Below are 144,179 nucleotides of genomic sequence, written 5' to 3' on the forward strand. Positions count from 1 at the left end.
TTGACCCAATTTTTCCATAGGAAACAATGTTAAATGGGCCACAGAGGCCAAATAGGCACCCTGAAGTGAATAATGGCCACCCGAATTGTTAACGCCACCCCACGATCAACGTCAACCCGAAGCGTGGCGAGCGCAGCGAGCCCGCGAGGGGCGGCGGTACGCGTCCTACGACCTTTTCATACCCCCACTATCCACGTCGGCGTGGAGTTGTGAATAGAAAGTGTGGCGAGCGCAGCGAGCCCCGCGAGGGGACGCGGATACCTTCACAGGTATCCGCGTCCCCTCGCGGGCTTCACAGCTGTCCGCGTACCCTCGCGGGGCTCGCTGCGCTCGCCACGCTTCGGGCTCGGTGGCTCGCTGCGCTCGCCACACTTTCTATTCTCAACTCCACGCCGACGTGGATAGTGGGGGTATGAAAAGGTCGTAGGACGCGTACCGCTGCGCTCGCCACGCATCGGGTTGACGTTGATCGTGGGGTGGCGTTAACAATTCGGGTGGCCATTATACACTTCAGGGTGCCTATTTGGCCTCTGTGGCCCATTTAACATTGTTTCCTATGGAAAAATCGGGTCAATTGAGGCATTGAACAGGAAAATTGGGTCAATTGAGACATTTAACATTGTTCCCTATGGGAAATCTCGGGCATCTCGTCGGTTGATCGCACCCGATTTTTTAGTGCATTCAATCCCCGAGATGCCCGAGATTTTTTACTAACGATCCCCACGATCAAAATCGTGGGCGCCCTTCTAAGTAAAGAGTACCCTTTTAACTAAGTTCACTCAACGGAGGAACTATGAACTTCAATACCATGAAGCAGGCGCGGCAGGGAGGGATCCCTGTGGCCCCTGACGTCCTCGAAGAAAGAGATTTAACAGGTAAGACATAAATCTCAGTTTCTTCTGCGGCAGACGTCAGGGGCCAGAGAGATTACATTGGGATGTCCTAAAGCAGCCACCTAAGGGTGGGGACGCGCCTGTACCGCGGCCAGTATATTCTGGCCGAATGCCGAGTTCTGAGAGGCAAACATAACAAACGCTAAAAAGCGTAAGAAATCGTTGGCAGACGACCAAGTTGCCGCCTTGCCAAGTTGCTCTGCCATTGCACCACCTGTAAAAGCCCGAAACACACCCACAGATGTAGTGGAATGAGCCCGTACCCCTGCAAGAACAGGGAGTGAGGTGAACAAGGAATCCTGATGAGAAACGACCGCAGATATCGGCTGGCAATAGTCTGCATGGTAGCAGACCAGCCCCTCTTAAGAATTCTCTAGTGGATAAAGAGAGAGTCAGATGGCCAAAGTATTACAGCGTGATGTACATAGACGTGCAAAGCACAGACCACCTCCAGTTGATTGCTGCCTAGGAGAGACCGCCGGCCTACAAAGGGCAGGGATCACTATCTCCTGGATGACCTGAAATTCAGGAACCACCTTGTGAGGTGTAAAGTAATGTTTCAAAGAATCCGTTCTATGAGAATGAAAGACTATGAAAGGCGATTGACCTGACAAAGCCTGCCGGGCAGACACCCAGCAGCAACGGTCAACAGGAAAACCGTTGTCTCAGTTAGCCTGTAAAGAGCCCTAAAGGGCCTAAAGAATCAGAGAAAGATTTTATCAAACCACCATGTTTGTAACAACCAGAGGTTGGATCTGCAGGACCCCCTGCCAGAATGAGCAGAGATCGTACCACAAAGCTCATAGGCTGTGGAATACAAAGGAGAGAGCCGAGCCCTGTTCCTTTAAAGAAAACAGGCGGAGGCCAGCCCCCACTACTTCTACCGAAAGGACAAAACCCTAGACAAATGGTAAATTCTGGGATTGAATTATAAGGTTGTCTTAACAACCCTGTGAGCAGTTCTGGCCCCAGAGGCAGACAGATAAGAGAGACCCCTAACAGGGTTCACAGATCCGAGAACCAGATTCTCCTGGATTAAGGTGCCCCCACCTCCACTTTTAATGTACAAATTATTTGAGGAGGAGCAAAAATGGGGAAAAGCCTACCTCCGAACGAATAGCCACTGGACTGACATAACAGAGCGTGGACTCTGTAAGCTGCAGGGTCTCGAGACCTGGACACATACAGGGTGACCTGGTAAATGTGACGCAAAGCCATCAATCCACCATTGGTCCACCCCAATGGCCTACCAACCACAGGAACACCTCCGAAGGGAGGGTCCATCTGCCGGTACAGTTTTGCCAACAAGGCCGGGATCTTGCGCTGCACCCATTGGAAGAAGCGGGAGGCCTAAGCCTACAGCACCTGGTATTCCCAGACGGTCTCCTATCCAAGTACTAACCAGGCCTGACCCTGCTTGGCTTCCAAGATCAGACGAGATCAGGTGTGTTCAGGGTGGTGTGGCCGTAGGCTCATAGCCGGCCCACTCAGAGTGTCACCCTAGTGGTTGATAACAAACCACCCTTTTTGCATCACCCGACTGGACCTGCACAGGGTGACCTAGAAACCAAGGTTCTACCTTGCAGAAATCCCACAGGACTGTCTTTTTCACTTAGGTTTCAAGGTTTCAAGACAGAAGCATCTTTTCCATAATAGCATTATCCAGTCTATGCCTTAAGATGTACTGTTGCGTGTATAAAACACGGATTTACCAAAAGGATCAGTTTTGGTTATAATGTATGTGTATGTAGATACATTAGAAAACAAACAAACAGGAAACTATATCGAACCGCTGTTTGAATGTAAGAAGCGAGAATGCTGGCCCAGCACCGCTATATATATCCACATATATATATTGTGTATGTACATGTATATATACACATGTACATACACAAATGCCTACAAGCATAAACATATGCATTCATGTACCCCTATACAATAGGTCGTACAGATTAAGAGGCAACATATTGGTATATAGCATATGGTGGCGCTGAAATGAACAAGGCCGTCAACATTGGCAACCAGTAAAACTTCTACCAAAGTGAGATTGCGTCCCTGAAGGGATGCATAGTCAAGGCCATATTAGCTTTTAATTATAAAAGCTACAGCCAGTGTTACTCCGCTAACATAACTTAAAGGAGAACCATAAGAAATGACAAACCGAATTGTTTGTGGGAGAAAACGGAAGTACCTGGAGTAATCCCACGCAATTACGGGGAGAATATACATAAACTCCACACAGTTAGGGTAATGGCATTGTTTGAATGGAGCCCATGTTATCTACAACAGCTGGTGTTCCCATGTGATCTCAAACGAGATTGGGCATATCCAGTGTGGTATGGTATGAATATAGATTGACATCAGTGCCGTGAGGTAGTAATGTTAACCATTACACAGTTCGTACTGCACCTCCACAGCTGCATCTCCCAAAAATGCTACCCCGCTGGGGTGCAAGGCTACTAGAGGCCTGGAGGAACACTAAGTCAAATTATCTCAAATGTGCAATCTGCATGTTACATGCATGTGATCCTAATGTAAATCCGACTACATAGTCAGATCCCACACTGGATTGTATTGTGCGTACACACCACAACCAGCTCTATATGTGACAGTGCAATGTTACAACTTCCAATGCCCAGGAATACCGAAGGTTATCCTGTGGAGAAATTACACTTCAGAGTCCACCGTTGGTGACGTTTGCCATAGTGCCCTGTCAGAACATGAAATAACCCCTGGTATTGTGGGGACTGAATCCTTATAGCCGTGCGCTTTGTCTACTTAAGAGACGGGAGCGTTGCTGATAGAGCTATTGCTCTATTAGGGTAAAACAGGCCTGGACTATGTTCCGACAGGGTTTAAAAGTTAGCAGAGGTGTCTTACACTAAGTGTCTGGACCAGAACTGTAATGGCTGCACACACTGTGATTTCTAATTGACTTGCTATGGAAAACTTTGCTAACTCATGAGTTAGTAACATACAAGTCATGCTATCTGCATTAGACATTGCTGCCCTTGCCTTTGATTAATGGAGTGACCTCTGTGTCACTCTGATAACAGGGTATAAGACTTCCTGCTGTCCTCTGTATGACCTAGCTGGCAGCAAACTGTCCCCCCATAAACTGTAATCTGAGAACACAGTGTATCTTTCTGGAAGAAAGCAAGAAGGGGTTTTTATTTGGTCAGCCAGCAGATACACATTGCACAATTATAGAGGCTTATTGCAGAAATCTAACGATCTCTATGTCACAGAGGAAAAATACATCAGGGAAGGCCACAGGGACCTGCCTCAGATGACAATGTAAAACGGAGTTATACACTTTCCACCTGCCAATATATGCACTACACACACACAGGGAGAGAGAGTAGGTATAGGTAACCAGAGATAGAATCACTGGATAAGAGAGACAGTAAAAGGAGATGAGCTGCCACAGGCCAATCAACAACACAATGGTATATAACACAGAAGTGCTATGACCTATTTACATACAGCCCAATACTGTCCCACTATGCTCTAAACCCCACTGTCTGATCACAGAACCTGGGGGAGCTACTGCATTCAATATGCAGTTAACCAGGACAAGCTTAAGCACAGCCCTGGCATTAGCAGTCAGGAGCTTCAGCAGCGTGCAATGGCGGCAAGTTTTTTTATGTTAAAATGACCGCCAGAACCACCTGATAGCTGGGAAAGTGTTATGTCTCTGGGAGCAAAACCCTGCGGTAAGCTCCCCTCCTGACCAGCTACGTCCTTACAATGGCATCCCTTTTTGAAAGGGTAGCCGCGCCATTAGGCTATACTCATATGCCCAGGCTGGCCGGACTTGCAATGAGTGCAGGACACCAATATAGGAGTCCCTATGTCACTATCGCTGTCCTCTAAGATTGTACAAGAGGCAGCTAAACTGGTACAGCTAACACCTATACTTCTGACATGCAGTGATGGTGTTAACACAGTTATGAGACATAGCACAATGCAAATAATAATAAAAGTGGCACTGAGCTCCGCAAAGCACAAAGGCCGGCAGGAGCATAAAGTACTGTACCCTGTGCTCCACTAGGAGAGGTACAGGGGAGATTTGCCCAAATGGCCTGGCTGTGAAGAGGTGGACCCCGGACTGGCAAAGTGCTCTCCGTGTCCCTCGAACACTATGCAGCAGGCAGGCAGGAAGAGATCAGGGCTGGAAACCACGTGGGTACATCCTAGCTCCTGTCTCCGGGAGAGGGGCTGTGTGAGGAGAGGCTCCCTCCCCCTACTAGCAAATGGCCACCGGGATTAAATGACTCATGTGGCGCCGGTAAAATGGCAGGGATCCGGCGCTTGCCGGGCGGCCCCGCTTACCGACGCCACTGCCCACACTCAAAGTCTCCCTGGTGGTCCAGCGGGACAGAGTGCACAACACTACGAGAGGCGGCGGTTCTGCCGCTTGCTAGTGCAGCCCGGCGATCCCCCTCGCCGAACTGCTCAGCCGCCATTAGAAATGCGCACGCGCGCGCTCCCAGCGGGGAGCGCGTTACCTGTAAGCGGTGCTCACCGCTGATGTCCCGGTCCCCGTCGCGGCTGTGCTCTCCAGTGCTTCAGAGCCAGCCGAACACCTCCGCTTGTGGAAACCACGTGGGTGGTGTTGGGCTGCCGGGTCCCGGGTGATGGAGCGCAGTGCAGGGGTCTAAAAGACCCCCGGCGCTGCTGCTCTGTCACTGACTCCAGTCAGTGTAAAAATAAGAATAAAAAAAAAAAATTAAAAACGAAGTTTAAGCTGCTTTAACAGCAGCCCTTTCAAAATGCGTGTTGGCTCCTGCCAGCACAATCAAAACTGAAAGTATGCTAGCCTAGGAGGTGGGGTAGAGGAGGGAGGAGCCAGGGCTGTCTATGGGCAGTCCAGAAGTTTTATCCTTTCTGGTGCTGGAAAGGTCGTGACCTCACTCTCTACCCAATGTAATCCCTCTGGCCCCTGACGTCTGCCGCAGAAGAAAGCAAAGCAATTTTTGCAGGGACAGTGATCAGTTTCAAACTTGCTGGATATGGAGAGAGGGAGCTGTGATGACTGAAGGCCCCAATACACTAGTCATGTAATATCCCCCAGGTCCATGCGGCATGGGCCAGGCAGCAGGGTCCGTGCGGCAGCTGGGAACTAGTAGTTGTATTTGCCAGGTGGTGGGGTGGGAAGCGGCTGCTGAATTAAAAAAAAATATTTTTAAAAGACTGGCCGGCCGTTTATTGGCTGAGAGAATTCCCGCCTTGCCAAATAGCGCCAGAAGCACCCAACCACGCGCAGACCCTGCTGCCCGAACATAGGTCTGTGCCAGCGGTGCTTCACACCGATTGGACTCAGCACATCACAGGTGCACTGATGGGTCCGATCCGATGAAGTTAATGCATCATCAGGTCAGAAGAGATGTGTCATACCCTTCCTATTGGGCAAATTCCTCGACCCAAACAGTACAAGTGTATGGGCACCTTGAGATTGAAGCAGATAGGGACTGGGGGTGGGCTGGAGAGTTTGTAGGCTAAAAATCGTCACAGCTCAAAGTGAAAGTACATTGCAGAAGCGTCATTTTGACGGCCTTTTATTTACTATCTATATATATTGTAACACAATCTGTAGACAGCCTCAGTAACTCACATTGGGTACCACCGTACAGCAACCCTCTGAAAATCATGCCCCTAATGAAAGAAAATTGCATTCAGTGAATAAATGCATTGTTACTATTGATAATTAATAAAACAAGATAGCATGGCAAATGTGTACAATCTATAAGCAGTCCCTGATCTAGAAAGCCTGGGCCATCTGAGATCTGTAGCTTTGGCAGAAATCTGTTCATGCTAACCAGATCCGGGTCCTATAGTAACCAGTCAGCTGTAGTGCACAAGATGCCGATCGGATGATCAGAATAACCAAGTAATACCGTGCACCCCACGTGGATGCCTAGCAAATGAGTTACTGAGGTCGACAGTCAATAGATCAACATCAAAAAGTTGACAGACAAAATGTTGACAGTTTTTGGGTTGTCCATTTGTACATTGGGCTATTGAACACATTACTGCAGCCAAATCAGGTGTTCACATGTATGGCGTGTAAAAAAAAAAAAAAAAGACTCACAGTATGGTTAAAGCAATAAATGTCAAAATTTGCAAAATATCCAAAAATGTTTAATATTGGGCTAAAGTACAATCTATTCTACAAATATATAGACAAACAGCCAGCGAGACCTCAGACCCATGGCAGACAGACACACAGTGTAACGCTTCTCTTGTGTGTGTATGAAGAGCAATTGTACAGGTCACGCAGGGTTAGTCCGGGCCTCCTGCTGGCTAGAGTAACCGCAGAACTTCCTTTTAAAACCCTGTCTGATTTCCTCTCGGAGCTCCCCCAGCACGCACACTGTGGATGCACAATCTGTGTTCAGCATTTTTGAAAAGAACCTGTTCCAGAAGTCTCCATGTGATAATCTAGAAAAGATAAGTGGTAGTTCCAACAGACAAACAGATTTAGTAAACACGTTAAAAATCTCTTTTCTACATAAAACCTCAAATAATGTAGATCAGTGGTTCTCAAACTCCTCAGGATCATACACAGTTCATGTTTCCCAGGTCACCCTACAGGTGCACTCATTACTGACTGACTCATTTTAAGATCCACAGGTGGAGCTAATTATTTCACCTGATTCTTTGAGATCTGCAAAACATGCACTGTGTGGGGTCCAGAGGACCGACTTTGAAATTAAAATGTGTCTGGGAAAAATAATGCTGCTTTGAAATTGAATATCTCCATAACAGGTTCTCAAACAGCAGCCCAAAAAGATTTACAATTACGTAACAGGAAGTAATATGAGCAAATTATATATTAGTAATAAAGATATAAATATATCTTGATCTATATATGATTGACTTCAGTCACCTTGGGATTTCTTTGCTGATTTTCCATATTGACTCTTCTTTGTGAATCTTTAAGTTCTCTTTGAATATTGCCAAGTGCACCAAATTTGCAATGCCAAGAAGATCCACCTGAGGGCAGCAGAATGATGTTGCGAGTTCATGAAACAGCCTGGTGACCAACTTTATTTACAGTTTTTTATATAGCGCAGCAGATTCTGTTGCGCTTTACAATTGTAGACAGTGATAAAACAAACTGGGTAACAGAAAGACTTGGAGGTAAGAGGGCCCTGCTGCATGCTTACAATCTATAGCAGTGCTGGCTAATAACATTGACACTCCAGCTGTTGTTGAACTACATATCCCAGCATGCCCTGCATCGGTTTTAGCATGGGCAAATAGTAAAACTGTAGCAGGGCATGCTGGGACGTGTAGTTTAACAACAGCTGGAGTGTCAAGGTTAGCCATCACTGATCTATAGTCCCAATGTCTATTATCACAGAGATCCGGACCCTAGGTTGACACTTATGAATGGTCGACACACCCAGAATGTCGACACAAGCCTTAGGTCTACAATGGAAAGGTGAAGGTCAACAGTCAAAAGGTTGACAATAGTATCATTATTATTTAGGCGACGTGCTGACAGGTGGTATTTCATGCCCTGCTACAGGGGTTCCCAAACTTTTTTTAATCACAGTGCCCTAGAGCAGTGGTAGCCAACCCTAGCCCTCGAGAGCTACCAACAGTTCACATTTTCCAGACAACCTAGCTGCTGCACAGCTGCACTCATTAATCACTGACACAATTTAAAAGATCCACAGATGGAGCTAATTAGCTCACTTGTGGTTCTGTGAGGAGACCTGCAAAACATGCACTGTTGCTACCTCGCGAGGACTAGGGTTGGCTACCCCAGGTCTAGAGCATCAAAATATTTTCAAGGCAACCCTAGGCCAATTGCTTCTTATCGTGAAATTCTGAAAAAAAATATTAAATCAAGTGCATTGTGTTTATATGTCACAGTTATCTGGTGAGGGACAGTTGTTTGTCCACATATATTACGATTGGCAGCCACAGGCACTGGTTTTGCCTGGTACATTGACCATAAATAATATGAATTGATCCTGGTCCACCAACCCAAGGCACCCCTGCATGTGTCCTGAGGCACCCCAGGGTGCCTAGGCACACAGTTTGGGAACCACTGCCCTACTATCCACTAGGGCGCAGTGTGAGAATAAAATAGTGCGCCAAGCATAGCGAGGCACCGTGCCCGAAGCATGGGGAGCCGTGCAAGGGTGTCCATGTCAACATTTGGGACAAAAGCATGAAAAGCTTATGTCGACCTTCCAACCCTGTCAACATTGGGTGTGTCAACCTACTAACTGTAAAATCTACCAAAGTAGTTATCTGGCAGGAAATACAGATGACTGAGATCACAGGGACACGCTGCTCTGCAAGGGGCTATTTGGCGCGACTGACTGAATATAAAAAAACATTTACAAAAGGAAAAAGGTACTTGTTTCCTATCTGGGCGCCCACGATTTTAATCGCGGGCATCGGGGGTAAAATCGGGGCCATCGCGGCCGATAAAAAATCGGGTGCGATGGGCCAGACGCGATGCCCGCGATTTTCCCATAGAGAACAATGTTAAATGCCTCAATTTACCCGCGATGACCACGATTTACCATAGGAAACAATGTTAAATGGATCAATTTACCCAAATCAGCATAGGAACAATAGTAAATGGGCCAAAAACACCCCTGAACATTGAAATGTCCCCCCAAAAGTAGTTGACGCCACCCCGCCATCAACGTGAACCTGAAGCGTGGCGAGCGCAGCGAGGCCGCGAGGGGCGGCGGTACGCGTCTTCCGACCTTTTCATGCCCTACTATCCACTAGGGTGTGGAGTGAGAATAGAATAGTGTGGCGAGCGTAGCGAGCCACCGAGCCCGAAGCGTGGCGAGCGCAGCGAGCCCCGCGAGGGGACGCGGATACCTTCACAGGTAAACGCGTCCCTTCGCGGGCTTCCCAGGTGTCCGCGTCGCCATGGACACCTGGGAAGCCCGCGAGGGGACGCGTTTACCTGTGAAGGTATCCGTGTCCCCTCGCCACGCTTCGGGCTTGGTGGCTCGCTGCGCTCTCCACACTATTCTATTCTCACTCCACGCCCTAGTGGATAGTAGGGCATGAAAAGGTCGGAGGACGCGTACCGCCGCCCCTCGCGGGCTCGCTGCGCTCGCCACGCTTCGGGTTCACGTTGATGGCGGGGTGGCGTCAACTACTTTTGGGGGGACATTTTTATGTTCAGGGGTGTTTTTGCCCCATTTCCCATTGTTCCCTATGATAATTTGGGGAAATTGATCCATTTAACATTGTTTCCTATGGTAAATCGTGGTCATCGCGGGTCAATTGGGACATTTAACATTGGTCCCTTTGTAAAATCGGGGTAATCGCGTCGGTCGCATCGCATGTCATTATAATGGCATGCGATGTACACGCGATGCCCGCCCAGATAGGAAACAAGTACCAAGGAAAAATAAAATTTGGGCACATTAGCCCTTCGTCAAGGGGAGGGAGGGAGAGAATTGTTACTGGCTGGCACTCCGAGACGGTCATCCAATAAGACACTATACAAAAGTGTAAATTTGATTTGTCTTGATAAAGGGCATAACAGCTTGAAACGTTCACTTCAAACTTATACTTGTCTCTTATTGGATGAAAGTCTTTGAGTGCCAGCCAGAAACAATATATTTTCCTAAAGGAAGGTGGGCAACAGAGCAAGTTGAGCATTTACTTGTTACTTTTAACCTGCCATGCTGCCTGATTAAATGACTTTTGGTGTAACAAGAATGGTGAGTGAATACCTTTTTGGACTTATACTAATCCTGAACTAAACTGTGGTCAGAATGTGGATAATCTATTTTCCCATTAGCACTTTAGAAAAGAATGTAATTCACATAGTACTGTGCATACTGAATACAAAGATTACGGAGTGCTGCCTCTTTCTTCCTTTTGGACACAGGGCTCTGTGATTCCAGAATCAAGGTACAATATACCCTGCATCCAGGGCCGGCGCCACCACTAGGCAGCCTTAGGCATTTGCTGGAGGGCGGTAGTGAGCAGCGGCAAAGCTCCGGCTGAGAAGAGCAGCAGGAAGGATCCACCCCCATGCCCCCCCCCCCCCTGCTGGTCATTGTCTGCATCCCTCTGCGGCGGGGGTAGCGCCCGCACAGACCCTCCTGGAGCCCACCCAGTGCTGAGGCCTTTGCCGCATGTCAAACACACACCCACCCTCCCGTGCCGCATCTCCCGCCGCCAACTTGAACCCCCCCAGCAAAGCGGTGGCCGCATCCCCCCTCCCGAAGCGGCGGCCGCATCCCCCCCCCATGGAGCGGGCGAGTGCAACGGAGCCCCCCCGCCGGCACTGCCTGCATCCCCACTTGGTATGCTGTTAGCTCTTGGTTCCTTTTTATCTACGGTTATCCCAATCACATCCAACTCATCACTGATAGCCACAAGGGGGGGGTACTGTGCCAATTACCTGGTAAGGGGAGCTCCTGCTTGCCAGAACCTGCTGCCCATGTGGAGCTTGCGCTACTGGAAAAGATCTCGCCGTCAGTGTGGGACAGAGCCGCATGTCCATGCTGTGCGTAAAGTCGATCACCTTCAAACTGTTAATTTCAGTGCCAGAGGATGATTCAAAAAACCTGTCGAGGAAGAATAAATGTTACATTTCCCCAACAGTGATGCCACTATTCCACAAACAGGAGGTCTTAAAAACATGCTTCTCTTCCTGTCCTACATGTGATCAATTTGCAAGCAGGTCAGGAACCTTGCACAATGGTCTATTCTCACCTATACCCCCTTCAGACATAAAACCTTGGTGTTTTAGTGGAACGTCCATCAACCCAGTTCCAGCTGATGTCTGAAAGGGTCTACCCGGGTTAAGAGTCCTTGCTCGTTAACAGGGATTTTTTCAGGACTTGCAACCCAGGTAGACGTACCGGATTCAGTCTGAAAGGCACGACCCAGGAAATAGCTTGAGGGTACAAGAATAAAAAGGCCAGATTAGACAGTATCTGGATGACTGGTCGACTGTGTATAGATAGAAAGCCAATAAGTCGACATAGGTCAATATTAGTTTTTCATGATTTTGTATCCTTTGGACTTTTTGTTTTACTTTAAAATCCACGCGGTCTCCAATTAGCGAGTGAAGCGAGCTACACGCATTGGGAGCCCATGTGCTCAGGTGCCGGTTAACAATGACACCAAAAAGCCAGGTGAAGGTTGTGTAAAATTGCTAGCCATCTTATACAGACGGAGCCGCGCTCATCTATATTGCCAGCGCATGATAACTATCCTTCCCACCACTTGCCGGGAAAGAATCGTACGAGCGACTCACGCAATCATGCGTCCATTGCCCCGAATGGAGGCGCAAGCGTCTCACACTCACACGATCCTCATTCACATTGCGGTGGGAGCCACTTAGAGGAGTGCGGATCCAACTGTATGTAACAATGTGATTGGTGTAACACAGTAAAAGCTTCTTTATTTTATACTATAGTAGCCATAAATCATTTTAATTGGTCATGTTCCACCAACCCAGTACACCCTTGCAAGTGCCTGGAGGCACCACACCACGCAGTTTGGTCTAGAACAAAGTAGTACTGACCGATCATCCAATATTAGAGTCTCTGGCCTCAAATCTCCATGAAGTATGTCCGTGGAGTGGAGTTTCTCTACAAGGCTCAGCAAGTTGTAGGTGAGCAGGATAAGGGCTCTTTCTACAACTGTCGATTCCCTGTCCTGCAGGATGTCCTGGAGAAGTACAGAGAAAATGGTTATATTGTAGAACTACCCAGGTCTGCTAAGAAGCAAGTACAATACTTATTTACTGTGCTCATAAATCAGGATGTCAGACACCTGCAGTATTGGGTTAAGAATTGTGAAAATGGCCTAGCATCATGTTCCTATTTTGCTTACGTTCTCATCAACAATTGATAACTGGACTGCTAATGTACAATCAACCTTTCTACATCTAATCACTCAGGTGGTCTGATCTGATATGGTGTGACAATTGCCAAGACAACTTTTTTTTTTTAAACCCTTTTGAGTGCCAACGTTGTTGTGAGGGTTGTTAGGTCTACACCAACTAGGTCGACAAGCATTGGGCCTACACAACGAGGTCGAAAGACAGCAAGGTCGACATGGGTCAAGGTCGACAGGACATTAGGTCGACATGGGGTTTTTCACTGTTTTTGACCCGAATGTCACCACAGTCGACATGGACACCGTTTGAAGTGCACCGCATCCCCTTGCTATGCTTCGGGCACACTATTTTATTCTCCCACCACGCCCTTGTGGATGGTAGGTCATGAAATACCCCATGTCGACTTACTGCTTGTGTCGATGACCTGTCGACCTAGTGGTCTCAACCCAATGCTTGTCGACCTAATGACTGTACCCCGCTGTGAGAGAGCCTCAAAATATCCATTAAATAAATGCCAACGTCGCTTGCAGCGACGGTTCTTTTTCTTTGGGTGCAATATTTAACTAAATGTCAATTAATTGATTTAGTTGTATTTTTATTTATTCATATTAAAATAACAGTCGTTGTGAGTGATTCTGGCATTTTCAGCAGATATTTTGAGTATCGCTCACAGCAACGTTAAGCAGCCCATACATGCTGCTATGAGAGCTGACCCGATGTGTGCTTTGAGGTGCGCGCTCCCGCGCACCTCATCGCACAGTACAAAAAGTATGTGCTTGCACATACGTTTTGTACCTAGTTCTCATCAAATCGCATCGCATTGCATGCACAACGTGTGCACATGCAATGCAATGCGATTTGATCCGTGCTAGTACAGCACGGAAAGCACGCCCATAAAGCAGCGTGTATGGGCTGCTTCAGTACTCAAAGGGTTAAGTTATTAGGAGGACATTGAATAAGGTGCAGGGTTTTCAATGCAAGCTTTAGGTTTCACACCTAGAGCTATTCAGTTACCTGCGATTTTCCCTGCATCATAACCATTGGTCAACACGTGCCAACCCATAAATTCAAAGCAGTGCTGGAATGAGTCACTATGGAGACACTGGGCGGTATTCAATGTTCTCCGATAGTTGTTTTTTTTTCACAGTTTCTTTTTTTTCGCTCTTTTTCTATGTTCGATACTTTTCACCTATTCAAAGTTGGAATTATGTCGATACGTTTTCGCTAGTTTTTTAATGTTCGTTTGTGTCGCTTAGTTTTCAGTGATAAATTTGCATTGTTCAAGTGATATCTTTCATTTATCGCCTTAGAAAGAGCTCGTTAATTTATCACCTACTCGATGTTTACTTTATGCATTGTACATTTCACGGTGTAATTATCGCCACCTCTTATCGATTTTATTTACATGCGCAATGAAAGTAAAATAACTATTTTATAAATAACATAACTGAAATAATGCTTTTTTTCTCTGAATGTTATATAAATCATTTTTAAAGCTGTAACACTTGTAAATATATATATATATATATATATATATATATATATATATATATATATATATATATATATATATATATATATATATATATATACTAGGTGATTCATCGCGCCCTCCGGGCGCTCTTCACACCGTCGTGAGGGGCTTCGCCCCATTAGAAGTAGAAATATGTGAGTGTGAGATATAGTGTAATTGTTTCTGAATAATGTGCTTGAAGTGCATTTGAGTGAGAGCCTAAATGTTTTTAAATGAAAGTGCTTATAATTGCAAAGGGGTGTAGTGAGTATTGTGAGGCATGGGTCGGTGCGCGCGCGCGTGTGTGTGTATTGGAGGCATGGATGGGTGTGTGTGTGTAGTTGTGAGTATTGGAGGCATGGGTGTGTGTGTGTATAGTTGTGAGTACTGGAGGCATGGATGTGTGTGTGTGTGTGTAATAGTGAGTATTGGAGGCATGCGTGCGTGTGTGTGTGTGTGTGTGTGTGTGTGTGTGTGTGTGTGTGTGTGTAGTAGTAGTAGTGAGTATTGGAGGCATGCATGTGTGTGTGTCTAAACCCACACAATATAGTGTGAGATTACATGTTTAAGGGAGGAGAGGTGTGTTATAAGAGGCGTTGTTGGTGTAGTGTTATGGGGTGGTGAGTGGTACTTACATATGGTGGTGGAGATTGACGTTTGGTGGTAGCAGGTTATGGAGAGTATAAATAGATGTGTGGATGTGTTAGGTGAAGTAGTGTGAGGTGCATGTGTATTGCAGATGTGAGTGTAAAAGGTGAGGTTGTGTGTTTTGTGAGTGGTGTAGGGTGCAGGAGATAATAGAGACATAGGGTAAGTAGTGTGAAGCCTGTGGCATGGAGTTGTGAGTATTGGGAGGCATGGGTCGGTGCGCGTGTGTGTGTGTGAGTATTCGAGGCATGGATAGGTGTGTGTGTGTATTGGAGGCATGGATGTGTGTGTAGTAGTGAGTATTGGAGGCATGCGTGTGTGTGTGTGTGTGTGTGTGTAGTATTGAGTATTGGAGGCATGTGTGTGTGTGTGTGTGTGTGTGTGTGTGTGTGTGTGTGTCTAAACCCCCACAATATAGTGTGAGATTACATGTTTAAGGGAGGAGAGGTGTGTTAGAAGAGGCGTTGTTGGTGTAGTGTTATGGGGTGGTGGGTGGTACTTACATATGGTGGTGGAGAGTGACGTTTGGTGGCAGCAGGTTATGGAGAGTGTAAATAGATGTGGGGATGTGTTAGGTGAAGTAGTGTGAGGTGCATGTGTATTGCAGATGTGAGTGTAAAAGGTGAGGTTGTGTGTTTTGTGAGTGGTGTAGGGTGCAGGAGTTAATAGAGATATAGGGTAAGTAGTGTGAAGCATGTGGCATGGAGTTGTGAGTATTGTGAGGCATGGGTGAGTGCGCGCGTGTGCGTGTGTGTGTGTGTGTGTGTGTGTATTGGAGGCATGGATGGGTGTGTGTGTAGTTGTGAGTATTGGAGGCATGGGTGTGTGTGTGTGTGTGTGTGTGTGTGTATAGTTGTGAGTACTGGAGGCATGGATGTGTGTGTGTGTAATAGTGAGTATTAGAGGCATGTGTGTGTCTGTGTGTGTGTGTCTGTGTGTAGTAGTAGTGAGTATTGGAGGCATGCATGTGTGTGTCTAAACCCACACAATATAGTGTAAGATTAAATGTTTAAGGGAGGAGAGGTGTGTTATAAGAGGCGTTGGTGGTGTAGTGGTATGGGGTGGTGAGTGGTACTTACATATGGTGGTGGAGATTGATGTTTGGTGGCAGCAAGTTATGGAGAGTGTAAATAGATGTGTGGATGTGTTAGGTGAAGTAGTGTGAGGTGCATGTGTATTGCAGATGTGAGTGTAAAAGGTGAGGTTGTGTGTTTTGTGAGTGGTGTAGGGTGCAGGAGATAATAGAGACATAGGGTAAGTAGTGTGAAGCCTGTGGCATGGAGTTGTGAGTATTGGGAGGCATGGGTCGGTGCGCGCGTGTGTGTGTGTGTGTGTGAGTATTGGAGGCATGGATAGGTGTGTGTGTGTGTATTGGAGGCATGGATGTGTGTGTAGTAGTGAGTATTGGAGGCATGCGTCTGTGTGTGTAGTATTGAGTATTGGAGGCATGCATGCATGTGTGTGTGTGTGTGTGTGTGTGTCTAAACCCCCACAATATAGTGTGAGATTACATGTTTAAGGGAGGAGAGGTGTGTTAGAAGAGGCGTTGTTGGTGTAGTGTTATGGGGTGGTGAGTGGTACTTACATACAGTATGGTGGTGGAGAGTGACGTTTGGTGGCAGCAGGTTATGGAGAGTGTAAATAGATGTGTGGATGTGTTAGGTGAAGTAGTGTGAGGTGCATGTGTATTGCAGATGTGAGTGTAAAAGGTGAGGTTGTGTGTTTTGTGAGTGGTGTAGGGTGCAGGAGATAATAGAGACATAGGGAAAGTAGTGTGAAGCCTGTGGCATGGAGTTGTGAATATTGGGAGGCATGGGTCGGTGCGCGTGTGTGTGTGTGAGTATTGGAGGCATGGATAGGTGTGTGTGTGTGTATTGGAGGCATTTATGTGTGTGTAGTAGTGATTATTGGAGGCATGCGTGTGTGTGTGTGTGTGTGTGTGTGTGTGTGTAGTATTGAGTATTGGAGGCATGCGTGTGTGTGTGTGTGTGTGTGTGTCTAAACCCCCACAATATAGTGTGCGATTACATTTTTAAGGGAGGAGAGGTGTGTTAGAAGAGGCGTTGTTGGTGTAGTGTTATGGGGTGGTGAGAGGTACTTACATATGGTGGTGGAGATTGACGTTTGGTGGTAGCAGGTTATGGAGAGTATAAATAGATGTGTGGATGTGTTAGGTGAAGTAGTGTGAGGTGCATGTGTATTGGAGATGTGAGTGTAAAAGGTGAGGTTGTGTATTTTGTGAGTGGTGTAGGGTGCAGGAGTTAATAGAGATATAGGGTAAGTAGTGTGAAGCATGTGGCATGGAGTTGTGAGTATTGGGAGGCATGGGTGGGGGCACGTGTGTGTGTGTGTGTGTGTGTGTGAGTATTGGAGGCATGGATGGGTGTGTGTAGTTGTGAATATTGGAGGCATGTGTGTGTGTGTGTAGAGTTGTGAGTACTGGTGGCATGAATGTGTGTGTGTAGTAGTGAGTATTGGAGGCATGTGTGTGTGTGTGTGTGTGTGTGTGTAGTAGTAGTAGTAGTGAGTATTGGAGGCATGCATGTGTGTGTCTAAACCCACACAATTTAGTGTGAGATGAAATGTTTAAGGGAGGAGAGGTGTGTTATAAGAGGCGTTGTTGGTGTAGTGTTATGGGGTGTTGGGTGGTAGGTACATATGGTGGTGTAGAGTGACGTTTGTTGGCAGCAGGTTATGGAGAGTGTAAATAGATGTGTGGATGTGTTAGGTGAAGTAGTGTGAGGTGCATGTGTATTGCAGATGTGAGTGTAAAAGGTGAGGTAGTGTGTTTTGTGAGTGGTGTAGGGTGCAGGAGATAATAGAGATATAGGGTAAGTAGTGTGAAGCATGTGTCATGGAGTTGTGAGTATTGGGAGGCATGGGTCGGTGCGTGTGTGTGTGTGTGTGTATTGGAGGCATGGATGTGTGTGTGTGTGTGTGTAATAGTGAGTATTGGAGGCATGCATGTGTGTGTGTGTGTGTGTGTGTGTGTGTGTGTGTGTGTGTGTGTGTGTGTGTGTGTGTGTGTGTGTGTGTGTGTGTGTAGTAGTAGTGAGTATTGGAAGCATGCATGTGTGTGTCTAAACCCACACAATATAGTGTGAGATTACATGTTTAAGGGAGGAGAGGTGTGTTATAAGAGGCGTTGTTGGTGTAGTGTTATGGGGTGGTGAGAGGTACTTACATATGGTGGTGAAGATTGACGTTTGGTGGCAGCAGGTTATGGTGAGTGTAAATAGATGTGGGGATGTGTTAGGTGAAGTAGTGTGAGGTGCATGTGTATTGCAGATGTGAGTGTAAAAGGTGAGGTTGTATGTTTTGTGAGTGGTGTAGGGTGCAGGAGTTAATAGAGATATAGGGTGTGTAGTGTGAAGCATGTGGCATGGAGTTGTGAGTATTGTGAGGCATGGGTCGGTGCGTGCGCGCGTGTGTGTGTATTGGAGGCATGGATGGGTGTGTGTGTGTAGTTGTGAGTATTGGAGGCATGGGTGTGTGTGTGTATAGTTGTGAGTACTGGAGGCATGGATGTGTGTGTGTGTAGTAGTGAGTATTGGAGGCGTGTGTGTGTGTGTGTGGTAGTAGTGAGTATTGGAGGGATTCAGTACTGAATCCCGGCGGTCGGGATCCCGGCGTTCAGAATGCCGATGCCGGAATCCCGACAGCCGAAATGGCGAGGCCCCCACTACCCCATGGGGGGAGAGGCGTTGGTAGTGTAGTAGTATGGGGTGGTGGGATTGTACTTAGGGTCTTGTACAGTGGTGGTTTGCTGCAGCAGGTTAGTGAGAGTGCGGATAAGGGAGGAGAGGTGTGTATGAAGTGGCGTTGTTGGTGGTGGAGTGGTATTGGGTGCTGGGTGCAATAAGGCTGCAATAAGGCTGCTAAAGTTGTAAATGCAGCACGTACTGGGCTGCGATGGAAAGGCTGGAGTGTTGAGGACTTTAGCACACCTATTATGGCACTTAGCACCCCATGGTGGGAGAGGCGTTGGTGGTGTAGTGGTATGGGGTGGTGGGATGGAAGTTTTACAGTGGGGGTCAGCGGCAGCAGGGGTGAGTGCGGTAGGGAGGAGAGGTGCGTTAGATGCGGGGTTGGTGGTGTAGTGGTATGGGGTGGTGGGATGGTAGGTCGGGTCCTGTACAGTGGTGGTCAGTGGCAGCAGGGGTGATAGTGCGGTAAGGGAGGAGAGGTGTGTTCGAAGCGGCGTTGGTGGTGTAGTGGTATGGGGTGTTGGGTGCCATAAGCCTACTAAAGTAGTAAATGCTGCATGTACTGGGGCTGTTTACTACTTTAGCACACCTATTATGGCACCCAGCACCCCATGGTGGGAGAGGCATTGTAGTGGTATGGGGTGGTGGGATGGTAGTTAGGGAGCTGAACAGTGGTGGTCAGCGTCAGCAGGGGTGACAGTGGGTTGGTACTTACTGTTCGTCAGCGGCTGGAGGGTGGTGCTGGGTGGTATGATGTCCAGGACAGCGTCGGGCAGCGGCAGCTGTGGTCAGCTTGAGGCAGCAATGGCAGGCGGCAAGCTAGCGGTGCACTGTGCACCTGCGATCCGGGCGTCTGTGGGCGGGCAGTGTGTGCGGAGGCAGCTCTCTGCAGCGGCGTACTGTAGCTGGGCTGGCAGCGGCTGGTGGTGCGCTGTGCACCTGCGGGCAGTGTGTGCGGAGGCAGCCTCAGCACTGCTGTCCTTCCGTCGATCCGTCCGGGTGTGGGGGGATGCGCGGGCAATGTGGGCGGAGCCAGCGCCGTGTGTCGATCCGGCCGGGTGTGGGGCGATGCGCTAGCAAGGGGCGGGCAATGTGGGCGGAGCCAGCGCCGCGTCATGTAGCTGGGCTGGCAGCGGCTGGTGGTGCGCTGTGCACCTGCTGGCAATGTGTGCGGAGGCAGCCTCAGCACTGCTGTCCTTCCGTCTATCCGGCCTGGTGTGGGGTGATGCGCCATTGGACGGCGTATAGTAAGGGGCGGGTAATGTGGGCGGAGCCTGCGCCGTCTTTCTATCCTGCCGGGTGTGGGGGGATGATCCTTTTGTAGCAAGGGGCGGGCAATGTGGGCGGACCCATGAGACAGTTCTGGCCGGGTGTGGGGGGGTGCGTCCTCGGACGGAGGGTATTTGTGCTGGGAGGGGCTGGGGGAGGGGCGGTGTGGGCGGTAGAGAGAAGTAGGAAAGTGAAGGGGGTGGGGTTGGGGGCGTGCTGTGCACCCGTGGGGCAGGGGGGGGTGGGGGTGTGTGCGCTGAGGGGGTTGGTGGTCGGTGACTTGCTGCAGCTGCCTGGTGTAGAAGCCAGGGCAGTGTATGACGTTGGCCAGGTCTGTGTGTATGTGGAGCCCCGCCCACCGTTAGAGACTGTGTTTGAGTGACAGATCTGGCTAAATATATAAGAGATATATATATATAAAAAATGTATATTTAATTTATTCGGTAATATATTTCTACATTAACTTTTTTATACATACATACATACATACATACATACATACATACATACATACATACATACATACATACACACACACACACACACACACACACACACACACACACACACACACACACCATTAATATTGAATCCAAATTCCTGATGATGTCGCAGTAAAAAAACGAAACAGGTGACTGCGAGCTAACTGCATCTACGACGCACGTGTCCACAATGACTAAAATCTGCACGCGCATGCCAATATATACCTTTTATCGATGGCGGGAAAGCGAAATAGCAACTCCCACCGTTCGTCTCATAGGTGTTTTATCGCAATTACGAGTCACACAAATTTTGAATAGCGGGAAAAGGGGATTTTGGTCCTACCTGTAAAATCCTTTTTTCTGAATCCATGGTGGACACTGGGACAGTGGGGTGTGGGTGGAGCTTCAGCTACAGGCACCAAGTAGAATAGAGTTCTTCAAGTGCAGCCCAGGCTCCTCCTCCTCCACGCCCCTACAGGCTTCAGTTTGTTCAACAGCTTACCCGCAAGGTACAGGAAAAGGAAGAGAAACAGGAAAGAAACCAGCAACCCGAAGGAAGAATAAGTTTCAGGAAGGTGTAAGCCGACCCCCATTACTGTAGATCAGTGTGCGAGGGCGGGCGCCCAGTGTCCACCATGGATTCAGAAAAAATGATTTTACAGGTAGGACCAAAATCCCCTTTTTTCATTCATGCCAATGGTGGTCACTGGGACAGTGGGACGTCCCAAAGCTGTCCCTTTTACGGGAGGGAACGCACCTGAGCTGCACTGATGACGCGTTGTCCAAAAGCAGAATCTGCCCTGGCGAACGTGTCAAAATGGTAAAATTTTAGAAAGGTGTGTGGAGAGGACCAAGTGGCCGCGCGACACAACTGTTCTGCAGAGGCTCCCTGATGAGCCGCCCAAGAGGCCGCTACTGAACGCGTGGAGTGGGCTCTGATAGAGGATGGAACTGGCTTATTGGAAGATACATAAGCCTGTTTTATAGTTAGCCGCAACCATCGAGCCAATGTCTGCTTCGTTGCAGGCCAGCCTCTCTTGTTTGCATCATAGAGCACGAACAGGGCCTCTGTCTTGCGTAAGGATTGAGTCCTGTTAACGTAAACTTTTAAAGCTCTTGTAACATCCAAAGAGCGTAACTCTGGGGAGTCCTCCAACTGGGGAAAGGCAGGAACAACAATATCCTGGTTTATGTGAAAACTGGAAATAACTTTGGGTAGGAACTCCTTTTTTGTTCTTAAGACTGCCCTGTCCGGGTGGAACACCAGATACGGGGATGCACTCGACAAGGCTGACAGGTCCGAGACTGGCTGAAGAAATAGCCAGTAGAAACACTGTTTTCCATGTTAGCCACCTGAGCTCTGATGATTCAAGAGGCTCAAACGGTGGTCTTTGCAGTGCTGAGAGCACCACTGTGAGGTCCCAAGGTTGGATTGGGGGTACAAAGGGAGGCTGTATGTGAAGGACGCCCTGCAAAAAGGTCTGTATAGCCATCTTCTTTGCTAACTTCCGCTGAAACAAAATAGAGAGTGCGGAAACTTGGACCTTTAAGGAGGACAACCTTAGGCCCAAATCCAGGCCCGCCTGCAAGAAGGCCAGGATCCTGGAAAGTCGAAACTCCCTAGGCGGGAGGTTCTTCTTCGCACACCAGGTGAAAAAGGCATTCCAGATTCGATAGTAGATCCGGGAAGAAGCAGGTTTCCTTGCTGCTATCATGGTTTTTATGACCGGTAATGAAAATCCTTTCTCTCTTAAAACTTCCGTTTCAAGAGCCACGCCGTCAAAGCTAGTCTGCCTAGATTCGGATGAAGGCATGGTCCTTGTACTAGCAAGTCCGGACGAGCTGGCAGTCTCCAAGGTGGCTGCAGAGACATCTCCCGAAGGTCTGAGTACCAGGCCCTGCGGGGCCAGTCTGGGGCCAGGAGGATTGCTGTGGTCCCTTCTTGTTTGAGGCGTCTGAGGACTCTTGGTAGCAGTGCCACTGGAGGAAAAATGTAGACCAGGGAGAATGGCCATGGAGCCGACAGGGCATCCACCAGATATGCCTGTGGGTCCCTGGAGCGAGCCCCGTAACGGGGTAACTTTTTGTTGACGCTTGAGGCCATTAGGTCTATTTGCGGGAGTCCCCATCTGTTGACTAGTTCCTGGAACACATCCTCGTGGAGCCCCCATTCGCCTGACTGTACCTCCTGGCGGCTCAGAAAATCGGCCTCCCAGTTCTGAACCCCTGGTATGTGTACCGCTGACAAAGCTAACAGGTGATGTTCTGCCCACTGCAGAATTGATGTTACCTCCCTCATGGCTGCTAGGCTCCTGGTCCCCCCCTGGTGGTTGACGTATGCCACCGCAGTGGCATTGTCTGATTGAATCTTCACCGGTTTGGAGTGAATCAGAGGGCCTGCTGACTTGAGGGCTAGCAGGATGGCTCTTAGCTCCAGTATGTTTATTGGGAGCAGCGCCTCCTCCCTCGACCAACGGCCTTGGAAGGAATGTTCTGCCAGAACAGCTCCCCATCCTCGGAGGCTGGCGTCCGTTGTTAACATCACCCATTGAGGGATGACAAACTGGCGCCCTTTTTGAAGGTTTAGAGGACTGAGCCACCATGTGAGCGACAGACGTGTCTGCCTGGACAGAACAAAGGTCTGCGATTTCAGGCTTGGTTGGGAACGGTTCCAGTGACGCAGCATTTCCCTCTGCAGGGGCCTGGAATGGAACTGCGCAAATTCCGCCATGTCGTAACAAGAGACCATCTTGCCTAGGACCTTCATGCACAGGTGCACAGAGACCCTTTGTTGCTTCAGGAACAGTTTCAGGAGGTCTCTGAGGAGTATCCACTTGTCCTCCGGCAGGTAAACCCTGAGAGTTTTTGTGTCTATCAAGGCTCCTAGATGCACCATCCGCTGTGATGGGGTTGTTGAGGATTTTTTCCAATTTATGAGCCAGCCGTGGGTCTGCAGGAGGGAAACAGTTAGCTCCAGATGCCTCTGGAGTGTCTGTGCGGATTGAGCCAGTATCAAGAGGTCGTCTAGATATGGTAGTAGACGAACGCCCTGGGCCCTTAGGGCCGCCGCCATGGTGGCCATGATCTTTGTAAAGATTCGTGGCGCGGTCGACAGCCCGAAGGGGAGGGCTATGAACTGGTAGTGGTTGCTTTTGACTGCAAACCTGAGGTAGCACTGGCTGTCCGATCGAATTGGCACATGGAGGTAGGCATCCTGGATGTCAAGGGATGCCATGAAGTCCCCCGGTTCCAGAGATTGCAGGATAGACCTGAGGGACTCCATCCTGAACTTGGGGATACAGAGATGTTTGTTCAGGCCCTTCAGGTTGAGGATGGGCCGGTATGACCCGTCCGGCTTTGTCACCAGGAACAGGCTTGAGTAGAAACCTGCTCCTCGCTGAGAAAGTGGGACAGGTACTATGACCCCTGCTGCCAGCAGGGTGTGAATGGAGCTGGTCAGAGCAGCCGCTCTGTCCTTCTCCCGGGGCATGCTTGTTGTGAAAAACCGAGATGGCGGACGCCCCTGAAAGGAGAGGGAGTAACCCTGGGCCACTATGGTGTTTACCCACCTGTCGGTGGTAGTGGCCTGCCAAACCCCGGCAAATGACAACAGGCGACCGCCCACCTGATGTGGTTGGTGGGCCGCCTGATCCTCATGCTGAGGGCTTGTCGGCCTGTTTTGGGGCCTGACGGCGACCCGCCCAGGACTGTTTGGTCTTGGGAGCGGATGGACGCCTTGTGGGGGCCTGCGCCCTTGATGAAGGCTGACCCCTGGGCCTCCCCTGTGGACGGAAGGTCCGAAAGGACTGAGATCTAGGCCTAGCCGGTGCCGAAGGCAGAAAAGCTGTTTTGGACGTTGCAATGGTGGCTACAATCTTGTCCAGCTCGGAGCCGAACAGAACCTCCCCTGAGAATGGAAGGGCCTCCAATGCCTTTTTGGAATCAGAATCTGCGTTCCAAGTACGCAGCCACAGTGCACACCGGGCAGCAATTGAAGAAGCTGAAATTTTTGAGTAGAGGGCCGCTGCATCTATCGCTGCCTCTTCCAGGTATGTGGCCCCTTCCCTAATGAGGTCCACCGTCGATAACAATTCAGAGCGACGTGTGCCTGAGGAAATCTGCTCCTGTAGGGAGTCAGCCCAAGTTGCAATTGCCTTTGCTACCCAGGCTGAGGCCATAGCTGGTCTTGCTGACACGCCAGCATTGGAGAACACTGATTTTAGGCAGTGTTCAATCTTCCTATCAGTAGGGTCCTTAAGAGAGGCCACTGTAGGAATGGGAAGGGTAGTAGCCTTAACTAGGCGGGCTACGTGAGCATCAACCTGTGGAGGCTCCTCCCATTTCTTACGGTCCGCTGGAGCGAATGGGAAGAAGGAAATCAGGCGTTTGGACACTAAAAACTTTTTGTTAGGGTGTTGCCACGCTTCAGATAAGACCTCATTTAAGTCTGAATTTGAGGGAAAAAGAGCCAACTCCTTCTTTTTCTTTTTAAAAAGAAGTGTGTCAGGTGTTGTGGCCTGGGTGTCCTGTATATTGAGAGACATCCTAACAGCTTTAACTAAGGAGTCTACTCTGGACTGGGTCATTCTTTCCTCCTTATCAGGTTCATCTATGTCAACATCATCTATGTCAACATCATCGTCTGTGTCGACCAGCACCTGGTCACCCAAGTCATCCCCAGCATCTGATTGATTAGAAGCTAAAGGAGCTTGTGCTTTGCGTTTAGGTGGAGCCCTCAATGCAGATTGCAGAGAAGCAGACACCTGGACTAAATCCTGAACAGAGGTGGATAAACCCTGTACCCAGGCCGGCTCTGATGCAGCAACAGCAGGCTGAGCTGGCAATGGCTGCGCAGCCGACTCTCTGTTTGCAGCTAACTGAGTAGCTAACTCCTTCATGGCTGCTGAGAGAGTGGAAGCCCAACTGGGTTCTGTTGGGACTGAGGGGCCCCCCAGGGAGTCCTGTGCAGAACAGCGTTCACACAAACCAGCTTGCTCCTGTATGGAGGAATAATTCTCCTTACAGTTAGTGCATGTATAAGCATGCAGCTTAGGTGAATCCCTAGCTGGCTTTGCTTTGGGGTTTTTCTGTGACATTTTAACACAGACAGGCCCTGTGTGCACTGGTTACAATAATACAGTGGACAGTAACACCCTCTGAAACTATAAAGGTATACAGATGGATGACAGTAGAAAAGACACTATACTCTCTGACACTCAGCCAAATACTGAGGTACAGAGGGCTGCAGACAAAACCTGTTCCTGTAGCGTGTAGAGGAGCAGGGATTCCGGTGCACTTCTCCCACAGTGTAGTCCCGCGTAATGGCGTCTTCAGTACGCTGCTGGGGCGTGGGGAAGCTAAGCTCAGGCGGGAAAACAGCGTTATGTCGCTCTGAGCGTGGAGGCGGGGAGCTGTGGATCAAGGCCCCGCCTCCCCTGGAACCATCAGTGCCCTGCGCCATTAACAAAAATGGCGCTCCACAGTACGGCTCCCTGGTGGTCTAGTGGCCGCGCAGAAAAGACTGGGTGCCACTGCCAGGGTCACCCGGGCTGCACCCCGCCCGGTGACTCGACCGCTAGCGGTGCGCACATAAAATGGTGCGCGCGTCCCCTCACATGGAGGGCCCGCTTACCTGTGGTGGAGCGCGGCGTCCTCCGTGTCATGAGGAGAGCGGCGGGTCTGGCTATGAAAGTCAGCGCGCCGCTGCCAGCCACAGGGGAGCAGCGTAACGCTGTCTCCGTGTAAAAAAAAAAAAAAAATTGAAGATTTCAGACAGGGCACGGAGCCCTGTCCCATGGTACCTGTGCCTTGAGGCACCAAGAAACAACTGAAGCCTGTAGGGGCGTGGAGGAGGAGGAGCCTGGGCTGCACTTGAAGAACTCTATTCTACTTGGTGCCTGTAGCTGAAGCTCCACCCACACCCCACTGTCCCAGTGACCACCATTGGCATGAATGAAAAAAAGGTATTAAGCGATACATTAACGCAATGCGAAACAACCGATAACATTTCATTATCGCCATGCGAAGCAGTGACGGTGCACAGTGAATACCGCCCACTGTTTGTAGCAATACACAAGTACCTGAACAGTGAACTGGCCGATATCCTTGTATAGTGAAATACATCCATCCTGAAAGAGGTAGCAGTCCGATGGTTTAACAAAGTCAGTCTGAAAGGCCTCACCAAGTCGCTGTGTCAGCTGCTGTGTAATGTAGAAATCCCATGGCACTGGCTGTAAATCCACCTGACGGAGAATGCAGTGGTGATTAATCCGCATTACCAAACACCAAGAGGCAGGACACTGATCACCCAGCCTCACCATGAATACATAATAATGATGACCTTAAGTTATTAAAGAATGAAATGGTTACAAACCTTTAGTGCAACTCTTTTGATACCGAACACATCAACATCTGCCTGGACCCCCATATATAATCTACTGCTCTCCCCGAGAACAACTTCACTTTTCAGATGGTAAATTTCACCCCCTGCAAATAAGAAACCACATAAGCACAGGGATAAATACATACATCCACTGAAGGTTAGAGCTATTCATGGTGAAGGCGTGGGTTCTCGATCACACTAAGTGGGTGGGAAAGGTATTTACACTGGTAGGGGATGTAAACTTGGGAACAACCTAATGTAAGTTTCTACGACCATTACGTGTCACTAACGCTGCCCACACACGGGCCAATTTCAGGGCATTTTCTAAGCGATCTAACTGTAATACATTACTTTGCGTGTAGGGGCCATAGTGATAGTATGCGTGGCGATTAACTAGATTTATCCAGTATGCTTGATATTAGTTGCCGGTCAGAGCCAATGTTCTCAAAGAACACAGGCCCTGACCGATCGCTCAGCACACAGAACTAACACAACATTACGTCCTAGCATCGCTCAGAAAATCTCCCCGTGTGTAGGCCCCTTAAGAAAGATAGGTGTTATTATATATTGTGTATTTACCATACAGAACGGTTTCCAGCATGAACCGGACACTCATTTATACCCCCCCTCCATTTCTCCATCCTTAACCCTTTATCGGTCACATTGCCTTCATACTTTAAAAATAAAATAATTTTTCCACAAGGCTGCAGTACTACAGTTTCTGCCACACACAGACCGGTGCTTATCTGTCGCTTACCAAGCAGCACGGTTTGTTGAGTCTTCATAAGGGGAACCTGACCAGCCTCATGATGGATTTCCTCTGATGCAAGGAGATCATGCATGGGCTCCAACAAGGTCCTGCGCAGTGCTGTGCTTTCTACTACTACAGAGGTCTCTTCTGAAACAGAGGAATAGAAGCAATAGATAAAGATCAGTGCAATAAAAAACTATTTGTAGGCTTATTTCTCTTGTGATCATATGGAAATAGTGTCACCTAATGAGCCTTAAGCTCAGGGAGATATCAGGTAGAGTGGATCCTACCACGCTCACAGTATGGAGACACTGATCACAGTTTGGGCTAAGAGGTTGATCCTCCCTAAGCCAAACAAGAGTGGCAGTAGGGACACCAATGTAGAGAGGGGGGGGGGGGGGGGCATATCAGTGCGAGGGTGAAATGGAGCACTGTTTCACTTTAGGAGCGATAGATATAAATATGTATATAGAAACAGAAGTGAACTTTTGCCACTGCAACCAGGTAGTGTATATTTTTACTCTACAAAAAAAGAAGGCCCAAGAGCCATGCAAATAAGTCTCAAGTTCAATACAATTATAAACCATTAATATATATTTAACAACTGGGTCAGTGGACAAAGCCAACACTAACGGATTTCCAAACAGGAGAAAAACGTACCCAAAGTTTGCTCATATACTCCAGAAATCTGAGCCATTAGGTCAAGTTTCTCATGGACTAGCAGAGTCTTGGCAGCAAAGCTGGTGGAACCAGTAGAGATGGATGATGCGGAAGAGACTGATGAACGAGTGTCTTCTTGACTCGCTTCTAATATTGGGCTGTCAGTTGGAGAGATCAATAGTCATACACACAACCTCAATACTGCCGAAGAGAACAAGCTTATTTCAGTTTAAACATAGAAAAAGCTCCTATTCCAAATAACTTCATGTTCAAACAGGATTCTGTTACAGGTGATTAACATTTTAGAACATACAAGAAAATAAGTGGACCCAGAAACTGCCGGGACACAGATACCACCCCCTCAGCTCTGCATTGCATGGCACATGCTGGCATTGACATAGTTTAGAAGAGGGTCCAATTAAACCACTTCAGTGTTATGGGCGGAAATTTTCCGGGCCCAGCTGCATTGCCACAGCGGGCTATCCCGGAAAATTTCCAGGCATACCACGATATGTAGGTGCATGCCAGTGGTGCACCACCTTGTAGTAGCAAGGCATCCGCTGGCGCCTGCCCTCCCGACCACCACCCCCCCCCACCTATTCATTTTTCCCCCGGAACTCCCCGCCGCCAGGCACACCACACCGTCGTCATCGCCGATCGTTCCTCTGACCACTCCTGTTTGGGCGCCGCTTGGGAGCACTCGGGCATTCTGTGCTGAGCTCCCGAACTTCACCCGAGCGTGGCCCCCCCCCCCCCCTGACCTTTCCCAAATGGCCGCAGCTGCTTCAAGTTCTCGCTGCAGCAGCACTACCCTTCAGTCTTCAGCGGTGGGTTTTCCTGGGGCAGGACAAACCTGCCCTGGTAGGTTTGTCCTGCCCCAGGAAAACCAACCACTCAAGGGGTTAATAACCCATATCAGGCACATACATTGATACACTCTTCTACCTCAGCTTCTTGGGACAAACGACTTGTCTGTAGGACTCATCGCACAAAGACGTCCTCTCTCTAAGTGGAAGTCTCTTCAGGCCAGGCGTCTCTCTGTCTTCTACCTCATCCCTGGTCTTGTGGAAAGGCGTGGATGCCAGCTGTGCAGCTCTCATAAAGTCGCAGGTGTCTTCGGGGTTAGCAAACATAGTCTCGTTCCGGTGTGAGCCAGACACAATAGCTTCTTCATTGAGGGGTTCAAGGTCACCCAGTGTATCCTTCAAGGGAACATTACACTAGAACATTAGTCTTTCCATACTTTATACAGCTTGTTACTAATCTGAGAAGACGGCTATTGAATAATCCTTGAATGCAAAGTATATTACCATATTTCTTCATAGGCCACTCACTATGAGCAACATTCAACTTTAGTCAGAACCTACCCTGAGCTCACCATCATGGAATCACCCAGTACTTCTATAACTACCCTCTTTATCCCCGCTTTACATCAGCAGTCCTAACAATGCCGTGGTGCATGGGACAGCTTTGGCAGGGTCCTCTATAGCAACGAATCATTATTAATTTACTGTATGATGCTCTAGGACAGTGGTTCCCAAACGCTGTCCTCAAGGACCCCCAACATTTCAAGTTTTCCAAGTCACACAGCAGGTGCAAAGGTGTACTTCTTACTCACCGACACATTTTAATAAGATCCACAGGAGGAGCAAATTATTTCCCTTGTAAAAAGACCTGGAAAACATGCACTGTTGAGCATCCTTGAGGACAGAGTGGGTTATTCTGATTCACTCGGAAAGGCACAATTACTCTCTAATGAACAAAACCATATGCACTGCAGGTGGGGCTGATGTAACATGTGCAGAGAGAGTTAGATTTGGGTGGGGTTTGTACTTCAAAATTATATCTATATTGCAGTGTAAAAATAAAGCAGCCAGTATTTACCCTGCACAGAAACAATAAAACACCCAAATCTTACTCTCTCTGCACGTGTTACATCAGCCCTACCTGCAGTGCATATGGTTTTGTCCATTGGAGAGTAATTGTGCCTTTCCGAGTGAATCAGAATAACCCCTAGTGTCTGAAACACTTTCTTTTGCTCCACCAGTACTCAGAAGAGAGAGAGTGTGAATGTTTCCATTAACTTGGAGACTGGAAACATTTAAAACCTGTGTACTTAAATAAGGGTGAGGTGGTTGGAATGAAAAGCTGGTAATTTCTGAGAGCAAATGACAATTGAGCATATGTTTCCATACATGGAAAACAGACAAATTAGTTAAAGCATTTCCATTAAACCAATGTATGCAATTAGGTTTGCAATTTTTTCCAGCTTTTGGGAGCAAATGGTTTATTGTAGTTTGTTCCAAGATATTACCTGATTTTCGTTCCAACCATCCAGATTGGAAAGAATCTTATAGAATTTATACAGTTTAAGCTTATATCAGTGCAAGTCATCAATCTTTATTATCTAGATAAGGAGAACTGGTGCCCATACACAGAGCGGCGTGCTCCGTAATTTTTGTACAAGATTGCATCTATTACAAAAAGCATGTGAAGTGCTACAGCAGCAAGCTTTTTGTTTAAGATTCGATATAGTACAAAAAGTATGTGCTGTGCAGCGCGCGTCGCATGGCCAAAAGGCAGGGTGTATGGACACCTGATGACCTAGCTTTTGAATAATGAGCAGGTAGCCGACAAGGACTTCTGCTGCCCACTAAACTCACAGAACAAACATAAAAACACGTACTGTGAGTTGGGTTTCCTCTTTAACAAGTTCTTTTGAAACCGCTGCCAACGGGCGGCGTTTGGGAGGTGGCATCCTGCTCAGAGTGGCACTATAAAAAGACGGAATAGTAGATCAGTTACTTGTAAGAACAGAATGCATATATTGCGGTGTACACACAGGGGGAAGATATATTGCTCAGTGTCTCCTTTTCATCAGCAACCAGAGATGGTCGTTGATGAAAAGGAACCTCTGCCGGGGGAGCAGCAGAGGAAATCAGCTGGTCCTGCGACCAGCGATTAGAATGGGGCTGAAAACGGGAACACTCACCCGGCTATTTATGGGGCACACTCCCATCACTGGCAATATGGTCGTCAATGACCATATTTGTGTAATTTTGGCAGTGCAGTGTGTATTGCTTCCAATTTATCTCACTACTTATGAGCAGGTACTACAATCTTACCAAGAGATCTGGCTTTGTTGCACATCCCAATGAATGATGAAAAACAAAAAACACTGAATTCAGTTACAGAAGATGACTGGAGCATTCTGCAGCAGGGTGCACACGGCCTATCCAGTGTAGGATAGGAGTCCCCCTTATCCAATCATGCTAGGTACACCTATTCGCTCACAATCCTTCTGCCAATTACAATACACCCAAGAGGAAGAATTTACTATACAGCGAGAAAGAGGGCAAACTAAAACATACTTGCTAAGCTGTGTTGAAGAGTCCTCATCAAATATGGTAAAAGGCACATCAGAGAGAGCGCTGAAGAGAAGGGAGACAGAACACATGGAGAAATGCACTTTTATGTAATGGTCTGTAATTTTAATATCAGGCATAGTTCTAAAGGCCAGTGAGAAGGGAGCTAATAATGGGAACTTCCTGTATATTCTTTTCGGCTTTGGAACAGTCACCTGAACAAAGCAGCGTTCCTTCTCCTCACACACTATGGCCCTTATTCTAGTTCACTCTTTCCTTCTTAGATGGACAAAACCATGTGCACTGCAGGGGGGCAGCTGTAAAATGTGCAGAGAGAATTAGATTTGGGTGAGTTATTATGTTTATGTTCAGGGTAAATACTGGTTGCTTTATTTTTACACTGCAATATAGATATCACTTTGAAGTAAAACCCCACCCAAATCTAATTCTCTCTGCACAAGTAACATCTGCCCCACCTGCAGTGCACATTAGTCCATCTAAGAAGGATTTTGTTAGAAAGAGTGAACTAGAATAAGGCCCTAAATCATGGGTCCTCAAACTGCGGCCCTCCAGATGTTGTGAAACTACAAATCCCAGCATGCCTTGCCACAGTTTTAACACTCCCTTATAGAAAAACTGTGGCAAGGCATGCTGGAATTTGTAGTTTCACAACATCTGGAGGGCCGCAGTTTGAGGACCCATGCCCTAAATGCTTTGCTGTTCTATTCAGCATTCACTATTGCCTGTAGGTGCAGTATTTCAGCAACACGTTCAGCTGCACCATCCGGCCAACAAAACTATTCTCTACATTAGCGGTGGCAATGGCACACAATCCAGCAGCTGTAACTGGGGCAAGGTGTGCTGGGATGTGTTGTTCCACAGCAGCTAGAGTGCGGAATGTTGACTACCCCTGCTCTACAACAACAATCAGGGCTGCAAAAAGCCAGGCTCATTATTACCGCTACAAAAGTGCAGACTTTCTTTAGGTGGTTACTAAAAAAAAAAAACAAAAAAACACCTTATATTAAAAGGTTTCCCAGAAGAAGACTACAGATCTGGACCAAGCACATTTTCAGCACATCACTTTTTACTCACCTGTAGTGTCAAATGGGGGCTGGGCTTTGGTCACCGCTTCACTGCTTTAAATAGAATACAATAGATTAAACCTCAAGAAACCAGAGAAACAATTACACCTCTCCCACCATTACTGGGGGTAAAAAAGTTTAATTACACATAGGTTTACATTTAGGATTGTAGACTAGAAGAAACTGCACTTTTTAAACCTTTGAGTGCCAAAGTTGCTGTGAGAGATGTCAATCAGGAGTGGCAGTCAAATCGTGAGCGATGATTGGCTCGTGAGTAAGCAAAAGTTTTCAAATAGCCACTGACCTGACAGGTGGGATGTCCACCACACCCATCTCCCCTGGCCGGGGCTCCTTTTCTCCAGCACGGTGAGGAGGAGGTGTATCCCCCCCTGGCAAAGAGACTGCAACCCTTGGCATCAAGCATCTAGGTATTTATTATTTACTTATGTAGCATAACATCTAATGGGCATTACGGCATGTGGCATAACGTGTAATGGGTATGACGGCATGTGGCTTAACATGGAATGGGCATGACTATGTAATGGATGTGCGACGTGTAGTAGGCAATACAGTGTACATTTGTGCCGTGCGCCTCCGGCACGCACTGTCCTTGTTTTTATTGGGTGTTTGGTGGTGTGGCCTGATACTTTTTTTGGGGGGTGGGGGGGTGCGCAGTGCTAAGCACGCCTCTCCGACAGTGCAGCGCCCCACTTTTTTTATTATGAAGACACCCACCCGGCTACAAAAATTTTCCAGGGAGAACACTGCTCTAGTTATTTATACTAAAAGAACAGTCCCTGTGAGCGATGCTGGCATTTTAGCAGATATTTTGAGGCTCACAGCAACATTGGGTTAATAGGGTAAATGATAGGAAATCTCTTAACCTGCTGGCGTAATTACCGGCTGCAGGGATGAGACAAGCTGGTGTTCCAGGCAAATAAATACTTATTGCATAGCAAAAAAATATATATCTTATAATACATAACAAATAACTTCTTGTTGGAAGATAAAGTTTATGATGCACTGAGCATATGCAACGTGTGTGTACACCAGTATATGATCTTAGGAGGGGTGGAAGATAAAACTATATAGATATGTATATTAATGTCAGTTTAAAAGTAAATCACTCATTACACCCCCACCAACTACCATATAGTTAATTCCAGATGCCAGAGAACTCCCATCCCCCACCCTGCTTTTTTCATTGTCAAAATGATTTGGGGGGAGGCTGCTGGCAGTGCCGTAACAAGACAGCTCTGGTAAGTAAAGCACCGCCTGCTCACCCCTAGTTATGGCCCTGCATGCGGTTGTCTGGGGATTTATGCTACATATCCATTTTAGGTGGATTTAGCCTGAATCTCTGCAAATGATCATTTAGGGAACAACTCCAAGACACACTAACCTAAGTTACAGTGTATTACATGAGAGGCTGTGGAGCTGTACAATGGCTGCTAGATATCACCTAAACAATGATAGAAGTAGATCTCACAATATAGTTGCACTGGACCTGCCTTGGTAATGTCAGAGCAGTCACATGTCCCAGAGACATCCCAACTTCTGCACTGTGAGATGAAGCAACGATCTTTGGTCCGGCTTCTGCTTCGCCATGTACTCCACAGGACTCTTCAGAGTGTGCCGGCTGTGGAGGGAAGATCTGTATCAACGCTTTCTGAAGGCACAAATAACTTGAAGGATAAGGCAGGTAATGCCCAGCATTACGTGCAAATTCTAACTAGTGCACTGACCTGGGCACTATTCTGTATTACTCTAAGGTCAGAACACAGGACAATGTGGATCTATCATGGATGTCGGATACCCTGACTGTGGCACACAGTTTATAGCTTCTGCATTGTACTGAGCAATAAAGAGGTGATATTGTTTAAATTCACATAGAGCACAGGGTGTCTCACAGCAATGTGACTGAAGACTTGCCCTGTATTAATAATGTGTGGTTGGAGAGGCTGACTTGTGCCACACAACTCCATGTCATGCTTGATATGGAATATGCACCCTTGGGTGTCACCCTGTGCTCAGTGTCACCTAACCTTATTTGATATGCGTACTATGAATTTAGCGATGCTGCACGGTTGATTGATGAAAAAAATAGGGGGATTTAGGTTTTCACAAATTTGGGGTTGGGGGGGGGGGGGGGGGGGGGGAAGAGTGCTGGCAGACTCTCGCTGGTGCTGTCACTGTATGGACGACGCTGGGCGAGTCCAGGAATTATTCACATCGACTAGTTTCGCCCGGAGGTGGGCTTCTTCAGGATATTCGTGAATCCTGGCTGGCTCTCCCCTTTGCCTTTTTATAGTGGTGGTTATTGGACTCCTCCTTGTGGGTGAGTAGCGGCTGTGTTAGTCTATGTTTGTTACCCTACCCCCCACCTTCCCCATTGTGGCATGTATACCAGTACTAGGATAATTTACTAACAGGTACAAACAGTTAAAAACTGACCAACACCTTGTACAAATATTTAATCCATACTTACCATCTTTTTATCCGCAGCAAATTTTATTTCCATTTCAATTTGTATTTTTTATTAATACTTGTATATTTATTCATTTTATTATGTCATGTACCCACATGCAATGATAAAGGTCTCAGAATATGTTTTACATTTGTGAAAACTTAAATAAGTCCCTATTTTTCATCAATCAACCGTGCATGTAATATATAAAGCATCGCTAAATTCATAGTACGCACATCAAATAAGGTTAGGTGACACTGAGCACAGGGTGGCACCCAAGGGTGCATATTCTATATCATTTCTCTCCAAAGAGGTACCCTGTAGTATACCTCCAACAGCCCGCAGCCGACCCACCTCAACCAAGTCTACAGCGCAGTCACCCCAGAACACCCTCTGTACTGCATGTCATGCTTACCGGGCTACATATTAGGACATACAGATGTGGCCATGCTTATCATGGCTGGCATGCGAGTGCCCGTTTGGCGCAGGGTCACACCCACAAAACGGAGCGCAGCTCTGCCGGGTAACGTATTTTTAAGGAGTCGCAGGTGCACGCATTACGCCAAGCTGACGCACCTATGACATGGCGGTGGTTGGATGAGGCTGGCTATATCTGCATATACAGTAGGTAGTGAACGTTTACTGAAAATAAGGGCTATCAGGAGCTCGTGTATCATAATCCATTACAGATAGTGATGTAGCGAGTACACAGAACTGGACTGATAACACTACCTGCTCAGTGACTCCATCGTGGCTTCGGACACCTGATTCTTTTAATCGCTTTTCCATTTCTTCAATTTGTCTCTCCATCTCCTGCCTGCGAAGAGTGCTGGCTTGGAGGTCTTCTGCAGGATATAAAAACAGAAGGATCATATCTTTACGCTTAGATGTCAAATACCCAGTTACAGAACTTTTTACACATTGGTGCAACCTGCCATTACATTTGTACAACAGCCAGTCTATTTCCACTAGGTGTGGTCCCAGCCTTAGATTAGAGGAAAGGAGATTTCATACCCAGCAAAAGGAAAGGTTTCTTCAGTTAGGGTACGTAAGATTTGGAATAGTCTCCCAAAAAAAAGGTTGTGTTGGCAGACTCGGGTGTAGATGTATGAAGCAGTGATAAGGGAGAAGTAGCCAATGGGAACCAATCAGCACTGAAATATAATCTATAATTTGCATAACATAACATTTTACAGAGTAGCTGATTGGTTGCCATGGGCTACTTGTCTTCTGCCTCATAAATCTACCCCCCTCAATGACTAGACACATTTTTTTTTTTAAATGGAGTATTTTTTATATATTTTTTTAATGTAACAATACACCCAAACAGGCAGACACATCATAAAATAACTGGTGTACATCAAATTTGTGATATAGTGCACAAGAATGATTATCAATAGCAAGAGCGTAGTATTGAGCACCACTGCTGAAAGAGTTATGTAAATGAAGATACCCGAAGGCGCCATTCGGGTATGTAATAAGAATATAAAGCAGGAGTGCATATGGTAACATCTTATATGTATAATGTGCTGCATAAAATCACTTAGCACAAATAATTATCAAGATATTCATATACCATGCATAATGTAATATCAAAATAGATTATTGGCAATGACGTGCCAACAGAATAAAACCGCCAAAATAAACCTACTTATTGCTAACAAAATAAAATCCCCAAAAGGACCCAAAAACAAACCTCCCCATAACACCCCACCCTGTATGACCTAACCCCAATCTAGGTATACCTGGATCCCGAAACACTGTCCCCACTAAGCCAACAGGTAACACTATAGCCCCCCCCCCCCCCCCCCAATCTAAATAAAAGGATGAACGGATAACTGACTGGGGCATATAAAAAGGCCGGATATTATAACAATGTTAGGGCCAGACCTCTCGGGTAAATGATGCAGTAGAATAGTTACATTCCATCCAGGATATTTAGTAGTGACCCTTTGTTATAACAATCCCAGCTCTGATATAGCAAACAGGATAACCTATACTAAGTAGGGGTTAATTTACACCAAGGCAGTACACCAACATCGTACTGAAGAGAATAATCAGTAATCATAGCATTGTAAATGGCATCCAAAATATCAAATCAGAGCAAAATATCTCTCCTTAGTCCGGCCAGTATTTAGCAGAGACTGAGAAGAAATTTTTTAGCACCCCTGTAAACCCATAAACGCACATATACAGCCTGAGAATACAGAGGTAATAGTCCCAAATTTGCCCTATTTATCCAAGGATAAAACACAAATATAATGGCAAAAGAAACAATCAGATATTAGGCATCGTCGCTTCAAGTTCAGTGGTACAGCCGAATCTTGGATTTTGAAGTAGTCCCCAAAACAGGAGATAATATCAACGGTATAGAGGACTCCTCTTCCTTAGCAGGAGTGTCCAAAAGTTGAGCTGGTGACGAAGACATGGAGTCCACAACCTCAGGATTTAAAGTCACAGTCGCCGAACTTCAAATTGAGCAAGGAGCCTCTGACTGGAGGCATTTATGGCATGAAGGATTTGTTGCCCATATCCTGACATCGTAAAGGGTGAATTGAATGCCAGTGGCTAGCACACCGCCACTGCCTTCCACGGGTCTGTTAAGGACAGTGCCCACTAACCTCCAGTGCCACAGGGGAAGTCTCGGAGAGCAGAGCTTGCGCACGCCACTAGAGCCCTCCGCCTAGCGTGATCCGGATTGAGAAGGGGTTCTTACCGATCTCAGCATGTGCAGGGGCAGGTCAACATAAGCTCCGCGGCCAAGGGGACTGATAGGCAGACTCCACTAAGTCCCCGGAAAGCCACCAGGCACCCCCCCACCGGGTGCCGCACGTCAGAAACAGCAGTGTTCTAAGCACGTGCAATAACTCAGCAGGATTATACAATTCTGTGAAGCAAGTGCAGGAGGATGCCTGACAGCAGTTGCAGATACACTATTAGCTGACCACCCAACAGGATTATACAGGTCTGTGAAGCAAGTGCAGGAGGATGCCTCCGATGGAAGCTGCAGATATACTATTAGCTGAACCCCCAGCAGCATTGTACAGGTCTGTGAAGTGCAGGAGGATGCATCCGACAAGTGTACTATAGCTGTGTGTAACATACAGCAGCCCTCCTATAATGGTGGGCACGTGACAGCCCCATTCCTCCAGGCTCACCTCCCGGGCTCAACACCGTCCCCCCTGGGTCACTCACTGTCTACAGGTGCAGCCTCCTCAGCAGGGGTTAAAGTCCACCGTCCCAGACCGCTCTGACAGCAGTCGCCGTGGGATCTCCAGCCGCAAGAAGCGTAACAGAAGAAATCCCCAAGATGGTGCCCGCACAGGATTCGTCTGAAGAGGACTCCAGGCTGGGGAGCCATATTCAGGCACAGCAATCCTGCAGCCGGTCCACAGGGAGCTCCACGGATGTAGGGAAACTTCCGGAGCCGTGGAGAGTGGGGTGAGGGGGTGACCTAGGATCTTTTAGGCAGGATTTTTGCAGAGTACCCTCACCCTTCGTCCGTTCAGATGCCCAGCCAAGCCACCGACTAGACACATTGTTAGCAGAAACATACATACAAGGCGCACACAACGTACCTTCCCTCTTCTTGCGCATTTTCACCATGTAAATCTCTGCCCGGATTTCCTCAAAAGAGAACTCCTCCATCCCTGCAAAGACTTTATCTTTGCAGTACATAATCATCTCTTGTTTGGCCTGTGCGCTGCTCTGCAGCCGTTGCAGAGGATCCTCTTCCTTACATTGCTTGCGAGAACTGAGTACACTGGTCACTGAAGGGTTAATTTTGCATGGCGTTCTAAAAAACAAACAAGGCAGAAAAGTATTTAGGTAACCCTTTACCCCTACAGGGATGTTTACTCCAGGACAAAGGATGTTTTTCAGTGAAACCAAGGTCTTTGGTATTGAAGAAAAGGCAATTATATAAATCAGTTATTAGCCAGGAAGAAACCCTGCTTAAACCAGCCTTGCGCCAAAAACAAAACTAATGCCATCCCACCACTATTACCTGAATTACCTACTCTCATCTTCCTGCCAGCCAGCATGGCAACAGTTGAGTAGCTAGCACAGTGTAGAGGAACTTTTCAGCAAAATATATAATAAAGAACTTTACTATGTATGAAATGTGCTGTACGCTCAATTTGTTTCTTTACAAACACAGCAATGTAAAAAAGGTGCCCATAGGGCTATTTCACATGCTCCGACTCCAGCCGGGCCGCGAAACCCTGCACGGCCAAATGCCGTGCTGCACACAGCAGTTGTTAATGGACACGATTGTGTCCATTCACACGGGACGCCCACGGCTCAGCCGGATCCCACCACTGGAAGGGATGGCTGCCGGGCTGTGGCCATCCCCACCATTGTAAACTGCTGTGTGCGGCACGGCTTCCTGGCTGTGCGGGGTTTCGCCGGCCGGCAGGAGCATGTGAAATAGCCCATACACTAGGGAAGATTCCATGGCAACTTGGTCACTTTTCACGTAATTCCAGCGACAAAGTCAAAATCGCATGTGATTGACATCAGGTCCGATACTATGTACAGCCTTCACGAGCATTGCATCAGAGCCTGAAGATCGCACATACTGCACTATAAATATAATGCATTGTCATTGCGGTGTGCCATTTGCAGTCCTGCCGCCCAGGTGGTTCAAGGGGGTTAGCGGTCGACTTTATTTTCACAAAAGTCGCCCCAGTGTATGGGCACCTTAGGCTGATTACAGTACAAAAATCACCATCTAGGCAAGTACACATAAATATACTCTAATGGGGATCATATGGGGAGAAAACCGCAAAATATAATTGTAGTAATTCCTGGTCATCCAAATAAAGACAGCCAAATATCATCCCTGCTTGGTATAGGATTTAACAATCCCATTATACTGCATAGCTGTCCCTTAAGGGCATCCTGTTGCAATTGGGGATAGCATTGTCAGCCAAGAAATTGGGGCATTCATGCAAGGCAAATTCTCCCACTTACCCGGAACCTCTTTAGAGGGGGATAGGTAGACGTTAAACTCAGACTCTACTACACCGACCTGGCTTCTGTGTAGCCATCCCACAGGAGACCTGTGAGCCAACAGGCTGAAAGAGTCAACTTGAGGGTTCCCACTTCACAAAATAAACTGAGGAAGCCTGCACTGTGGTATGTAGAGGGTAAGGAGACCGCCTATGTGCCTGCTCCAATAATCATGCCCCCTACATCCCACTGTATCCCACAGATAACATGCTGCACATCACATAAGCACAACCCCCACTACAAAGCAATGCTTGTAAGAGACTTACACTGTTTGTTGCTCAGCAGATTCCTCCACATAAGGAGTAAAGCTGGGACAGCTTGCAGGAGGCTCATTACTAGACATCTGACTGTTGCGAGGCGGCTGCGGGATAAAGAAAAAAAATCATAATTTGCTATAGATTTTACTTTGTGCCATTCTATTTCGGAAGTATAAAAGTGCTCTTGATGAAATTTCCCTTCGACCGCAGCTTCCTGCGGGCAGTCTGGCACTCAGCCTCCGTTTCGGTCTGCCCTGCTGTTCAGACAGCAGGAGGTGTTGGTGAGGTGAATGGACACCTGTGCAGAATCCATTCACTGCACAGATGGAAGCTGGGGACAGCCCAGCATCAGCTTTCCCGAATGCCGTGGGGGATCCAGCGTATTTCCTGGCATTTGGAGATGTCTTCTACAGTTAAAACAACATGCCAAATAAAAAAAAAAAAAAAAAAAAACACACACAAAAAAATAGCAGCGCTAATGCTCCAATGACAAGCAAATGTGAATATATATGCTATACTTTTACTTGTTATTGCACATAAAATATAATGACACCACTAAAACAATAGAAGAAAAATAAGAGAAATTAAAACTATGTATTATTTTTCTTATATTAATTGTTTTAGTGGTGTCATATTTTAAATGCAACAAGTAAAAGTATATCATATTTTCACATTTACTTGTCAGTTGAACATTAGTGCTGCAATTTTTTGTGTTTTTCTTTATTTGGTATTCCATGTAGGGACGGACTACCCCTACTCACTAGCAGCTGCTTATTGGAGACCAGCTCACATCACAGGCACCCAAATTTATTCTTAATTTAATTATTATTTTCCAGTGTGAAGGGTTCACTGCAGCCAGAGATATGCTAGGTACACACCAGGACGACTAGGGCCCGATCAGCACAATCTAGATCCAATTCCGATCAATCGGATGTAGATTGTGTGCTGATTGGGCCCTTTTCTGACCTGGTGTGGAGCGATTCCGATCCGATGCGCGGTCCCGCGGGTCGGTCGGTCGTTATTGAGATCCTACCTGCTGCAGGTAGGATCTCAATGACGACCATAGAACCGGGTGCGGGTCGCCATCGGATCGGACCCGCTCACGGTGCACATCGTGAGCGGGTCGTGCCCTCCCGCGTCATCGTGAGCGGGTCGGACGAGACACTGACGACCCGCTCACGATGTGCATCGTGAGCGGGTCGTCCTGGTGTGTACCCCGCAATAGACTATTCCAGACGGGCGGCTGCTAGTATAGTGGATGCTGCAATAGTTGTGGTGACAATGGTGGACCGATTGGCTACACCAGCACACTTGAGCAATGCTCAAATACGCAAGTCGCACCCTTGTACAAGGGGAAAGCTTAAACTCCACTGGCATATTATTGAACTTGAGAACACATGAGAAACTGTAGCAGCACATATTCTGTGTGCATCCCAGAACAGAGAGGGAAGAAGAAAAAAGTATTTCTATTAGCCCAAATTCATTCTAGCATTATTGGCACCGAAAACCCAATTTCAATTCGGACTTAAGAATGGTTAAAAGGCAAACCCCTACAACAGACCTCCAAATAAATCCTAGCCAACTCCAGTGTAATCCTTCATGCAACAGTTACTTTCTATTCTTACCCGCCCTGAGTTCCAGATTCCTGCTCGTTGCTCATTTTCCTTAGCCTGTGCTGGAGGTAGTGCTGGCCAGGGCTGTGTACCGAGCGCAGTGCCTCCCAAGGCTGGAACTCCTGCATTCTCATCAAGCACCTGAATCTGAGAACGGCTGGGAACTTGTTGTTGCAGAGCGAGCGGGCCATTAAGGCTTTGGCTACGAGCTGGGAAACAAGAGAAAGTTACAACAAAATTTATTTTCTTGGTCCTATCATTTCTTACATGATCAACATGCACTTTAAATAAAGGAAAAGGAGTATTAAACGATAAAATTACAATGAAGAATAATCTGCAAGGTCTACTTCTAATGCTTTGTGTATAAATGGAAGGTGCTTCGTTCGGAGTAGACACCCAATTCAATGCCAACAGCTAGACTTACGTCTTACAGCATCTCCTATGCGGCTCACTGGGGCTCTTGCTTTATGCTTTCCTCTTGTTTTTAAATCGACCAATGAACTGCGCTGTGGTTCAGGTAGGTTTGAGTCTTCAGTGTCTGCATCCTCGGTGAGTCCTTGTAACACCCGACGGGATACCCGAGCTTGGAACTGTCTATAAAAAGAAGTTGCAAACATTATACTGACGAGGAACTATTCATTCTGACCCGGTGTCATTTAAGGGTAGACAATGTACTCTTATCTATAGGATGTAGTAGGGGTAGAGGCTTTACAATACACAACTGGAAAGGATAACTAAAAGCGTACATGAAAATAAATTCAACAAACTGATAGTACCACCAGTGCCTGTAGGTTCAGTATGATTTGTTTTTTTATATTTCAAATCTTTATTACTTTTATCACGAAAAGTACAAATGAAAAACATAACATATAATATACCGACATAAAACTGGATTCTATTGTATTGTGTTACATATACAGAATAGACTTCTTTAACTCATTGCGCCCGTTCCTTGCCACCCCAACTTATGTCAAAGACACGTACTACCTCCGGTATGGCAAGCTAAGTCCAACTTTATACTCATTTCTTATCAATTAATTCCTGACTAAGTTATTACCGAAGAATCTGTCTCATGGATTTAAATGTCAGCGCCGGGTTTATTAGTAACGAGATATCTATACATATTTTAACCTACTTGGGCGTATTGGACGATTGCCTTTTACTGCAAGTAAAATACATCAAACCAAACAGGATTGTACCACTCTCCGCTCCTGTTATATCAATAATTTGAATAACTTGTTGTGCAAGTGCACTAATTAAAAAAATAAAAATAAATAAATAAAATAATAGTGCTATATAGTGAGTATTCATACCATATGACATTACTCCTAAACTTGTGTATTAATACTACTAACAAACCTTTGGAAGGGTATAATGACCGGCTGCGTATCACGCGCCGTTTGTCTATCGGGATCCGATTGATATTATACTAAATATTATATTACATGATATACCAATCCTAACCCCCGGGTTCCCCACCCTTCCTTTCCCTAACCCCCCGTTCGATTCTTAGTGACTCTGTCCTTATGACAATGTGCCTTAAATTAAACATAATAATACGAGGAATTAATCCATTTGTGCCATATTAAATTAAATTTAGTTAACGTGTTACGGTTGGCATATAGTGATTGCTCCTGTCTACTGATGTAATTCACTAATGCTACCCAGCGATTCAACTCGGGTGCAGCTTTAGCCATCCAATTTCTGCCGATTATGACTTTCGCCAATGAACATAGATTGTTGATATAGATTTTCTCGTTACCACATATAGTATCGCCCACTATGCCCAATAGGCAGCACTTAACTGACAGTATCTCCCCACTAACCCCTGTGTCTACTATTGCGTTTTTAACTTCTTCCCAGAACTTTGCCACACTCTGACACTCCCATATCAAATGCATGAAGGATCCGGTGGGGTCACAGCACTTGGGACAAGTTGCGGCAGATTTGCCGGGGAATTTGGTTAATGTTTTTACTGACAGGTACGATCTATGAAGTATATACAGTTGCGTTAATTGAACCCGAAGGGAGTTAGTGGCCTTGTTTATAGATTTCATTGCACTCAACCAGTCTTCCTCGCTCAGTTCACCCACATCTTGTACCCATTTATCCCGCAGATCCATCAATGCGCTTCTTTACCCATAATCTTTTCAGTATGATTTGTTAACAGCCGGGATACCAGTGGTCAGTATACAGGCATCAGAATTCCGGATGCAAAAGCAGTCCCTTGCCGGCTCACTGCGCTGCGGGCTCAGTGGCTCCCAACAGGTTCTATTTTCCCTCTATGGGGGTCATGGACCCCCATAAGGTAGAAAAGCCACTGGTAGTCGGGATTGCAACTGTTGGGCAGTTGAACAGCCGGTATTTTGGAGTCAGCATTGTGAAATCAACTGCTACCCGTGCCTGCCTATTTTTAAATACGTTGGGCTCTATGTGTCGGTGCCCCAATTTTTTTTTTGAAGAGAGGTGCCGTATGTAACACATATAGATCTTACATGTAGTTCACCATAAACAGAGCAAGGATGAAGAGGAATTTCTGTGCATGTTAAGGATTCTTCTCATTACCATGTACGCAAACATCATCACTATGGGCCTAATTCAGACCTGATCTGATCGCAGGATGAATTTGTTCTCAACATTGGTAAAACCATGCTGCACTGCAGGTTACATGTGCAGAGAGTTATTTTTTCCTTTCTTTGCAGGGTAAATACTGGCTGCTTTATTTTTACACTGCAATTTAGATTTCAGTTTCAACACAACCCACCCAAATCTAAAAGGTGCATACACACTGTACAATTTTTTTGACCAATTTCATTCATTTCGGCCATTCTGAACGAAATTGGTCAAAATATCTGTGTGTGACTGCGATGAACGACGAATGATGATGCACATACCAGCCAGTTGTTCGTCAACTGTGCATGCAGCTCAATTTGGATATCTGGCAAAAAGAGCCTACAAATTGTAATTAGATCTTTCATCCAGGACACTGGGTTCAAGGGAAAAGTCTTTGAAAGACAGTTTTTATATATTTATTTTTTTGACCAATTTCGTTGAAAGACTGTCTTCAACAAAATTGGTCAAAAAAATAAATAAATAAAAACTTTAGTGTGTATGCACCTTAACTCTCTGCACATTACATCTGCCCCACCTGCAGTGCAGCATGGTTTTGCCCATTTTAAGAACAAAAATGCATCTCCACTTTATGCCACATAATTACTATCATATAAAACCAATTCACTAAAGAGAAAATGAATAAGAATAATAATATCTTTATCAATCTATTTAGCTTTTTTTTTCTCCCTTAAAATGTTTAAGAGATCAGACTTTATGGAAAGTGGAACTGGAATCACTAGCCTGGTACTCATATGATAGGGAAGCAGACTGTTACCCAGCTGCCCCGGTGAGGCTTAACTGGGAAACTAGAATTAAAAAGAATGATTTTATATCGTTGTCATAAGTTTAAAGAGAACATGTGTGTAATCACTCGAACATAGATCCACGAAAATTTAAATAAACTTGTTATGGAAATAAATATGTATAGTTGAGTTGCTAGGTGTCATTTATCACATATACAGAACAGCCATTAATTCAGGCAAATATACAGAGAGAAGGTTATTGGAAAGAATAGCTAATACACTACACTTCCAATTATAGTGTAGTACAAAAACAACTTTTAAAAAGTAAAAATATAACCAATATTCCCTTTAGGTAAGGAACATTTAAAATGGTCCAGAACGACAGACAGCATTGGCAACCTACAAAGGGAACAAAAGCGGTTTTTAGACTTCTTACTTGTGATGGGCCTCCAGTTTCTCCATCGGTTCAGCTTTGCAATTTATTCCCTCCTTAAAAATGGAATCTGCCTTCTTGAAATTGCCCCGGGCTTCAAACTCTTCTGCCCAGGTGATGTAGAGCTGAGCGTGTAGGATACCAATCCCTTGGCTGTGCAAGTAGCCATACAAATCTATGGGCTCGGTGCAGAAGTTTGCCTGGCGGAAGAGCAGCAAGAATTTTTTTTTTGTATTCATTATAAATGTAAAAATACGGTGTTAATGACACTGTAATACTTACTTCTATACCACATAGTATATATAGTGACATAGTAATTAAGGTTGAAAAAAATAAAAATAAAAGGACGTAAGTGGCCAGGCCACCAGTTGCAAGGCAGGGTTTTTTAGACTTGCAAGGTTGCGAATTCAAAGCCTTGTGAATCAACCAGAATAAACCCCCAAAGGGTGAGAAATGTAAATACATGAGAACTCGTTCACAAAAGTACTTCAGTCGCATTTTCTTAAGCGAATGTTTGCAGTATACAGTCTAGTCATATTGCTTAGACATAGGCCTCATTACTTTTCAGTTTATAAAAGATCCAGTACAGTCCCTGCATTCTGTCAAATACTTTTTTTTTGTTTTGGAAATTGTTCACTTTGTATAGAAAAGTGTTATATTTATATGAAATATGGGAAGAGAAAACAAGTACATTTTCCTGTATTTCATACTTACAAATTTCAGACAGATGTTAAGGTAACGCAAATCTCCATAATATCGCTGCTCCTGGTGAAAGATCTGGACAGCCCTCTCCAGCAGCGGGGACAGATTGCTCTCCTTACCGCCTTGCGGGAAAGCCTGCTCCGCCCATTTTATATACCTGATACAGGAAAACAAAGATCTAGTATCCACTTCATGAAGTCTGACTTTAAGTTTAAATATGTGCAAGTCAATCCACTTCAGCACTATGCTATACTCCACTACCCTTATATTTGCTCATACAGACACATGGACAAAAAAGAAATAAAAAAAGGCCTAAATATTGTGTTCAGCCAATGTTGTCAAACAGATCGTGGTCATTTGCAGTCAGGATTTTTTCACGTTTGTCTTAAAATAGGACATTTATTTATTTTAAATCCAGTTTACTACTGCTACCAAAAAAAATGTTCTAGATTGATCAGACTATTAATGTTCACATTTTGAGGGGGTAACTACTAAACATGCTGGAAGATTGTACAGAAGGCCATCAACAGTTTTTCCCTGATTTGCTGGTTTTGCTATCAATGCCAGAGATCCGATCAACAACAGCTTGTGGCCAAAGGTTCCCCATCCCTGATCTAGGCACTATCTAATAATCCAAACCTGTTCACAGCCAGACAGAACACAGGAGTCACTTACCACACATTCCAACTCTATTTTATGGCTCTTCCCCTTTTATATATTTACCCATACATGGACTTTATGGACTAAAATAGCAGCTAAATGGCCGCAAATGGACATTTCCAGAAACCATCTTAGAAACTGGTAATTGGACTTCTTGCTCCAATTCGCAGCAAAATGGCCACCGGTAATTTTGCAGGCACTTCCGGCGGAAGTGGGGCAAACGGGACTTCCGGTTGGTAACTTCTGGCGAAAGTGCTGATGACGCACTTCCGGTCACGGACCGCAGCCCATTTCCGGCCCACCATGTGGTTCAATTGATTGCTTGTTTATGAGGGGATAAAAGAGGACCCTTGACATGTATGCACCAGACTTCTGATAGGACCTTAGCGTCCAAAACGCGTAAAGTGTGGTTACACTGGATTCACATTTCCCTGCCGACTGCTCTGGGTTCCTGGTTTCAAAGAGAAGGATCCCGATACCGGTTGTGTGCATCCTTCTCCACTCTGATGACATCTTAGAGGACCGGACCCAAAAATACCATCTTGTTTGCAGTTGTTGCCATTGGGATTTTCGATCATGCGATCTTAAACGTCTATCTATTGTGAGTTTTATATACAAATTAAACAATTTTCTTGTATCATAATACTACACTATGATGTTTTTTTGTGTCTCACCCCCACTATAAATAGTCGTTATTGGGTAAGGGGTGCCTCACATCTCTTATTTCAGATATTTGCTATTACACCTGTACTGCTGGAGATATCCAAAAGTTATGAATGGTTTTAATACTTATTTCCTAGCACAGCGCCCGCGATTTTGATTGTATTGATCGGGTCGGAAAAATCGCATCGCATGCCATCCAAATCGCATGCGATGGACCCGATTTTTACATTGGAATCAATGTAAAATGGTCCCCGAGACCCGATTTTACATTGATTTCAATGTAAAAAGCCCCAAAACCCCCCATTTTAATAGAAAACCCCCCTCATGTTTTAAATGCCCCCCCCCCCGATTTTATAAAGTGTGGCGAGCGCAGCGAGCCCCGTGCATAACTTCACAGGTATACGCATGCGCTCGCTACGCTTCGGGCTCGGTGGCTCGCCACACTTTATAAAATCAACTCCACGCCGACGTGGATAGTGGGGGTATGAAAAGGTCGGAGGACGCGTACCGCCGCCGCTCGCCACGCTTCGGGTTGACGTCAATAGTGGGGTGGTGTTAACAATGGGGGGCATTAACCATACTCAATGAGAAATTGGCCATATTGGCCCATTTCCCATTGTCCCCTATGTAAAATCGCGTTGATCGCATCGTGGCCCATTATAATGGGCCGCGACCGACGCGATCAACCCGATTTTGACTTGAAAAATAAATTTAACATTATTCTCTATGGGAAAATCACGTTGATCACGTCGGTCGGATCACGGCCCATTATAATGGGCCGCGATCAACGCAATTTTCTCTTTCACCGGCAAATTAGCAGGTGATTGACAGAAAACCGGGTCCATCGCGTTGATTGTATGCCTTAAGTACCTTACACTTAAGGCATATAATCAATGAGACGGGCGCCGTGCTAGGAAATAAGTACCATTGTTTTATTATATTCACCTAAGTGCATAGTGTATTAGTGCAAAATATCTACTACTATCTCTAAGACTTTAAAGATTTAATTTCTAGATACAGGCCCCATACCTGTCCCAAACATCCAAGGGATCGTCACCAGTGTAAAACCGTAGCTCTAACTCAAAGGACCTGGGGACAGAAAAATAAATAAATAGTAAAGCATACTTTTTTCATACATAATTTATAGCAAACACCATGGGCAATATTTTTAACAATAATGTTAATACCCAAAATGAGCAATATCATTTCTATAAAAAAATAATAATAATAATTTAAAAAAATCCCAGTGTGCACACACCTTAGGACACCAGAAGAGGTGCAAGACATGAGAATAGTGCCGGGTTTACCACAACATATACAAAGGTTATAGATGTATGGGGACACTTGTGTGGCACTACAGAATACATCAGGAACATGAACAAACAATGCATTTTAATGTCAACTTTCTACAAGTGTATAACATATCTGCTGCCAGCAGGGATGACCACTGGAACTAGGGTGGCCAATCCCAGGATCAGCAGTATTTGGCACCAAAATTTCCAGGAACTCAAACCAAGGATTAGACTGCGCATACCCGGCTCTTTCGTCCCCGGCATGTGGCACTGCGCAGTATGACAAATCAGAGGTCACATTGCACTGGACGCGCCATCTCATCCCCATTCCCGACCACATTGCTGCAGCCGCACCGGCACCCCTGCTTCCAGCCACCTGCCCATGTAAGTAAATGTGTGGGGCGGCCGGGGCGTGGTTTTTCTTTTTTTTATATTAGGAATGCCAATCCCAGGATTGAGCATTTTTCATTCTGGAACTGGTGGTGGGCAAGCACTGATGTTTCCAATCCAATGACAAGGCTTTCTCCATTCCATGCCTTGACTGCAAAAAATGGCATCGCCACATTCTTATTTCCAATGGCTGCCACCAGGAAGGAGAAAAGGAGCGCTCTTCAGAACGCTTTTGTATGCACAAACTCCAGATGCCCACTGCACATTAACACTAACAAACCAATGTTGGCTAAACCATGGAAAGGCTTGTATGCAATGGCTACAGTCATAATGCCACCACTACGCAATGGCACCATTCAGACAGCCATCCTCCAAATGCCAGCAGTGTCATCATGCTCATGCGTTCAGGCTTAAGCAACCCCTGTGCTCAAATACACTAAAATGAGAAGAGCCTGACTAGCCCTGATAGAGGAGTTCATGTTCTGAGTCACACTCACTGCTTCTTTTGCTGCACAGGATTATGACTGGTGCTTTCTTGCTGGGAGAGGACTTCCTGAAGAGTAGACATGGCCCTTCCTTGCCGAAGAGGTTGTACATTTTCTTTGCTCAGTTCCCATTCATCTGCAGCCTCAGCCATGGCTTACGGAGTATCTGCTGGAGGAGCAAGAAGTGATTAGCATAGTAATGTCATATATTTAACATAAAATTAATGTATCACCTCAGCCAGCTCTCTAGTTAGCCCCCATTGTGTCCTCTCCCAGTCCCTGTAAATACTTAGAACTTCCCAGTGCAAATAGGACCCCTGTACAGGTCTGTCTCATCTCCCAGACTCCCACTAGTGTGGGAGCAGTATGCATCCTGGATCCAACTCTGCATGCAAGTTGGAGATGAGCAGACCTTAGGACAGTGTGGCACTTGCGGGTATGCCCTCACCACATAACTAGACCAAAACCTGGGTACACACTTGTGCGACGGCTAAACATGTTCAGGCTGAATTCACTTTGGCACAGACCAGCAGAGATTGGCCCTACACATCAGAAGGACGGAGTGACTTCCATCGCCCCTACAGCTGTGCTGACCTTAAGACATCACTAGTGACCCACAGGATTGTGCAATCACAGGTACACACTGCAGGTGTAGAGATTAGTCTTGCCGACATCATGCTAGTGTGTATACTTAATAAAAAAAAAATGTTTAGAAACCACTTAGGTTAGAATTTGATAAACCGTGTATGAATAAAACCAACGTTTCGGGATATGAACCCCCCCCTTTTTTTTTTTAAAAGGGGTTCATACCCCGAAACATTGGATGGTTACTAATCAATTTAGCCCGTGGAGTGCCGCTGCTTATTTTGATAGCTAGATAGATATACACACATTTTTTATTTTTAACCTGGCTGTACACCCTGAACCACATAGTAAATGCAGGACTAATTAAAAACCTGACCCAGACAACACCCCGGATCACTAAACTGGACACTACAAGATCCAGAATGCAGAGGTTGATGTCCGGTCCAGCGGTGCGGGGTTTTGCCTGTAATAGCTTTCACGGTACTAGTGTATTATCTGGGCGCCCGATTTTATCATTGCATGCCACTACTTAAGGCATGCGATTTTTCATTGTAAAGACCAGATTTTTAATTGTACATACCTCCCAACCCTCCCGCGGCCAGCAGTGTCCCGCGGTGAGGGGGGGCTGTTGGGAGTCCCCCCTGTCGGCTGATAAGCAGCGGGGAATGAACGCTGTGCGCATGCACACAGCGTCTATTCCCGCAGCCAGGGGGCTGGGGGCATGGCTAGAGGCTCACAGAGCGTTCGCCGCAGGAGCTCAAATTCGCCGGTCAGGGGCAGCAAGCCCCTGACTCGTTGAATACCGGAGCCGGCGAGGCTCCGTAACGCGGCGACCAGTGGCGAATGTGCAGCGAATCCTGTTTAGGATTCGCTGCACATTCGCCACTGGTCGCCGCGTTACATCGCCAAAATCCACATTGAATACCGCCCTCTGGGTCATGCCCCCATAGCGGCAAAATGGGGAGTGTGGCCTCACGGGAGAGCCGCGAGTATAGGCCACGCCCCTGGAATTAGGCCATGCCCCCGAAATTTTCATCCCGCCTCCATCAAATCAAAAGTTGGGAGGTATGATTGTATAATCACCCATGGGTGATTTCATACCCCCACTATCCAACTACGCATGGAGTCAATTTTATATAGTGTGGCGAGCGCAGAGAGCCACCGAGCCCGAAGCGTGGCTCGCCACGCGAGGGGACGCGGATTACTTTACATGTATTCTGTGTCCGCTCGCCACACTATATAAAATCAACTCCATGCGTAGTTGGATAGTGGGGGTATGAAATCACCCATGGGTGACTATACAATTAAAAATTGGGTCTTTACAATGAAAAATTGCATTGCATGAATTGTATGCCACTATATTGCATGCGATGCAATGAAAAAAATCGGGCGCCCAGATATTACACAAGTACCGCTTTCACCAGCAACATTGGTAAGGAGAGGAGATTACAGCCTCTCCGTGTGGTCCGGACCATTCTGGTTTTTTTCTACATGCACGGGTCATACAGGGAGGCTTTATTCTCTCCCTGGTGACAACTGTCACATGCAGCTCCCCGGACCGGACACTACAAGCTCCAGAATTAAATGATTCCGGAGTCTTGTCCGGGTCCGGTTGTTACCCATAAACAGTAAAGGGTATGGGTAAAATCCGGACCAGGACAAAACCCCCGGGGGTGTCCTGTCTGGGGGTTCTGCCTGTGACACCTGTCACCAGGTAGAGGAGGAGGGATAGAATAAAGTCTCCCTGTATGGTCCGGGCATGTAGCAAAAACCGGACGGTCCGGACCACAGGGGGAGGCTGTAATCTCCCCTTCCCCATGTCCCTGATGATAGCTATCACAGGGACCCCCGGACAAGACACCCCCCCGAACAGGACACCCCCGGACCGGACCCTATAAGCTCCGGACTGCAGATTGTGATGTCCTGTCCGGCGGTCCGGAGTCTAGTCCGGTCCGGTTTTTACATAGTCCCAACAGTAAATGCTTCCTAGCAAACACAAGGACAGCCTCTGCTGCCCCCATTGCTATTCCAGCCTCTGTGAAACTACAACACCCCCCCAGTACCTGCTGCCACATGTGCCCACCACCCTGCACAACAACACTGACCCCTGCTCTGCCAGTGCAGCGAAGTACGAACTCGCCGCCGGCGGAAGCTTACCTAAGATCTCCCGGTGGTCACGGACTCCCGACACACACCGACCAGTCCTCCGAGTCCCGCCTGCTGCACTTCAAACTCAACCCGCAGCCTCACGATTGGTCCGCGGTGTGTGTCCTGTCACGTGTGCCCGAAGTACCAAATCCGAACGGTAGATGCGGGCTAAAGAACATCTGACGATGTCACACCCACGTGACCCGCTGTCATCATCAGTGGGAGGAGTAGACTGAGTATTCCCTTCCTACTGCAGGCAGGAGCATGTGCGGATAAAAAAAAAAAAAAAAGGTTCTGGACTTCTGATACACTACATTTCCCATGAGGCTTCAAGGCTGTGGTCATGTGATGAGTAAGAGCGAATGGGCTAGGCTAGGCTCAGGCTGAGGCGGAGGAGCCTACAGTACAAGTAGCAGCGCGCGGCTGCGAACTGTACTACTCTCTACCGTAGAGGAGACTGAGAGTAGCATGGCGGGTGCTCGGTGCTGGCAGGCTACAGCGGCGGACGGGGCGCCTTCTTCTGGCGAAGGAGTTAGAGTATTTGTTACCCGGTGATGACTAGGAGCTGCGGGTAGAAGGTAAGTGTGCCCGTTACATGGGCTGCTGAAAAACCACGGGCGTGCTGCTACTGGCCCCGCCTGGCAGCGTGTGTATGTTCCTGCTGCTTCTGTCTGTGCGGTGCCCAGGTGTGTGTTTAGTTAGGCCGGTTTCACACACTCCGGCTCCTGCTGGACGGTGAAATCCCGCACGGCCAGGGAGCCGTGCCACACACAGCAGTTTATCATGGAGGGGATGGCCACAGCCCGGCAGCCGTCCTTTCCAGTTGCGGGATCCGGCTGCAGCCGTGCGGCCGGGCCGTGGCCGTCCCGTGTGAATGGACACATTAGTTGTGAATGGACACAATAGTGTCCATTCACAACTAATGTGTGCGGCACGGCTCCCTGGCCGTGCGGGAATTCACCGTCCGGCAGGAGCCGGAGTGTGTGAAACCGGTCATAGGGCTGTTTCACACAGTACGGTTCCTGCCGCACGGTGAAATCCCGCACGGCCAGGGAGCCGTGCCGCACTCAGCAGTTGTGAATGGACACTATTGTGTCCATTCACACGGGACGGCCACGGCCCGGCCGCACGGCTGCAGCCGGATCCCCCCACTGGAAGGGACGGCTGCCGGGCTGTGGCCATCCCTGCCATTATAAAATTCTGAGTGCGGCGCGGCTCCCTGACCGTACGGGATTTCACCGTGCGGCAGGAACCGTACTGTGTGAAACAGCCCTTACGCTAGTCGCCGTATTCCCGTGAACGCTATAGCATAATACATTGGGGCAGATGTATTAAGCCTTAACAAGAGATAAACGTGAGGGTGATAAAGAGATAAACGTCCAGCCAATCACCTGTTAACTACCATGTTACAGGCTGTGTTTGAAAAAAAGTCAGTAAGGATGTGATAGGCTGGACGTTTATCTCTCCTTATCACTCTTGCATTTATCTCTTGTTAAGGCTTAATACATCTGCCCCATTATTCCATGGGCCTACAGTACACTGATGCTTAATTTCCTATTCCAATATGGTGTGCGTACATACTATGTGGGTAGCAGCTAGTTCCCCTTCGCCGTAAGGACCTGGGGAGGAGAGGGGGCGGGAGAGGGGGCGGGAGAGGGGGCGGGAGAGGAGGAGCAAGGTCAGAACAAGACAACTTTTTTTTGAGCCGACATGTGCCGACAGGCGGTATTTCATGCCCTACCATCCACTAGGGCGTGGAGGAGGTTATTAAAGCTGTGGCGAGCGAAGCGAGCCACCGTGCCCGAAGCATTGCGAGCGAAGCGAGCTATGCGAGGGTCCATTTGGGTCCCTTCTTCTGAACTTGCTCCTCCTCTCCCTGCCCCATCTCCTCCCCAGGTCCTTACGGTGAAGGGGAACTAGTCTCAACCATACTATGTGAGACGTGTCACATGATTTTATTGATCAGTGCTTCGTTTAGAAAAGGCCCAACATGAACTAGTGTATGGCCACATCTACAGTATATTCTTATACATCACTTTAATTGTACCAGACTGCAGGTGCCCACACACTAGAACAAATTTCTTCGCTGTTTTTTTTTTTTTTACAGATAATCTGCCGAAATCGATAGTTTGCGCACTCCGGTGGGATTTTTTGCTAAATCTTCTGATTTTACATATTTAAAAGATCAGAATATTTAGCTAAAGATCCACAGTAACGCACATGTGATTTTAAGAGAAATCTTTGAAGATGTCCGCTTGCCTGAAACCTTATGTCCAGGACGGACAAAGAATTCAAGCCTAATTTATGCACACTCCTTACAATCGCAGTTCTTTCTAGTGTAGTGTGTAAGCACAAGTCAATACCCAAATACCAGTCCAACAAGGTCATTACCATACCAACAGCCCTGGCCTGTTAGGAGTTTGGCTTTTATAAACTAAAGCAATGCTTTGTCTGCCCCGCTCCTGGTGGTTTTTTTATTTGTGTGTATTTGAGAAGCGGATATGGCTCCTCCATATTACCCCCCCAGATCCATGTGCTTGTAACAATAGTACAAACTAAGGTGCATAGCTCTGTGACTGCCTGCAGCATTATTATAGTATTGTGGGGATATCTGAATAATTAACTTCTAGTGAAGGAGGTGCTGTCTTTTTGTATCCTGAGATGCGGCAGGCCACTCCAGTGCAGATAAGAGATGATTTATACTTTTGTTCTGTATATAACGCATACATTCTACAGAGACTATATGAGCATACACATCAGTCCCTCCCTGCCCCAGTGGTGATTACAATCTATTCCCTACCACATAAGCTCATGCAATACAATATTTTAATGCTAAATTTCTGTATTTGGTAATGTGAGTTTTTATAATCAATCTGAGCATTGATGCATAACAGTTTAGTGATCCCTTGAGGATCACGGAGTGTAGAGGGGATAGAGGGCACTCTGAGCTTTGCAGGCCTGGGAAGCCGACATCATTGTTGGGGGGGGGTTAGTGTGACTAGTTTCTGTGTGCATGGCAACCACACTGATTGGGACCCACGGACCTGGCTTGCTGTTTAGCCGGGTGCCACTAATTGGGCAGGGTGCCTTGTGCCCTTTAAAAAAAACAGGCAGGGCCCTTTTAAAACAGCCTAGAGTGAACACTTACTGTTCATGAAAATACTCTACTTCAATACATCTAGCGTAGTCTTGAGTAAAATTATCTTAATGAGTTAAAGGTATATTCTGGCTATAAAATTGCACAGAAATTATATGTATGTAATTAAGTATTCACCTAAAATTTCTAATCTTGATAAGAGAACACCAGATTTCAGATGTACTTTGGTATTTTGATTTTCCTCCTATCACTTGTGACTTTTTTTAATTGTTTGTTACAGTCCCTATTGTAATCACCCACCCTGAGATGTCTGCACGTCTTTAAAATGGCAACACCGTGACAACCATAGAGACATTGGGCCTCTACTCCTTGTGGAACACTAAATGTACTGTAAGTGAACTCTTATATTACAATCCCTTGTTAATGAATTGTTTGAACTATAAAACGCCATGCTATCATAGCACTAGGTTTACTCAGGCTTTAAATTGTGAAGAACCTGGAGCCTGCTCTGGAATGATGACAGAAAAGGCCGAATTGCAGTGTCTCCCTAAGCAGTTTACTCTCAGGGAGGTTCAATGACAAATCCCCTTGAAGCGAAAACATAACTGACCTTTGCAGTCTCCAGGCTTGTTCTCCGATGTGATGTACTAGTTCCTCACCCAGCCTCCATGACTGCCAACTTTATGTAGTCCTTATAAATATACAACTAGTAGCTCACTTGTATTTATAGTCGCAGTATAAAATATGAAGGTCTCCATGTGTGCAGCTCTACCATCACCCTGCCATTGTGAGACTTGTAGTTCTGCCTACTGCATTGGTTCCCAAACTCATCAAGGCACCTACAGTGCAGGTTTCATGGCTGAGCACAGATTGAATTGAACAGGAATTTTGGTTCTACTTAAAACCTGGGTGGTCAGTTTTTACTGAGGACTGTTGTGAACCTCTGGACTCCTGTGTGTCTATATATAGTGATCGGTGATAGACTGACCCTTTCTCTTAAGGGTATGGATAGTTGACTTAACAGTTATTAGGTCAATCAATAGTATTCGACAGGCAGTAGGTCAACAGGAGGGTTTTGTTTTTCCCATGTCTACCTACTGCCTATTGACCTACACCCTAATGACCGCATACATCTCGAGAAGCATAGCCATGTTTTTTAACACTTTTCACCATAACGTTTTTTTTTTATCAGGTGATGCTGGACACGTGTCTAAACACCATTGACCGGTTGTGAAGCAGTCTGCCGGTAAGAGCATTTACTTTCAGCCCCCACATAACAAAATGGAGTCCCTGACTAGTATTTGTGGGTTTAGCCTTAGAATGGCTGAGGAATGATGACAGAAAAGGCCGAATTACAGTGTCCCCTTAGCAGTTTGCTCTCTATGGGTGGCATAATGAAAAAAATCCTTGAAGCGAAAATTCAACTGACCTCAGCTTGATCCACTTTGTTTCACTCTGTAGCTATTCATTGCTGCAATAGGATCTAACATCTTCTCCATTCCCCTAGATAAGGTACAGTGATGTGGATTCCAGTGTGACCTAGATGCTGCAAGTACATGGATCTATCATGGACGACTTTTCTGCAGCACAGCCCGACTTGGAGAACCTGCCTGCAAAAATATTCACCAACTGCATGTGCGGGAATACTTATCCTTATTCCATGGGAAGTGACATCCATATTCCTGTTGTGTAGGACTACGTCTGGCTTCACTACATCTGCATAACCCCCCCCCCCCCTTACAATGACCATCAAACGGTGCTCTTAAACTTACGTGACTGTTATGATATGGACAAGAACCTAATTCTGCCATGGCCCCCAGAGCACCATAGATGTCTGCATATTTATAGATACTAATGCAAAAAAATAATAAACGCACACACTCTTGGGGTGATTTAATTGTTAACGCCTATTGGTTATTACTCTTGTCATGATAAAAGCATTTGGTTTAGTCTCTTAAAGCTGCTAAACTTGTCTTCATTCACCATGAATGTTCCCACACTTCTGTTTGCCATCACAGGTGTCATTGGGCCCACTCACAGCATTCAAGCCTGAATGGTGCCTCCTTGAATTGCTGGCATGTGCTCCCTAATTAGCACTACAACAAACTATTTCAGATTTCATCGCTAAAGGTGCCCATACACGGTCCGTTTAACGGATCTGTTCATGACTTAAATAGTACACATTGGATCGCATGTCTTGTGCATGCAGTACTTTTTTGTACTAGCTACACATCGCATGTGCAGCACATACTTTTTGTACCGTACTATGTGATGCGCAGGAGTGCGCATAACCTAGTAAAAAACAGAGCCGCCGCAAAACTGAGCAAGTATGGGCTCATTTAGAGTGTTTTTATAGAATATATGTATATATGCATGCATATGCTAAGTGATCACTAGTATAACCAGTGTTGTAGGTTTAAGCTGCCCATACATGTACAAATTGATTGTCAGATTGGTCTGGCTGGAACAATATCCTAGTTATGGATGAGAGCAAATAACAGGTGACCGTTTGCTTTGAAAAACTCATTCAGATATTACCAGGTTTTTGTTCTAACCAGCCCAATCTGACAATCGTTCTGTAGATACATGGCTACCTTATCTGCCATATATACTCGAGTATAAGCCTACTTTTTTTTTTTTTTTATTAAATTCTGAAAGCCCCCCTCGGCTTATACTCGAGTGAGGGTCCCACTTGAGTCAATATGTTTTCCCAGGTTTTTTGTTGTAAAATTAGGTGCCTCGGCTTATATTTGGGTCGACTTATACTCGAGTATATACGGTAGTAGTTTGGTTTTGAAGTATTTGTTTAAACACTGATAGCTGTCTACATTAAAGTCCTGCTGAATGCAGTCTTTTATTTTTTTCATTACTTTGACTAACTTGCACAGTGTATTTATTCAAATAAAATGTCTGTCTTCTAATTAAAGATCCGTTTTTTTTAATGTAACTTAATTGAATTTATTTAAAGGTGGTGTGTTTCACTAAATTCAAAGCATGTGCAGTATCTTCTGAGTGATTTTACTAGACTAAAGCTGGCCATACATGTACAAATTGATTGTCAGTTTGGGCTGGTTGTCACAAAACCTGGTGACTGCTCAATGGCAGTTTTCCAGCATTTCGAAGCAAATGGTCAACTGTCATTTGCGCTCATCAATTAACAGGATTTTGTTCCAACCAGCCCAATGTGACCATCTATCTGTAGATGTATGGCCAGCTTTATCCAGCAGGCTGGATATACATATTCCGCCCATAGCAACATGTGGGGCTGTATATTGCTCCACAGCCCCACATGTTGCTATATGGCCCCTACACACACTGATGTAGGGCAATTTTCTAAGTGAAAGGAGTTCATTTAACTAGACCAGTGTCCATCTGTGGGATGTGGATAATATTTGCTAAAAAATGCCAGTCACTCACATTTGTTTAAATTTAAATAAAACCTTTTGTAAAACTGATTTCTCTTTCAATGGTCCTGGTGACACAGCTCAACAATGGGATGTAGGAGCCAGGCACCTATCCTAAAGCTTTTGGAGTGTAGGCTCCTCCCTTCTGCATCCCAGACTTCTAAGTTTGTGTTAGGTGCCCACTGGAGTGGGTGCTATTCTAAAGGGCTGCCGGAGCAGCCGAAGGATTAGAGTTGGTTAGGTTAGGAGTTTATTTAACTTACACTAGCTAGGTAGGCACAGTGTGAGGATTCTCACTGAATCCTCACACTGACAGTGCAGCAGGAGCTGACAGAAGCGTGTCCTGTCAGCTCACTGTGCACGGGGGAGACGCTGTCTGGTCTCCCTGTGCAGCGCTTACAGCTTCTATTAAGAAGCTGCCTGGGCTCCGGAGCGCTCTGAAACCGGCTTCACGCTAGGTGGGGGACAGGCGTTCCGTGATGGCGGTGGCCATTTTCTGCGGAGCTTACACACTGAGCTCCTATATGAGGACAGCAGTGTGTTACAGGCATGTTCCAAGTGGTCCCCAGCAGAGGGGGAGACACTGGAACTTGGAGATCCTGCAGTGGGAGTGGCTGTCTGGGGGTGGTTGGTGCCAAAAGCCACGGATCCCGCAGCAGCAGGGACTTGGTCTCTTCCCTCACTCTGTTTTGGCGCCATTCGGAACGCTTGCAGCTGAGCTGGCTGACAGATCTTGGCATAATGATTGGATTTCCTGGGCATCAGTTTCCCCACTGTGAAAGCTTCAGACAGATAAGTGACTGTAGTACATTGGCTCTGTATAAAATGCCTGTACAGTGTGTGCTGTGAATGTTACTTTTACATCATGTCTGAGCAACAGTCCAGTGTTCACGAAAACCCTCAAAAAACATGGGTCCCTGGGACCCCTCACTTATAAAAATTGGGGTCCTACCGGACCTTTTCTGGGTCCCAACAGAAATGAAGGTTCTAAATATCTAACTTAAACAGAAAGAAAGGTAAAACTGTTTTGTAAAGCAGTACTGCTTTGGGGGGACAAAATTACGTCAGTACCAACACCGGCATCCTGACTACTGCCAGGAGATCAGAGCTGGCATCAGTGAAGATACAGGTGCCAGGATCCTAACTGCCGGGATGCTGATTGCGAGTATGCTGGGGCGGGTTGGGGTGAGGAAGGAGAGTTTAGGTACTAATGCTGTGTACACACGGGGGCGATAGGGGCTATAATCGCTGGGAATATGGTCGCAGGTGACCATATTGCCAGTGATGGAAGTGTGCCCCGGAGATAAATTGCCGGGTGCGCGCTCCCATTTTCTGCCCCATTCTGCCCAATTTTTTAGCAAAACCTTCGACCAGCTAATTACCTCTGCGGCTCCCCCAGCAGAGGTTCCTTTTCAAAGGAGACACTGAGCAATATATTGCTCAGCAATATACCCCCCCCCCCCCCCCTGTGTGTACGCACCTTAAGGGTAGGCAAGGTTAGGGTTAGGCGCTGTGGGGCCCACACTGTACAGTGTCTTCTAGGGGCACACTGACATACACATAATGTACAGGGTCTAGGAGCACACTGACATACACACATACTGTTCAGGGTTTAGGGGCCCACTGTACAAGGTATAGGGGCACACTGCCACACACACTGTACAGGGTCTAGGGGCACACTGACATACACACATACTGTACAAGGTCTAGGGGCACACTGACACACACACTGTACAGGGTCTAGGGGTACATTGGTACACACACTATTATAAAGGAACACTGACACACATACAGGGACCAGAGGCCTGCCTCCCCCATCAACGAATAGGAGAAGTACCTATTTGCTGGTCTGCCCTATGGGTGACCCTGGACGAGGAGCGTGTTCGCAGCGGTGCTTTCTTCAGTGGGGCCGGGGAGCACATTTTGTGTTTCATCCGGCTGCGGAACTTGGTGGGCTAGCAGGGGCTGCAAGCAGCTGCTGTCGCTGGCAGACAGAGGGATAGTCTCCGGTGCAAGTGGCGCGTGTTTAAGGCAGTGACTAGTGACTGGGGGGGGGGGGGGGGGGGGGGGGGTAGCTTGGGCCCCATAGCCGCTGCATCTCCGTAGTTATGCAGTCAGTCCCCCACATCATGTCATTCTATAACACCTGAGCCCCCACAACAAAAATCCAGCAGCTGCCTCACAGCACAGGCACCACTTCACTTTCCTCCCCTTAAGCCCCCACACATCCCAGCAATCATTAAGCCGCGGCCTCTCTCCTTCCCCCCAGCATGCCTCCTCCTCAGTCTCCACAGCACAGACAGTGTCACTGGCTTTCCATCATTAGCCCCTGCCCCCACTTTGTATGTGCATACCCGGTCACGGTGGTTAAGACGATCCGGAGCTCCAGGAGGGGGTACGCACACTGAAGTGCTCAGCACGCGGGAATACAGCAGACAGTAAACTTGCCATTATCCCAGCAGCGGGTCACCTTGGCAGAGCGGCAGCGGGTGTCCTGCGCGGCATCCTCCGCCTCTTCCTCCCACAACGTTTGCATGCGCATCGCTGACTCCGCCCTGCGGCATGCTGTTGGCCTTTAAGATGGTCTCCTACGCAGCCGCATCACCACAGAGCCAGGAATTGAGGATCCCTCCTCCTCCATAGAACATGCTAAATGCCGGGTCGGACGGAGCGCGTCCCAGGGGACGCAGCCATCTTTGAAAAATGAGTCCCCACTATGCAAAAGTGAGTAAAATACTCGCTATGGCGAGTATTTGCGAACCCTGCAGTCTGTGGCTTTGGGGGAGGGAGCCCTTAATACATTGAGCGCTTGCAGTGTTTGTACACTGAAATTTGTCCCTGAGCAGATGGCCAAAGGGTGCTTGTGTATTACTTGCGCTGCTGTGAGACCCATGGGCAGTGAACCCCAGAGGGTAGAGCAATTGGAGCCTGCGTGGGCCAGTGCCCTGGGCAGGTCTGTTAATGCTTTAGTGTAATTGCTGGACAGGCAGAGTGATGTATTGGCTTCCCCTAGACCAGGGGTGGGCAACTATTTTGGCTGGGGGGCCGCTTTGCACTTCCAATAAATATTCAAGGGCCGCACACAAAATATCTGTCAATCAAAGCATAGTGCTGCCCCACAAGCCGCCCAGCGCCTTCCAGGACTGGCTCTTTGGCTCCGCCCCACCTGCCTCCTAGCATCTCAGCTTGTCACTCAAATCACAGGAGGAGGGAGGAAATACCCCGGGGCTCTCTTAGTGGCAGCACAGGTTGGCAGGGCCATCTTAACAGCATTATGTGTTGCCCCCAGTGCAGTGGGGCCCCTACCTACACAACCATGTACATTATGTGTGTGTATGTATATATATATATATATATACATATATATATATATATATATATATATATATATATATATATATATACATATACATATTGAACGCTGCAGCGGTGAGTTACTTTTACTGTGGTGGAGCCTGCCAGAGGGCAGTCAGGACAGGAGGTTCTGCCAGGCCATGCCTCATTTAGCCAGCTTCCCTTTTGCCCTCCTAGTGGCTTATATGTGACATCCCTGGGAGGCATAACGCATTGATGACTAGTACATAGGACAGGGGTGGGTAACAGGCGGCCTGCGGGGCAAAGCCCCAGACGGCATTAGGAAATACCCAGCAACTACGAGGAGCCCATGGGTGCATACAAGAGTGTCCCCCACATCACAGCAGAAGGGGATGCTCTGTTTGTTAAAGGGTCCCTGTGAAGAGTCCCCCAAAGTATAATGGTAGGCAGTGCTAAGAGATACACAGTGAGAGAAGGAGCCCTTGCAGAAGACAAGAGGGGAATGCATTAGGCTGTAGTGTACCTGCATTGAGAAGATCACAAGTACAGTGTGATGTCCTGCAGCAGAACAGCGAGTACTGCCTGGTGCTTCAGTGGAAGGTGAGAGCTGTCCTGTGGACTATGTGGAGAGACATCCATGTGTGCCAGAGGTTGAGACGAGTGTCTCCAACCAAGTATAGTGATTGATCCCTGATTAAAAAGTCAGGATCCTCCTGTCCTGATCAAAGTGCCTTCGTTGCTGCTCTGTGCTCTCCTAACTAGTTCCACTTCCGCTGCTGCCGATGCATGACAGCGCCACGCGATCCCCGCACAGCACTACTGGGAGTGTGGGAGGGGATGCGGTCACGCAGCAGCCGCCTTCCTGCCATTGGTTGGTGTGGCCACTGCGTGACTGTGTCCCCTCCCACACTCCCAGTAGTGCTGTGCAGGGATGGCGCGGCGCTGTCATGCATCAGCGGCAGCGGAACTAGTTAGGAGAACACAGAGCAGCAACGAAGGCACTTTAAAAAGTCCCTGTGCTGTGTGGGGAAGGTACAATCATGCAGGAGTGGCGGGCCAGATGCGAGCGTTTCGCGGGCCGCATGTGTCCCGCGGGCCGCCTGTTGCCCACCCCTGCCCTAGACCTATGTCATCTCAGCAGTCCTCTGGCTCCTTGCCTCCGACCCAAGCAGATCCTGGTTTCTTACAGGTTATGCAGGATACTGCTAAAGGGATCAGCAGATTTAATGATTTGATAGTGATACTGTGGGGACCCCTAAAAGGTCGTATTCAGTGCCTTTACTTGCTGTTGAATCTGGAGAGGAGGGAGAGTACACAGACATCCCCTGGGATCAGGGTGATGACTCGGAGTATTCCTCGGCCTCAGGGGTGGAGGATTTGATTACTGCTGTTAAACAGGATTTTAATTTGTCTGTGGAGGATAAAACCCCTGCAAAGGGTGTATTTAAATGGCAGCGTAAGGAAACTGTTACCTTCCCTGCGGATGAGGGTTTACAGGATTTATTGGAAAGGGCTTGGAAAATGCCCAATAAAAGGCTGCAGATGCCTAAGAGGTTTTTAAGTCTATACCCCTTACCTGAGGCTCATGCAGACCTCTGGGAAAAAGTTGCGGTGGTAGATGCTTCTGTGGCACGGCTTTCTAAAGCCACGGTGCTACCTGTCCAAGGGGGGGCAGCCTTTAAGGACCCCATGGACAAGAAGCTGGAAGGTAACCTCAAGGCAATATTTGAAGGGGTGGGCTTCACATTACGCCCTCTTATAGCTTCAGCCTGGGTCTCTAAGGCCATGATTGTGTGGACCAGTGACTCATGTACAATTTTGCATGCTGATCCAGGTGTGTTACTACTTGCTGAGAAGCTAAAAGCAGCTGTATAGTATGTGCTTGAGGCTGAGACGGAAGCTCTCAAAATGGCTTCCAGAGTGTCCACGGTATCCGTCAATGCCAGGAGAGTGCTTGGCTTAAAGCCTGGGAGGCGGATAATGAATCAAAAAAGGCCTTAGAGGCATTAGCCTTTAAAGGGAAGCTGTTGTTTGGTTCAGAGCTGGAAGAGATTATTAAGCAGGCCACGGGAGGCAAAAGTACTTTCCTGCCGGCTCCTGCAGCAAAACAGGCCTCAAGGTTTTCTGCTTTTAGGCCGTCCTTTCTGCCCTCCCCTAGAGGGGGTGCGTCCTTTTGAGGACAGTCTTTTAGGGGAAAGTTTCAGTCCTCCAGTGGCAAGGCCCCAAAGTCAAAGTTCGGTTCCTTTCATAAGAAACCAAGCACCAAAGGAGAGGACAAGCTCTCCGCATGACTACCTGGGGAATACCCCAGTGGTGGTCAAGGTGGGGGGGCGTCTGAGATGGTTCAGAGACGCTTGGCCATTGTTAGGCCGGGATTCCTGGGTGTTGGACATTGTATCACAGGGTTACAGAATTCCCTTCAAAGGTCTTCCTCCGAAAAGATTCATTTCTACACCACTGCCAAAGGAGTCTCTTTCTCCGTGCTGCTCTCCTGGGGGCAGCTCAATCTCTTTTAGAGAAAGGTGTGGTGATCCCGGTCCCTCGAGCGGAGTGGAAGAAAGGCTTTTATTCCACTCTGTTTTTGGTGCCAAAACCAGACGGGTCTTTCAGACCAATCTTAAATCTAAAGTCCTTGAATCTCCATCTATGGGTAGACCATTTCAAGATGGAGTCTGTGTTGCTAAGCCTGGACCAGGGAGAATTTTTGGCGTCCATGGATGTCCAGGACGCATATCTTCATGTGCCTATCCATCCAGAACATCAGGCTCTCTTGAGGTTTGCGATAGGAGATCTGCATTTGCAATTACCGTTGCCCTTAGGTCTGGCCACAGCGCCAAGGGTATTTACCAAAATTATGTCAGTAATGGCGGCTGCTCTCCGACTAAGGGTTATCACGGTGATTCCGTATTTGGATGACCTGCTGTTCAAAGCAGAGTCGTCGGAGAGGTTGCAGAGTCACTTGGCGGACGCCATCAGTTTTTTGCAAGCATGGTTGGCTTTTAAACTTACAAAAGTCTCAGCTTGTGCTGTCACAGAGAATCCAGTTCCTGGGGGTTGTCCTGGTTACCCATCTACATCGGGTATTTCTACCAGAGACAAAGGCCAGGGACTTAGCCACCTTGGTTCGGGAGATCCTGGGGCCTCAGAGTCCATCGGTTTGGAAGTGTCTCAAACTGCTGGGGAAGATGGTGGCGACTTTCGAGACGCTACAGTTTGCCAGGTTCCACTCTCAAGTGTTCCAGTGGGACATCCTGAGGTCTTGGTCAGGGAATACTCAGACCATGAAGTCAGAGCACATAGTGTTGTCTCCAGAGACACGGTCTTCCCTGCAATGGTGGATGGAGGTGGATTCCCTTCAGTGGGGTCGGGCTCTGCAGTCCTGGGACTGGCTGGTAGTCACTACCGACGCCAGTCTCAGGGGCTGAGGGGCGGTGGTTCTGGACCTGCGCCTTCAGGGCTTATGGACCTCGGAGGAGTCTGCCTTGCCGATCAATATCCTGGAACTGCAGGCTGTGTGGAAAGTGATATCTCAGGCAGGAGAGAGATTGCAGGGTCTTCCTTTGAGGATTCAGACCGACAACACCATGGCTGTGGCGTACCTGAATCATCAAGGAGGCACACGCAGCAAGCTGGCCATGTGGGAGGTTTCCCGGATCTTCTTGTGGGCGGAACAGAATGTTCCAGCGTTGTCAGCGATATTAATTCCAGGGGTGTAGAATATCGAGGCCGATTTCCTGAGCAGGGAGGAGCTGCTAGAAGGGGAATGAAGCCGTGGGTTCACCACAGGTATTTCATCAGATTACACTGAAGTGGGGAACTCCGGATGTTGACCTGATGGCATCAGGTGCCCAGGTTCTATGCCAGGACGAGAGATCCACGGGCCGAAGCAGTGGATGCAATGACTATCCCCTGGGAGGGGAATCTGCTTTATGCCTTCCCGCCGTTTCCAATGCTGGCGAGAGTATTGAAAAGAATCCAGTCTCAAGGAATTCCGGTGATTCTAGTAGCCCCAGATTGGCCAAGGAGGTCCTGGTGCTCAAGGCTTCAGAGATTGTCTGTGGACTCGTGGCGTCTACCTTTGAGGTCAGATCTGTTAAGCCAAGGGCCATTCTTACACATGGATTCAGCTCGGCTGACTTTGACGGCTTGGCTATTGAAACCGCCATCTTGAAGAACAAGGGTTTCTCGGAGGCTGTGGTTAACACCATGGTGAAAGCTAGGAAGTCAGTGTCTTCAGCTAACTATTATAGGGTCTGGAAGACCTATATTAGGTGGTGTGAAAGGCAGAAGTCGCATACATCGCGATTTCGACTGTCAAAATTGCTGGAGTTTTTGCAGGATGGTTTCTCATCTGGGCTAAGCCTTCAGTCACTCAAGGTACAGATATCGGCCTTGTCGATTTATTTCCAAAAAAGGGTAGCATTGCTACCGGAACTTTCCTGCAAGGGGTTTCACGATTGAAACCTCCCTACAAGCAACCAGTGGCTCCATGGAATTTATCGCTGGTACTGGAGTGTCTTCAAAAGGCGCCCTTTGAGCCGTTGAGGTCGGCTGACCTTAAGTTCCTTACATGGAAGCTGGTATTTTTGTTGGCAGTTGCGTCAGCAAAGAGAGTATCGGAGTTGGTAGCATTGTCATGCAAGTCTCCTTTTCTTATTTTTCATGATGACAGTACCCCAATTTTTGCCAAAAGTAGTCTCTGCTTTTCATCTGAATCAGGAGATTATTCTGCCTGTGTTCCAACCCCCAGAGGGTTCAAGGAAAAGGGACAAATTGAGGAATTTGGACGTGGTGCGCGCCTTGCACATTTATGTGGACAGGGTGAAGGGTGTCAGGAAGACTGACACTTTGTTGGTCTTGTATGATGTGCACAAGATTGGTTGGCCTGCATTTAAGCAGACCATTGCTAGGTGGTTACGTTCCGTCATTGCCTTTGCATATACTTTGGTTGGTAGGCCTGTGCCGGCCAGGATTAATGCGCATACCACCAGGTCGGTCGCCACCTCTTGGGTGGTTCGACATGGGGCCACAGTGGAGCAGGTTTGCAGGGCTGCCACTTGGTCATCTGTTCACACCTTTGCCAAATTCTATAGGTTCCATGAGTTCGCGTCGGAGGACGCATCATTCGTGCGAGCAGTGATGAAAGCTGCAGACCTGAGCATACCCACCCAAAGGACCGGCTCTGGAACGTCCCAATGTTGAGCTGTGTCACCAGCTGTTCGAATCCCTTTCTCTGATATGGTCCTGGTGACACAGCGATCCCCTTACGCTCAGTAAGTATGCCAGTGTTCATGATGTTTCATGTTATTTATGGTTGAAAAGTTATTTTTTGAAATTGTGCATATAATATGTGCAGGCGTTTGTACTGAGTTAATGTATTCCACTGGCTTTGAAAGATTGAACCGAGGAGTCTGGGATTCAGAAGGGAGGAGCCTACCCTCCAAAAGCTTTAGGATAGGTGCCTGGCTCCTGCGGACCCTCCTACATCCCAATGTTGAGCTGTGTCACCAGGACCATTTCAGAGAAAGGGATTCGAACGTTAAGTTCTTACAAAAATCCCTTTTCTTCCTCCTACTTCATGGCAGCTATTACAATGGGTTTATCCCTCTTCTCCTTCTAATTAGACAGGTAGTTTTTTCTACCCCAGGATCATGCTCCTCCTCTTCCTCGTCTATATAGTCAGTCACCTCCCCATGCACCTTTAGTCTTTTTCCTGTCTCCTATCTGTAAGCAGGTAGTTAGAGGATAGGAGTGTTTGTTATTTTGTATAGACTGGCAGGCTGTTTGCTGCTGGACCTGGGCAGTGAGGGTGAGCTAGTCTTGCCGATATATGTAAGGTCCTGGCCGGGGGCATTGACCTATGGATACAGCTTGGGCCGGTGGCTTGCTGTGAGAGCATCTTCAGGTGGCTATTGGCAGAATTTACCTGGCTATTAGCGTGGTGAGTCCCTGGCAGCAAGGAAGATTGGAAGCTCCATGTGCTCCAGAGCGCTGCCAGACGCTGTTCCCCTGCAGGTTCTGTGAGGCAGAGTGCGGGCGCAGGCGGCGGAGTAAGCCGGCGTCTTAAACTTCTCCCGGCGGAAGTGGATAGCCGGATGTGACGCGTACAGTAGACACGCGGCCTGCGTTCCACAGCGGGTCGCATGCGTGTAAAATACCCGGAAGTAGGGTATATAAGGCGCCTGATCGGTGTAATAGGCGCTGGCTGTTATTTGGAGTCCTACCTAAGGAGTATCACTGCACACACCTGAATATGGAAGACGCCTCTCCTAAAACTGATACACCGCTGCCCAAGTAAGTCCTCTATGAGGACTGGTTATATTCAAATTTTGCAAGGTGTTGAGTTAGTTAGTGATCATTGTTTCTCTTTTTAGTGTGCCTTCAGCACCTAAGAAAAAGTTGTGTAAGAAGAAAAGAACTGACAAGCTTTGCCCTTCATGTGAGAAGTCATTTGTGGGAGAAGAGTCGTTATGTCAGGAGTGTAGTAAGAAAGGATCGGAAGCCACTGTATCATCGCAAATCAATAATCTAATGAAAAAGAATTTCGTGTCAAAAGATGAGTTCTTGTCAAGCAAGAGATATAGATCTCAGACAAGCTTGGATCAAGAGGATCTTGTTGCTGGAGATGGTGATTCTGATAAGGATTCTTGTGGTTCTACGGTAGAATCAGGGGAATTAACAGAAGACGATAGGATGTTTAATCTTGAATTGGTGGATGTGGTTTTGAAAGAGCTTTACAAAACCATTAATTATAAACAACCTGAGAAAACTGAACTAGATTCGCTGTTTGAAGATATGTCCAAAAAAGGGCGTTGCTTCCCAGTGCATAAAGTTGTAAAAGACATTTTATCCAAAGAATGGCTTAATGCAGATAAAAGGATAGGCTCACCCAAGAGAATAGATAGGATGTATCCTATAGAGGATGAAGATTTTATTAGGTGATGCGGCATTCCAAAAGTTGATGCTGCGGTTTCAGAAATTGCTACACGTACGAATATTCCTCTTGAGGATGGGGCTATATTGAAAGATTCAATGGAAAAAAAGATGGAGAGTGCCCTTAAGAGACTGCATATATCCAGTACTGTTTCTATGAAGTCGGGAGTGGCCATTGCGTCACTTGCCCGAGCACTGAGGATTTGGTGTGTATCTATACAGGATGATTTGCATGACAGAACATCTAGAGAACAAATCGGTAAGAATCTAGCTCAGGTACAACTTGCAGTAGACTATATTTGCGAAGCATCCCTGGATGTCTTGGACTATTCTGCCAAATCAGTTACATCAGGGATTATTGCCAGAAGGGCGTTATGGTTAAAGTTCTGGGCGGCGGATTCGCACTCTAAGAATAAATTGGCCACTTTGCCATATGAAGGAACCTTTTTATTCGGAAGTAAATTGGATCAAATGATCCAGAGGATGTATGGCGGCAAGTCAGTTAGATTGCCTCAAGACAAAAGAGGAAGATTTTCGGGATATTCATCCAGACAATCTTTTAGACAAGCCAGGTCATATAGGCCTGGCAGACCTTTTTGTGACAGATACACGTCCAATACGAATAGAGCATTTTTTCGCCAGTCCCTCAAGAGGGGTGGTCAGAGACAATGACGTTATGCCTACTGTAGAGCAAGACCCTGTGGCAGGAAGACTACAAAAAATTTTTCATGTTTGGGAGCAGACCATTCAAGACGAATGGGTTTTGGAGGTAGTCGCCAAGGGTCATCATTTGGAATTTCTTTCAAAGCCGACAAGGGCAAGATTTTTAAGTTCAAAGCTTCCTCCTCCGGGTGTAGAGAGGGAAGCTCTAAGACTAAGTTTGCAGGGGCTTATAGACTCAGGAGCAGTCCAGGAAATTCCAGAGATAGAAAGGGGATTAGGTTTTTATTCCCGTTTTTATTCCCGTCTTTTTGTGATAAGCAAAGTTTCTGGCGGATTCAGAACTATTCTCGATTTAAGAAAATTAAACGGTTACATATGGAGAAAAAAATTTCACATGGAAACCTTAAAAACCATTGTAATGGGTCTAAGAAGGGATGACTATCTAGTGTCCATGGATCTAAAAGACGCATATTTTCATATCCCTATAGCATCAAAGGACAGAAAGTACCTGAGGTTTTGCATAAGGGTAAAGCATTACCAGTTTACTTGTCTGCCGTTCGGCCTAACCTCGTAACCCTGAGTATTTACAAAAGTCCTGGTGGTGCTCGTAGAATACTTGAGAAAACGGAACATGTCAATTTGGGCATATTTGGACGACCTGCTAATATCAGCGAAGTCGAAAAAGAGGCTGTCTCAGCAAGGGACTTCGTCATTCAGACACTTCAAAATTACGGATGGCTGATCAATTGGCAAAAGAGTCAACTTGTGCCCACACAAGAACTACAATTTCTAGGAGTGTTAATAGACACAAGGTCGTTTCTCATATCCCTATCAGAAAAAAGGTGCGAAAAGATTCACCAATTATTGGTTCTGTTACAAGGAAAAGATCAAGTATCACTGAGAGCGGCGACAAGCCTGTTGGGCATGATGGCTTCAGCAATCGATATAGTACCATGGGCGAGATGGAGAATGAGGCCTTTACAATGGCATCTACTAAAATATACAAAAAATCAGGTGTCCTTGGATACCAAGATAAGAATTCCAGGACTTGTAAAACAGTCGCTAGACTGGTGGAAAATCGATCAGCTAAAACTAAGAAAATCATCCCTGTCTTGTCCCCAATACAAGGTTATCACCACAGACGCGAGCGCTACAGGCTGGGGAGCTCACGGTCTAGGCAGGATGTGTCAAGGAGTATGGTCGCTGCGGGAGTCGGAGCTCTCGTCCAATCACAGAGAGTTAAAGGCAGTAGGACAAGCAGTAAAGTTCTTTGCAGAAGACATTCTAGGCTGCCATCTTCGAATTTTTTCAGACAATGCAACAACTGTCTCATATGTCAATCGACAAGGAGGAACAAGGAGTCAAGCATTATTACAGGAAGTAAGGGACATCATAGTCTTTGCAGAAAGTCATTTGCTATCAATCTTGGCTTTTCATGTGCCAGGAGAAGACAATCAGGTCGCAAATTTCCTAAATCGGAAGCAAATAATCCCAGGAGAGTGGGAGCTGGATCAGATGACATTCGATCTGATAGTGAACCGCTTCGGACAGCCGGTGATAGATCTGATGGCATCGACAACCAACAGGAAAGTGGAAAAGTTATTTTCAAGATACCCAATGAGGGGGTCCTGCGGGGTAGATGCACTGTCCCAGAATTGGCGTTTCCCACTAGCCTATGTGTTTCCTCCGTTCTCAATGATCCACAGGGTTCTATGGAAAGTCAGGTCAGAACAATGTCAGATGATCATCGTCCTTCCTTATTGGCCTGGTTTCCAATGCTAGAGAGCATGGCGGTGGCAGAGCCATTGTTACTACCAACATCAACCAAGCTTCTGAGACAAGGTCCGTTGACATGTCAAGATCCGCAAAAGTTACGTTTGACGGCTTGGAGGTTGAGCGGCAGCAGTTAAGAGATAAAGAACTTTCGGCAGAAGTAATTGAGATTCTTCTACAAAGCCGTAAGAAGGTGTCATCGGTGATATATTACAGAATATGGAAGGTTTTTGCAGAATGGTCGAGAAACAAGTTTGAATTTCCCAATGCACAGATATCTCATGTGTTACAGTTCCTTTGCGAAGGATTTAACAAGGGTTTAGCAGTATCCACGTTAAAGGTACACATTTCAGCTCTGAGTGTTTTATTGGACTTTAAGTTAGCAGAGCATAGTTTGGTGAGAAGATTCTGCCAAGCAATCAAGAGGATTAGACCAAGGATTAGGTCTATAGTTCCTCAGTGGGACTTGAATTTAGTCCTGAATGGGTTGATGTCTGCTCCTTTTGAGCCACTGAGGTATAGTATTGCCCACCCTTAATACTTTGGTACATCCCATTGTAATGGCTGCCATGAAGTAGGAGGAAGAAAGTTACGGATTATGCTTACGATAATTCCTTTGCTTCAGAGTACTTCATGGCAGCCCGTATTTTGCCCTCCCTGTGTGTTTTTTCTTTTTTACCCTACGATCTTGGGCGGAGACATTCAAAAGACTAAAGGTGCATGGGGAGGTGACTGACTATATAGACGAGGAAGAGGAGGAGCATGATCCTGGGGTAGAAAAAACTACCTGTCTAATTAGAAGGAGAAGAGGGATAAACCCATTGTAATGGCTGCCATGAAGTACTCTGAAGAAAAGGAATTATCGTAAGCATAATCCGTAACTTTTTCTATATAAGGTAAACATTACAGGTCTCTATGAATACAATGTCAGTTTGCCAATTTTTACACAAATTGGCAAATTCACTTGGCGCTCAAAGGGTTGAGTAATAGTGCTCGGAAAACAGGGCCATTTTAGGCTGTGTGTAGGCCCCAAAACTGAGCAGCAAGGTGTGGCCATGTTGATTCTGTGAGTCATGTGTGTTTGGAGGGCTTTTCTATTAGTCTGGTACTAGATCTAAATTTTCTATAAGGAACAAATTACCTTAAATTGTAGGGTGACACTTTATATAGTGTACGGGCATTAACTTCTGGAAACAGTAACAGCACTGAAGGGTTTGCACACAAAATTTATTGTGGTTCCCAAACTGTGTGCTTGGGTGCCTCAGGGTACTTGCATGGGTGCCTTGGGTTAGTGGTCAGGTAAAAAGGTGAATTTTAATACAACATAAAGGTGTAAAATAGAGGTTGAAATTTCAACTAATATTTAAAAAAATATATATATATTTCTTCTACGATCCCCATGGCAGCCAAGACCTTGGGATTTCATCCCTCTCCCTTCAGATAGACAGGTTGTTTTTTTCTAGGACCTCCCCCTTCCTGTATAAATGGACTCTCCCCCCCTCCATCCTTCTCTTTTTTTCCTGTCTCCTAGTTTTCATTTAGACTAGGAAGAGTAGGTTTGTTAATTTCTAGTGGAGCTTACTTCAGAGCAGGGGTTCACTAAAGGGGAAAGAGCAACATGGGAGCGTGGCCTTGATTAAGGTTTTTTCTGCCCATAATAGAATTGTACCTGAAAGTGTGCCCATACTGGAGTCGGTTCAGGGTTCCCACAGTGGCATACAGAAAGGTTATAAGTCTGCAGATATTCTAGCAGAGCAGCGTGAGAATGTGATGGCGAAACGCTGCCTTCTTCTGGACGCCAGCGCCGCACATGCGGCGACTACAGAGTCCACAAATCATTGCGCTTAGGCGCGAGTTTCCGGCGGACGGCCGGAGACAGGAGGAAACTACAAGCCCCATAATCCCCGGCAGCGGCCGGGAATTCGCGTCTTTTCATTACAAGACGCTGCAGGTAAAAAGCTAACTTCTAAGTTAGCATGGGGGGCTAATGATAACAATAACATAGCATTTTTTCTTTGGTTTTTACTAGCTTAGCTAGGGCTTTTTATTATTTTATTAACTTTAGAGTTAGAATAGGTTTTCCAGTGTGTTACTTCATACTGAAGTTCACACACACTGAGAGCGCAGCAGAGGCTGACTGAAGCGTGTCCTGTCAGTTCTCTGTGTGCAGAGGGAAGCTGCTGCTCCCTCTACACAGCGCTTACCTCTGCTTAAAAGAGGTTTCCTGGGCCCTGGAGGTGTCCTAACCGGCTCCTTGCCTAGAAGGGGATCTTGGGGGACGGACCCTCCATGATGGCACCCGCCATTTTGGTTTGAGCTTAAAGACGGACCGACTTCCTTGCTAGGGGCAGCATGGAAAAACCAAGATAAAAGGTTTTAATGGCTAGGAAATATGCCAATATGTATCCCATGCCTTAGATCCATGTGAGGTTATGGGAAAATGTTCCATTGGTTGTTGCATCCGTGACCAGATTAACTAAGTCCACAGCCTTGCTAGGCAAGGGGGTGCAGTCTTTCAGAATCCAGTGGTAAAAAAGTAGAAGGTTGCCTTAAAGCAATCTTTGAAGGTGTGGGTTTTACACTGCTTTTCCATTATTGCTTCTTCCTGGGTTGCAAAAGCAATGATTAAGTGGGCAGAGGACTTGAGCGGTCATCTCCAGCCTATTCAGAAGCCGTTATATTGGCTGAAAAGTTGAGATGTGCTGCAGAGTACATTTGTGAGGCTAGTGAGGATGGCTCTACAATGGCGTCTAAGGTATCCCCAACCTCTGTTACAGCCAGAAGAGTTTTTGGCTTGAGCAGCAGATAGTGAATCCAAAACAGTCTCTTGAGACTTTACCATTTAAGTTTGGCATTTTTAAGCCGTCCTTTCGTTCCTCCTTTCGGGGCGGAGCAGATTCCAGGCCAGTAGAGGAAGGACTTCCAAATACTGGTTTGGGGCCTTTGCAAAGAAACACACAGCAAAGGGGACAATAAGTCCTCTGCATGACAAGGCGGAGGCTCCCCGTTCTGGGCTCAGAGGGGGGATCGCCTCCTGCTGTTTCGGGACAGGTGGAAAGAGTCCACCAGGGATCCTCGGGTTTATTACATTGTTTCCGAAGGTTAACGGATAATTCTCAGGGGAGTCCCTCCAAAGAGATTTCTACCTACCCCATTACCAAGAACCGTGTCTCTGAGATCTGCGCTTCTGGGGGCAGCTCTGTCTCTCAAAGAAAAGGGGGTAGTGGTCCTGGTACCTCAGAAAGAAAGAAAGGTTTTATTGAATAATTTTCTTAGTTCCCAGACTAGACGGGTCTTTCAGACCTATTCTAAATTTGAAATCTTTAAATCTTCACCTATGAGTGGATAGTTTTGCAGGGTGTCAGTGCGCTCAGCAATCCAAAGCATAGAGCCGGGAGAATTTCTGGCATCTGTGGATATTCAGGATGCGCATCTCCATGTACCCATTTACAGGGAACATCAGTCCTAACTCCAATTTGCAATAGGAGAGAACCATTGGCATTTTCCACCCCTGCCGTTTGGTCGGGCAACGGCACCGACAGTATTCACGAAAGTGATGGCAGTCATGGCTGCAGTCCTCAGACTGAAAGGAATAACAATTATTCCTTATCTAGACAACCTGTTATTTAAGGCGGAGTTGACAGAGAAGCTTCAGACACATCTGAGCGTCGCAACTCAATTCTTATGAGTTCAGGGGTGGGGGCTAAATCTTCCCAAGTCTCTGTTAGCACCCACTCAGTAACGGCAGTTTCTGGGGGTGATTTTGGACACACACCTTCACAGGGTGATTCTACCAGAATCCATGCAAACGGATAGTTGTCGAATGGGGTTAACCATTACACAAGGTCCTGCACCGACGGTGTGGCAGGGAACGGTTGCTTGAGTCTCTTCAGTTTGCCATATTCCACTCGAGAATATATCAGTGGAACATCCTGTCGTGTTGGTCAGGGAACCCAAAGACCATGAGGCAGGAGAAGCTGCTTCTGTTTCAGGGGTCGAGAGAGTCCCTGAACTAGTGGACAGATATAGAGACCTTGCAGTTGGGATGTTCCCTTTGCTCCTGGGTCTGGCTGGTAATAACAACCGACACCAATCTCCGGGGTTGGGGAGCAGTAGTCCTTCACCTACGGATACAGGGTCCCTGGTCCAGGGAAGTATTCAGTCTCCCGATCAATATCTTTAAACTTCAAGCGTTATGGATCCTGAAGGGATCACTGCTACGAATACAGTCAGACGTGGCCACAACGGTGGCTTACCTGAAGCACCAGGACGCCACTCGCAGCAAGATGGCAATGAAGGAGGTATTGCGGATCTTTACCTGGGCAGAAACCAATATTCCAGCATTATCAGCTGTGTTCATTCCGGGGGTCCGGAATGTGGAAGCGTATTTCTTCAGCAGAGAAAATCTGCTGGAAGGAAAATGGACACTTCATTAGGAAGTGTTCCATGAGATTGTGGAACGCTGGGGTCTTATAGAGATAGACCTAATGGCGTCAAGCAGCAGCTGTCAGGTACTGAGGTTTTGCTCCGGGTCAAGGGACCCGACAACTTGGGCAGTAGATGCTTTGACAATTCTTTGGCATTTTAAGCTGGTCTGCTTTTTACCACCGTTTCCAATGATACCAAAGGTATTGAAACGCCTGAAGGGCCAGGGAGTGCAAGCCATTCTAATTACAGGCCCAGGAGGTCGTGGATTCAGACATACTGTGGTTGTTGACGGACCCTTGGCGTCTTCCTCTGCGGCCGGATTTGCTTAAGCAGGGTTGTTTTCTACACCTGGACTTAGCTCGTCTCAATTTGACAGCGTGGCTTTTGAAACCGTCTTACTAATAAAGAAGGGGTTTTCAGATGCAGTTATACAGACCATGCTCAGGACCATGCTCGTAAGCCTGTATCAGCAGCTAACTACCATAGGGTCTGGAAGATTTATGGAGTTTCTGCAGGGTGGTTTTTCAGCAGGTCTTAGTCTACAGTCTGTGAAAATGCATTTCCCTGCATTATTGTTTTTCTTTCAAAATAGGGTATATTTATTTCCCGAGGTTCAGACCTTTTTTGCAAGGAGTGACAAGACTTAAACCTTCATACAGGCAAACTGTGGATCCGTGGGATTTGTATCTAGTTCTGTCTGTTTGCAAAATCCCGCTTTTGAGCCTTTAAGATCAGCTGATCTTAGGTATGTGTCTTGGAAACTGACTTTTTTGTTGGCCATGGCCTTGGCAAGGCTTGTTTGAGTGTTGGGTGCCTTGTCCTGCAAATCACTGTTTTTGTTTTTTTATGATGATGGGGCTGTGCTTCGATCAGTGCCTACTTTTGTACCTAAGGTAGTGTCTTCTTTGTGTTTTAACCAAGACATTGTTCTTCCGGTGTTTTCTCCTCCTAAGGGAGTGAGTCATAGGAACAAATGGAAGAGTTTGGACGTAGTTCGCGCCTTGCGAATTTACGTGGATAGGGTAAAGGTCATTTGCAAATCTGATTTGTTTTTGGTATTGTATGAGGTCCATGAGTTTGGGTGGCCTGCTTCAAAGCAGACCATTGCTCGTTGATTGAGGTCTACTATTGCCTTTGTCTACTGTAAGGCAGGTAGACCGGTTTCTTTATGGATAAATGCCCATACCACCAGGTCAGTCGCTTCCTCGTGGACCGTGCACCATGGGGCTACAGCGGAGCAGGTGTGTGGGGCTGCCACCTGGTCCTCTGTTCACACCTTTACCAAAAATGTTACAGGTTTCATGAGTTTGCGTCGGAGGACGCTTCATTTGGACGTGCAGTGATGAGAACGTCCCAAAGTTAGCTGTGTCACCGGACTGGACGAAAGCGAAAAGGGGATTTTTTTAAGAACTTACCGTTCAAACCCCTTTCTCTGAGTCCAGTCTGGTGACACAGTGATCCCTCCCCTTACGCTCAGTAAGTTATACTGTTCATGTTTTAGCATGTTATGGTTTATGAAATTAAGTAATACTGTTCATGTTCTATCATGTTATGGTTTATGAAATTAAGTTATACCGTTCATGTTTTATCATGGTATGGTTTATGAATATGCATATATGATGTTCAGGCATTGTTCTGAGTTTTGTATCCTAGTGTGCTCTTGAAATTGAACTGAAGCATTGTGGGATGCAGAAGGGGAGGAGCTTGCTCCCAAAGACTTTCAGCATAGGTGCCTGGCTCCTGCGGACCCTCCTACATCCCCCAAGGTTAGCTGTGTCACCGGACTGGACTCAGAGAAAGGGGTTCGAACGGTAAGTTCTTACAAAAATCTTCTTTTTTTTTATTTCACCAGCTTTTTAAAGCCCAGCATGTGGTTTGGGAAAAGGCTGTGTGCTGTCCTGCTGCATTAGCAAAAACAGAATCCGCAAGGTATGGAAATTATTTACCTATATTGCCTTTCTATGTGGATTAAAAGGATTGGTTATACTAATTACATATGTATGAATTATGCAGGTGTGCTGCTGCATATTACTATGGATCTGCCCCCCCCCCCCCAAGATCTGATAGTGCCCCTGTGAGGTAAGCTCCAGAAGTTTTTACTGGTTAGGTAGGCTAGATTTTTGTATATTATTATTATTTAGAATATCATAGTGACAAAGAAATCTTCTTGTTGGATCTGTTTGTAGTTTGCCTGCTAAAGAACCTACTACAATTCCAAAAAAAGAAGACAACAAAGAAGAAAAATCTAGATACTATGGGGGAAATTTACTAAAGGAAATTTGTAAAAAAATAGGTGTATTTGTATCCAGAAATACACTAATTTTTGACATTTACTATCCCGAAAATATGGCAATTCGTATTCGTATTGATGTGCTATCAATACGAATTGCCGTATTTTCGGGATAGTAAATGTCAAAAATAAGTGTATTTCTGGATACAAATACACCTATTTTTTACAAATTTCCTTTAGTAAATTTCCCCCTATATGTATGGTCTGTGATACAGCTTTTCCTAGTTTTCAAGGGAAGACTCTATGTGGAAGATGTGAGGCTAATACTACACCTGATACAGTGCAACCAAAAATGATTCAAGATCTTATGGATTGGATGAAAAAATTCTTTGTGACCAAAGAGGAATTTTTAGACTCAAATCAAGGAAATAAAAGATCCAGGGATCAAGCTGGGTTCAGTGAGGATAATGTTTCATCAGAGGAGTTGGTGGTAGAAGTAGAAGATACTTCAGCAGAGATTAAAGAAGAGACCAGAATCTTTAACTTTGATAATGTTGAAAATATTTTAAAAGCTATATATAAAACTATGAATGTTAAAGAGCCAGTTACACCAGAAGGTGGAGAAAATATATTATTCAAAGATAGATCAAAGAAAGGTCGTCATTTCCCAGTACACCAGGTTATGAAGGACTTAATATCAAAGGAATGGTCTAATCTTGATAAAAGACAAGGAAAGTTATCCAGAGTAGAGAGTATGTATCCTTTAAAAGATGAACTCTTTCTAAAATGGTGTGAACTGCCTAAAGTAGATGCGGCCGTGGCAGAACTGACTTCAAGAACCACAATCCCCTTGGAAGATGGGGCTTCATTCAAAGATCCTATGGACAGAAGGATGGAAGGGTCTCTTAGAAAGCTACACTTCTCTTCAGCGGTTTCTCTAAAAACAGGAGTATCTGTAGCATCAGTAGCAAGGGCGTTAAGACTCTGGGGGACTTCATTGCACAGCGACATTGAAGACAGAATCTCCAAACAATATCTGCTAAAAAACTTAGAAACAATGCAAAAAGCTATTGAATTTATTTGTGAGGCCACTCTTGACACAGTATCCTTCTCGGCGAGATCCATGGCAGCTGGAGTATCAGCAAGAAGGGCATTATGGCTGAGATCTTGGGCGGCAGACGCCCATTCCAAGAATCGATTAGTATCACTTCCCTTTGAGGGTTCGCAATTATTTGGTTCAAAACTAGACACTCTGATACATAGAATCACGGGTGGAAAATCTCTTAGGCTTCCACAAGAGAAAAAGAACAGGTATCAATTTCAGGATTCATCCAGACAACAATATAGAGCATCCAGAAGTTACAGACCAGGAAGACCTTATAACCAAAGACCATATAACCAAAGAGGGTCTTTCCAGTCATCAAAACAGTCCTTTCGGCAGAATTTCAGAAGGGGACCTAGACAATGACAATTACAGCAGCCATTGTGTAGGAGCACGTCTGTCTATGTTTTCACAGATTTGGACAAATACCATTCTAGACAGATGGGTGTTGAGAATAATTCAGGAAGAATATGCGATAGAATTCAGCCAAATTCCAAGACGGGATCATTTCTGGATATCAAAAAACCCAAGGAATCTATCGGAGAGAAAGGAGTTGAAGAAAATCATATCTCAGTTAAAAGAGATCAAAGCCATAGAACCAGTATCAACCCATCAGAGGACGAAAGGGTTTTATTCAAATATTTTTCTGGTAAAGAAAAACACAGGATACCGTATGATCCTGGATCTAAAAAGATTAAATTCTTACGTGGAGATAAGAAAGTTCAGGATGGTGACTCAAAAGTCCATCCTATCAGGGATAGAGAAAGGAGACTTCCTAGTTTCCCTAGATCTCAAGGATGCGTACTACCACATACCAGTCAGAGATCAAGACAGAAGATTCCTAAGATTTTGTGTGATGGGAGAACATCTCCAGTTCACCTGTCTCCCCTTCGGTCTGACCACCTCACCACGAGTCTTCACAAAAGTTCTAGTTACATAAGAATGCAAAACATTTGCATATGGCCTTATCTGGACGATTTATTGATAGCAGCCCCATCAAGAAAAAAGGTGTTACAGGATCTATAAACAGTAATAAGAATTCTGGAAGAACATGGATGGATAATAAACTACCAGAAGAGTCAGCTAGAGCCATTAAAGATGATCCAGTTCCTGGGATTACTGATAGACACAGAAAAATTCGAAGTAAGATTGTCAAAGGAAAGGTGTCAAAAGATACAGTCAAATTCCAAAATTATAATTCATTCAAAAGAAGTTCAACTGAAGGCTTGTTTGAAACTCCTAGGAATGATGATGTCAGCCATTGGGACAATACCCTGGGCTCATTGGAAACTCAGAGCCTTGCAGTGGGCAATTCTTCCATACATAAAAAGAGAAGCAGATCCGGATACAAAGATCAAGCTTTCATTTCAAGTAAAAAACTCTCTAAGATGGTGGATGAGTACAGAGATACAATGAAGAGCAACATCTCTAGCACCTCCACAATTTCTGATAGTCACTACAGTTGCAAGTTCTCTAGGCTGGGGAGCTCATATGTCCAACTTGACAACACAAGGAGTGTGGTCAAGGAAAGAAAGCCAAAAGTCGTCCAATTGGAGGGAAGCAGAAGCTGTCCGGAGGACGATCAGTTACTTCAAGCAAGAGATAAGAGTAAAACATTTGAGAATATTCTCGGACAACACCACAGTAGTGGCACATCTCAACCATCAAGGTGGTACGAGGAGCAGAGACTTAACCCCTTCATGACAGAGCCAGTTTGTGCCTTCATGACAGAGCCCTTTTTTTCAAATCTGACATGTCTCACTTAAGTGGGGATAACTTTTTTTTGCTTTTACTTATCCCAGTGATTTTGAGAATGTTTTCTCGTGACACATTGTACTTCAAGTTAGTGGTAAATTTTCGTCGATACAGTCTGTGTTTTTTTGTGAAAAATACCAAAATATCGTGAAAAAATGGAAAATTTAGCAATTTGCTAAATGTTAAATTTTCTGCTTGTGAGACAAATAATCATACCACTCAAAATAGTTAATAACTAACATAGACCATATGTCTACTTTATGTTTCCATCATTATTTCAACTTCCTTTTAATTTTTTTGGACACTAGGAGGCTTACAATATGAATAGCAAATTCTCAAATTTTCATGAAAATTTCAAACACTGATTTTTTTAGGGACCAGTTCAGTTCTGATGTGACTTTGAGGGACTTGTATGTGAGACACCCCCATAAATGATGCCATTTCAAAAACTGCACCCCTCACAGTATTCAAAACAGCATTTTGGAAGTTTGTTAACCCTTTAGGTGTTTCACAGGAATTAAAACAAAGTGTAGGTGAAATTTCAAAATTTCTTTTTTTTTGCAGAGTTTCAATTTTAATACATTTTTCTAACGAATACAGTAGATTTTACTAGAGAAATGTGACTAAAAATTGATTCCCCCAATTCTTTTGTTTTCAAAAATATCCTATATGTGGCCCTAGTGTGCACGTTGACCAAACCACAGGCTTCATAATAGAAGGAGCACCTACTTGATTTTGGAGCCTCCTTTTTATGAGATTTTTTTTTAGGCACCATGTAGGTTTCTAGGCACCATAAGTGCTAAAAGTTAGGAACCTCCCCCACAAGTCACCCCATTTTGCAATCTACACCCCTCAGGGAATTCATCTAGGGGTATAGTGTACATTTCAAACCCCCAGGGGTTTCACCAATTTTGGTACAACTGGGATGTGAAAATGGAAAATTACATTTTTTTACACAAACATGCAGTTCTGGCTCAAAATTTTTCATTTTCACAAGGAATGAAGGAGACAAAGCACCCCAAAATCTGTGCCCCAATTTCTCCCGAGTACGGCAATGCCTCACATGTGACCAAAAAATACCAGTTGGGTGCATGGCAGGACTTAGAAGGGAAGGAGTGATTTTTGGATTTTGCAGCAAAGATTTTGGTGGAATGAATGGTGGGTGCTATGTTGCATTAGCAAGACTCCCAAAGCACCAATACAGTGGAACCCCCCCACAAGTCACCCCATTTTGCAAAGTACACCCCTCAGGGAATTCATCTAGGGGTATAGTGTACATTTCAAACCCCCAGGGGTTTCACCAATTTTGGTACAACTGGGATGTGAAAATGGAAAATTACATTTTTTTACACAAACATGCAGTTCTGGCTCAAAATTTTTCATTTTCACAAGGAATGAAGGAGACAAAGCACCCCAAAATCTGTGCCCCAATTTCTCCCGAGTACGGCAATGCCTCACATGTGACCAAAAAATACCAGTTGGGTGCATGGCAGGACTTAGAAGGGAAGGAGTGATTTTTGGATTTTGCAGCAAAGATTTTGGTGGAATGAATGGTGGGTGCTATGTTGCATTAGCAAGACTCCCAAAGCACCAATACAGTGGAACCCCCCCACAAGTCACCCCATTTTGCAAAGTACACCCCTCAGGGAATTCATCTAGGGGTATAGTGTACATTTCAAACCCCCAGGGGTTTCACCAATTTTGGTACAACTGGGATGTGAAAATGGAAAATTACATTTTTTTACACAAACATGCAGTTCTGGCTCAAAATTTTTCATTTTCACAAGGAATGAAGGAGACAAAGCACCCCAAAATCTGTGCCCCAATTTCTCCCGAGTACGGCAATGCCTCACATGTGACCAAAAAATACCAGTTGGGTGCATGGCAGGACTTAGAAGGGAAGGAGTGATTTTTGGATTTTGCAGCAAAGATTTTGGTGGAATGAATGGTGGGTGCTATGTTGCATTAGCAAGACTCCCAAAGCACCAATACAGTGGAACCCCCCCACAAGTCACCCCATTTTGCAAAGTACACCCCTCAGGGAATTCATCTAGGGGTATAGTGTACATTTCAAACCCCCAGGGGTTTCACCAATTTTGGTACAACTGGGATGTGAAAATGGAAAATTACATTTTTTTACACAAACATGCAGTTCTGGCTCAAAATTTTTCATTTTCACAAGGAATGAAGGAGACAAAGCACCCCAAAATCTGTGCCCCAATTTCTCCCGAGTACGGCAATGCCTCACATGTGACCAAAAAATACCAGTTGGGTGCATGGCAGGACTTAGAAGGGAAGGAGTGATTTTTGGATTTTGCAGCAAAGATTTTGGTGGAATGAATGGTGGGTGCTATGTTGCATTAGCAAGACTCCCAAAGCACCAATACAGTGGAACCCCCCCACAAGTCACCCCATTTTGCAAAGTACACCCCTCAGGGAATTCATCTAGGGGTATAGTGTACATTTCAAACCCCCAGGGGTTTCACCAATTTTGGTACAACTGGGATGTGAAAATGGAAAATTACATTTTTTTACACAAACATGCAGTTCTGGCTCAAAATTTTTCATTTTCACAAGGAATGAAGGAGACAAAGCACCCCAAAATCTGTGCCCCAATTTCTCCCGAGTACGGCAATGCCTCACATGTGACCAAAAAATACCAGTTGGGTGCATGGCAGGACTCAGAAGGGAAGGAGTGATTTTTGGATTTTGCAGCAAAGATTTTGGTGGAATGAATGGTGGGTGCTATGTTGCATTAGCAAGACTCCCAAAGCACCAATACAGTGGAACCCCCCCACAAGTCACCCCATTTTGCAAAGTACACCCCTCAGGGAATTCATCTAGGGGTATAGTGTACATTTCAAACCCCCAGGGGTTTCACCAATTTTGGTACAACTGGGATGTGAAAATGGAAAATTACATTTTTTTACACAAACATGCAGTTCTGGCTCAAAATTTTTCATTTTCACAAGGAATGAAGGAGACAAAGCACCCCAAAATCTGTGCCCCAATTTCTCCCGAGTACGGCAATGCCTCACATGTGACCAAAAAATACCAGTTGGGTGCATGGCAGGACTCAGAAGGGAAGGAGTGATTTTTGGATTTTGCAGCAAAGATTTTGGTGGAATGAATGGTGGGTGCTATGTTGCATTAGCAAGACTCCCAAAGCACCAATACAGTGGAACCCCCCCACAAGTCACCCCATTTTGCAAAGTACACCCCTCAGGGAATTCATCTAGGGGTATAGTGTACATTTCAAACCCCCAGGGGTTTCACCAATTTTGGTACAACTGGGATGTGAAAATGGAAAATTACATTTTTTTACACAAACATGCAGTTCTGGCTCAAAATTTTTCATTTTCACAAGGAATGAAGGAGACAAAGCACCCCAAAATCTGTGCCCCAATTTCTCCCGAGTACGGCAATGCCTCACATGTGACCAAAAAATACCAGTTGGGTGCATGGCAGGACTCAGAAGGGAAGGAGTGATTTTTGGATTTTGCAGCAAAGATTTTGGTGGAATGAATGGTGGGTGCTATGTTGCATTAGCAAGACTCCCAAAGCACCAATACAGTGGAACCCCCCCACAAGTCACCCCATTTTGCAAAGTACACCCCTCAGGGAATTCATCTAGGGGTATAGTGTACATTTCAAACCCCCAGGGGTTTCACCAATTTTGGTACAACTGGGATGTGAAAATGGAAAATTACATTTTTTTACACAAACATGCAGTTCTGGCTCAAAATTTTTCATTTTCACAAGGAATGAAGGAGACAAAGCACCCCAAAATCTGTGCCCCAATTTCTCCCGAGTACGGCAATGCCTCACGTGTGACCAAAAAATACCAGTTGGGTGCATGGCAGGACTCAGAAGGGAAGGAGTGATTTTTGGATTTTGCAGCACAGATTTTGGTGGAATGAATGGTGGGTGCTATGTTGCATTACCAATACAGTGGAACCCCCCCACAAGTGACCCCATTTTGCAAACTACACCCCTCAGGGAATTCATCTAGGGGTATAGTGTACATTTCAAACCCCCAGGGGTTTCATCAATTTTGGTACAACTGGGCAGTGAAAATGAAAAAAATACATTTTTTTACACAAAAATGTACTTCTGGCTCAAAATTTTTCATTTTCACAAGGAATGAAGGAGACAAAGCACCCCAAAATCTGTGCCCCCATTTCTCCAGAGTACGGCAATGCCTCACATGTGACCAAAAAATACCAGTTGGGTGCATGGCAGGACTCAGAAGGGAAGGAGTGATTTTTGGATTTTGCAGCACAGATTTTGGTGGAATGAATGGTGGGTGCTATGTTGCATTACCAATACAGTGGAACCCCCCCACAAGTGACCCCATTTTGCAAACTACACCCCTCAGGGAATTCATCTAGGGGTATAGTGTACATTTCAAACCCCCAGGGGTTTCATCAATTTTGGTACAACTGGGCAGTGAAAATGAAAAAAATACATTTTTTTACACAAAAATGTACTTCTGGCTCAAAATTTTTCATTTTCACAAGGAATGAAGGAGACAAAGCACCCCAAAATCTGTGCCCCCATTTCTCCAGAGTACGGCAATGCCTCACATGTGACCAAAAAATACCAGTTGGGTGCATGGCAGGACTCAGAAGGGAAGGAGTGATTTTTGGATTTTGCAGCACAGATTTTGGTGGAATGAATGGTGGGTGCTATGTTGCATTACCAATACAGTGGAACCCCCCCACAAGTGACCCCATTTTGCAAACTACACCCCTCAGGGAATTCATCTAGGGGTATAGTGTACATTTCAAACCCCCAGGGGTTTCATCAATTTTGGTACAACTGGGCAGTGAAAATGAAAAAAAATACATTTTTTTACACAAAAATGTACTTCTGGCTCAAAATTTTTCATTTTCACAAGGAATGAAGGAGACAAAGCACCCCAAAATCTGTGCCCCCATTTCTCCAGAGTACGGCAATGCCTCACATGTGACCAAAAAATACCAGTTGGGTGCATGGCAGGACTCAGAAGGGAAGGAGTGATTTTTGGATTTTGCAGCACAGATTTTGGTGGAATGAATGGTGGGTGCTATGTTGCATTACCAATACAGTGGAACCCCCCCACAAGTGACCCCATTTTGCAAACTACACCCCTCAGGGAATTCATCTAGGGGTATAGTGTACATTTCAAACCCCCAGGGGTTTCATCAATTTTGGTACAACTGGGCAGTGAAAATGAAAAAAATACATTTTTTTACACAAAAATGTACTTCTGGCTCAAAATTTTTCATTTTCACAAGGAATGAAGGAGACAAAGCACCCCAAAATCTGTGCCCCCATTTCTCCAGAGTACGGCAATGCCTCACATGTGACCAAAAAATACCAGTTGGGTGCATGGCAGGACTCAGAAGGGAAGGAGTGATTTTTGGTTTTTGCAGCTCAGATTCTGGTGGAATGAATGGTGGGTGCTATGTGGCATTAGCAAGACCCCCGAAGCACGGTGAAATGATGAACCTAATAATCCATAGATGTGTGGTATATTTTGAAACACTCCTTTATACATAGGCCGGGTTTGTCGGGGCAAGTTTCACAGTGGAAAATAGTTTCCTTTCTTATTCCCTTTTTATAGCAAACTTTGCACCTTTTTTGTGTCCTGCCCTTTCTTGCAGTGGAGGGGATTTCGTTGGGAAAATGCTGCCCTGGTACAATACGGGGGCCAGTACTAGAAGTACTGGGGCCCTCTGCCTGCTGATTCCCAAATGTTAGGCTCTTTATGACTTCCTCTTGAAAGTGCATAAATGTCCCCCTCTGGCCGGTAGAACGGAATAGCACGTAAGCGTTATACAGTGCCATCTGGATGATATACACGGCCAGCTTCTTGTACCAGATATTTGTTTTCCGCAGGGCACTGTACGGCTTCAGTACCTGATCTGAAAGATCCACTCCACCCATGTACTTATTGTAATCTAGGATACAATTTGGTTTTGAGGTGTGGGTACTGGTACCTCGTACAGGGATGGAGGTGGTACTGTCTCCATGAATTGTTGTCAGTATAAGGACATCCCTCTTGTCCTTATATTTGACCAACAACATATTTTCGGTGCATATTCCCCTGCTTTCACCCCTTCTCATTACTTGGGCAATGTGCGTTTTGGGGAGGCCTCTTTGGTTCTTGCGCACAGTACCGCAAGCTGCTGTACCTCTTGAACCAAGGGCCTTAAACAGGGGGATGCTGGTGTAAAAGTTATCCACATAGAGGTGATAACCCTTATCCAGGAAGGGGTGCATTAAATCCCAGACAATTTTTCCACTAACACCTACGAGGGAGGGGGGGCATTCTGGTGGTTCAATTCTTGAATCCTTCCCTTCATATACCCTAAACTTGTGGGTGTACCCTGTGGTGCTTTCACACAGCTTATACATTTTTATCCCATACCTTGCCCTCCTACTGGGAAGGTACTGGCGGAATTTAACCCTTCCTTTAAAATGTATAAGGGACTCGTCGATACTAATACATTTATCAGGGATGTATAGCTCTGCAAATTTGGCACTGAAATGATCAATGACCGGCCTGACTTTGAATAGCCTGTCAAAGGTGGGATCATCTCTGGGTGGGCACTGTGCATTATCGGTGTAATGTATAAATTTATGGATTGCCTCAAAACGAGCCCGGGGCATGGCCATACGGTGAAATGGGGTGCTGTACAGAACATCTGTACTCCAATATTGCCTAATTTGTGGCTTTTTTACTATGCCCATATGTAACACCAGACCCCAAAACGTCATCATCTCTACTGCATCTACAGGGGTCCACCTAGCAAATGATGACGTGGGGTTTTGAGCAATAAACTGCTGGGCATATAAATTAGTTTGGTCCACCATTAAATTTATAAAATCATCAGAGAAAAATAATTTAAAAATGTCAATTTCTCTGAGACCTGTTGAATCAAATTGGATTCCTGGGATGGCCAAAAACTCAGGAACCTGGGGCTCAAAATTGTCTGGTGGTGGGGTCCATACGAGATCAATTATTGGGGGGGGGTCTCAGCTGCTCTACGGGGGCGTCTTTGAGGGGGTCCCTCATCATCAGAGGAGGAAGAGGAGCTTAAGACAAATCCTTCAAATTCCCCGCTTGCCTCACTGGCTGTGTCAGAGTCAGAGGCAAGCATGGCATATGCCTCCTCCACCGAATACATTCTCCTGGATGACTGGGATGACATTTGGGATGACATTTGGGATGCCATTTATATTTTTGTGTTACTGGTAGTGAAATGTTTCAACACGTGTATAGTGTAGGGGGGGGTACAAACTTTATTTCAACCCGGGGGGTATGTAGTGTGTATGTATGTAGTGCAGAAAAAAAAAAATACAAAAATAAAAAAATTGAAGGGTTCAAAAAAAAAAAAAATGGAAGGGGTTAAAAAAAATAAATGGAAGGGGTTAAAAAAAAAAATGGAAGGGGTTAAAAAAAAAAAAATGGAAGGGGTTAAAAAAAAAAAAGTCCTGCGCCAAAAATTGAGCACAGATGTTGGTCAGTAACGTCCGTCACTGAACAGCGCTCAAAGGCAACAGGAATTTGATCAAAAAAAAAATAAAATAGATCAACCCTGTGCCGAAAAAGCTGATCAGTGATGTACGTCACTGATCAGCGCACAGTGGCCACAGGACACACACAAAATCACAGTGTGTGTAAAAAAAAAAATGTAAAAAAGACCCCACAGCACTCACAAAAAATAAAAAAAGGTGATCAGTGATGCGACACTGATTACCAGTGAGGGGCAGCAGGTGCACAACCTTTGGTGGTACTGACAGGTATATATAAAAAAAAAAACCTCTGCACCCCTAAAAAGTTGCTGATCACCTCAGATATAGTGATCAGCACAAAAGGCGGGGGCAGCAGACACAAAATTTAGCACTCTCTATCACTCTCTGTCACTATCTCTCTCTATCTCTCTATCTCTCACTATCTATCACTCTATGACACTGCAGCAGCAGCACTGACAGGTATATCTATATATAAAAAAAAACCTGCGCCCCCAAAAAGTTGCTGATCAGTTAATTTATACTGATCAGCACAAAAGGGGGGGCAGCAGTCAGTTATAAAAAAAATATATAGCACAATCTGTCACTATCTCTCTATCTCTCTCTCTCTATCTCTCTCTATCTCTCTCTATCTATCTATAGCTCTATCACACTGCAGCAGCACAAAATATAGCACTAGGCCTCTCTATCTCTCTCTATCTCTCTCTATCTCTTTCAGTTATATAAAAAATATATAGCACAATCTGTCACTATCTCTCTCTCTATCTCTCTCTCTCTATCTCTCTCTATCTCTCTCTATCTCTCTATCTATAGCTCTATCACACTGCAGCAGCACAAAATATAGCACTAGGCCTCTCTATCTCTCTCTATCTCTCTCTATCTCTCTATCTCTCTCTCTCTAACTCTCTCTCTATCTAATAAATCGCAGCAGCACAAGATGTCACAGGATGTCACAAGATGTCACAAGCATAAGCAATATCAATGATCAGGTAAGTATTTTGGATGGGTTCTGGTCAGTATAGGCGGCAGCTGTGCACGGTGACCGCACTGCACGCTATTCCAGACCGGAATGGCGTCTGCAGTGCAGTCACCGTTAGTTTAAACCCCCCTCCATGGCTGTGATTGGTCCGTCGGTCCGACGAACCAATCACGGCCTTTGGGGGCGGGAGGGGTGAGGTGGGGTGACACCAGTGTCACCCTTACACCCCGCGGTGATTGGTGCTGTACTTTACAGCACCAATCACCTCCGATCCCGTGTCACCGGCGAACGTTATTCGCCGGTGACACAGAAAACGCTGTGAATGGCTGTTCACAATGAACAGCCAATCACAGCGATCGCCGACGGGGGGGCGGCATCGCCGCCCCCCCTGGGCATGCCCGGACATGTCTGCTGTCAGGGACAGCAGACATCGTCCCTCTGTCACTGCGTCTCTAGACGCAGTGACAGTTTTAAGCCATGACGTATATATACGTCAACGGTCGGGAAGTACTTCCCGGCCATGACGTATATATACGTCAAATGTCGTGAAGGGGTTAATGACAGTAATCACAAAGATTATGGTATGGGCAGTAGAAAACATTCCTTCATTGACAGCGGTATTTGTGCCAGGAAAGAACAATGTTCTAGCAGATTTCTTGAGCAGAAGAGAAATTTCACCAGGCGAATGGGAGCTAGATGCGGGAGTATTCCAACAAGTTGTAAGGAGATTCGGAAAACCAGACATAGATCTGATGGCCACAAACTCCAACAGGAAGGTAGAAAAATACTTCTCAAGATACTATCTCTACCAGACCTCTGCAGTAGACGCCTTCTCAGTACGATGGACATGTCAGTTAGGGTACATATTCCCACCATTTCCATTAATACACAGAGTACTGAAGAAAATTATAGATGATCAGGTCATAGTAATTATAATCCTACCTTTCTGGCCAAGGAGATCGTGGTTCCCGACAGTCCTAAAGTTAGCCATCCAAGAACCCTGGACTCTACCCATCATACCTGGTCTGCTGCACCAAGGTCCAGTGCTACATCCAAAGCCAGAAATACTATCATTAAAGGCATGGAAATTGAAAGGGGGATATTGAAGAGTCAAGGTCTGTCAGATCAAGTAGTAGGACTACTACTTCAAGCAAGAAAATAAGTCTCATCTCTAGTGTACTATAGAGTATGGCAGGCTTTCATTCGATGGAGAGGCTCAGCTACGGACATTAGTCTTTCGTCTACAGCCCAAGTGTTACAGTTTCTATATCTAGGATATGAGTCGGGTTTGGCCAATTCCACCTTAAAAGTGCAAATCTCAGCTTTAAGTATCCTTCTAAGTAGAAGACTGTCGGAAGAAGACCTTATCAAAAAATTCTGTAATGCAGTCAAACGGATAAGGCCAGCAATCAGGTCACTAGTAGCTCCCTGGGATCTAAATCTCTTGCTAAAAGCATTGACAAAACATCTGTTTGAACCTTTAAATGAAGCTTCTCTAAAATTCATGAATTGGAAAATTCTGTTTCTAGTGGCTGTTACTTCAGCAAGACGAATCAGTGAACTCCAGGCACTGTACATAGAAGAACCATATCTAAAGATACTCCCGGATAGGGTGGTATTAAGAACTCATCCTGATTTTCTACCTAAAGTTGTCAGTACGTTTCATCTTAATCAAGAGATCACACTTCCCTCATTCTATCCAGAACCGAAAGAAGAAATAGAAGAAGAGTGGCATACTCTAGATCTATTTACCTAGAGAGACTTATAGATATAAGGAAATCCAAAAATCTGTTCATAATCACAGATGGACCAAGGAAAGGAATGTCACCATCTAAACAAACAATGGCAAGATGGATCCGTGAACTTATTTCTTTTGTCTATCCACAGGAAGGTCAGGAGGTTCCAACCATAATAAAGGCACACTCCACTAGGGCCATGGCGACTTTGTGGGCGAGAAAGGCTCAAGTATCGATTAAGGATATCTGTAATGCAGCCACATGTAAGTCTATGCACACATTTTCCAGACACTATGCACTTAATGTGTCAAAATCATGTTTTGGCGAACAAGTCCTTACCAGTGCTCTGGTTGATTAAATATAATTGTTTTTCTGGCAATACTGTGTCCCTCCCTCTTTTTGCTTTGGTATGTTGTCCCAAGGTCTTGGCTGCCATGGGGATCGTAGAAGAAAGGTAGAATTATACTCACCGATAATTCCTTTTCTTCCTAGAGATCCCATAGCAGCCATTAGTTTGCCCGCCCCTTGTGTTTTTTTCAGGACCTAAGAAAGGGGACACTCAAAAAGACAAGGATGGAGGGGTGGAGAGTCCATTTATACAGGAAGGGGGAGGTCCTAGAAAAAACAACAACCTGTCTATCTAAAAGGAGAGGGATGAAATCCTAATGTCTTGGCTGCCATGGGATCTCTAGGAAGAAAAGGAATTATCGGTGAGTATAATTCTACCTTTATTCATTCAAAGTCATGAAGTACTACCGCGTAAGGTGTAGCTGTAGGAGGGTATACAACACTTTCCTTTGAAAAATTAAAACTACAAAGGATTCAAAAGCGAAGTATCATATTTCCTCTTTTTGTTTCATTGGTGCCTGGTTTTTACAATGTATTTCAACACTACGTACAGCTTTATTTGGGTCTTGGAAAGAGGTAACATTTAATTCTGAGCTGCTTTCTATTGTCAGTTACCAGGTTCCCAACAAATATTGTTTTACATTGCTGTCTACACATATTCCAGCCTGACCCTGCTTACAATAAGGAGACCACTATTTGCTTAAACAACTGATACTACTCACTTATCTGTTTATTGCTGGAAAACATTGTTTTCGCTTCTCATCTGTACCAACCTAGTCACATAACCGGTTCCTGCCATGAAGCCACACTTGCTGACAGTGGTACCCGGCAGTAGCTATCTTTCCTCCCACCACTGAACCAAGAGATCTAACTATGCTCACAAGCTCTCCACCTGGAGGTGTGTGGCCGATGACTTCACCCCACACTTCCCTTCTGCAAGTCTGGTACATTCACAATAGAAAAGAGAACATGGGGGGGCGTGGCCTGGACGGGTATGGAGAAGGACACACTTTAAGGAGCTCCTGCACTATCCCCGCATATTAATAGGCATTTCACCGCTCATAACCCCCCCCCCCCTGCAGCGACTACTTGCAGTCCCCAGTCCCAGCTGACCTACTTGACCGGTGGTGAGCTGCGCTGCGGAGCTGGGGGAGGGAGAAATCCTTCCCTGCGTGTTGCAGCCCTCACATCAAGCTGCGGCCTCTATTTTGGGGTGCACCCAGTGGTTGAGCTACACGCACCGTGCCGTAATTATCGGCGGCGCTGTGACCCCATCAGACCACCAGAGGTTCTCCGCTCAGCCCCCCTCTCACCTGTGCCAGTCTCCCACCAGCAGTTGAGGTGCCAGTGCTTTGGGAGGCACAGAGACATTTCTTTCTCGTCTCCCTCACTGTGCTTTACATGCGGTGGCCATCTTGGAAGACCCAGGAGTCTAGCTGCAGGACAGGCGCTCCCTGAGAGCGGCCAGCGGTGCCCCCAGCTACCTCAATACACCGCCAGACATCCCTCTGAGTTGAGGCCGGTGCGGTGGGTGCTGCCTGCGCTGTCTTCTTCACCAAGCCCAGCGTCCACTGCAAAATGCTGGTGGCCATCTTGGTTGGGGAGCTGGCTGGGAGCTCTGCACTGGCAATCAGACGTCCTGCTTGGACCCCCTGGTGCCTTAAATAACAAAAGTCTGGACATTCCTAAAGCACCCACCTAACAGTGAGTAGTAGTTTACAAATACCAACACCGATGAAGCTTTGATGAACCCTCTAAAGTACATTAGTTGGCCCCAACAGAATGCGAGGCCCTTGAAAGTACTTTTTTTTTTTACCACTACCACCAAAAGGGACTTTTTATACTTTTCCTCTCCGTATATGCATGTCCGTGTATATTCCTGATACGAGGGAGCTGAACATCTCATTTTCCTATTCAACTACATTTGTGAACATTTTTTATTTGTTTTTTTCAGTATAGGTTCCACAATACTTAAGCTTGGAGCTCCCCCTTGTGTCTCGAGAGTATATGACATGCTGAAATTGTCCATTGGCTGGGGCTCTTTAAACTAAATTTGATGTTTTCAATTCCTTATACACAAACCTTCTCCTGGAAATGACCTTTCTTTTCTAAGATTTCTCCTTCATACTTCATGGCAGCCTTACAATGGGTTAATCCCTTATCCCCTAGTATGTAGACAGGTAGTTTTTTCACATGTGATGCTAGGATCCTCCCCTTACTCCTCCTCCTTAAGGTATATCTGCTCTCTCCCCCAGCTCACCCTCAGTCTTTTTCCTGTCTCCTTAGGAGTAGGTACAGGTAGATAGGTTTTTTTTTTTTTATTAACTGGTCAGTCTGCTGGTTATGCAGCTGATCCCTGGGCAGCAGAATGCGATGGCTGTGCCTATATCCCAGCGCTTGGTCCGGGCCGGCGGCAGTGACAGATGCGCAAAGTAAATGTGTCCTCAGCATCTCTGGAGTGCGTGCAGCAGAGGAGAAGGTCTGGCTTGGCAAGTAAGCTTGTGTTTCCCAGCAGATGACGCACTTCCGGTACCGGAAGTGGTGCGTTCCACAGACATCGGCAGGCGTTCCATAATGCGGAAGTGCCATATTGGCGCTAGAAAATCAGAGACAGTATTTAAGCAAGCTATGTAATGTACTGACAGTTGGCACAATGAAGACACTGATGTCCCAATTGAAATCAGAAATAGTCAATGAATTCCGTTATGCTCTGCAAGCATGTCAACAGGCTAGCATGTTATCCCCTGGGAACAAGCATTTAAACCCCCTGGGCAACAAGCATTTAAACCCCCTGGGCAACAAGCATGTTATCCCCCTGGACAAGAAGCATGTTATCCCCCTGGGCAACAAGCATGTTATCCCCCTGGGCAACAAGCATGTTATCCCCCTGGGCAACAAGCATGTTATCCCCCTTGGCAATGAGCATTTAACTCCCCTGGGCATTGAGCAGATAATCCTCACTGGGCAATGAACATGTACTCCCCCATAGCAACAAGTATGTACTTTCCCGTGGCAAGGAGCATATAAGCCCATGGCACGGAGCATGTAACCCCTGGCACTGAGCAAGAAACCTCTGGCAATGACTATGTAACCCCTGGTAATGAGCATGCAACCCCTGGCAAAGAGCATGCAGGTAAGAAGCACATATGTGGCATAATATGTAATGGGCATTATGGCATGTGGTATAATATGTAATGGGCATTATGGCCTGTGGCCTAATGTGTAATGGGCATTATGGCGTTTGGCATAATGTGTAATGGGCATTATGGCATGTGGCTGAATCTGTAATGGGCATTATGATGTGTGGCATAATATGTAATGGTCATCATGGTGTGTGGCATAATATGTAAAGGGCATTATGGTGTGTGGCATAATATGTAATGGGCATTACACTGTGTGGCATAATGTGTAATGGGCATTACGGCATGTGGCATAATTTCTAATGGGCATTACAGTGTGTGGCATAATTTCTAATGGGCATTACAGTATGTAGTATAATGTGTAGTAGGTATTACGGTGTGTGGCATAATGTGTAATGGGCATTACGGCATGTGGCATAATGTCTAATGGGCATTACAGTGTGTAGTATAATGTGTAGTAGGCATTACGGTGTGTGGCATAATGTGTATTAGCTATCAGTTCATAAGTGATACTGTCTGTGCTGGGGGCAGCCATTATATGGGACTTTTTGCCACCAATATGCCCACCATCTATCCCTGCTCCACACAACTACTAGTGGTTGGGGGGCCTCAGAAATACCAGTGTATGGGGCCTTAAGATTTGTGTTGCCGGCCCTGACAGACAAAGGAGCAGAATGCATGGCCCTAGCCTCCCCCCTCCCCACCATCGCATGTGTATAAACTTGCCAATGCCAGGTCCCCACTGCTGCCGATATCATTGTTAGGTTTGTGTGTACCTTTATTCTTTTTAAGTTTCTCTTTCTACAGATAAAGCGTGTCCATTTGATTGGGATGGAACCCTAGTGTAACAGGCATCATTCTGATCTTTAGAATAAGGACAGCCTGAATTGTTGTTCATGGCATGATGACAGGGTTGGTGGCTAAAACATCCCAACTTTATGAATAGGAGAACAAGGGGGCGTGGCATATGTAAATGAGGACACATCTTATGCAAATAAGGCCATGCCCCATTTTTGGCCGCGAGTAGATGCTGTGCGAAAGCGTACAGCGTCTATTCTGTCAGATTGGGGGGGACTCCAAACCCCCCCCCCCCCCCCCGGAAGCAGGAACGTCACCAAAAACCGGGATGTTCCCGCGTTTAGCGGGACAGTTGGGAGGTATGCATATTGGAGGGCCAATCACAAGACCTCCCCAAGGGCCACAATACATATAGCATAATTCCACAGGTGCTGTTTCCTTCCATCATCAGAAGCAAATATCACTGCACATTACTGTTCATAGTGCTCAACAACACTGGGGACACATATTCAGGGTGCTAAACCAAACTGTACTGTAGTTTATATAATCTTTTCATGTCTGTCTGGATCTCCAGAAAGCTGATTGTATAATCAATAAAGAACTGAATACTTATTTTTAATTATTGCAACATGTTATTCTTACTGGAAAGCAGATACAAATCACATGCATACAATGACTCAAACCACAGCTGTTACACAGCCCTCACTTGCTCTTATACAGAGCAGATATAGAATAACCTTTATATACACAGACCAGCAGGGATAGTTCCATCACTCATTGAATCACCAAACTTAACTAGGAATCGGGTGTTTATTAAATCATTAGTCACAACATGACTTCTCTAACCCTCCCAAGTAGTATACAGTGGGCCATATTCCAAAATGGAATCACTCAGATATCTTGTGCAGACTTACAGAAGCAGAAACGCAATGTACAAAATTCAATAATATATATTTTTCATTATTCACTAAATAACACCTTGTGCCTGTTCTATGTCTCGTCTCATATAGTCATTTGTTCATTCGTTCATTCATTCATTCATGCAAAGCTACTCTGTCAGTCTCTTCATTTTGTTACCTGTTTTCTACTGTATTCAATATAAAACACTTTTACTTACATGCATGGCCATAAACCAAACTACACCAAAGTACATCTCTTATCTTAAAATATCTCGGAACTCGACGGTATCTCATCCACATTTTGGGGACTACTCCCACTCTGCGGAATGCCCTCCCACACACAAGACTCTAGTCTCCAATCCTTTAAGCATTCCATGTAAACTCACCTTTTCAGGCAAGCTAATCAAATTACAGAAACAGCCACATAACCTTCAGAAACCTTTCCTATACAATTACATCCCCACTATACAGTCCGCACATATCCTCGTTTCCATTCTCACTCACACGTTTCATCCCCCTGGCCAACTTTTTTCAGCCCACCAAGAACCTCTGTAATCTGGTGTACTTTATGCAATAGAGAACACCTATCCTTGAGTGTAAATGCCTATTTTACTATAGATTGTAAGCAAGCAGGGCCCTCCTACCTTTTTTTGTTTTTAAATACCCTGTTTGTCGTACAGTTTCCAATTGTAAAGTGCAAGGAATTTTCTGCGCTGTATAAGAAACTGTTAATAAAAAAGTAATAGATTGCAACCACTGTTTCTTTGTGTTTCTTGCTACTCACATTTTGTTAATGTTTTGTTGTGGTCTCTCCACACAGTTCCACTATTTTTAGCATATAGGTTCAGAAAATCCTGAACTCTGTCATTTGTATTGGGTGTGGGGCTGTACTGAGTGCATTATTTTCAAATAATTTGTCATAAGGTGGGCGATATAATGACCAATATCGCTTATTTTGGCCCTTCTGAGCATTATCGTTCATTATATCACCAAGTGCTTATGCTATACCTGATGACCGATGTGTGCTCCCTTGGGTTGTTAATGACCCCTCCCATCGTCTGTACATGTACGCATGCTGGGCGCAATTGTCCAGTGTGTATGGGCCAATAGCCATAAACTCTAACACCACTCCTTTTTTAATTATTATTATTATTCTTAGCATATTTCAGGAGCCACAAGGGGCAGTCATTTACAAGGGAAAACCAAGCCTTGTAAATGATTGCCTCTTTAAAATAAAACACTAACCTGCATGGCCGCCAGACTTACACGGCAATACATCCAGCCTAATACGTTTTCTAAAAATAAAATTTTATAATTACAAGTGTATGCATAGTTATAATGTATTCCTCTTGGCAGAGGCAGAGGGAAATATGCAATCCTCCACCGCTATTTCCAACGGGAGAAATAGCGGCGCATGCCTATCCAATGTTGTCTTTACCGACAGCATTGAAGAGGCATCACAGCAGAACGAGCCCGACTTTAAAAGCGGTCGTGCCACATTACCAGCGGAAACTAAACATCAAATACATAAGTGCTTCCGCACAACTCTCTGGTATGAGACCAGAATACTTTTGCAAGACCCACCAATTGCTTAATAATAAAACGAGATGGACATCTTGGACATGCATGGTCGTTCCCCCCCCCCCCAAGTTTTCCCTTCCTTCTTTTTTTATATTTATTTTGTATTATTTTTTTTCTTTTTCACTTGATTAGGAATAACATGGGGGTTTATTCTAGTTCATTCTTTCTGACAAAATCCTTCTTAGATGGACAAAACCATGTGCACTTCAGGGGGGCAGATGTAACATGTGCAGAGAGAATTAGATTTGGGTGAGTTTTTTTGTTTCTGTGCAGGGAAAATACTGACTGCATGATTTTACACTGCAATATAGATCTCACTTTGAAGAAAAACCCCACCCAAATCTAATTCTCTCTGCACAAGTAACATCTGCCCCACCCGCAGTGCACATGGTTTTGTCCATCTAAGAAGGATTTTGTCAGAAAGAATGAACTAGAATAACCCCCATGGTGTAAGCATTGAAAGTAGTTTACAGGAATCTTTTAGCTTCGTGGGGAAGCAGAAGGAAACACCATGGTTTCAATTATTGCTCTCATTAATTGAAGTTTGTTTACACAGAACTAACATTTACAGAAACTGGTTAATACATTGTATATCTAATAAAAATGTATCCCTTGTATGTTCAAAACTGTACAAGTGTTAATGCATATAATTCATACTTATACAAAATCATTATTGTACAATTTTCAAACTCATAGATGTAATCAATATTAAATGTAAAGAAAAGGAAAAATTGAAAATGTTTGCAATATACAATGATGTACAATGACATTTCATATTGTTTTGAGAAAAGAAAAAAAAGCTGTCGTGCCCGTTCTGCCGAGAACGGCCGTGATTTGTCGCTTTCACGGGCATATCTCGAAAATCCACGGCCGCTTATGCTGACATGCCCACTTTTTGACGATTGTCTGACGGGACATTGAATCCCACCTGCTTATTTGCTGTCGATCAAAATGCAAACAGGCCAGGATCATTGCGGCCTTTGTTGAGCTCCATACGAGTTTGTGAGGAAAGTATGCTGACTTCTTAAGTGTGCAGTGCTGCTTATATATCATACCCTCTAACATCTGAACATTAGAAACCGGTACACATTTGGAAAGGGGGCGTGGCCAATGGCAAAGAGGGCGTTGTCATAAGTAAAGGGGGCGTGTCCACACCCCCTTTCCGACTATGTACAGGGCACAGTACATTTAACAGTTCTTTATATATAGAACATTTAGCGCTAGAGCCGGCGCAGACCAGCATCAACTCTGGTCACACACTCACACGTTGAGAGCTCCCCTCTTCTCCCACGGTAATGATGCCACAGATGGCATGCGTCCAAAATATAGACTATGCTCCCCCAGCGTCTCTTAGCCCGGGAGTCCGCTGGTCACATGATGTGAGGTCATGACATACCACAACGCACCCTGGGACCCGCTGCAATGCACCCCTGGGATCGGGTCACGGGTGCAGAAGAGCTAGAATAGGCAGAGAATACCTTCTTCTTTCAAGCCACGCACTGCGCGCAGGTTCCCATCGCCTGTCAAGGGAGGGAGGAGCCAACCGATCGCTTAAAAAACCGGTACAATCGGTACACTTTGATTTAGCCGGTACAGACCGTTTAAAAACGGTACTGTACCGGCTAAATCGGTACAGTTGGAGGGTATGATATATCATTCTGTGCCTTGACTTCCATAAGAACTTTATTTAGAGATTCCAGTTAAACATAGAATTTGATGGCAAATAAGAACCAATTTGGCCCATGTAGTCTGCCCATGAACACATTTACCTACATTACACATTTTTTTTGGGAACCTGTTAACCCACCACTGTATTTTTGGAGTTTGGAAATCCATGCAAGCATAGGGAGAATATACACAATCCACACTTAGGGACGTGTTGGGAATCATACCAACAACCCGAGTGCTGTGAAGCAGTAATGCTAACCATTACACCATCAGTGCTGCCAGTTCACAACCAGATTGTCTCTATTCTACCTGCACAGCCAGAAACTTATTGCGCTCTGCTCAAATTTACCCTTAATGTCCAACCAGAATAAAGTGTGGCACGCAGCACAGGAAGCCATAATCTGGCTGAGGTTGGATGCCTTATAATATAGTTTAATGTCAGAATCGCCTAATTCTGGGATGCCTATTACTTGAAGGGAGAGTTTGGAACAGGTGCAGGAGTTTTGGGGCACGTTCCTTTTAACTGCAATGATCTTGCCCAGCTATGAGATAATCAGAGATTTTCAGCAGTAAAGGTCTGATGGAATAGTAAAAAACCTACTGAAGTTTTTACAGCATAACGGATCAGATTTTATGAGATATATTCTTATCAGGTCCTAGATTGGATGAATGCTCAAACTATGTTATCTATAAATATTGATATCTTGCTATGAAGCTCTCCCATCTCCTCACCATGAATATTACTGGATGCTCTTATGTTGTAGCAAACGTGCTACCACAAGTGCAAATAAATATGAAGGGGATAATGGGCAATCCTTTCGAGTGCCATTGGTGATAGAGACAGGATTGACCACTGACAATGGTTTAAGGACAAATATAGAGAGCTTCAACCCCCTGGAGGTTGCTTCCAGTCAATCCAAAGGGGAGTAAAGAATGGCACATGAATCGCCACAAGATCCTGTCAGAAGCCTTTTCAGCATTACAGGGTATTTTCTCTGAGCTTGTCTATCAGGTACTGATCAGTCATTTTCTCACATTTTTATTTTGTTTAATACAGTAAACAAAATGGGTACTTGGTAATTATATATTATTTCCATACTTGAAACAGAGGATGAGCTGTGCAGGATGGTGCATAGTGTCAGTCCTGGCACAAGAAGTACATAACTGAATCCTGAGATGCCAGGTGAGCAGAGCCTCCTGTCATAGAGGCTCTTCCCATACAAGAAACTGCAATTTATCCAACCATCCACAGCTGAAGAAAACTGACTGTTTTTTACATGTAAATGTTTGTACTTGCCATATAGATAAATAAGATGTTATTTAAAAAAGGTGCAATTCTAGCCTAAGATAGCATCGGTACTTTGAATTATATGGGTGGCACTTTAAATATGGACTTTGCTGGTCTGTCAGTCAGTTGTCTTAAATATGATGAGTGTCCGCACACCTGGCATTGACTACATAGCTGGTCTCAGGGCCTGATTAAACGTTTCAGGTGCCTTAAGGTCCATACACACTGGGCAATTATGCCCAGTGTGTATGGTGCACGATAATGGGGAAAATAGCTGGGCTCCCCCTGCCAAGCCATTTTCCGCAGGGGTGGAGGACTATTCATAGCAAAACGCTATGGAAAGCCGTCCACTCTGTCCCTCATCTGCCAGTAATACCAGCAGATGAGCGGCAGCTGGCAGCGATGATGCGGGAGCGTGCGGCAGCGCTCACCGCTCATCACTGCCCTGTACACACTGGGCAGCTTTCATGCTGAAAGCCGCTCAGACAAGAAAACTGAGCGGCTTTCACATCAAAGTCACCCAGTGTGAATGGGGCTTTAGGCTAATACACATGTAGCTACCCTTGTAATCCTGTTAATCCCCCATGTATGGGCGCTCAGGGACTCACCATTCACACTGCCCATGTGCATGTAACGTAGGGTATACAACTGGCATGTAGGATCTAATGCATGTGGCGTGTGAAGGAGTCTTTGGTTGTAGGCTGCCCACAACTGGTGCTGTAGCACAATGTACATAAAGTAATGGTTACATGGTCATATTGGCACAGCTGCCTGTCAGTCACCTTGAGAACTTACCCCCTCCCCCCCCCTCCAGTACATTGGGACAGGTGATAGCTAATAAGCATGTAACAAATTAGGCCTTCACTTTAATCCAAGAGTACCACCTGCCACCCCTTCCCTGGCATTCAATCAGCACCATTACACCCCTTTCCAAAATAATCACAAACTCTGGAATGGCCAGTGAGCTGAGGCTGAGCTCCATATGGCACCCTTTTAAGTCTGCTATGGGACTACAGTATGTACATTCTGTTCTCTTTTCAAGAAGATTCAAGAGCTACTGTATACTCCGGTCTTCAGGTTTGGAAAACATTTGAGAAGTTGTTGGCAATTGCTATATTTGGATAAGGCTCTTATGAATTTTGCTTTGAGAGCACAAACATCCTGGGCGAAATGTAATAGGGTGCGTTTTTTTCGTAAGAAAAAAATTGCAACAAATTGCACATAAAAAAAAAAAAATCGCATTTTTTGCAGCGAATTCGCATATTTAATGAGATGCAAATTCACTGCAAAAGAGTGCGATATGGTGCGATTTCGGGCGATTTTTACTAATGAAAATTATAATCGCGCTGTCCATCTTGCCCCATGCATCCTCTGGCACGCTCCAACTGCTCAGATAGGGAATGGACATTTATTGAACCACTAGCATATCATACTATTCCCTATACAATTTACTATGGAACTCCCCCTCACACTGCCCTGCCTCCTCTATGCTTCTTCCCACACCCTATGTGTTTGGGACCTCTGCGTTAAAACCTACAACTTACAATCATCCCATCCCTTATTGACTCCTATGTGGAATAACCCCGCTTTTCCACCTGGGATGGATCATAAATCCTTTAAATCCTGGACCCGACACAATATATTCTTCTCATTAGATACTGCTTCCTTGTCGCCCTTTCCTGACTTTGCTTCCCTACAATCTAAATACTTTCTCCCAAATTCCGTTTTCTATCAATATCTACAAATACGTCACTTTTATACCTCCCTTCCTAAAAAATATTGTGGGCGCCGTGCTAGGAAACAAGTACCCCGATCTACTATCAACATACAGTAGGTGAGTATGGATGAATGGGCTCCGTGTGAAATAAAGTTTTACTGTAAGTGTGTGTGTGTGTGTGTGTGTGTGTGTGTGTATTTATTTAACTATTTGTGCTACTGTGGGACTACTTTATTGCCCCACATGCTGGGACATGTGGTTCTCCAAGTCCCTGCATGTGGTGCAGGCTTGCTGGGACTCATAGTTCCATTGCAGTATACAATAGTTTTTCTATCTTTTTACACCATTTATCAGCTCGATGCCCAGGGGCATCGAGGACAGCCTCGGGCTTCAGCATGGGCAGGTAAGTTCTGGAGGGGGGGTCCCCAGGACCCCTGCCCATGCTGACCGGTCAGGAGGTGAATGCTTTGGCCGGGGGGACTTGTATAAAAAGTCTCCCCCCGGCTGTGGCATTACCCTGCTGGCTGGTTGGGCCCGGTGCTGGTTCTTGAAATTCCGGCGACCCCTAGTCATTTTGTCCCCCGTATTTTGGGAACCAGGACCGGCCCTTGAGCCTGGTGCTGGTTTTATAAAATCCAGGGGAACCCAACTTGTTTGTTCCTGTGATTTTATGAAACCAGGACTGGCTCTTTGAGCCCTAGGCTGGTTATGCTCAGGAGGGGCGACCCCACGCCGTTTTCTTTCCATTTTTTACCCTTTTTTGGACAGAACCATGCACAGATCACAATGATCTGTGCATGGTTCTGTCAAATTCGCCAGCCAGAACCTGGTCTAATTTGTTTGCGATTTTTGGTAACCTTTACCAAAAATAGCACCCGAATTACATGTGCGAGTGAGATGCTTTCCAATGGGAAAACATCTGGATGCGAATTTTAGTGTGACTAAAAATCGGCACTTCAAAATGTGAGATTTCGCTGCAAAAAGTGTGATTTTTTTGCTGCGAATCGCACCCTATAAAATATGCTATTCTCGGGAAATGCCCGAAAACTGCAGTTTTTGCGAAAAAGGAAAAAACTGCAAAAAATTTTTTTTTCGCACCCTAGCATATCATATAGAGCAGAGCACAACCTTCGGTACAAGTGTTTCATTTAAATATTTATAACTATACTTATCCATCTTCCGATTAAGGAAAGTTGCTCTTGGAATCTGTTATTAAAGAACCACTGCAGACACCTAGATGGTACTTATTCCAGTAGTTGAAGATTCTGTCATCCATAGAATGGAGGATGGAGGCTGACTGCAGCATTATGTGTTTTGTGCATTGTGCTCCTATATCCATACACAGAGACGTATCAATAACGCTCAGCAATTGCTCAGATTTGCCTTATAATATACTGTATTGTAAATTATGAAAAATAGGGTATATTTCAGACAAGATCTCAGGACACATTTGTTCTAAAAATGGGTAAAACCATGCTGCACTGCAGGTGGGGCAGATGTAACAAGTGCAGAGAGCGTCTCTGCAATCTCATGCATCTTTAACAATATTGTTCAGAGTGTATGTGCTATATTGTTTGCCCAGTGGCACTGCCGATATAGATAACTATAATGGCGGTGCCGCTAATCGCCTAGTGTGCTTTATACTGTAGATCAGAGTCCCCCAAATATCAGTCATTCAGTTATCTTTAATATGAGGACCATCCTTCTTGGACCGCATGCTGCCTACATTGTTCACAAGGAGTATGAACCAGATTTCTATATTGAGTAAAGCAGTTTATTTACACTCAGTTTTTAAAACTATTTTAGGTTTTAATTCATTTACTAGATCGTTTTCTTTAAGATACCAGGAAATGTTTTTAAAGTGGCCTGTTTAGGAGAAAGGCTGCTACAGGAGGGTGTGTGACAACAGCACCAATCCTCGATCAGCAGTCTGTCACAGACTTGTGGAAGGGTCAGACTTATTCACATTTGCACAGAGTGGAAAATCATTTGATGGTGAATGAATTACACATGGATGTGCGACAGAATAGTGGATTGTTAAAATTTAGCAATTCACTGGCGGATTTGGACAGATTTCACACTAGGCAGCGACTAACCACTCGCAGTCATCAGGTCTGAATTAGGCCCATAGTTTGTACATGTCCCATAGTTCTCAAGATTACTATCTATAGGACATCCAGTGGTATGCTGTCGTTAACGATATCCTCCGATTGAGCTTCATGTACAGACGAAATAGGATGTTGTTAATGACCCTCGGGAGAACGCATTGGTAAGGATATAGAGGCCGATTCCAGTTCACTTGAAGTGAACCGAATTCTGCCCCTGCCCCGATGGTCGGTTTTGCAAATGCGCATTTCTGCACAGGCGCAAACCCCGACTGTGAACGGCCTCGGCGATGTACAATGTCGCCGGGCTGTTCGCAGCAGGGAGGGATGTGGGCGGTGGTGGTGCATGGACATGGCGCAAACCCCCACTGTGAACGGCCTCGGCGACGTACAATGTCGCCGGGCTGTTTACAGCAGGGAGGGGGGTCAAGGGCGTGATGGGGGCGGTGGTGGTGCATGGACATGGGAATTGCGGGCTGGAAGAGGTGTGCCGGGGCGGATGGCTGATGTCACATGTAGGATACAAAAAAATAACATTTAGAGATGGAGGCTATTGGGGTACAGATCTGAGGAGTTTGCCTGATTGAGCTTGATAAACACAGGAATATCGTAACCTGACTAAAGCCATGTACACTCAGGTGTTAACAAATAGTCCTTAGTGCAGAAAGTGAAGAAGCTGTTACTAGGGTTACCACATTTGTGTTGAGAGATTCCCGGACAGTGGCCCACCCCTTGACAAACACACAGCCCACCCACTGACACACACCCCCAGCCCCACCCCTTGAACTGTCTTTTGTTTCATTCATTTCATTCTTGATTTTGCACACCATTACATGTTACATCACACACAGTAATGGCCATTACATGTTACGCATACACTGCAATGCCCATTACACATTATGCTAGGACTCAAAAAATGTTTTCTAAAGGAGGGACAACATGGACAATGTGTGGTCTGCCAATGAAGGATGTTGCTGATGACACACAGGGGTGCAGACTGTCAGTGACATACCTCCCAACTTTGATGGTCCCTGAAGAGGGATATATGTGCACGCCTTCGGTGCACGTCTGAAAATTAGGGGACGTGGCTATCCGGAAAGGAGTCATGGCCTATACTTGCGTCTTCTCATGAGGCCACACCCTCCATTTTACTGCTGTGGGGGACCCCCTGGCTGCGTGAATAGAGCATTTTCTCCCTGAAGGAGAGGGTCAGGAAGGATCTAATGCTTGTGGCATTTGAAGGAGAAATTGGTTTTAGGGGGACCAGCTGCTGATGTAACACTATGGCCCTTATTCTGATTGATTCAGACTGCGATTTGCTGCTGCTAATGTTTAACATACACATTGCGCATGAGCAACGGTGGCACTCTGCAATCAGTTGGAATGCTGCAAGTAAAAACTGGCCTCCGAGCACGGTCGGACAATATGGGCATATCGATGGGCGCGGTCTGAAAGTGGGAGTAAACAAGGGTATTAATATGGGTGTGGGCCAGAAGTGCTGGGCGTGCTTTCGGACCGCTCTCCGAGCGATCGTGCCCTTACAGTCCCAAAACCTTCGGTGGGAATATATAGCCTTCATGGCTCGCATGGCACTAGTTCCTCAGCCCCGCATTCGGGCAATCAGTACGCCCCCAAAGCCCAAATACACGCAGCTGCACACAATACAAACCCTTTCCTCTGGTCAATTTTCTTGAATTAACCCATTAAGTCATTGCAGCCCATACACACTCTGAAAGAGCGTGCAAACTTTGTGAGTTCCGTCCGCACACAGTGGCGTATGTGCATTACCATGCCACTCCCTCTTATGTTGTAGCGAACTGATGCGGTAGCCATCGCTCACAGTATGTGTGTGTGGTTCGTTCAGATACGTGTGAACGTGTATCTGAACGAATGCACCAGAATAAGGCCCTATGTACATAAAGTCACCTTAACTTTACCACCCACAGTACACTGGAAAGGGTCAGGGTGATAGCTAACAAGCATGGAATAAATTAGGCCCCAATTTAATCCTCGGCTGTCACCTGCAAGGCATCGCCCCCTCCCCCCCCCCCACACACACACACACACACTGGAGCCCTGGCTGCAACCTAATCAGCCTATTGGTTAATCAGGCACTGGAGCTGTCAGTCACCAGCGGCTCCTGCAGTGGCTGTACGGGAGTTTGGCGGATCACCCGAACACAAAGAAGGATGCACCGTTATATCTTTAGATATATGGGGCATTGCCTGTGTTGCACAGCCAATGCGATATATCTGCGAATGCTGCAGTTCACAGATATATTGATGGTACACTCTGGCCGATGGTCTGTTGATATATCGGCCATTGTGTCCACAGCTTAAATGTTTTCAGGGCGAGGCTCTCTAACTTGCTGATCTGCTAAACATGATTTAGTAAATGAAACATACTGACTAGTACAGTTGAAACAATTTGTCATACATATGCTCAAGTCACATAATTAGAAATACACTTTTATGTGGCTACAATGGGTAGACATACATTTTCTCAAGATATTCTTTCCCCCCTCCCAAAACCCTTCAGTTGTGGGAGTCAAGTATTCCCTCTTTTCAAGTAGATTAAGAAGATTAAGCACTTAAAGCTTAGTCACATTTTGATGTGCATCCAACTAAGAATCAGTACAGGGAACCTCAAATCACACATTAATGTCGTCTTTTTGCCAAATATAAGCTAAACTTCCCTGCCAGCCGCAGAGGTCTGAAAATCTTACGCCTTTGAACTGTGAGGACGACATATGTGGATTACTGTCATTGCAATCACCGCAGATCAACACAAACCCACCTTCATGTCACTTATCCCTTATGCATGAGTGACTTCTGGGGGAATGAATCAGTTATTAATATGTGGGAAAGACCTAAACAGTCCAAAAAGAAAGTCTAGGGCAGAGGTTCCAAAACGCAGTCCTCAAGGCACCTTAATGGTCAAGGTTTTAAGTATATTCAGGACTAAGTACTCATTAATTCACCTTTGTCTGAGCCCTAAATCCTGGGTGTCTTGAGGACAGAATTTGGGAACCTCTGGTATAGGGGAATGGTCAACCAATACCCAATCATTGTCCATCAGCATGGAACAGTCATATGCTCAACAATATATTAGTCTTAATACAGCCCAGCGATCCCTTGATTAATGAGATATGTTCAATCTCACCATCCTTGTGTAATAGGATGACCAAGTCACCTCAGGCAAATATATCAGAGTCTCCAGGTTTAAGTTATAGATAGCATATTGCTGTATGCATTACATAACAGTCCCTATGCCATTAGTGGCTTACTGAATAAAAAAAAAATATATAGGTCAGGCAAAAAAGAAGACTTCATATAGAAGAAATATAAAAAAATAGTAGTGGGGACCTCAATACTGTCTTGTCTGACAGCATTGAAGAGGCAGATCGAGAGAACGGGTTCATTTAGTCATTTACAGCTTGAATTGTTGCGATCACTGCCGAATCGCAACCATCCACAGCTGTTTACACCATGAGCTCTGTCGGAAGGGGACACGCGTCTCCTGCGTCCCCTTCCAGTGGCTGATGATACCTGAATGAGCCTGTCCCCCTCATCCTATATCTCTCCAAGGCATCTCCTTCTCCCCATGAAATGGATACAGCCTTCCATCTGAGGACACACTCCTTATTGTGAGGCCCTGTCACTTTTCCAAGAGCATGCACAAATACACCCTCCACTTCTCCCAGTGGCGCAACTTGCGAGTGGTTGTCCCAAGTTGTAAAAAAATCTAATTTGGGCCCCCTCTACAACTCCAACCCAAGTTCACAATATGCAACACAGCAGTGGGTGACAGCACGGGCCACTTAGTCCTCAGGAACCCACATGCAGTGCACCGGCTGCGCCAATGGTAATTCTGCTTCTGCCTTCTCCTGTCATAGTTTTCCCCTGCATAGTTGTTCTGGATCCAGACTCATTTAAAATGCTTACACAAGGTAGATGGTAGCAGCAAGTAAAGCACTCAAAGATAAATTGTATCTATAAGGATTATTTGTATTTAATAGATCAAATATTTAGTGGATCAACCAAACCCAAGTAAAAGCCTGAACACACTAGGTGATTTTAAGCCTTAAAATAAAAAAAAAATAAAAAACAAAAGTCCAGTGATGTCAGCTGCCTGCCCACTACATGTCCATCACGGCCTCATTAGCCCATGAAAATCTGTCGTTCCCATATGCTAACGGGGCTGACTGGCGCCCCCCCACTTGGCGTGCTCAAAAACATTGATCCTCCGTGCAAATGCACGAATTACCGAATTAATCATAATAAAGGTCCATAGTCAGAATTACTGCAAGACTGCTTCTACAGAGACCAGAGGAAAAAGGAGAATCTGGCAAGCTCCCCCACTTCTGAAGGTATACTGGTCTAGGCCGACATGGGGTTTTTCACTGTTTTTCTAGCCGACAGGCAGTATTTCTTGCCCTACCAGCCACTAGGGCAGTGATTTTGAAACCTTTTTTACCTTGCGGCACATTATGAGATCCCCACACAGCAAAACATTGGCCACCACAGGAAAAATATATATGTGTGGACTCACCACTCTCCATAATGAACTAACTCACCTTAGTATACAATTAATCAAATAAATAATGGGGTTTTAGTTCATGAATTGATCAATGCATTTAAGCTTGCAGCCCATCGCCAAGGGACCCCATTTCACTGCAAGTCCTACACTAACAAATGTTTCTCAAGAGCCTGCCAACTGCTGACACATCATAGCTAAAGTGGACATGTGTTTTTTCTTGGTTTAAAGCTCACCTGCGAAGTGCCTTTTGGCTTTTAAAGATGAGGTAGTCACCTAAGTTAGAATTAAAGGGGCAGCTGTCACAGGTTACAGATAAATTAGCTCATCTGGGGTGAAAGAACTTGCAGTGAAATGGGGTCCCTTGGCGATGGGATGCAAGCTTAAATGCATTGATCAATTCATGAACTAAAACCCCATTATTTATTTGATTAATTGTATACTAAGGTGAGTTAGTTCATTATGGAGAGTGGTGAGTCCCTGTATTTGTATTTATTAGAGCATGTGATCACAGGCCACTTCACCTCAACCTGGGAATGGCGAGTGCTGCTTGCACCCCATTCGCAGGGATGGCGAGTGTTGTGGTTGTATGTATGCATGCATGCATAGTACCCACAGGTAACAAAGATAAAATACATTGGCCCTTTATATGAAAGAGACCAGTGAATAACAGTTGAACCAGTGGTAGCTGTAAACTGGTTTTAGACAGCTCTAGATCTGGGGGCACACTTGAGAACAGCTCAAGGCACTAGTGTGCCATGGCACAGTGGTTGAAAAACACTGCACTAGGGCATGGTGGGAGAATAAAATAGTGATGCCGAGTGTAGCAAGGCACGGTGCCTTGCTACGTTCGGCATCACTATTTTTTTATCCCACCATGCACCGCATCCCCACCGCATTGCAAGGGGATGCGGTGCATTTCAAACTGTGTTCATGTTGATTGTGTTGACATTCAGGCTAAAAATAAAGTCAATAACCCAATGTCGACCTAGCTGGTGTAGACCCAACAACCCACACCCCTTCTGAAGGCTTGAGACTACAATGGCATTGCTGGTCCATGTTTTGGTAGGTGGCCTGGTGAGTGTTACACATTCTGTTATTTGGTTTCATTAGGTATTACACAAAAGTGGGCTATTTTAGGTTCCCTCTCATGCACAAGGAAAAACTACCAAGGAAACTGAAATAGGCAAATATGCTTTATAATCAGACTGACACAAGTACACAAGAGAAGTCAATACAAACAAGTTACTAAAATATTTATTAAATAAAAGCATTACAATGTTTCATTCTATACAATTCCACTATTAAAACTTCAGCAAGCGACACACTGTACAAGACATGATTTATTCAAAAATATTCAGCCACAAGATCAGAGCCCAGTCCATCCCTTACTGGGCTCCTTGCTGTCAGAGCAGATCTCCTGCCTGGTTATGGTGTTCCTTTGGCTGCAGTGGGAGAGTCGCGCAGCGTCTGCCGCTATCAAACTGAAGCGATCCTTCCTGATATTCTGTCTTGTAAGGAGATCCAGGGCCCAGAGACTTTGGTTCTGCTGGACCTGGGGGAAAAGGGATAAAGCATGTAACCAAAAAAAAAAGGATACAGGGAATGAAAAAGTAGTGAGGTGGGAATGGACAAAGCCTTAGTGCCAAGTGGCATATGTAGCCATGCAAGTGCCGAGTCCACATAGTTTAAATGTAGGAGTCTGGACATCTTGATGGGTAGATGGAACATGCAGTGTGTTCACTTCATACATTGCACCTTACCTGGCTTAGGACTCTGCCAAGGTGCTTCCTGTAATCCTTTGTGGGTTTCTCTATCCCCTTTTTCAGACGTAGCCAGGTCTTCGGTTTGTTTTTCTTCAATACTGAAACAGGCTTCATTCTGATCTGTACTAAAACAGAAGTTTGGTTTAGTCATCATCCAATTAAGCTAGTGGGGAACAGAAGTTATCTGAACCAGGAGGGCTGGAAGTGGGGAGATTTTCCTAGATATCCCCATGAACACAATTTAATGTGCAGCACAAAAAAAAAACAACAAAAAAAACCCACACACAACCTCGCACAATATTTTGCATTGCTGGGAAACACCATTTGAAGAGGTTTACAGTATACCCATCAATGTCAGACCTTCAAAGTCAGGCTTTTATACAACATTACCTGCTCAATCCAGGCAAGCAGCGCATATTGCAGTAACAGGTTGGTGAGGAGAGAAAACCCTTCATAGATGCATATCACAGCAAAAGAAGGTTGTTGCGCCACTATTTATTAATCTGGGGAATCCCCTTTAAACACTAGTGAAAGCCCAACCCACTGAGCCTTGCTAGCAGGCTGTGCTAATACAGATTTGACCATTAGAGGAGCCAGCAAAGCCACTCTAGCTGGACTGGACTTCCTTGTCTGGCCATGTCCAGCAGAATACTGAGATGGTGTTCGCTAGTGACAAAGATCTGTTCTCATCACTAGTTCTTAAAATTAGACGCTGCCCATTGTCCTAAAGGTCTATGAGAACAGAATAAAAATAATGCATCACCAGATAAATAACCAGTTTAGCTATAAGCATTTTTTGATTTAAAAAATAAATAAATTAAAAACACGGACTATTGCTGACGAACCAGATTAGTCTACAGAATGTTTGACTTCTGGGAAGGCCATAGAAAACACCATAAACAAAGCACTGATTGCCAAATGTACTAAGCTTGAAAAGTGATAAAAAGGATGGACAATCCACCAGCCAATCAGCTTGTAACTGTCATGTCACAGGCTGGGTTTGAAAAATAACAGGTAGGAGCTGATTGGGTGGAGGTTTATCACTTTTCAGGCTTAGTACAGATCGCCCGGAAAGAGGTAGGGGCCTGGTCAGTGTACAGCCATTAACCAGTTACTGGAGGAAGCAATAAGGGACAAACTGCCTCCTGCTCTTTAGATATGGCACCAAACCAGATATTCCCCACCACAGTCCTCAAGATACTATCAGTCCAAGTTATATATGCTTGAGCACAGGTGACTTAAATCAAAATAACTGAGGTACTCATTAAGTCACCTGTGCTTAACCATAGATATCATTTAATCCTGGACTGCTAGTCAATACCTCCCAACATGAGCCTCTAAAGGAGACAGAGAGCACTATTCCTGGACTTCCCTTTTATGCTGGCCACATATCAGACAAACTTTCCTCCAACTAGTTTTCCAGGACCCTCCTGGCCATTCCGGGAGGGTAGGCAACCATGGTATAGGATTCAGCTGCACAGTTCATCACCAGTTCCCTGCAGTAGAAGGCTGGGCCACAGGCAGAGGGCCCACCAGGGGTTTCCCCTGTGCCCATATGGGCCAGTCCAGCACTGCTCATGAGTTACCACAAGTCCCAGCAGCAGATAATATAAACAACCACATAACTTCTGCAAATTCATTAAGGGACTGGTAGCCCTCATTGCTCCACAACCCCACATTCTTACCCGAATTTACTACAAAGCAGCTGCCACACAGATCTCACTCCACATTACCTGGTGGATGCTCGCTCAGGTGATTTATAAAGCCAGTGACCACTCCCTGCAGCCTTGTATCACCTGGTTTCACCTGGTTGTAAATATTCTCCAGCCCAATCATTTAATTACTGCTGATGGCTCTATTTAAGCTTTTATGTGGTCTTTTTAAAGTTATGTTTAGAATGCATTTGCTAGGATATTTTTCTAAATATTTATTTTTAAATAAATATTACATTGTTGCCTACCTGACCTCCTCCTTCAAGGAGAAAATGCTCTGGTAATGTGTGATTGCCAGCACCTGTGGTGAAACACCTTTCTTATCAATAACCTGTAGCTCACCACAGGTGATGGCAATTATACATTACCAGGGAAGTCCAGGAACAGAGCATTTTCTCCCTGAAGGAGAGGGCCGGGTAGGCAACCCTGAAATATTAATAGAAATTAGAGATGTGCAGGCTCTGATTTACTCTAGTAAATCAGAACCTGCCCTTCTCTAATATGTGATATAATGATATAATATACATATATAGTGATTAAATCAATGTTCCTATTTTCACCCCTCGGTCAGGTGTAGGGAGAAAAATAAAAATGGGTCTTAAGCCCTGTACACATGTGGCAATATGCTCACTGGGCAATTATTGCTCAGCGAGCATAGCGCCCAGTATTACATTTTCATCATCGACTAGCAATCACTTCAGGGCTGGTCATGGGAGCGCGCTCTCGGTGACCTCCGCCCCATACACACGGGGATATGGTCACTCAGCGACCATATCAAGGGTGATATTGGCTAGATTTGCCCCGTGTGTATGGGGCTTTAGTATTATTTTGTACACTTCTTGGAAGCAGAGGCAAATTAAGATCACATAAAATGCTCTGTGCTTTTATTATATCAAAGATGAGGGAAGAACCTATTGGGGGAAAAAAAACAACAACATATTGACGCATCACTTTTATACAGATGACTATGGGATCCAAAAAAGAAGACTTCATATAGAAGAAATATAAAAACATCGGATTATACTTACCGATAATTCCTTTTCTTCCTAGAGACCATGGCAGCCATCACATTGGGATATCGCCCTATTCCTTGAGTTAGACAGGTTACTTTTTTCCCAGGCTCCTCCCCTCTTGGGTATATATCACTGCTCCTCCCCTCTCCTGGTGTCTTTTCGAGTGTCTCCTTCCTCTCTGGGAAAAAAGAACATAAGGGAGGGCAAATACTGGCTGCCATGGTCTCTAGGAAGAAAAGGAATTATCGGTAAGTATAATCCGATGTTTTCTTCTACGATCCCATGGCAGCCATCACATTGGGAATACCAAAGCTAAATACACGGGAGGGCCCAGTCAAGTTATAATTCTTTTAATTATCCATCACACCATGTAATACTTGATCCCCAAATTGAGGAACAGACACATTTACTTCATAATGTCTAGAGAACGTATGAACTGAGGACCAAGTAGCAGCGTCACATAAATCCTTTATCGACGCCTTCGCCTTCAAAGCCCACGAAGTCGACGTAGCCCTTGTAGAGTGTGCCGTGACAATCGCTGGAACTTCTCTTCCTTCCAATTTGTACACGAATACAATGATCTCCCTGATCCACCTTGAAATGGTTTGTTTTGTAGGAGTCAATCCCCTTCTTGACCCCTCAGGGATTATAAATAAGCTTCTTGTCTTCCTGATTTCCTCTGTTCTCTTCAAATAAGTAGTAATACTTCTTACTACATCTAAATTGTGTAAGGACATCTCTTCCTCACTCTTGGGTTCCGGATAAAACGTCGGCAGTGAAATTTCTTGGTTCAAATGAAATTCGGAAATGACTTTGGGGAGAAAATGAGGATTGGTTCTAAGAACAATCTTATCCGGAAGAATCTTCAGATATGGCTCCTCTGCCCATAGCGCTTGGAGTTCACTAACTCTTCTCGCTGAGGTAATGGCGACTAAAAATACGGTCTTCCAATTTAAGTGCTTTAATGAGATTTCTGTTAACGGCTCAAAAGGTGGATTCATCAGAGCTTTTAATACTAGATTCAGGTCCCAAGAGGCTACCAGAGATCTAATTGGAGGTCTCATCCTCTTGATCGCATTCCCGAACCTAATAATCAGTTGTTCTTCCGCCAGTCTTCTCTCTAATAGGACACTTAAGGCTGAAATCTGAACCTTCAATGTTGAATTGGCCAGACCATCTGCAAACCCTTTGTAGAGGAATTGTAAGACATCAGCAGTTGTAACCTCTTGTATTGCCTCCATCGATCCTCTCCAGTTGAGAAACGCTCGCCAGACTCTATAATAAGCTACGGACGAAATCTTCTTTCTTGCTTGGAGCAACAGAGAAATTACTTGGTCCGAAAGACCCTTCTGCCTCAGATGGCCCCGCTCAATCTCCACGCCGTCAAAGCTAACCCTGCGGGATCTGGATGTAGCAGCTGCCCCTGCATCAGGAGTTCTGGAACTACTGGCAATGTCCAAGGTTCTTGAACTGCCATTCTCAGCACTGTTGTAAACCATGCCCTCCGGGGCCAAAAGGGAAGAATGATTATCACTTCCGTCCCATCGTCCATTATCTTCTTTAGAACTTTGGGGATTAGTGGAAATGGGGGAAACACGTACCCCAAACCGCACGTCCACTGGACGGAGAAAGCATCTACCGCTGCTGTCTGTTGAAGAGAGTATCTGGAGAAGAATCTGTTCACCTTCTTGTTTAAGTGTGTCGCCATTAGATCTACTTCCGGCACCCCAAAACGACTGGTCACTTCTCTGAAGACTCTTCCATTCAGCTCCCATTCCCCTGGGTGCACCTTGTTTCGGCTGAGGAAATCTGCCAGTATGTTCTGCTCCCCTGGGACATGAATGGCTGTTAACGACTCCACGATCTCTTCCGCCCAAGATAGTATCCTTGAGAGTACTGTCATGAGCGACTTGCTCCTGGTGCCCCCCTGGTGATTTATGTAAGCAACCACCGAGGTATTGTCGGAGAAGATTCTTAAATGCGCCCCCCTGATCGTCTGGGAAAAGTTTCTTATCGCTCTCCATACGGCCTCTGCCTCTCGCCAGTTTGATGAGTTTGCACTCTCTTTTGCCTTCCACGTGCCTTGAATTGTCTCTCCTTCGCAATGAGCTCCCCAACCTAGCTGACTCGCGTCGGTTGTGATTAACCGGAATCTTGGTGACTGGAGAGATGTCGTCTTGTTTTCCAAAGCTTCTTTGGCCCACCAGTGTAGAGACCTTCTTGCTTCCGAAGACAGATTTATCTTCTTTGTTACGGACACCCTTTTCTTTAGAAGTGGCAGGATTGCCCACTGTAACTCTCTCATTCTCCATTGAGCCCATGGAATGACCCCTATTGTGGAAGACATCATCCCTAGCAATCTTGTGCATTCCTTCAAGGATGTCACTCTTGTCTTTGCAATTGAGTCTGACAGCCCTCTGACCTTTATGCACCTCTCTTCTGACAGTGATATTTCGAATTTTCTTGAGTCTATTATCACCCCCAGAAACTTGATTCTCTGTGTGGGCGTCAACTGGCTCTTCTGACGATTCACTAGCCACCCGTGTCTCTGTAGACAATCGATCACAATCTGCACATGGTGTGTGAGCACCTGTTCGGATGGAGCCGCTATGAGTATGTCGTCTAAATACGGCCAAATGAGAATCCCTCTTCTTCTTAATAATGCCACCAGAGTTACTAACACTTTCGTGAAGACCCTCGGAGAGGCCGCAAGACCGAAGGACAGACACGTAAATTGGTAATGCTTCCCTTTTATGCAAAACCTGAGGTACTTCCGATGCAGCTGATGTACTGGAACATGATAGTAGGCATCTTTTAGGTCCAGGGACACCATAAAGTCCCCCCTTCTTATTCCTGCCGTAATGGTTCTCATGGTCTCCATACGAAACTTCCTTACTATTAAGAATTGATTCAGTCTTCTCAAGTCTATAATAGTTCTGAACCCCCCCGTATTTTTCTCTACGAGGAACAGATTGGAATACATCCCTTTCCCCCACTGGTTCCTTGGCACCGTCTCCACTGCTTCTATGGACAGCAAATTGGTCAGAATTTTCTCTAACTCTCTTGACTCTAGGGCCGACCTGGGTCTTCTTGACACCTGGAAAAAATCTGTGGTGGGAGTCTGGTTGAATTCCAAAGAATAACCCTCTCGAATTATCCTCTGTACCCACCTGTCCTGAATTGAAATGTCCCAAACATGTGGAAATTGGGCCAGACGGGCTCCCACCGGGGGAAATAGCTGGTTGTCATTGTCTTCCAACTCTCCTATAACTCTGCCGAAAGGACTGTCTGGAGCCGGAAAAGGAGCCTCTCTGACTGTACGGCCTACCCGGCCTGTATGCTTTGGCATCTCTAAAGGTTTGCTTGTAGGTACTCGGATACGGGAATTTATTCTTTTTATCCTGAGGAAGCTTTAGGGACTTGCCCCCCGTGAGCCTGTGAATCAGGGCATCTAGCTTGGTCCAGAAGAGAAATGATCCTTCAAACGGTAACGAGACCAGACGGTTTTTGGAATGAGAATCAGCCGACCAGGATCGCAACCATAGAGCGCTCCTTGCTGCTACTCCTGCTGCCATAGATCTGGCCGCAAAGGAGGTCACATCTAATGACATTTCACAAAGAAATTCAACCGCCTTCTGAATCACTTCTAGATTTTTCATAATGTACTGTCTAGAGATCTTCTCCTCTAAGTCCGTCTGAAGTGTAGTACACCACATCCTCAACGCCCTTGTGACCGAAGCCATCGCTACCCCTGATTTCAGGGATACTGCTGTGGAAAGGTGTAGTTTCTTCAATGAACCCTCCATTCTTCGATCCATTGGATCCCGGAATGAGGCTCCATCTTCCAATGGTAATGTAGTGCGTGAAGTCACCTCTGCCACCGCGGCATCTATCTTGGGTATATCACACCATTTAAGACATTCCTCATCTTTTATAGGATACATTTTATCAATACGGAATAATTTTCCTTGCTTCTTTTCCAAATTTGACCATTCCTTCACAATAGTCTCCTTCATAACACGATGAACCGGGAAGGAACGACCCTTCTTGGATCTGTCCTCAAATAATAAATCAGCCCCTTCTATGGGTGCGACAGTCTCTTTATAATTCATAGACTTATAAATATGCTTCAGCACATATTCTACTGTTTCAAAATTGAACACTCTAGTATCCTCTTTAATCTCCCCTGGCTCATCTGAGACATCCTTAAATTCCTCCCCATCAGAGGTATCATTTCCTTCATACTCCAATTCTGCCTGGTCTCTTGTTCTTTTAGACCCTTGGTGTTCTAAATACTCTTCTTTGGCTACAAAGGATTTTTTCATCCAGTCCATTAATTTCTCCAGCATTATAGACTGATTATCAGAGGCTTCAGGCTGTGGTTCACAGCTCTCACATATAGTTTTGTCAAGTGCAGCATCAATCACTCTATCACAAGCCATACAGCGTATCTCAGTATGCTTCTTCTTAACAACTTTCTTCTTTGGTTCAGAAGGCACACTATAACAACAATAAAAAACCCTATTACTAATCTGAAATAAAATTTCTAAGACTCCCTATCACAAAAAACGCATAAGGCTCACCTCACAGGGGCACTGTTTCCTCTACTGGGGGAAGGCAGATCCATCTCACAACACCACTATCTGCAGCAACACAAAAACCCATAAGGTATGTATATATACACTGCGTTACAGATGCTGATAGCAGAAGGTAACCCATGTCCTACCTTACAGCCGCTTGCACAGAACTCCACTGCTGCTGCTTTGCCTCACAGCAGACACTGACAGGCTCCCTCTTTTATTCAAGCAGAGCGCGCTGGAAGCGTGCAAACGCCGTCTGGCGTACCGGAAGTGCGCACTAGCGCAAAGGAGCCTGGGACCTGTAGTCTCAGCGCGTACTGCCGAAACCGGAAGTACGCTACAGGAAGACGCGACGCAAGGGATTCTGGCTCCTGTAGTCCAAATCCTGGCGTCCGCGCTTGCAGCCTCACGCTGAAGTCTTAAAACAACTTTCTCCTCCCAGTCTGTAATCTCTGTCGGAGAGTGCACACGCTGTTAAGCGCTAGTGCTGGTGTTATGAAGGAGAGAGGAGCTCCAAACGCTCGCTGCTGTACTCCTGATGGCATGGACAGGAACCCTAATAAGGGTCACGCTCCCAAGCTGCAACCACCTGAGTGACCCCTGTATCTAAAAGGTGAGCCCAAAATAAAGTAACCTTCCTGCCCTAACTAACAAGGAGACAGGAAAAAAAGACACCAGGAGAGGGGAGGAGCAGTGATATATACCCAAGAGGGGAGGAGCCTGGGAAAAAAGTAACCTGTCTAACTCAAGGAATAGGGCGATATCCCAATGTGATGGCTGCCATGGGATCGTAGAAGAAAAAATAGTAGTGGGGACCTCAATACTGTCTTGTCTGACAGCATTGAAGAGGCAGATCGAGAGAACGGGTTCATTTAGTCAATTACAGCTTGAATTGTTGCGATCACTGCCGAATCGCAACCATCCACAGCTGTTTACACCATGAGCTCTGTCGGAAGGGGACACGCGTCTCATGCGTCCCCTTCCAGTGGCTGATGATACCTGAATGAGCCTGTCCCCCTCATCCTATATCTCTCCAAGGCATCTCCTTCTCCCCATGAAATGGATACAGCCTTCCATCTGAGGACACACTCCTTATTGTGAGGCCCTGTCACTTTTCCAAGAGCATGCACAAATACACCCTCCACTTCTCCCAGTGGCGCAACTTGCGAGTGGTTGTCCCAAGTTGTAAAAAAAATCTAATTTGGGCCCCCTCTACAACTCCAACCCAAGTTCACAATATGCAACACAGCAGTGGGTGACAGAACTGGGCCACTTAGTTCTCAGGAACCCACATGCAGTGCACCGGCTGCGCCAATGGTAATTCTGCTTCTGCCTTCTCCTGTCATAGTTTTCCCCTGCATAGTTGTTCTGGATCCAGACTCATTTAAAATGCTTACACAAGGTAGATGGTAGCAGCAAATAAAGCACTCAAAGATAAATTGTATCTATAAGGATTATTTGTATTTAATAGATCAAATATTTAGTGGATCAACCAAACCCAAGTAAAAGCCTGAACACACTAGGTGATTTTAAGCCTTAAAATAAAAAAAAAACAAAAAAACAAAAGTCCAGTGATGTCAGCTGCCTGCCCACTACATGTCCATCACGGCCTCATTAGCCCATGAAAATCTGTCGTTCCCATATGCTAACGGGGCTGACTGGCGCCCCCCCACTCGGCGTGCACAAAAACATTGATCCTCCGTGCAAATGCACGAAGGACCGAATTAATCATAATAAAGGTCCATAGTCAGAATTACTGCAAGACTGCTTCTACAGAGACCAGAGGAAAAAGGAGAATCTGGCAAGCTCCCCCACTTCTGAAGGTATACTGGTCTAGGCCGACATGGGGTTTTTCACTGTTTTTCTAGCCGACAGGCAGTATTTCTTGCCCTACCAGCCACTAGGGCAGTGATTTTGAAACCTTTTTTACCTTGCGGCACATTATGAGATCCCCACACAGCAAAACATTGGCCACCACAGGAAAAATATATATGTGTGGACTCACCACTCTCCATAATGAACTAACTCACCTTAGTATACAATTAATCAAATAAATAATGGGGTTTTAGTTCATCGCCAAGGGACCATATTTCACTGCAAGTCCTACACTAACAAATGTTTCTCAAGAGCCTGCCAACTGCTGACACATCATAGCTAAAGTGGACATGTGTTTTTTCTTGGTTTAAAGCTCACCTGCGAAGTGCCTTTTGGCTTTTAAAGATGAGGTAGTCACCTAAGTTAGAATTAAAGGGGCAGCTGTCACAGGTAACAGATAAATTAGCTCATCTGGGGTGAAAGAACTTGCAGTGAAATGGGGTCCCTTGGCGATGGGATGCAAGCTTAAATGCATTGATCAATTCATGAACTAAAACCCCATTATTTATTTGATTAATTGTATACTAAGGTGAGTTAGTTCATTATGGAGAGTGGCGAGTCCCTGTATTTGTATTTATTAGAGCATGTGATCACAGGCCACTTCACCTCAACCTGGGAATGGCGAGTGCTGCTTGCACCCCATTCGCAGGGATGGCGAGTGTTGTGGTTGTATGTATGCATGCATGCATGCATAGTACCCACAGGTAACAAAGATAAAATACATTGGCCCTTTATATGAAAGAGACCAGTGAATAACAGTTGAACCAGTGGTAGCTGTAAACTGGTTTTGGACAGCTCTAGATCTGGGGGCACACTTGAGAACAGCTCAAGGCACTAGTGTGCCATGGCACAGTGGTTGAAAAACACTGCACTAGGGCATGGTGGGAGAATAAAATAGTGATGCCGAGTGTAGCAAGGCACGGTGCCTTGCTACGTTCGGCATCACTATTTTTTTATCCCACCATGCACCGCATCCCCACCGCATTGCAAGGGGATGCGGTGCATTTCAAACTGTGTTCATGTTGATTGTGTTGACATTCAGGCTAAAAATAAAGTCAATAACCCAATGTCGACCTAGCTGGTGTAGACCCAACAACCCACACCCCTTCTGAAGGCTTGAGACTACAATGGCATTGCTGGTCCATGTTTTGGTAGGTGGCCTGGTGAGTGTTACACATTCTGTTATTTGGTTTCATTAGGTATTACACAAAAGTGGGCTATTTTAGGTTCCCTCTCATGCACAAGGAAAAACTACCAAGGAAACTGAAATAGGCAAATATGCTTTATAATCAGACTGCCACAAGTACACAAGAGAAGTCAATACAAACAAGTTACTAAAATATTTATTAAATAAAAGCATTACAATGTTTCATTCTATACAATTCCACTATTAAAACTTCAGCAAGCGACACACTGTACAAGACATGATTTATTCAAATCTATTCAGCCACAAGATCAGAGCCCAGTCCATCCCTTACTGGGCTCCTTGCTGTCAGAGCAGATCTCCTGCCTGGTTATGGTGTTCCTTTGGCTGCAGTGGGAGAGTCGCGCAGCATCTGCCGCTATCAAACTGAAGCGATCCTTCCTGATATTCTGTCTTGTAAGGAGATCCAGGGCCCAGAGACTTTGGTTCTGCTGGACCTGGGGGAAAAGGGATAAAGCATGTAACCAAAAAAAAAAAGGATACAGGGAATGAAAAAGTAGTGAGGTGGGAATGGACAAAGCCTTAGTGCCAAGTGGCATATGTAGCCATGCAAGTGCCGAGTCCACATAGTTTAAATGTAGGAGTCTGGACATCTTGATGGGTAGATGGAACATGCAGTGTGTTCACTTCATACATTGCACCTTACCTGGCTTAGGACTCTGCCAAGGTGCTTCCTGTAATCCTTTGTGGGTTTCTCTATCCCCTTTTTCAGACGTAGCCAGGTCTTCGGTTTGTTTTTCTTCAATACTGAAACAGGCTTCATTCTGATCTGTACTAAAACAGAAGTTTGGTTTAGTCATCATCCAATTAAGCTAGTGGGGAACAGAAGTTATCTGAACCAGGAGGACTGGAAGTGGGTAGATTTTCCTAGATATCCCCATGAACACAATTTAAGGTGCAGCACAAAAAAAAAAAAAAAAAACCCACACAACCTCGCACAATATTTCGCATTGCTGGGGAAACACCATTTGAAGAGGTTTACAGTATACCCATCAATATCAGACCTTCAAAGTCAGGCTTTTATACAACATTACCTGCTCAATCCAGGCAAGCAGCGCATATTGCAGTAACAGGTTGGTGAGGAGAGAAAACCCTTCATAGATGCATATCACAGCAAAAGAAGGTTGTTGCGCCACTATTTATTAATCTGGGGAATCCCCTTTAAACACTAGTGAAAGCCCAACCCACTGAGCCTTGCTAGCAGGCTGTGCTAATACAGATTTGACCATTAGAGGAGCCAGCAAAGCCACTCTAGCTGGACTGGACTTCCTTGTCTGGCCATGTCCAGCAGAATACTGAGATGGTGTTCGCTAGTGACAAAGATCTGTTCTCATCACTAGTTCTTAAAATTAGACGCTGCCCATTGTCCTAAAGGTCTATGAGAACAGAATAAAAATAATGCATCACCAGATAAATAACCAGTTTAGCTATAAGCATTTTTTGATTTAAAAAATAAATAAATTAAAAACACGGACTATTGCTGACGAACCAGATTAGTCTACAGAATGTTTGACTTCTGGGAAGGCCATAGAAAACACCATAAACAAAGCACTGATTGCCAAATGTACTAAGCTTGAAAAGTGATAAAAAGGATGGACAATCCACCAGCCAATCAGCTTGTAACTGTCATGTCACAGGCTGTGTTTGAAAAATAACAGGTAGGAGCTGATTGGGTGGAGGTTTATCACTTTTCAGGCTTAGTACAGATCGCCCGGAAAGAGGTAGGGGCCTGGTCAGTGTACAGCCATTAACCAGTTACTGGAGGAAGCAATAAGGGACAAACTGCCTCCTGCTCTTTAGATATGGCACCAAACCAGATATTCCCCACCACAGTCCTCAAGATACTATCAGTCCAAGTTATATATGCTTGAGCACAGGTGACTTAAATCAAAATAACTGAGGTACTCATTAAGTCACCTGTGCTTAACCATAGATATCATTTAATCCTGGACTGCTAGTCAATACCTCCCAACATGAGCCTCTAAAGGAGACAGAGAGCACTATTCCTGGACTTCCCTTTTATGCTGGCCACATATCAGACAAACTTTCCTCCAACTAGTTTTCCAGGACCCTCCTGGCCATTCCGGGAGGGTAGACAACCATGGTATAGGATTCAGCTGCACAGTTCATCACCAGTTCCCTGCAGTAGAAGGCTGGGCCACAGGCAGAGGGCCCACCAGGGGTTTCCCCTGTGCACATATGGGCCAGTCCAGCACTGCTCATGAGTTACCACAAGTCCCAGCAGCAGATAATATAAACAACCACATAACTTCTGCAAATTCATTAAGGGACTGGTAGCCCTCATTGCTCCACAACCCCACATTCTTACCCGAATTTACTACAAAGCAGCTGCCACACAGATCTCACTCCACAGTACCTGGTGGATGCTCACTCAGGTGATTTATAAAGCCAGTGACCACTCCCTGCAGCCTTGTATCACCTGGTTTCACCTGGTTGTAAATATTCTCCAGCCCAATCATTTAATTACTGCTGATGGCTCTATTTAAGCTTTTATGTGGTCTTTTTAAAGTTATGTTTAGAATGCATTTGCTAGGATATTTTTCTAAATATTTATTTTTAAATAAATATTACATTGTTGCCTACCTGACCTCCTCCTTCAAGGAGAAAATGCTCTGGTAATGTGTGATTGCCAGCACCTGTGGTGAAACACCTTTCTTATCAATAACCTGTAGCTCACCACAGGTGATGGCAATTATACATTACCAGGGAAGTCCAGGAACAGAGCATTTTCTCCCTGAAGGAGAGTGCCGGGTAGGCAACCCTGAAATATTAATAGAAATTAGAGATGTGCAGGCTCTGATTTACTTTAGTAAATCAGAACCTGCCCTTCTCTAATATGTGATATAATGATATAATATACATATATAGTGATTAAATCAATGTTCCTATTTTCACCCCTCGGTCAGGTGTAGGGAGAAAAATAAAAATGGGTCTTAAGCCCTGTACACATGTGGCAATATGCTCACTGGGCAATTATTGCTCAGCGAGCATAGCGCCCAGTATTACATTTTCATCATCGACTAGCAATCACTTCAGGGCTGGTCATGGGAGCACGCTCTCGGTGACCTCCGCCCCATACACACGGGGATATGGTCACTCAGCGACCATATCAAGGGTGATATTGGCTAGATTTGCCCCGTGTGTACGGGGCTTTAGTATAATTTTGTACACTTCTTGGAAGCAGAGGCAAATTAAGATCACATAAAATGCTCTGTGCTTTTATTATATCAAAGATGAGGGAAGAACCTATTGGGGAAAAAAAAACAACAACATATTGACTTCACTTTTATACAGATGACTATGGGATCCTCTGATTAACAAATCAAAAACAAAATCAAGCTACAAATCTCCAAAATAAAAGACAAATAACAGACAGGTGATTTTAGCTTCTAGACAACATTCTATTCCCTAAATGCTCATTATGATGGCTAGGGATGCCAGACGCTATGCTGATGTTTTTGCAATTATACGATTAATGGTAAATTGGGCATACATACTGTATGCTTCACATTGAACATGCACCAAAGTCTAATGGGTTTATTTACTAAAGCCGTGTACACATGGCAGTGATAGGGGCTGATATCACTGGGAATATGGTCGCTGGCGACCATATTGCCAGTGATGGGAGTGTGCCCCGGCGATAAATCGTCGGGTGCGCGCTCCCGTTTTCAGCCCCGTTCTAATAGCTGACCAGCTGATTACCTCTGCGGCACCTCCGGCAGAGGTTTGTTTTCATCAGCGACCATTTCTGGTGGCAGATGAAAAGGGGGCATTGAGCGAAATATCACTCGCTGATATATCGCCCGGCAATATATTGCTGGGTGATATATCACCCCGTGTGTACGCACCTTAAGATGGGAGTTCTGTTGAAGATTGGATATTGCTATGGGCAACCAATCAGATTATATTTATTATCTTCTAGAAGGAGTTAATTAAATACAAAGTACAATATAATTGGTTGCTATGGGCAACATCAAATTTTCAATAGAATGCCGTCTTAGAAAATTGAACCATTGGATTCTAGAGCAGCATTTCCCAAATTCTGCAATTCAAGTCCAGGTTATACTGTCCTTTTTCAGGCACGAGGGTCTACCCAGGTCGTTTTTCTGTCTAAAAGGGTCAACCCAGGTTGAAAACCCCAGGAATTTAACCTAGGTAATTACAAGGGAGTTTGCCACAGTTTGACATGGGCTTTTTCAAGCAGGGTTGTAGTAAATAGTGATTGGTTCAGTGCTTGTAGTAAATAGTGATTGGTTCAGTGCCGGTGCGGGGCATCGGCACTAGCATCTGATGTCATCAGGGAGCTGCAGAAGAGACAGTATGGTACACTAGAAGGAGGAGTTCAGAGAGCTCCTGGCAGTTAGAGGGGAAGAGGAGATCTGCAATGATGCCACAGTGTATACCAACATTGCCAACATACTGACATCCAAGGACAAACAGCAGGAACTTTCGGGCTACTCAGTAGCAACATGTCAACAATGGTTAGTACCATAGGTGTGCGCACATTGAGAGTTAGGGGTGCACAGGCACCCCCTAATGCTGTGCCCTCCCTTATGAACACCTCCCTGCCGCTAGCAACCAGCAATACATTTTACTAAAGACTTTTGCTTTTTAGAACTGTATTCTATTAAAAGAAGCACCCATCAATCAATTATATATGTTTTACATTATTACTTGTACTAGTAGACCATACTGTCACCTGTTTCATCCATATATTTTTTTTTTACTTTATTTGCATGTACTATTACACAGAGTAATTAGAAGATTAAAACTGAAATAGGCAGGAGATTATGGTGTGGCTGAGAGACGTTTTATATTGTAGCGAGTGCCAATAGATGATGGGAGACACGTGATGTGAAACGTGACTTCAAAACTCAGTCCCAGGTTAGTTTCCCCGAAGCTTACCGGGTCCTGTTGTTTAGGTTCCAGCAATAGATGACCAAGGCGCCGTCTGCAGACATGGACCTCGGCACCGCACATCAGAGAACTTGACGGGCGCCAGCTTCGATGTTAGTCTCCGTGCTCCGTCTGCAGTGGGCTGCCCACAGCGCTGCTCGTCGGCCTGCCAACGGGTGCTGGATGGTAAGGTGGATTCCGGTGGTTACCAGTGGAATGGTATCTGTTAGAAGCCGCAGTATTGGCGTTGATGAACTTGGTGGAGACAGCCAGTGGTTCTTGGACAGCTGAAAGGGATCAAAAGTGATAGGGCTCAATCCTTGACGGGTTTCTCCGTCATAAGTATCTGACGGTTTCCTCAGAAGCAGTTCCATCTGAGGACACATTCCTTATTGTGAGGCCCTGCCACTTTTCCAAGAGCATGCACAAATAACACCCTCCACTTCTCCCAGTGGTGCAACTTGCGAGTGGTTGTCCCAAGTTGTAAAAATATAATTTAAGACCCCTCCACCACATCAACCCAAGTTCACAATATGCACCACAGCAGTGGGTGGCAGCAGTGGGCCCCTTAGTCTTCAGGGGACCACATGCAATGTACCTGCTGCACCCAGGCTCGGCGACAGGGGGTGTCAAAGAGGACAGCTGACTTGGGCTCTGATAATCAGAGGGGCCCCAAATTCAGCCCCGCTTAGCCGCCAGCCCACTCATCCCTGCACTCAGTCACCCGGCAATAGATTGCTGTGAGCTGCTGGCACTTAATCCCACTTAACAAGAATTTTTGCAGCCATGGTACTGCTGGGACTCGGAAGAGGAGGGGAGGTCTCTGACTGCAGTGGCAGTAGCTGCCTGGGGATGGACGGTTGGAACACTAGATTCGGTATTATATACCTACAATCAAAATCCTGATGGTCAAAATACAGACAACCATTGACCGACGGTCAAAATACAGACACGGTCAAATTACCGACATTTAAAATATACACAGGTCAAAAAGTATACACAAGTTATTCATATTTTTTTGGTCTGTATGTTGACATAGGTCAACATGAAACCCGTATGAGTGTACCGCGTCCCCTCGCATGGCTCGCTGCATGCTTCGGACACGGTGCCTCGCTACACTCGGCACACTATTTTATTCTCCCTCCACACCCTAGTGGATGGTAGGGCATGAAATTCTGCCTGTCGGCACATGTCGGTGCGACATGGACAGTCAAACGTAGTACCGCGTCCCCTCGCTGCGCTCTCTACGCTCGCCATGCAACAGGCATGGTGCCTCGCTGCGCTCGGCACACTATTATATTCCCCTCCATTTCCACTGGGATGGTAAAGTATGAACAAGTAAAATGTTGATATTTTGACCGTGTCCGTATTTTAAATGTCGGTATTTTTACGTTGTCTGTATTTTGACCGTCAGTCAATGGTTGTCGGTATTTTGACTTTCAAGATTTTGATTGTAGGTAAATTGACTGCATCCCGGGAGACCCACCTTCCGCCACCTACACACACTGACATGATCCGGTGCTGCTGCGGACGGCTGGAGGAGGCCTTCCGCAGCAGCCAGGGCCATCTTAACAGCCCTTACCCATTCTCCCCTCCTAGGGGTGGGGGTGCTATCAGCAGCAGCTTTGGTGTCCCACGGGTGGCAGTGGGTGCTCTATCTTCCACTCAACATGTAGGACCTGGAGCAGTAACTTCTGCTAATTACTCCTTTACTGCACAGGTGGTGGGAGGGAGAACACTAATGTGTGGAAGGGGGCACTGAGCTAAATGAAGGGTCCCTTGTAAATGACTTCCAGGGAGGTAGGGGGTGTTTTATACACAGGGGAGGGTTGGATAATGGAGTATGTGGTGTATATTGCAGTTATTATGTAATATGCAATTAGTGTCTCATATTAAAGCCTTGTTTTTTTTCTCGTATTCTATTTCAGTTGTTCACATTTATTTGGCCAAAAAGGCAAGATTTGGATTTTACCTATTACCTATTTAACCAATTTCAACGCAGTCTGAGGTAAATATTAGTGGCTTTCTGTTGCGTATTAATGAATAACAGTGGAGTGCATTGTGTTTTCCATGCAAAACTTCATTTTTCAAAATTTTGTTATTGTAAATGCGTATTATGATGTGTCCTCTTAGTATTAATGTGCGAGGTGTTTTTTTTTCCATTATTTTTGGGATGAACTGTTGGAGTAGACTTTGTGTAACTTGTGTCCGATTACAGTGCCCATGTCACGCCATCCTGAAGCGTGGCGAGCGGCGGCGGTACGCGTCCTACGACCTTTTCATACCCCCACTATCCACGTCGGCGTGGAGTTGAGAATAGAATAGTGTGGCGAGCGCAGCGAGCCACCGAGCCCGAAGCGTGGCGAGCGCAGCGAGCCCCGCAAGGGGACGCTGAAACCTGTGAAGCCCACGAGGGGACGCGGATACCTGTGAAGCCCGTGAGGGGACGCAGGAATCTGTGAAGGTATCAGTGTCCCCTCGCAGGGCTCGCTGCGCTCGCCACGCTTCGGGCTCGGTGGCTCGCTGCGCTCGCCACACTATTCTATTCTCAACTCCACGCCGACGTGGATAGTGGGGGTATGAAAAGGTCGTAGGACGCGTACCGCCGCCCCTCGCGGGGCTCGCTGCGCTCCCCACGCTTCAGGATGGCGTGGATAGTGGGGGACACATATATATCAGTGCTTCTGTCAGCAAATGTGGTGTATATTGCAGTTATTATGTAATATGCAAGTAGTGTCTCAGATTGAAGCCTTGTTTTTTTTCTCGTATTCTATTTCAGTTGTTCACATTTATTTGGCCAAAAAGGCAAGATTTGGATTTTACCTATTACCTATTTAACCAATTTCAACACAGTCTGAGGTAAATATTAGTGGCTTTCTGTTGCGTATTAATGAATAACAGTGGAGTGCATTGAGTTTTACATGGTAAACTTCATCTTTGTATATATTTTTACAGCATGGAGCGTAATGTAGACCGCCATTTATTGAGGAAGTTGATCGATCTCTACAAGGAGAATAGATGCCTATGGCGAAAAGATCACATTGATTTTTACAATCAGGCAAAGCGGAATGAGGCGTTTGGGAAGATATCGGCTTACGCTAGGAGACGTGTCCCTAATGCAGATGTCACATGGGTCCGGAAGAAATTCACTAATATGCGGACAGTGCTGGTGAAGGAGCATAATCGGGTCCGGGAGTCGCAAGCTTCGGGAACCGATCCGGCCAACGTGTACCAACCGAAGTTGTGGTATTATGACCGGATGCTGTTCATTGTGGAGGAACAAGGAAGGACAGAAACAGAGGGAACTACTACGGATGAAGGCTCTTCATCCAGTGCACAGGAGAGTGCGGACGTAGTAAGTATCGTGTTCAAACATGTTCGGCATGTAAATGGTAGTGAAATGCAATGTTTTAACATTTTTTTCCGTTTCTTTTCATTCTAGGTAGTTCCCTCTGAGTCAACGCAGCAGGCTGAGTCGGTGTCGGAGGTGGCGGCTCCTGCGGTGGCGAGCACGTCATCAGCTCCCCCCAGGAGGTGTAGGAGGAGACAGCCGACGAGACCTGCTGCTACTGGCCAAGACCATTGCTGCCCCTACAAGGAGGAAGCATTAAATAATCCCCCCGATGAGTATCAAATGCTCACTAATCATGTGTGCGCAGAAATGCGAAAGTGGAAGCGACCCACGTACCACCACTTTAAGCGTTTGCTGTATGACGGTATGTTGCGGGCAGCCGAGGATGACCTCTGTGGTGACTGCAAGATAACTTCATGCCGCACGCATGCAGTGCACGTAGAGCCACCAGCCCAACACCCACATCACCACCCGATCTTCAGTGCACCGTTTGCTCCTCCGCCTGCCCCTTACTACGCGCCGGGACCCCCTATGCCACCTGCCACTGATCCCTCGTCTTTGTCTGGGAGTCTTTTGTCTGCTTTGAGAAGTGTGCAGACCCCCACCCCAGACGAAGAGCGTTACTTTAATTATTAATTTCTAATTTGGCTAATTTGAGTTTACATTTATAATTTGGCAGCAATGTTCTTGTTTCTGTTCCTTTCTGTTTTCTCCATAATGAACTGTTTCTGGTCATGTACTGCAATTTTGGTTGGTGAACGTTGCAGTCCGGTCTTCCTGAAGTTTGCGATGACCGTACTTGTTTTGCTCCTTCACTAACCACTGTTCTGCATATTTGTGTTTTCTTCCGGATTCATGTGATTGTTTTTCTAGTGTGCCGTTATCTTCCCATGCCTCATTTCAATTTGCCTGGTTGTGATAGTCAGGCATCTATTCTTCTTGTACTGATTGATCAACTTCCTCTGCATGTGATGACCCCATGTTCTTCTATTTTGGTTTAAAAAATAATGTTTAAAAAAATAAAAAAATGCTTAAAGATAAAAAAAAATATAAAAAAAAAAAAAAATACATAAATAAAAAATAAATAAATAAATAAATAAAAAAACAACTGTTTGGATCTACCCCATGGAAAAAAAAAAAAGATCCTGTTTGGGTCTCCCCCATTCCCATTGCCTCTGTTAATATGCGTGGGTCTCCCCTATGCTAGAAAAAAAAATTCAATGATCCTGTTTGGGTCTCCCCCATTCCCCTTGCCTCTGTTAATATATGCATGATCCTGTTTGGGTCTCTCCCATTCCCCTTGCCTCTGTTAATATATGCATTATCCTGTTTGGGTCTCACCCATTCCCCTTGCCTCTGTTAATATATGTTATGTAATGTAATGTATTTATTTATTTTTTCAATAAAAAAAATAAAAAAAATAAAAAAATGGCCAGTTATTACTAAAAAAATGACAAAAAAATAAATAAATGCCTGAGAACAACTTCAAAAAAGTTAAAAAAATAAAACCCGTTAAATGTATTCAGATGTGTTGTGTGATTTATTGTGCTTAATTTAGGGGTTCAAAATGGGGTGCAAAATGTAAATGTAGGTGTAAAACCTGTAAATGTGGGGTGTAATTGTAAGCACCCATGTCAAATCATGAAATGGGTGCTTGCAATGAAAAAAATCGCGTCGATCGCGTCGGGGGCATTGAATACTGACATTCAGTGCTCCCGATGGGACCGATGGCTTGTAATGCCGCCGATTTCGGTCAATACTTCAATCATCGCGTCGGTCGCGGTAATTGAAGCATGGTACACAATGCCCGCGATTTCTGAAATCAAGAGCATCGCGTCCGTCGGGGTTGATCGCGGCCCGTATAGTGCACTAAATAAGAGCCGCGACCGATCCCGATTGTGGCCGTGCTAGGAAACAAGTACCAAAAAAAGTCGAGAAAAAAAAGTCGAGATAAAAAAAGTCGAGGAAAAAAAGTCGAGATAAAAAAAGTCGAGGAAAAAAAAGTCGAGAAAGAAAAGTCGATAAAAAGAGAAAGACTTATCACTATTTCTTAAAATTAGACGCTGCCCATTATTGTCCTAAAGCTCTAAGAGAACAGAATAAAAGTAATGCATCACCAGATAAAGGGCCAGCTTAATTAGAAGCGTTTTGCTATTGAGAAAACGACTATTGCTAAAACAGGGCGGGATGTTCTAAAATCCGCAGCCCAGCTCCGCCCCCATTCGCATACACAATTATCACATATGTTCTAACATATGCGATAATTATGGCAAAGGACAGCTGGCCTTTGCGGTCAGAGTCAGCGGGTCCGACTGGGACCCAACGGCTCCCCCCTCCCTCACCCGGCGCTGCGTTGGGCTCTCCTCCTCCCTGCACCCGGAAGAGGATTATAGTGCAGGGAGAAGGAGTTCAGTGCGTCGCGGTAGAAGCCCGTAGTCTTCTATGTGGCATCGCCAGATTTTTCTGGCAATGCCCCTCTCGCGGTAACCCGGCAGGGGATGCTTAGAGCATCCCAAAATGCGGTAACAACCACCAATGACGGGTTTTTACCGCATTTTTAGTTTAGAGAATCTCCCCCTAACTAAACAGACTATTAGTCTACAGAATGTTTGACTTGTGGGAAGTCCAGGGCTATTTTTCAGCTGGAACGGTCTGGAACGCCGTTCCTGAAGTTCAAATTAAAAATATTGTAATCAGGAACGGCATTCCGGAACCTGCTCCAGCCCGCCCGGCACTGGCATCGACTGCCCGCTCCCCTGCCCGCTGTTTATGGACTCCAGGAGAGAGACGTGCTGCTATGTAACATTCACATCTCACGCTGGACCGCTAGCCAATGGGCGCTTGCGGTCCAGCAGCCAATCAACTAACTAGTGGCTGCTGGACCGTGAGCGCCTATTGGCTAGTGCGGTCCAGCGGGAGATATGAATTTTACATACTCGCATCATCATTCCACTTCACTCACACAGATGAGACATTGCCTATCATGGTGCTGGGCAGGTCCCTGCAGTGCAATGTCCCCCAGCCCCGGCTTGCTGGCTGCTGCTATCGCTGTGTAGTTAGTGTGTGTCTTGTCCTCCTGGCTGTAATCATTATCCGGCTCGTGCCTTGTGGCTGCGGTGACAATTGCGCCTCACTGCTGCGGTGTGCCATGCGGTAAGCCTTGTTCTTGTCACTAAAGGTCGCTTTTTTCTTCTTCTATGGAAGCTTTTGCGAGCAGGTTCCTCTGCTCTGGCTCACCAGCACATCTCTCTCCTGGAATCCGGACACAGCGAGCAGCACAGGCTGCACAGAATAGCCCAGGAAAGGGAGGGGACTCAGAAAAAAAGTTGAGAAAAAAAAGTCGAGGAAAAAAAAGTTGAGAAAAAAAGTCGAGATAAAAAAGTTGAGAAAAAAGTCAATAAAAAAAGTCGAGAAAAAAAAATCGAGGAAAAAAAAGTTGAGAAAAAAATTCGAGATAAAAAGTCGAGGAAAAAAAAGTAGAGAAAAAAAAGTCGATAAAAAAAGTTGAGAAAAAAAAGTCGAGAAAAAAAAGTTGAGAAAAAAAAGTCGAGAAAAAAAGTCGAGGAAAAAAAAGTAGAGAAAAAAAAGTAGAGAAAAAAAGTCGACAAAGACGAGAAAGAAAGAATCATCACTATTTCTTAAAATTAGACGCTGCCCATTATTGTCCTAAAGCTCTATGAGAACAGAATAAAAGTAATGCATCACCAGATAAAGGGCCAGTTTAATTAGAAGCGTTTTGCTATTGAGAAAACGACTATTGCTAAAACAGGGCGGGATGTTCTAAAATCTGCAGCCCAGCTCCGCCCCCATTCACATACACAATTATCACATATGCTCTAACATATGCGATAATTATGGCAAAGGACAGCTGGCCTTTGCGGTCAGAGTCAGCGGGTCCGACTGGGACCTAATGGCTCCCCCCTCCCTCACCCGGCGCTGCGTCGGGCTCTCCTCCTCCCTGCACCCGGAAGAGGATTATAGTACAGGGAGTAGGAGGTCAGTGCGTCGCGGTAGAAGCCCGTAGTCTTCTATGTGGCATCGCCAGATTTTTCTGGCAATGCCCCCCTCGCGGAAACCCGGCGGGGGATGCTTAGAGCATCCCAAAATGCGGTAACAACCACCAATGACGGGTTTTTACCGCATTTTTAGTTTAGAGAATCTCCCCCTAACTAAACAGACTATTAGTCTACAGAATGTTTGACTTGTGGGAAGTCCAGGGCTATTTTTCAGCTGGAACGGTCTGGAACGCCGTTTCTGAAGTTCAAATTAAAAATGTTGTAATCACGAACGGCATTCCGGAACCTGCTCCAGCCCGCCCGGCACCGGCATCGCCTGCCCGCTCCCCTGCCCGCTGTTTATGTACTCCAGGAGAGAGACGTGCTGCTATGTAACATTCACATCTCACGCTGGACCGCTAGCCAATGGGCGCTTGCGGTCCAGCAGCCAATCAACTAACTAGTGGCTGCTGGACTGTGAGCGCCTATTGGCTAGTGCGGTCCAGCGGGAGATATGAATTTTACATACTCGCATCATCATTCCACTTCACTCACACAGATGAGACATTGCCTATCATGGTGCTGGGCGGGTCCCTGCAGTGCAATGTCCCCCAGCCCTGGCTTGCTGGCTGCTGCTATCGCTGTGTAGTTAGTGTGTGTCTTGTCTTCCTGGCTGTAATCATTATCCGGCTCGTGCCTTGTGGCTGCGGTGACAATTGCGCCTTACTGCTGCGGTGTGCCATGCGGTAAGCCTTGTGCTTGTCACTAAAGGTTGCTTTTTTTCTTCTTCTATGGAAGCTTTTGCGAGCAGGTTCCTCTGCTCTGGCTCACCAGCACGTCTCTCTCCTGGAATCCGGACACAGCGAGCAGCACAGGCTGCACAGAATAGCCCAGGAAAGGGAGGGGACTCAGAAAAAAAAGTAGAGAAAAAAAAGTAGAGGAAAAAAAAGTTGAGAAAAAAAGTTGAGATAAAAAAAGTTGAGGAAAAAAAAGTCGAGAAAAAAGTCGATAAAAAAAGTTGAGAAAAAAAAGTAGAGGAAAAAAAGTCGAGAAAAAAAAGTAGTGAAAAAAAGTTGAGGAAAAAAGTCGAGAAAAAAAGTCGAGATAAAAAGTCGAGATAAAAAAGTCGAGGAAAAAAAAGTCGAGATAAAAAAAGTCGAGGGAAAAAAGTCGAAAAAAAAAGTCGAGGAAAAAAAAGTAGAGGAAAAAAAAGTCGAAAAAAAAAGTTGAGGAAAAAAAGTTGAGAAAAAAAAGTCGGGAAAAAAAAGTCGGGAAAAAAAAGTCGAGATAAAAAAGTTGAGATAAAAAAAGTCGAGGAAAAAAAAGTCGAGATAAAAAAGTCGAGATAAAAAAAGTCGAGAAAAAAAGTCGAGGAAAAAAAGTAGAGGAAAAAAGTAAACGAAAAAAAAAGTCGAGATAAAAAAATCGAGATACAAAAAGTCGAGATAAAAAAAAGTCGAGAAAAAAAAGTCGAGAAAAAAGTCGATGGAAAAAAAGTCGATGAAAAAAGTCGAGGAAAAAAGTCGAGGAAAAAAAGTCGAGATAAAAAAAGTCGAGATAAAAAAAGTCGAGGAAAAAAAAGTCGAGGGAAAAAAAGTCGAGATAAAAAAGTCGAGATAAAAAAGTCGAGATAAAAAAAGTCGAGATAAAAAAAGTCGAGGGAAAAAAAGTCGAGATAAAAAAGTCGAGATAAAAAAAGTCGAGATAAAAAAAGTCGAGGAAAAAAAAGTCTATAAAAAAGTCGAGGAAAAAAAAGTCGAGGAAAAAAAAGCCGAGGAAAAAAAGTCGAGATAAAAAAGTCGGGATAAAAAAAAAATTCGAGATAAAACCGCATTTTTCTTTTAGAGAATCTCCCCCTAACTAAACAGACTATTTGTCTATAGAATGTTTGACTTGTGGGAAGTCCAGGGCTATTTTTCAGCTGGAACGGTCTGGAACGCCGTTCCTGAAGTTCAAATTAAAAATGTTGTAATCATGAACGGCATTCCGGAACCTGCTCCAGCCCGCCCGGCACCGGCATCGCCTGCCCGCTCCCCTGCCCGCTTTTTTTTCTCCAACACAGCACGGGATCGAGCACGACAGGCACGGGAGGAGGCAGAGGCGGGCCAGGCCCAGGAGGAGGCCACTGATGAGATGGCCGAGGAGGCGGTGCCACAGGAAGGGGAGCAAGTGGAGGAGGCGGTGGTGGCACTAGAAGAGGAGGAGGTGGTGGCACTGGAAGAGGAGGTGGTGGCAGCTGAGAAGGAGGTGTTGCCAGCTGAGGAGGAGGTGTTGCCAACTGAGGAGGGCCAGGAAGAAGAGGAGGATGAGGAGGCCTGTGAGGTTGTGCAGGCGGGCGAAAGTGGTATGTATACATAAAGAATCATTATTCCTTTTCTCATCTACTATTTGCTACGTAGCACTGGTTATTCAATTGTGTTTTAAAATACTATAAAGTCATATAACAAACAGGGTAGCAACAGACACACTTAGGGGTTAGATAGGGTGCCCAAACCATCCCTTTCATCCTGAATACATATTAATGACACAGGTTGTGGGGATGGCTTTCAGGTCGATTTTAAGTGCCACTGAACCTGTGTAGTTAATCTGTATCCTGGAAGAAAGGGATGACGTGCTCATCTAAGGGTTACATGTCCCTGCTGCAAGCGTACAATCTGTAGCCTCATATAGGTGAATTGAGTTTACAGTTGATTGATATTTCTAAACTAGATTAAGTATGGCATAAATGGAGTATGGACAGGCGTGGCTTAGAATGGAGTCACAAGTGGTCAGTGCCCCTGGGCCCTCCTCTAGCTAACCACCCCCTGCGGTCTGCATGTATTATTGGCACCATAATTGTTGGTTGATTTTGTCTTAATAATGATTTTGTGCATGGGAGTGGGTTAGTGCTGCAGCTTCACCTACCTGGCATTATGACAATGATTTATGGAGCAGACCATCAGCAGGCAAGCCATGCTTGATTGCACAAATGTACTGTGCATTCCTGAGAGTTGACTAAGTCCCATGCCACGTTGCATCATAGAACAGACACTGAGCGCTTTTTGATGAGTTGCTATTGGTGGAGCTCATGACATGCTTCTCAGAGCTTAGTCATGGGTGGGTTTGGATTCAGAAGGAGCACTATGACTGTGAGGTGTTCTACAGAGTAAAGGGTAGAGGGAAAAAAGCAGGCTTTCCATCTAGTATGTATGCATGTATGTATAGATGTATGTGTCATATATATAGTTAAATATGTCTCTATATACATATATATATATATACACACACACACACACACCTGTCAGCTTGCATTTATTTAATTTATGTATGACTATGTTAAATGTATGCATGAATATCATTACTAATTGTACCCTTTTTAACATGCCCACAGATGAGCCAACCCAAGCAGATGAGGGTGTCCGTGGGGCCCTCCTGTGATTAAGGGCCCACATCCAGCTGGTCGTGGCAGATCTCCAGGACCTCACGGACCTGCTAATGTGAATTATTTTTTTTTTTCATTTAAACTATTTTGTTAAATTATTAATAAATAGTTGAAAACAGTTAGAAGTTGTCTGTGTGTTTTTTTAACATTACACAGTATATGTGTAAATTGTTTAGAATATTTGTAATTAGCAAAAGGTACATACTGCATATAGATGTATGTTATGTTCACATGATGTAAGGGTTAATGTGTGTAATGAATGTAGTAGTAATGTGTTTAAGTATGTATTAGGATTTAATTGATTCCAATAGGAAACAAGCACCTTTTTAATGAGGTTGCCTAATTGCATAAGTGGGTCATGTGATCGATTTCTGTGTTCAGATAATAGTGTTGAATTGTGCGTAAATACACCGCATCGGTGCGTACGGACAGGTTCCCGTCCGTTCTGACGAGGTAAGACCGTGCTTACGCTGTAAGACCGTGCAGAATATGTGTGTTTCCACCTCACACGCAAGGTTTGGATGTCGTCCGTAAACACGCCCTGGTCTTGCAGTGTGAGTCCGTCCGTATGCGGAGGTCCGGTGGGCGTTTCTTCGGACGATGTCCGCACAGCGTGGCGTGCGGCCCGCTCCGAAAGATTTCGGAAATGTACGCACCGACCAGAATAACCTCCCATGTTATAAGCATGATTTATTTTGTTTATTATCTTTATCACGGTTGGGATTTGTTCTTGTCTCCAATTCTGGGCTATTGCCGTTTTTGTGGCTATGAAGACTTGATTTAAGAAATAGATGTTTGTTTGTCTTACATCTTGTGACTCGATGTGGAGTAGTGCCCCCTGGGGGGTCAGTTCCACCTCTTTTCCTAGTACTCTTGCTACCAGTCCCCCTACCTCACTCCATACTTGTCTGACTTTGCTACACGTCCAGAATATATGCATCAGGTCTGCACTCCCTTCTCCACATCTCCAACACTCATCTATCTGCTGAGGGTGTATCTTATTTATTTTCTCTGGCGTATAATATATTCTATGTAGTAATTTCATATATCTTTCTATATGTGATATGGATTTGGTCATCTTGTGTACTGTCGAGAAGGTCTTCTCCCATTGTTGTTCATTTATCTCTAGATTTAAGTCTCTCTCCCACCTAAGCTGCCCTTACATTTTTTCCTGAATTTTATTTTCTATTAAGGTTTTATACCAGAATGTGATTCCCCTTATCTGGTATCCTCCTCTTATCCTGTTTATTATGTTGTTTGGTAGCTGTTTTACTTCTTCTTCTTTTATTTGTTGTTTGTTTATCCAGCTTCTTATTTGTAAGTATTTATAGAAGTCTATTGTTAATACTCCATACTTTTGTTAAAGTTGTGTAAATGAAATTACTCCCTCTTCTTCAATTAAATTTTCTACCGTTTTTATCCCTCCAGAGATCCATGTGCCCACTCTAAGATCTGGGATTAATTTCATTATTGTTTGTATTTTGATATACTTTAATATCGTTTTAATTTTCTTGTGTGTGTTCAGAAACTGATCCCAGACTTTAAGTGTGTCTTTGACTGCTTTTGGAGTTTCTTTTGTTATTTCTCTCATGTTTGCTGGTATCCAGATTATATCTTTTAGGCCTAGATTTCCCATTATATCTTCTTCTAATTTTACCCATGGTTTCTCTTCCCCCTCTTTTATTGCTTCTGGGATCTGGTTCAGAACACACGCGTATTGATATGTTTGTATATCTGGGAGCGCCACTCCTCCTTTTTTTTTTTGATCTTATCAGATATTTTTTTGCTATGCTGGCCTTTTTATCTTTCCAAATGTATCTGTTTATTATTGTGTTGAACCTATTCAGCCAATATTTGGGGAGTATTCTTGGTATGGCCCTAAGTAGGTATAATAATTTGGGTAGCAGAAACATTTTCATTGTTGCTATTCTGCCCATCCACGTTATTTCTTTGTAAATCCAGTCTTTTGTGTTTTTTTCTAATTGTTTTAATAGTGGCGTATAGTTGCATTCTATAAGATCTGCTTCATTGAGAGCTAAATTTACTCCCAGATATTTTATGGTCTTGTCTCTCCACTGGAAACTATGGGTGAAATGTAATAGGGTGAGATATTCAGAAAGTGAGAGATTTGGTAAGAAATCTCCAGGTGTTTTTTAAAGCGGCAATCATTTACTCTGCACTTCAAAATCAAACTGGCTGTAAATGATTGCCGGTTTAAAAAAAAACTGGAGATTTCTTACCAAATCTCTCACTTTCTGAATCTCTCATCCTATTACATTTCACCCGAGATGTCTTTTTAAGAGTAGCTATTTCTCCTGGGTCAATGTTTATCGGTAAAATTTCTGTTTTATTTTTGTTTAACTTATAATATGAAATTCTAGTATATTGATCTATTATTTGCATTAGAATGGGTATTGAGGCTGAGTACATCATCAGCGAGTGTCTTATGTTGCTTTTCCTTAATCTTGGGGGAAAAAAAAGTCGAGGAAAAAAAGTCGAGATAAAAAAAGTCGAGAAAAAAAGTCGAGAAAAAAAGTTGAGGAAAAAGAAATAGATAAAAAAAGTCGAGATAAAAAAAGTCGAGGAAAAAAAGTCGAGGAAAAAAAAGTCGAGATAAAAAAGTCGAGATAAAAAAGTCGAGATAAAAAAAGTCGAGGAAAAAAAAGTCGAGATAAAAAAGTCGAGATAAAAAAAGTCGAGGAAAAAAAAAGTCGAGTTAAAAAAGTCGAGATAAAAAAAGTCAAGATAAAAAAGTCGAGGAAAAAAAAGTCGATAAAAAAAGTCGGGAAAAAAAAGTCGAGGAAAAAAAGTCGAGAAAAAAAGTCGAGAAAAAAAGTCGAGGAAAAAAAGTCGATAAAAAAAGTTGAGATAAAAAAAGTCGAGATAAAAAAAGTCGAGATAAAAAAAGTCGAGGAAAAAAAAGTCGAGATAAAAAAGTCGAGATAAAAAAAGTCGAGGAAAAAAAGTCGAGATAAAAAAATCGAAATACAAAAAGTCGAGATAAAAAAAAGTCGAGAAAAAAAAGTCGATGGAAAAAAAGTCGATGAAAAAAGTCGAGGAAAAAAGTCGAGATAAAAAAGTCGAGATAAAAAAAGTCGAGATAAAAAAAGTCGAGATAAAAAAAGTCGAGGGAAAAAAAGTCGAGATAAAAAAGTCGAGATAAAAAAAGTCGAGATAAAAAAAGTCGAGGAAAAAAAAGTCGATAAAAAAGTCGAGGAAAAAAAAGTCGAGGAAAAAAAAGCCGAGGAAAAAAAGTCGAGATAAAAAAGTCGGGATAAAAAAAAAATTCGAGATAAAACCGCATTTTTCTTTTAGAGAATCTCCCCCTAACTAAACAGACTATTTGTCTATAGAATGTTTGACTTGTGGGAAGTCCAGGGCTATTTTTCAGCTGGAACGGTCTGGAACGCCGTTCCTGAAGTTCAAATTAAAAATGTTGTAATCAGGAACGGCATTCCGGAACCTGCTCCAGCCCGCCCGGCACCGGCATCGCCTGCCCGCTCCCCTGCCCGCTTTTTTTTCTCCAACACAGCACGGGATCGAGCACGACAGGCACGGGAGGAGGCAGAGGCGGGCCAGGCCCAGGAGGAGGCCACTGATGAGATGGCCGAGGAGGCGGTGCCACAGGAATGATTTTAATCATTTTTACTACATAATGTTTTTTTTCTATTGGTGTCCGAGGCATCGAGAGCTTTGCCTCCGGCTCTCAATGTAAAAGGTCCAGAGTGAGGGGGCGGGGAGGGGGCAGGGCCGAGCACCAGGCTGTAAAAGCCCATTAAAAAAGCTGTAAAAGCGGCACCCATAGCAATGCCTCAGTGACAGGGAAGTGCTTTTTGCCTTAAAAAAAGGACGCCCCTGTCACTGAGGCAAATGTGACTGGGCATCAGATGATCCTACAGCATCCAACCACAATGAACAATCTGCAGCCACTTACCCACTCCCCTTCGTCTTCCCCGGGAGGACAGGCAGCTGAGTTTCCCCGCTACCCGACTACTGCTAGTGTGCCAAACCTCCACTCAGGACCGACCCGGCAATTACAACAGGCGCAGCCACATAGAAAGTGACATGGCTGCAGGCAGTGGCTGTCCCCTGCACCCTTTTGATTTTTTTCTAAATTTTTTTGTATATTGTGGTGCGGACGATGAATGCGCCGCTGTCCCGGGTCTCCATTCAGCATTGGAGACCCGACGCACAGGAGAGCGGCATGCTGCGCTGCTGGAAAGATTCCCAGCACACAGGAGAGCTAGGGCACAGTAGAGCAGCATCCGGAAAAGAAGGAGCTGCATGTGCCTCTAGCAGGAAATGCTGCACAATGAAGAGCGGGGGCTGTCTGTGATGCTGACAGGACAGGAGACGCTCTGCTAGGAAAAGCTGCTGGAGCTGCGCACGGGAGAGAATGAGCTGTCAATGTAAAAAAGAAGTGCTGCTGAACAGGGAGACCCAGCGCTGATGGCCGGTGAGAGGGAGGGGGGAATATGCCTGTTGCAACCCATTAACCCATTCAAGCCACTAATCTCCAGCCTCTCCACATTCCCCCTACCTTGCCTCCCCTCTACTCACTCTCCCACTCTCTTTTCCTTCCTCTATACCCCCTCCCCTCTCAACCTGAAACTCTCTCTCTCTCTCTCTCTCTCTCTCTCTCATTCCCTGTCTCTTCCTAACACTACCTCTCACTCCCTCTCTCCTCCTTCCTCTCCATTACACTCCCTGTCTCTTCCCCTTTCTCTCTCCCCTTCTCAATCACTATCTTTCCCTGACACTCGCTCTCACACTCTCTCTCCCTTACACCCTCTCTCACTCCGTCTCTCCTCCTTTCTCTCCTTTACACACTCTTTCCTCCTCTCTCTCTCTTGTGACAATGGTGGGGGTGTGGGGCCCCTTCCAAAATTTTGCTATGGGGCCCACACAGTTCTAGTTACGCCCCTGGCTGCAGGACCCCATTGTGTGGCATGAAACCGCTAAGTCCCGGCAACCCTGCGGCAAACCCGCTCCCAGGATAGTGCCTGGCACTGGGCACCCCCGGCAGGGCTGAAGGCAATCACAGTGCAGCATCTATTGAGGTGAGGACTCACTTGGAGGCCAGGACCGGCATCTTCTTCTAGTAATCACCAGCAGTACAGGAGCAAGCAGCGCTGCTGAGGAAGAAAAGTAGTCTTGTCCCGAGGGCATGCACCTGTGGCTGTACCCTCGGGCTACAGTGATGCTTGCTCCTGTGCTGCTGCTGCAGACGCCGGTGAGAGCTAGCAGGTGACAGTGTCTGCGATGCCGAGGTGCTGGAGGCAGGTGTGAAGCTGCCTGACTGTGCTCCGCAGGGAGAGGTCATTTTATTGAAGGGGGTCATTAATTATATTTTATTAAAAGGTGGCAGTGGGAAAAGCTATATATATATATATATATATATATATATATATATATATATCGATATATATATATATATCATATATAGATATATCTATAGATATATATATATATATCTATACATATATATATATCTATATATAGATATATATAGATATATAGATATAGATAGATATATATATATATATCCTACACATGGGGCATAGGCCCAGACAGAGGTGCGGTGCTGGCATAATGGCCTCTGCCTTAAATGCCCTGGGCATCTCAACAGCCACTGGGCACAGTGGAGTAGCCTTCCCCAGCAGGCCTCTGGGACTTCTGGGGTAATCGACACTCATAGCCAAATATCAGCTTGGTCGTGGCTGCCCTACTAATCCTCCTAGGTTGTACTGCTTGTGTCCTACCCATTTGTAGCTACTGGAGAATATAACATGCTACAGTACAAAACAGAGTTCTCCTTAAATTGTTTGTAAAAGGAGGTACCATTCTCTGCTGTGCAGCATATGTTTCAGCCCCTTGGTTTTTTTCTGAAATTCTAGATAGAGATAGAGAGATAGAGATAGAGAGCTATAGAGAGAGAGAGATAGAGAGCTATAGAGATAGAGAGATAGAGAGAGAGAGATAGAGAGATATAGAGAGAGATAGAGAGATATAGAGAGAGCGAGAGATAGAGAGAGAGAGATAGATAGATAGATAGATAGATAGATAGATAGATACGCCTGTATAAGAAACATTTATAACATGGTATGCACTTGGGCTATATGTTGTTAAAATGATCCATTATCTACTTATAATACCCCATACACCCTAGACAAAACAATTAAAAGATATTGCTCAGAAGGTATCGCCCTCTACGCTATATCTTTGAAAACAATATTTTAAAGTCTAGTGTGTACGCTCAATATCAATAACAATGTGTGCTCCTGTGGATCTTTAAAGACCCCCCTAATCGTCCAGTGTGAATGGAGCTTAAGTCCAAGATGACCCCCGCAAACTCTGGCTCTGATACTAGCCAGTGCCTCACCAGCCACTGAACTCACCGCACGTCACTGGGTTACATGTCCCTGCTGCAAGCGTACAATCTGTAGCCTCATATAGGTGAAATGAGTTTACAGTTGATTGATATTTCTAAACTAGATTAAGTATGGCATAAATGGAGTATGGACAGGCGTGGCTTAGAATTGAGTCACAAGTGGTCAGTGCCCCTGGGCCCTCCTCTAGCTAACCACCCCCTGCGGTCTGCATGTATTGTTGGCACCATAATTGTTGGTTGATTTTGTCTTAATAATGATTTTGT

The 144,179-nt window shown here is 45.4% G+C and overlaps 2 protein-coding genes, 3 long non-coding RNA genes and 3 other non-coding genes across 8 annotated transcripts; 4 read left to right on the plus strand and 4 right to left on the minus strand.

Annotated features, from left to right (window-relative positions):
• Positions 1–2,246: 2,246 nt before the first annotated feature.
• Positions 2,247–2,365, minus strand: LOC146024505 (5S ribosomal RNA). Its single transcript, XR_014453883.1, has one exon. It is a non-coding gene; the product is annotated as a 5S ribosomal RNA (ribosomal RNA).
• Positions 2,366–7,021: 4,656 nt separating this feature from the next.
• BUB1B (BUB1 mitotic checkpoint serine/threonine kinase B) lies at positions 7,022–52,838 on the minus strand. The gene is made up of 23 exons (XM_083155027.1): positions 52,683–52,838; positions 49,953–50,106; positions 48,803–48,862; positions 46,463–46,607; positions 45,752–45,948; positions 42,384–42,553; positions 41,972–42,168; positions 40,356–40,450; positions 38,655–38,872; positions 35,809–35,921; positions 34,121–34,248; positions 32,620–32,663; positions 31,531–31,642; positions 30,846–30,933; positions 29,105–29,361; positions 28,160–28,317; positions 27,506–27,646; positions 26,740–26,852; positions 26,447–26,608; positions 12,430–12,575; positions 11,299–11,464; positions 7,786–7,892; positions 7,022–7,337 (listed from the first exon to the last, which is right to left on the minus strand). The coding sequence occupies exons 2-23, from the start codon at positions 50,090–50,092 to the stop codon at positions 7,169–7,171; spliced, it is 3,126 nt and encodes a 1,041-aa protein (XP_083011153.1). The 5' UTR covers positions 50,093–50,106; positions 52,683–52,838; the 3' UTR covers positions 7,022–7,168.
• Positions 52,839–52,894: 56 nt separating this feature from the next.
• LOC146020516 (uncharacterized) lies at positions 52,895–57,494 on the plus strand. The gene is made up of 4 exons (XR_014450803.1): positions 52,895–53,251; positions 56,051–56,160; positions 56,963–57,016; positions 57,278–57,494. It is a non-coding gene; the product is annotated as an uncharacterized LOC146020516 (long non-coding RNA).
• LOC146025498 (small nucleolar RNA SNORD89) lies at positions 56,276–56,386 on the plus strand. The gene has a single exon (XR_014454160.1). It is a non-coding gene; the product is annotated as a small nucleolar RNA SNORD89 (small nucleolar RNA).
• LOC146025497 (small nucleolar RNA SNORD89) lies at positions 57,094–57,205 on the plus strand. Its single transcript, XR_014454159.1, has one exon. It is a non-coding gene; the product is annotated as a small nucleolar RNA SNORD89 (small nucleolar RNA).
• Positions 57,495–110,930: 53,436 nt separating the features above from the next.
• On the minus strand, positions 110,931–111,585 carry LOC146019536 (uncharacterized). The gene is made up of 2 exons (XR_014450590.1): positions 111,453–111,585; positions 110,931–111,244 (listed from the first exon to the last, which is right to left on the minus strand). It is a non-coding gene; the product is annotated as an uncharacterized LOC146019536 (long non-coding RNA).
• A 10,377-nt stretch (positions 111,586–121,962) lies between these two features.
• On the minus strand, positions 121,963–124,280 carry LOC146019537 (uncharacterized). Its single transcript, XR_014450591.1, has 3 exons — positions 124,169–124,280; positions 122,486–122,613; positions 121,963–122,276 (listed from the first exon to the last, which is right to left on the minus strand). It is a non-coding gene; the product is annotated as an uncharacterized LOC146019537 (long non-coding RNA).
• Positions 124,281–129,543: 5,263 nt separating this feature from the next.
• On the plus strand, positions 129,544–130,744 carry LOC146021234 (uncharacterized). The gene is made up of 3 exons (XM_083155028.1): positions 129,544–129,615; positions 129,712–130,111; positions 130,199–130,744. The coding sequence occupies exons 2-3, from the start codon at positions 129,713–129,715 to the stop codon at positions 130,742–130,744; spliced, it is 945 nt and encodes a 314-aa protein (XP_083011154.1). The 5' UTR covers positions 129,544–129,615; position 129,712.
• Positions 130,745–144,179: the final 13,435 nt, after the last annotated feature.

This window comes from Crinia signifera, chromosome 7, assembly GCF_055691185.1.
Source record: "Crinia signifera chromosome 7, ASM5569118v1, whole genome shotgun sequence".
Taxonomy (NCBI): Eukaryota; Metazoa; Chordata; class Amphibia; order Anura; family Myobatrachidae; genus Crinia; species Crinia signifera.

Excerpts from the sequence above, each read along its gene's own strand:
- BUB1B (XM_083155027.1), bottom strand. The coding sequence starts at position 50,092 with ATGGCTGAGGCTGCAGATGAATGGGAACTGAGCAAAGAAAATGTACAA. Across the intron at positions 35,922-38,654 it reads AATGCGCAAGAAGAGGGAAG|AAGACCTCCAAGCCAGCACT; the intron begins GTACGTTGTGTG and ends TATATCCTGCAG. Across the intron at positions 11,465-12,429 it reads ACTCTAATATTGGATGATCG|GTTTTTTGAATCATCCTCTG; the intron begins GTCAGTACTACT and ends CTTCCTCGACAG.
- LOC146021234 (XM_083155028.1), top strand. The coding sequence starts at position 129,713 with ATGGAGCGTAATGTAGACCGCCATTTATTGAGGAAGTTGATCGATCTC. Across the intron at positions 130,112-130,198 it reads CACAGGAGAGTGCGGACGTA|GTAGTTCCCTCTGAGTCAAC; the intron begins GTAAGTATCGTG and ends TTTTCATTCTAG.